The 121,458-nt window shown below is 42.3% G+C and overlaps 1 protein-coding gene and 1 pseudogene across 10 annotated transcripts; one reads left to right on the top strand and one right to left on the bottom strand.

The window, feature by feature from the left end:
- Positions 1-21,701: 21,701 nt before the first annotated feature.
- Positions 21,702-100,433, top strand: NFKB1 (nuclear factor kappa B subunit 1). Of its 10 annotated transcripts, none has more exons than XM_039539896.1 (25): positions 21,702-22,037; positions 40,261-40,313; positions 42,764-42,848; positions 47,841-47,892; positions 50,144-50,181; positions 53,674-53,772; positions 64,034-64,182; positions 64,853-65,016; positions 65,894-66,052; positions 68,824-68,928; positions 71,367-71,458; positions 72,074-72,212; positions 75,009-75,150; positions 76,448-76,554; positions 77,906-78,100; positions 80,866-81,007; positions 84,604-84,718; positions 87,083-87,284; positions 91,653-91,822; positions 93,774-93,876; positions 94,394-94,518; positions 95,830-95,896; positions 97,313-97,485; positions 97,662-97,839; positions 99,605-100,433. In XM_039539896.1, the coding sequence occupies exons 3-25, from the start codon at positions 42,795-42,797 to the stop codon at positions 99,781-99,783; spliced, it is 2,949 nt and encodes a 982-aa protein (XP_039395830.1). In that variant the 5' UTR covers positions 21,702-22,037; positions 40,261-40,313; positions 42,764-42,794; the 3' UTR covers positions 99,784-100,433. The 10 variants fall into 10 exon arrangements, with proteins under 10 accessions (XP_039395830.1, XP_039395829.1, XP_039395828.1 ...); XM_039539895.1 differs by having other exon boundaries at positions 40,184-40,313; XM_039539894.1 differs by lacking the exon at positions 47,841-47,892 and having other exon boundaries at positions 50,141-50,181.
- A 14,763-nt stretch (positions 100,434-115,196) lies between these two features.
- Positions 115,197-117,903, bottom strand: LOC120406131 (annotated as a pseudogene).
- Between the last annotated feature and the right edge of the window lie 3,555 nt (positions 117,904-121,458).

Here is a 121,458-nt window from a genome sequence, read left to right as displayed (position 1 = left end):
AAACTTCTCAATTGTGGAATTTCCCATGAAGGAAGAAATTCTTGTTCCCACACAGCTCTATTAGACAGCAAGCTGTCATTGGTAGGTAAGTTAGATGCTACAATAATTTTGCTGGTGATAACACAAAGCCACCTTTGGCCTTTATAAATATTAAAGTGTCTATCTCTCAACCCAAACATTTTCTTCTCAGCATAAGTTTTTTCCACTATCTCAGAAGTAAATAGAGTACCTTCAGGAGACTGTGTTGACCAAATCTCTGGATACAAAGAGTCCCAGTGTGTTTCCTCCTCATTGCTGGAAGGGTAGTAGTTCTATTGCTACTCCTACAGATTTTGTTTTTGAACACTTCTCTTTTTATCGTTATGTGTATTACCGTAGTTCCTAGAGATCTCAACTGAGGTCAGGGTCCTATTATGCAGCCCAATCTACAAGCCTGTAACAACAGACAGTTCCTAACCAAAAGATCTTATAAAGTAAATAAACAAGTAAGAGAAATCTAAATAAACCAAACAAAGTATAGGAGAAAGGAAGTATAATTATCCCCATTTTACACATGGGGAAATTGTAGCACTGAGAGATGAAGTGATTTTCCCAAGGCCTCACAGGAAGTCTGCAGGGGAGCTGGGAACTGTAGCTAAGCTGTCTTTGAGTTCCAGGTCACTGCATTAACCACAAGATCTCTTCCTTTTTTTAGTTGGATCTTTATTCAGGTTCTATGTTAGAAAACAATTATTTTGCTGCCCAGGGAGGAGAAGTCAGCATGCGGTGTGAGCTTCCGTCGCTTACACATCCCTAACTCCCAGTGAGTATAGGAGCTTTGTGGAATCTAGGATTGGAAGGTAATGTCTGATTCAAAAACAATGAGGAGTCCTTGTGGCACCTTAGAAACTAACACATTTATTTGGGCATACGCTTTCATGAGATAAAACCCACTTCATCAGATGCATGGAGTGGAAAATACAGTAGCAGGTATATATACACAGTACATGAAAAGATAGGAGTTGCCTTACCAAGTGAGCGGGGGGAGGGTCAGTGCTAATGAGACAATTCAATTAAAATAGGCTATTCTTAACAGTAGAATACCAAGGGAGGAAAAATCAGTTTTGTAGTGGTAAATGAGGGTGGCCCATTTCAAACAGTTGACAAGAAGATGTGAGTAACAGTAGGGGGGAAATTAGTAGTGGGAAATTAGAAATTTCAAATAATTAGAAATTACTAATTTCCCTCTACTGGTAAGGCAACTCTCATCTTTTCATGTACTATGTATATATACTGTATTTTCCACTCCATGCATCTGATCAAATGGGTTTTAGCCCACAAAAGCTTATGCCCAAATAAATGTGTTAGTCTCTAAGGTGCCACAAGGACTCCTTGTTGTTTTTGCTGATACAGACTAACACAGCTACCACTCTGAAACCTGTCTGATTCAAGTGATTACTCTCTGAACCCAGCGGAAATTCATTTCCACAAGTACAAAACTCTAGTTTAAGACCATAAAACTAACAGGAATAGGTCAAATCTACTTAAGACATAGAACATATTTTTATCACTTGAAAGAAAACATTATTTTCTGACAATTAACTAGCTCTTAAAACAGCTATCACAGCAGATACTATAATTCATAAACAACAAAAAATAGTTTCCAATTTCTACAGCCATCTAACAGCACTCAAAATACCAATCTCACAGCTTAAGAACCTGAAAAATGGGCACATAACTAGAGCCTCAGCTTGAACAGATGTCAAAAACTATTTGATTGATTTCACAGAAACTTAGTCTGATATGAGACTTATAGTGAGACTTAGACTCCTACGCACGTAGGTCTCTTTTGAAAATGGGACTTTCAGTGGCACTTAGACTCCTAAGCACGTAGGTCTCTTTTGAAAATGGGACTTAGACTCCGAAGGCATTTAGGTCCTTTTGAACATTTTGCTCTAAGTCTCACTGAAAATCAGTGGCACTTAGATTTCTAAGGGCCAAAATCACTTTTGAAATTTTTGTTTATGGGCTTGTGTGTAAAGATACAAAAAGCAGCATCAATGAACACATCCCTGCTAAGGGTGGGCTGAAAGAAGGAAGCAAAATGTGTTAATAATACAGATGTTGGAATTGTTATTAGTCATGCAGGGTATTAACAAGACACTAATTTAACCATAAATTCCTTTATTGAATCCAAAGGCTGAATGGTATTTATACAATTGCTCTAAACATGCCTTAAAAATAAGCAATTTACTACATCCAAACAGTAACAAAACATTTATAAGCATTTGATCAAGATACAAATGGGCTAAACCTTAGCCCTTAGATGGCCCTTAGATCCATATTGGTCAGCTCCAACTTGGTCAGGGAGGTATTAGAAATGAATCCTTTAAGAGTTTACTTTTGTATACCCTTTAACAAATAAATGATGTCATTACCAGTTATTGAACCTTAGCTAAGGTCAGATGAAGCAGTTTCTTGTATGGCCAATTATTTATTGCACCTGGTACCAAGTTAACGGTGTTTTATTTCTATTACTTCAGCCCAAACCTTCAATAAGATAACACTGGTATTTTGACAGGTCACTACAAGTTTAACACAACCTTTCTTTCTCGTGAGCTCATTCTTTTTGGTTACATGCTTGGGGCCTATTATATCCCAACTCATTTTAAATCCATAGTTCCCCCAGATCTACTGTGGGCCCATATTCCCATAGTGGGTTTCAATGTTTTTTTCTCCTTTGAATTGTTAGCTGGTAGCTTCCCAAAAATAATGTGGTCCATTAACATGGAGTGAGGGTAGGCTCCATGGACACATGATGCTAACTGACAGAAGGCACAGAAGGAGAAAAAGGCATCAGTAAAGCACTCAGCTGAGACTATTGCCTTTACTAGTCACTGCTGGAAGACACTCTACTGAGGATTTCTATTTTATCTAATCTATTAGATTAGCCCTCACCTCTTGCTCACCCTTCTTGCCCCCTTTTCAGCATCCTGCTCCTTGGGTGGCATCTCCTGGAACACCCCTGCTTGCTCAGTAAGGGCATCTCACAATCTGGGCACTAATGAGCAGTGTGGCCATGCTATGATTGCTGAGAGACCCATAATTTTGAATTTTGTGTATTTCTGATATCTGCCATGATATTACATTAATGCAATTATTTTCATAATGTGGGGAGGAGGAAACAGGAGTTTATTAGGGACTCTCTGTATCTTAGATATTTATACTGTAAGATATCCATCATCATAGTAAGTAGCACTAATGCTTGGACAATAAGAGCTGACTAGATATGTCTCTGTCAATTTCTTCCTTCCCCAAAGAGAGGTGTATCTCCTATTTCAGGCAGGATCCTAAGTGTACTGTGGAACTTGTCAGTAATAACATGTAATGAGTTGACAACCATCAGACTAAGACCAACTATACTCCCAGTGGCATTCTAGTATTTCTTGGAGTTGGATATTTTTGCAATTAAACACCAGATGGCAGTAGTTTTGCAGTTAAGAGGCAAGACAGAAAATGATTGTGCAAGCTCATGCAATGGTTATTATACTCCTAGCATAGCTAATCTTTCATTCCATGAATAAGAGGAGGAGGCAAGGATAGTTAGAACTAAGAAAAAAGAGTAACATTTTTTTTTGTGCTGATAAGAGAACAAGGCTGGGAATGAAAATATTTTCCATGGTGGATCTTCACCTCAGGAACTAGATTCCCCCTTGAACTGACAAAGCGTGGACTTGTCACCCTTCAGGGCAGCTTCAAAGCTCATCTATTCACTCAGGATTGAGGGAGTTGCTGTGGTTCATCACGGGGTATTATTTATGGTGGGACATCCACAGTTATAAGGGCTTATTGTGTTATTTAGCTGACTTTGTTGTGAAGCTGGATGGGTGGTGCAGTCCTTTGTTTTGAGGATATTTATCCTTACATTGTGTTTTTAAAAATTTGTATAGATGCTAGGAGATTAGATAGGCATTTTAAATAACTAAAGATGAAGTGTTAAATTATATATTCAATTACACACACACATACACAAATACATTAAAAGAACATTACGTTTGCAAAGTCAAGCACTCAGAAGTTAGGAAATGCCAGAATTAAGGTTGCCTGTACAACCTTAATTCAAGCCCCTTATGCATCTGCATTATATTTGTCTTTAATTACATATTCACATACCATGTGACCATGGTTGAGTTCAGGATCCTGACAAAAGGAAGAAAGGAGAGTAGCAAAATACAGACCCTGGACTTCAGAAAAGCAGACTTTGACTCCCTTAGAGAACTGATGGGCAGGATCCCTTGGGAAGCTAATATGAGGGGGCAAGGAGTCCAGGAGAGCTGGCTGTATTTTAAAGACGCCTTATTGAGGGCACAGGAACAAACCATCCCAAAGTGCTGAAAGAATAGCAAATATGGCAGGCAACCAGCTTGGCTTAACAGAGAAACCTTCTGTGAGCTTAAACTCAAAAAGGAAGCTTACAAGAAGTGGAAATTTGGACAGATGACTAGGGAGGAGTATAAAAATATTGCTAGAACATGCACGGGTTTAATCAGGAAGGTGAAAGCACAACTGGAGTTGCAGCTAGCAAGGGATGTGAAGGGTAACAAGAAGGGTTTCTTCAGGTATGTTAGCAACAAGAAGAAGGTCAGGGAAAGTGTGGGACCCTTACTGAATGAGGGAGGCAACATAGTGACAGATGATGTGGAAAAAGCTGAAGTATTCAATGCTTTTTTTGCCTCAGTCTTCACAGACAAGGTCAGCTCCCAGACTGCTGCACCGGGCAGCACAGTATGGGGAGGAGGTGAGCAGCTCTCAGTGGTGAAAGAAAGAACGGTTAAGGACTATTTAGAAAAGCTGGACATGCACAAGTCCATGGGTCCAGATCTAATGCATCCAAGGGTGCTGAGGGAGTTGGCTAATGTAATTGCAGAGCCATTGGCCATTATCTTTGAAAATTCATGGCGATCGGGGGAGGTCCCAGACAACTGGAAAAAGGCAAATAGAGTGCCCATATTTAAAATAGGGAAGAAAGAGAATTCGGGCAACTACAGACCAGTCAGCCTCCCTTCAGTCCCCGGCAAAATCATGGAGCGGGTCCTCAAGGAATCCATTTTGAAGCACTTGGAGGGGAGGAAGGTGATCAGGAATAGTCAACATGGATTCACCAACGCCAAGTCATGTCTGACCAACCTGATTGACTTCTTGACTTTAGCAAAGCTTTTGACACGGTCTCACACAGTATTCTTGCCAGCAAGTTAAAAAAATAGGGATTGGATGAATGGACTATAAGGTGGACAGAAATCTGGCTAGATTGTCGGGCTCAATGGGTAGTGATCAACGGCTTGATGTCTAGCTGGCAGCCGGTATCAAGCAGAGTGCTCCAGGGGTTGGTCCTGGGGCCGGTTTTGTTCAACATCTTTATTAATTATCTGGATGATGGGATTAATTGCATCCTCAGCAAGTTCGCAGATGATACTAAGCTGGGGGGAGAGGTAGATATGCTGGAGGATAGGGATAGGGTTCAGAGTGACCAAGACAAATTGGAGGATTAGGCCAAAAGAAATCTGATGAGGTTCAACAAGGACAAGTGCAGAGTCCTGTACGTAGGAAGGAAGAATCCCACGTACTGCTACAGACTGGGGACAGTCTGGCTAAGCAGCAGTTCTGCATAAAAGGACATGGGAACTATAGTGGATGAGAAGCTAGATATGAGTCAGCAGTGTGCCCTTGTTGCCAAGAAGACCAACGCATATTGGGCTGTATTAGTAGGAGCTTTGCCAGCAGATCGAGGGAAATGATCATTCCCCTTTATACGGCACTGGTGAGGCCACACCTGGAGTATTGCATCCAGTTTTGCCCAACCCCACCGCCCTACAGAAGGGATGTGTACAAATTGGAGAGAGTCCAGTGGACGGCAACAAAAATTATTAGGGGGCTGGGGCACATAACTTACGAGGAGAGGCTGAGGGAACTGGGCTTATTTAGTCTGCAGAAGAAAAGGGCAGGGGGGATTTGATAGCAGCCTGCAACTACCTGAAGGGGTGTTCCAAAGAGGATGGAGCTAGGATGTTCTCAGTGGTGGCAGATGACAGAACAAGGACCAATGGTCTCAAGTTGCAGTGGGGGAGGTCTAGGTTGGATATTAGGAAACACTATTTCACTAGGAGGGTGGTGAAGCACTGGAATGGATTACCGAGGGAGGTGGTGGAATCTCCTTCCTTAGAGGTTTTTAAGGCCTGGTATGACGGGGCAGAGCGGCCCCGCACTGGTATAGCAGGGGTTAACCCTTCCTTCCTGGCAGAGGAAGCCCCGCCCCGGAAGTTCTGCTGGGCATGCTCCAACTGGAGCTCAGATATAAAGCCTACAGATCAGCCCAGTCTGGACTGACCGCTGGAGGAGAAGGATGCACGCTGCTAGCTCCTGCAGGGAGAGGGCCCGTGAGCCAGGATCCCTGGAGTCAGCCCTGCCGAGGCACCACCGGAGACCCTGATGGAGGATGACCCAGGGGAGGAACAGACCGGCGGACCCCTCGCCGCAGAAGCACTGCCATTCCCGGTAGGAAGTGACCCAGGGGAAAAGTAGAGATAAACAGTGTTAAGCTGTATTACCGCTCGGTGTGTTGCGGGTGGATTCCTGCCAAGTGAGCAGCAAGTAGAGCTTGCCGCTACCAGGGCCCTTGGTCGGGGCTCGGTGGAGAAGGCGGGCCCGAGTCCCCCTACCCCCTCACCCTGAACCGTGAAGGATTATATGGACTCTGGCTGTTAGGCCATGCTACCTCGCTGCAAAGGGGGATTATATAGACTCTGGCCGCTAGGCCGTGCCATCCCGCCTGCAAGGGGGGAGTATATGGACTCTGGCCGTTAGGCTGTGCTACCCCGCTGCAAAGGGGGATTGTATAGACTCTGGCCACTAGGTCACGCCACCCCACCTGTAAGAGGGTTATATAGACTCCGCGCCTAACAGGGGAGAGAAGAGCGTACGACCAAGGGACAGTAACAGACGGCCCGTAGAGAGGCAAACACAGAGACTAGAGAGAAGCGAGGCCCTGGAACCCTTCTGGCACCTGCCACAAAGGGGAGCTGCGGTGCCAGGCCCGCTACACCTGGCCTGACAAAGCCTTGGCTGGGATGATTGTTCCTGCTTTGAGCAGGGGGGTGGACTAGATGACCTCCTGAGGTCTCTTCCCACCCTAATATTCTATGATTCTATAATTCTATGATTCTACAGTATTTTTTCCATAGAATCCTGCCTCATTCAGTGCACCAGATGAATGGTGATCCGTGAATGAACAGTTATCAATTTTTGTTTTATCCTCATTTTTCAATGTATACACCTTGTCTTATTTACTGCACACTATTCAAACCCTGCTCTGAAGACAGACATTAATTCCCTCATTAGATTTTCTATGATGCTCATCACTACAGTAACATATTTTCTAGCCCTAATGTTTCATGAGGTGTCGGAACTTAAAAACACATAATTCTGATTATCATCTTTGCATTTTCCTCCCACTGTGTTTCTGATCTGAATCTGGTGGTTGCTTTCTTGGAAACTGTTAGATTTGGGGCCAATACTATATATAATCTTAGACCTTGTAGTTCCACCTTTAAAATGATATGGCTCAGTAATCTCTTACTCCAAGGTTTCATGAAATTTTTGGCTGCTAAAACCAGGCTGGAATAAAGGCAGAAGGAAAAGCAAGACGGTAATCAGAATGGGCTGTTCTAAATGCATGGATGACACCTACTTTGCTGGATGAAATTCTATGGCCTATGTTACATAGGAGGTCAGACTGGCTAATTATGGTGGTCCCTTCTGAAACTAAAATCTATGAATGTACTTTGAAGTTTTTGTATTAATATTTTCATTGTTATTAATGCTAACTATGTAATGCTGGACAGTAGTTTAGTACCATAACAGTAATGCCACACTCTGTCAGGAGTAGTTCTGTTAAAATAAATGGGGCTGTGTGAAGAGTAGGTGGTAGTCAGCAAAAGCTGGGGTAGGGAGCAGAATCTGACCCACAATACATTAGGTGCTACCATGGTTTAAGCAATTAGGGCTCTGTTCTCACCCAGTTTCACTGCCCACTGACAACCTAGACTGTCACTTCACTACAAGTTTGTTTACTGGTAATGGCAGTTTGTTGGAAAAACCCATCTTGTGAGGGGGAAAAATGTAGTCACATGATCCAACTCTGATCTAATTGGACAGTTTAGGATATCTGTCTGTGTACACTTATGAATGCCATTTGATTTTATTAATTTTGTTTGATTACAGTCTTCAGCGTGGATTAAAACTTCCTTTCTATGGCAGAAGACAGAAGTCTGTGATTCCTAACCAAGGCTATCAAGGGGCTTCAACAGTTGAATAGCTTTACCCAGATGGTACCATGGGCACAACAGGCTGAGCAGTTCCATGGGGATGACAGACTGAGCCATGACTTTTAAAGACTGTGTGACAGCAACCCTATTTGAGGGTGAGGAGAATGGAAAACTTGGAGTGAGAAGAGAAACAGGAAGAAGGGCCAGACACTGCTTTTAAACACAGACAGTCTCTCTGACAGTAATCACCAGAACCACAAGACTGAGCAGGAGCAGTGGAGGGCTACAGGGAACTGGACCTCATGACAGACACTGACCAAATTGCAAAGACCCCAAACAGTGGTGAGGACCCTGAGGGAGGGAATTGTGTTTCAAAATGTCTGTTACTTTTCTATAGCCCTGTAAATCTCTTATGACATCAACAAGTAAAGTGTGTGTAAGACATTTGTTTGCAAAGCCTGTGTACGCCTTGCTTTAACTGTCACGTGGTCCCTAAAGAGTTAAACTATACTGTACACCAGAATGCCCATGATGACAGATATCTAGGGAGAGTCTGCATTAGCTGCTAGGGAGACTGGAGGGCATGCCAGACAGGGAGTCTGCACCTTGGCATTATGTGTGAGAGGCCAGAGGTAGAGACAGTGTCTGGAAGCTGCCCAGACCTAACCGACTTGGAAGCCTGTGGGATCCAAAAGTTGGGTCCCATAAAGTAGACTGGTGACTCAGCCAGGGGACTGTAACATAGCTCCAATAATAAACAACTGTGGTTGGAACAAAAGAAAAGTCTAACATAAAGTTTTAAGTGTATCTCTGTTTCCAAAAGTACCTAATTTTTGCAAGCTGTATACTCAATGTAGGTGATAAGCAGAGGCCACTCCACAGTTTCCTGTACACTTCGTGCTTATTTTGGATATATGGGTTGGAGTCTAATGCACGTGATGGATTCGATAGAAAGCTACTGGGGCTTTTCTTATTTTATGTCAAATTTTGTTCCATTGTTGTGTGATCAAGACAAATCCTGATAATTCTTCACTCTGAAGCACCGTGGTCTTTTTTTTCTGGTGGCCTTCATGAAACAAGTTTATATTGATGCAGCAGGTCTGGCATGCTGCTCAATTTTTCATGTATCAGAGGGGTAGCCATTTTTCATGCATATTTTAGCAAGTCTGGAGATTTCAGAGCTGCTGTTCCAATGGTACAAAACTGTTTGATTAATAAATGTTTATTTTGTGGGTATTGCCAAATTTGGAATTTTTGGAGGCCAAATTCTTGCTTCAAAGCCTCAGTTCCCTTGAAAGCAAGAAAGATGTATTCTGTTAATCTTTCATCTATCTGTTTCCTCCATGGTGCTGAACCGTTATGTAGCAATGGACGGAATTTTCATTTGACTGCTATGATTAGACCAGATTCTCTGTTAGCACCAGCCTCTCATATATTTTATTTGTTTCAGTGCAATCTTGTTCCTCTCAAAACAAGGTTCCAGGCAAATTATTTGAAATAATTTGAAACTTAAAACAAATGTAAGCTTTAGTTTCCACAACGTGACCTGCAAGAAGAACTTAGTCAAGAATACTGTTGATTTTACATGATCTAGAAAGAATCCAGCTCGGGTCCTTAAAACTGTATTGGCTCTGAAGCAGGAGTAAATAAGCCGTCAGAACGCCTATTATTTTTGTTGCTAATGTTAAGCATTACTGAATACATGCATGGAGCAGATAGGTGAGAAGGTGACTCTTTATATAGACACTTGTATGTCTTAATGTCAAATACACCAAATCTAGATACATCTGTTAAAAAGCAGGTGTGCCTGTCAAAAAGAAAGGTGATAGAATAGTAAATCAGCAAAGCACTGAAGCATGTGCTTCAGCGTTTTGCTGATTTGAGCCTCTATTCCTAAAGTTCTTATCTAGTTTATTGAAGGCATGAGTCACATTCTGCCTGAGTTGTACTGATGCAATCTCCGTAATGTCAGCATATACTGTATTTCTATGAAAAATTTATCTGTACCATTCTCTACACCTGGAAATGACAGAGACCATTGGAAATTGGGACAGCTTATTTCATGACATTAGACTATTTTGTCACAGCAAAGAATTATGTCTGCATTTCATATGGGTAGAAAGGAACATAAATGAATATAGAGAGAGCTTTCTGATTAACATGCAGTGAAGATGCTAAAAATACTTAAATTTTGGCAACTTCAAGGGACTAGAAAATTGCCTTAGATATAATGAGTTTCAGATCCTATTGGAAGAAAGCTGGTATGCACGGGAGTGATTTATTTATCTAGGTCAGGGTGATGAAAGACGTCTGTGTTTTATGTCTCAGCAGTCCAGCTTCCAGGTTTATTCTCTTGCTAAGCATCTGTTTCAACACGCATTGTTCATAAGCTGAACAACTTCTTTCTAGCATAAAGCTGGGAGTGCCTTGCTCCATTTGCAAGAAGCTCTATTTTTCAACCAAGGCTGTTTTGTCACAGAAAATTTTGACACAAAGTAAAGAATGAATCATAGCCAATTTTGATTAAATCTGGCCCGCTCTATTCTGATTCCAGGCTTCTTTGAGACTCGTATGGAGCTCCTGAGTGAAAACAGTGTTTCAAATCTAGACTTTTGAATGCTAGGGGCTTAAACTGTTAGGATTTTTTCCTCCACACTGGCAGACCACTTGGTGATGGTAGCAGTTCAGTTTTAACACCTGATGCCATACGTATTTCAAGCAGCCAAAAGATGACTTTGTTTTTTGTATGTCAGCATAGGAGCAAGATGATAAGAGTTTTGGAGAAATTGGAGCTTTGCAGCTTGCTTATCTGCATGCAAGCTAGAAAGGAAAAAAAAGGTTACAAGCCACATTAAGAACACAGTCCCTGGCTGCTCCTCTTATACAGTAGTTGTAAGTGAGGGATTGTCTGTCATAGGATGGAAGGAAAGCAGAGAGAGATTACAAGGCGAAACCACTTACGGTAGTTTTAATTTTTTCCTCTTGCCCCTGCTTCTGCCCCATCACCTTTCTGGCGTTTGTTGGACTCTTTAGGATATTGTTCACCTATTTACGAATGCATTAAGCAGTTTCTTATGTTGTAGGAACAATTAAAAATCTTTGTATGCCTCCTGCTTGCCAGCAGATGGAGTTATAAGAGTTCAGAGTAAGAGAACTCTGTTGTAGGATGGGGGAAGATGACTGTGACAGGCACAATTATTAGTAAGTAATATTTCCATCTTCTCTACATACTAGTGTTCCATATTGCTCATTCCCTGTATACTAACGATGCTGTCAAGGGTGGGACAACCTGAAAACAGTCTGATCCTTATTTCCAGGATCCAGATTCTAGCTAGTATTCTGAGTGGTTAATAAATAATACTTTATAATTACATAGCAACTTCTCTCCAAGGATCTCAAAGCATTTTACAAGCATTAAATAAGCCTCACAGAGGGTAAATATTACCATTTTATAGATGGGAAGCACAGGCAGCTAAGTCATTTCCTTGAGGTTACACAGGAAGTCTGTTTCAGAGCTGGGAACACAACCCAGATTTCCTCATTTGGAGTCCTATGCGTCAGCCACAAGATAATCCTTCTGCAGTAAAGTGGTCATCATGGGGTTAATTGTGTTACCCCCTTCCGCATTATGGGACTGAGCCATGCTTCAACCTTCCCTTACTTCCAGTTTAGTCAGTGGGAGTCCTCTCTTCAGCCCACAAACTCTGTTGTGATACAATTAAATAAAGCAGCCAGTTCCCATTTGTTGCACTAAGTGATCTCTTTACAAAACCTTATAAATTGGTGGGGCTGAGTGACTAAGTGCTAGTTGTAGCACCCAGGTCCCTGAGGTTGCTGTAGCACAGAGAATGCTGCAGGCTTAATTGTTACTGGTGCTTACTAATGCTTGGTGGTAATTGTTGGGCTAATGAAGTAATTGGCTTAATAATGGGGAGGATATATAATTGGGAGGAAGAGGAAGTAAAAGAGAAATTTCAGAGGCTGAGTGAAAGAAACTGGTATGCCTGTGCTATGTCCTGTCCTGTCATGTTTGGAAACTGAGGCTTAAAGGTACACATGGTGAAAAAGAAACCGATTGTGTATATTTGTCACTAGAAAACCCCCATAAATGGCCTAGGCAGCACTGTTTGCAGGGTAACTTGAGAAGGACCCCATGACAGGCTGTTAACACTGATTATTGTTGAAGTTGCATGGTGCCTCCTACTGTAAAACCCTGTTTTCATTTGCTTATAACTTTTACAGACTTTAACCACTTGAGCTGAAACCTTACATGCTGTCTACCTCAGGCTGGTTTGGTGTTGGTTTTTTTTTTGTTTTTTTTTAAATTTCAGACACAAGTTTGTCTCTTTCTGAGATACAGCTCAGGTAAAAATAGGCTGGGTCTGCTCTGGGGATGAACTGGACTTGGGTAGTGAAGGAAGCTGTTGGACGTAGGACCCCTGTTTCATTGTTGCAGGAGTTGGGTACTATTTGTACCACTGGGTCAGAGGTTCTAGGCCTACCCATAACTAAAGCCTCTCTGCCCCCATCAGCTAAGGGGGAGGAACCACTGATCCCAGGCTATAAATGACTTCTGGGGACAACAAATGGAAAAAACAGGAATGGGAATGAGGTAAAGGCTAAAGAATGAGTGCTCTAGATAGGGACTCTGAGCAGAGAAGCTTGGACAACACCCATTCCTCCTCAGAGACATCCAGGAAGTCGGTAGATTATGCCCAGAGGAACTGGAGATGTGCATGGACCAGGGCCGCCCAGAGGGGGGGAGGGGGGCAAGTGGGGCAATTTGCCCCAGGCCTCCACGAGAGTTTTTCGGGGGCCCTGGAACAGGGTCCTTCACTTGCTCCAGGGGGCCTGGAAAACTCTCGTGGGGCCCAGGCCCCCGGAGTTTCTTCCGCTCCAGGTCTTCGGCGGCAATTCGGCAGCAGGGGGTCCTTCCGCCCCAGGACCCACTGCCGAAGTGCCGCGTCTTTGGCGGCATTTCAGTGGCAGAAGACCCCAGGCCCCCTGAATCCTCTGGGTGGCCCTGGAGTGGACAAGAGGTTCGAAATAGGCACCAGAGTTGCAGAGCTGTCCCCCATCCAACCTCCTCCTGGAGTGATGGATGGCCACCTTTGAAGGTGGGTAGGGAAGAGGCTGAGGATTGTAAGAGGAGAAAGGATGGTCTCATGGGTATGTCAGTTCAGTGCTGCCCGGGAGAATAAGATTCTATTCCTGCCTCTCCCACAGAGTTCTTGTGTATTCCTAGGCAAGTTACTTAAACCCAACATTTTACAGGTGGTCACTAATTGTGTGTTCCTCATTTTCTGGGTGCCTAACTTGAGAGCCTGTGGTCTGATTTGCAGAAGTGCTGAATGCTCACAGCTGCAACTGAACTCAATGGGAGCTGTGCTTTCAACAAAGTGCAATATAATATATACTCTGAAAATTTAGATTCTACACATCTCAAATTGGGCACCTAAAATTAGTGGAAACATTTGACCTTACTCTCTGTGTGCCTCAGTTCACCATCTGTAATGGTGAACTGCTGTGCTTGGAAAATAAAATTAAGTAGTATCTGTGAAGCCCTCTGATGATATATCGCTGAGCTCCAGAGAAAAGCCAATGAGGAAGTTAAAAATTCTCTCTTCACAGCAGAGTTTGAACAGTGTGCAGTAAATAAGGTCTGGAGCCACATACTGCACAGCAAGGAGAAAATAAAATATTGAATAGCTACTTACTATCATTCCTGTATATGTAATGAGGCAGGGGTCCTGTGGAAAAAGTAGGATATGATCATGTAATTAGTCTGTATTATATTGCATATGTACAAGAAGGTTACATTAAGGTTGCACTGGCAACCTGAATTCTGGCATTTTCTAACTTTTGAGTGCTTGACTTTGCAACCTTAATACTTCTAGAATCATGTAACTAGTTGAGAATCCCAGCTTCCGTTAAAAAACAAAAACCCTCATGCTTGCAGGGAAAGCCTTGAAAATGTGACTTGAGTGGACCCTAAAGGCTCCAAAATCAGAAAGCAAATGAAGAGAACTCAGTTTGTTAAATCTCATGGATTTTTAAAGCTGACCTCATACTTTTGGTGGGTCTGACTCATTATCTTTTAACACTTTAGGCTTGGCAATATTGCTACTTGTGCTCCCTGGCTACAGCAATTCCCACAGCCCCTGTGCATTGCCCACTCATCAGTGGTAGCACTAAAAAACTTGTGCAAGCTTCTCTAATCCTGTCCTGACCCCTCCTCCTTCCCTCCTGCACGCACAGGATCCCCTCCAGGTTGCAAAGTTAAGGGTGGTGCAGGGAACATATCCCCTGTGAATTTTCCCAAATGCTGTCCGCACTTTGTATGTTAGAACCACATGAAATCCACTGTCCCAGATTACGCTCAAGGTGCAGAGAAGACAGCAAGATTTTCTTCCAATGCTCAGTCCTATGCCTATTTAAATTAACAGAAGTTTGCTGCTGATCTGAGTAGAAGCAGAAGTGAGCTTTGACTGTGAAATCTAAAAATTGGGGAGTGTCTTTGGGGGCAGCCAACTGCTTAAAAACTGTGATGATGTCTTAATAGTTGTAAAGGTGCACAGAATTAAAACAAATGTTTTTCTTATTGATAAAATCAACTTTTCATTCTCACCAGGGAAGAAGGAAATTCAAAAACTGAGAAGAAAAAAACAAAACAAAAAACCTCCACCAATCCCAGCTACCAGTTCTCCTTCACAAATAGGCAGTGACCTTAAACACTGCCTTGTGGCTGCCTTCTGCATCTTGGCAGGGGGTTAGACTAGATGACCCTTGTGGTCCCTTTGAACCCCATGGTTCTATGATTCTATGCCTGTGGGCAGGTGTCACGGAGTCACTGGGAGATGCTCTGGAACTACTCTATACGAAGCCAGTCAAGACTCTGGGGGAGCCTCCTCTCTGTGAGCAGACCAGGGCAAGAAGCTTATGCAGCTTCGACCTTCCTGGGTCTGACCTCAAACCATTCAGCATCCCCTTTTCACACCGTGTGCTTCCCGCAGCGAGTCTGCACAGGCGAGGCTCCTGGGGAAGCCAGTGAGCCCTGCACCCCAATTCCGCAGTCAAAGTCAGCCAGACAGTAAAAACAGAAGGTTTATTAGACGACAGGAACACAGTCTAAAACAGAGCTTGTACGTACAGAGAACAGGACCCCGAAGTCCGGTCCATCTTGGGGGCAGGGAGGCCAGAGCCCCATCTAGGCCTCCCTCCATTTCCCCAGCCAGCTTCAAACTCAGGGGCAGCTCTATATATTTTGCTGCCCCAAGCTTTCGGCAGCATGCCTTCGGGAGGTCCGCCGGTCCCACACCTTTGGCGTACCCGCTGCCAAATTGCCACCGAAGCCGCGGGACTGTTGGACCTCCCACAGGCATGCCGCTAGAGGCAGCCTGACTGCTGCCCCAGGCATGCGCTTGGTGCGCTGGTGCCTGGAGCTGCCCCTGTCCAAACTGAAACACTCCAACCCCTCCTCTAGCCTTTGTCTCTTTCCCGGGCCAGGAGGTGACCTGATCTTTGTTCTCCAACACCTTCAGTTGGCACCTTTGCAGAGGAGGGACCTGGCCATCAGTTGCCAGGAGACAGGGCCATTCTCTGTGCAGACAGCATCAAACCAGCCCTCTAGGGTTTTGCAAAGATCACACACCCTTATCCCACCACCTAGATACTTAAGAAATGCATAGGGGAAACTGAGGCACCCATACAGTATTCAGAAAAAACATTAAGAACATTCCCACTTTGTCACAGCAGGTCACCTAGGCCTGGACCCACAAAGGGATCTAGTTGCCTAGGAAAAATTACAGTAGCAGTGATCCACGAAGCCTGAGTTTCACACCTAGGCTCCCTATAGAATGAATGTGGGTGGAGGCATTTTGTGGGAATGCAACCCACAAAAGCTAGGATGCTAGGCTGGGAGACATATAAGTTAACGTATGGGATATCCTGAAGAGAGGAGTGTCTCCAGACCTGGCCCTCTCACAGAGATAGGTGCCTAAGTCCAGGCTGCTAGCCTATTTCTGCTAGCGATCCATGAATGGGAACCCCTTTCTGGCAGTCGGGTGATTTAGGTGCTTAATTGTTTCTTGCAGGAATGAGTTAGGTGCCTGCCTCGCTCCATAAAAAACAGGAGGAGGAGGTGGTGTTCCTTCTGCTGCTTCCCACCTTATAACCTTTATCCCAGGGTTTAGCATTCTCGCTTGGAAGGTGGGAGACCCAAGTTCAAGAAAGGATTTGAATAGGGATCTTCCACCTCTCAGGAGAGTGCCTGAGCTATGGAATATTCTGATGTGGGGCTCCTTCAGTGTCTCCTGTTGGAAGCTGTTCCACTGTGGATACATAAGTAGAGAGAGATTGGAATATGAGGACTGGACCCTGGGTGTCTCCTCCCAGGTGAGTGCCCTACCCACTAGACTACAGAATCATTCTTGTTCAGCTTTTAATGGTCTGAGTCAGACAAAGATGAAAAGTGGGCTGCTCAGGATGGGCCGTAGCTTGCAGAGGTGGAAATGAGGGTTGAGAGACAGTATCCTTCAGCTACGCTAGTAGGGCTGCTGAACATGGTGCATTACTAATCATGATCCAATCAGGTGAAGTACTGAGGGGAGTGGGTGTAGCAGGCTAAGGGACTGGCAAAAACCTGCTCTCAATGAAGTCAATGACAAAAAATCCCTTTGATTTCAGTGGTTGTGGGATTAGATAGTAAATTGATCAACAGCAAAAAATGAATCATAGTCTAGACTAACCCTAGCTTCTAAAGAATAGACTAGAACCATATTTATTCCCAAGCTTGTTGTGACACTAATGCCTTATCAACAGCTTCTGCTTAAGATATTTGCTTGTGGTGTCATTCTCCCTATTTTACATATCCTGTTTTTCCATTGCTACACTTTCCTATGTATAAAACAATGGTGTATGTTCTGAGGGAATGTGCTACTGTACACTTTGAGATCATACTGTACATTATATTATTATATGGAGGAATATCCAGGGCTGGATTGTAAAGTGAAAGCAGCCCAGACTATTTCTTCTGAATAGTCCCTATCATTTGCATAGCATGTTTGTTGGGCCCCATTGGAAGCCAGTCAATTGGAGCTCCCGCGCAGAGTTCTAGTTAAATCTGCCACAAGAATGAATACATGTACTGTACATCTGTGCAATGTAGCATTATTTACAGTGGACCATTTTTTAATTTGCAGGGTGAGTGGGAGACTTGTGAATATATCATCATATCCACCAGCATTTAAAAAAAAATCTTTGGACCTAGCAATAGAAATGATAGAAATTATAATACACAGCACTGAAATTAGTTTCACCTCCACCAGAATCTCACCCCATTATAGCAAGAAAAACAAACATGACCTGCCCAACCAGTTACCCCTCTTTCTCCTGTGCATCATCAGAAAAAGTCAGCGATTGCGTAAAACAATGTGGGCTCTTTCACACTGCTCTTTGAATTGTTCAGTTTAGCACAGATTGCCAGCAATGCTATAGTTAAAGTTCCATGAGGATTTTTGTGGGTGTGTCAGGATGCTCTTATCTTCTTTTTTGCTCATCTCACCTGTTTTTCCCAAGTCCTCCCCTCTCCATCACTTGTTCTGTCCCTCAGCTAGACTCACTACTTCAATCATATTTGGCTCCTCTTTCTTTCACACCACACGCAGCCTGCCATCTCTTTATAACCTCTTTAAAATCCATAGTTTCTGCTCTATTACAATTCTCATCCATATATTGGTCATCTCTTACCTTCAGTATTGAAACCTCCCTCTCTCTGGTCCATCTACTGCTTTTCTTGCTCCTTTTCAGTCCATCCAAAAAGCTGTTGCTATCATTCTTATTATTATTTATATTATCATAACAGCACGGATAGGTGATCAGGCTCCAGCTGTAAAAGCACAGAACAAAAAGACCGCTGCTGAAAATAGTTTCCTTTTCCCACTATTCTCTTACCACTCTACATGCTACTATCGTATTCGGATTCATTCACTGGCTCCCATTTGCCTTGGCATCATGTTTTGAAGAAAAACAACAACAACAAACAAACAAACTAGGACCTGATTCTTCACTGCCTTACATCTTGTGTAGCCATTTGCAACTGTATAAAGCACTTACTTCCAAATGAAAATGGTCATGTGTTACACCCATTATGCCCAGATTTAAATGGCTGCACACAGTCAAAGGGAGGGGATAACCAGTCCTTAGCCTTCATACTCAATCTTCTACAGAACTCCATCCCCCTCTCCATGTACATTTCTATCCACCACTAGGGTTGCCAACCCCTCCAGGATTATCATAGAGTGTCCAGGAATTAAAGATTAATCTTTAATTAAAGATTATCCTGTGATGAAACCTCCAAGAATATATCCAACCAAATCTGGCAACCATGCTCACAATTTTACTCATTTTTTTTCCTGCTTCAGTTCCCGCTCACTTTGCTCTGCACAAGCCTCCAGACTGACCATGTACGTTGGACCACTAGCCAAGTGTATGACTCGACAAGATCGCTAAGCTCTCCTCAGTATCCTGTCTGGCCTCAGTGCTGCAAGGAAGCTGGCAATCTTGAGGGGAATTGAAATTTGCTTGCTTTGAGTACTCAGTCCTGAGTCCGCTTTGACTGAGGTAAGAATTTTGTTTCATTCTCTCCAATATCCCAAATTTACCTCCAATTCCAGTAACTTGTATAAAAATCAGATTTTACTAATGCTATTCAGAAATAGAAGAAAGAAAGCATAGCTGATTAAAATACAAACATAGCTAGTTTACTACTATGCAAAGGTAGCTGACCAGGCACAATGAATATGCTACGAAGTATTGGATAATATGCCTACTTACACAGTAGAAATTCTCTGGTCTTTCCTAGAGGAGAAATCCATGGACAAGATACTTTAGCCTCAATAAGTTCCTTCTGTGCAAACCTCTGCCAGTGCAAAAGAGCGGGAAGCCTGGCCCAAACCAAAGAACCAAGTGTTCCTCCAACACGCCTTTTCAGGGGGTGTAGAGCTAGCTATGCAACTCCCACTGGGACAGGGGGCTTTCAGATAAGTAGGCATGGCCCAACTGCTCCTGCAATCCTTGACTGGCCTAACAGCCTTGTAGTAGCCATTATCTGCTGATGAAAATTAGAGCATCCATGATGTCATTTGAGGACAATTGAATTTTCAGCAACCTAAATTCTCTCTTGCTGAAGACTCAATCGGTATTTTTAAATGTATTTATTCATTATTTGTTGAGTACTTAAAATGTGTTCAGTGCTTTAGAGAATGTGGAGTACACAACACCCTTCCCCAAAGTGCTTACAGTCTAAGGCCCTGATCCTTCCCAGTGATCTACCTACCCAGAGCCTTACTGCCATGCAGAAGATCCCTTAGGGCATGATACTGCTTCCCTTGAAAGATAATTACAAAACTTCTATTGACTTCAATGATGGAAGATGGGGTCTTAACAGAATTAAAATTGTGGGGGGGGGGGTTGTAAAGATTAGATCTAGGGATGGTGCAGAGGATTTAATTTAGAACCTAAATGTTGGGTCCTAAACCCATTAACAGTGTCCCTTTAAAATCATTCCACAATGTCTGTTTTAACTTTTGTAGCCATTTCAGGTTATCCACTTTCTCAGTACTTGTTCATGCAAGTACTAGCTGTGACATGGCACCTTTCCTTTCAAATGACTCTCTCTCTCTCTGAAACACTTCCCACATTTTAGATCTAAATCGAGCTCCTTCCCACAGAGCCCTGGGGCCCAATTCTCCTCCCTTGGTAGCTTCGGTGTATTCGTTATTATTATTTAACATAGGGCAGCCAACCTGGGACCCTGTTGTGCTAGGTGCTGCAGAAGCATATAAAAAAGGAGGGTGGATGCCTCCTTTGATTATGCTCCAGTGGCTGTTTTCAGGACTGTGTTATTTAAACCATCTGCTTTTAACTGAAAGGATATATAGACTGGTGCTGAAAAACCCATGTTAATAACAGTGCGACTTTTCTGTGTAAAGTCACCAGTGTAGACAAGGCTCATGTATTCAAATATCTCCCTCTAGGCTGGAAGATTTTTCTGTGTGTGTGCAGTTTCTGCGTCTGTGGAAGAAAGATCTTGTTCGATGTGGGTTTATTACAAGCTTCTTCCTCTTTAGGGCAGAAAGGTTGTGGGGGAAGGCAGGGAGAAGGGCAGTTTCTCTCTTGTACCCAGGGCTGGTATTAGGGGTATCAAGCAGGGTAATTGTCTGGGGGCCCTAATAAGCTAAGTTATGGGTGGCGGGGCTCAGGGTGGGGGCTCACTCCTTAGTTTTTGCCCTGGGCCCCAGCGAGTCTAACACTGGCCCTGCTAGCACAGACAGTGTGTGAGTGTTAGTCCTTTTCTCTCTGGGGTGGGAGAGGATTTGGGGTGGTGTGTATATGTTACAGTCCCTTTTCTCACTGCGGAGGGAGCAGGGCTGGATTAACTCTGGTGGGCCTGGGGCTATTAGATTTTTGTGGGTCTCCTGGGGGTTTGGAGTGGGCTGGGGCAGGGGATCGGGGGACAGGCTCTGACTGGGTCGACGGCGCAGCAGGGCTAAGGCAGGATCCCTGCTTGCTCTGCTCCCTGACATGGCCGGCATGTCCAGCCCCTAGGCAGAGGGGCCAGGCTGCTCTGCATGGTGCACACTGCCTGTGCATGCAGGTCCTGCCCCCGCAGCTCCCACTGGCAGCAGTACGTGGCCTATGGGAGCTGTGGAGCTGGCGCTGTGGGCAGCATGCAGAGATTCCCTGGATGCCCCTCGCCTACAGCCCGCAGGGGTACATTGGCAAGCTGGTGCTTGCAGCTCCAGGCCTGGGGGAGCACCGAGGCTTGGGAACCGGTGTCTTGCCTGCGGTGTGGAGACTTGCCATGGGCCAGATCAAAAGAAGCAGCGAGCCACATTTGGCCCCTGGGGGCCCACCTTAGCCCAAGGCCCTGGTCTGCAGCCCCTGAATTAATCCAGCCCCGGATGGGAGAGGATTTGGATGTGTGTGTTACAGTCCTTTTTCTCTCTGGGGTGGGAGAGGATTTCGCTAAGGGATCGTGTGAGCTCCTCAGGGGTGGGGCTGCCCCTCCCCAGTGTATGTCCCCTGCACAGCACAATGGGCCACTGACCTGACTGGGGTCTCCGGCTGCTACTCTCATATCAATACTAAACAATACGGCTGACGGTTTTTTGAATCTTCCCCAACTCAACTCCTGGCCAGAGCGGGTCCCAGAGCAGGGCCCTGCCCCGGGATGGCTGCGCTACCCTCTGCCCCCGCAGGCATCCCTGGAGCTGCCGAGCCTTTGGAGCGCCTCCTTCGTGCGCAACTCCCCACCCTTCCGCGGCGGCCGCTGCTTCTCTCGCTCTCGAAACGTCAGTGGGAATTTCCAGCCAGGAAGGAAGTGAGAGCAGCAGCGGCGGCACCAGGGGAGGGAGGGAGAGCGGAGGTAACTCGCTGCGGAAGGGCAGCTGCTGCTGACAGGTCTGTGGGACGGAGCCACCCGGGCCGCTCTCCAAAACAAGGGGGAAAATCCCCGCCGCGCTGCGGCTGCAGGGGAAGAGGACGAGGCGGCTGCTCCGCTTCTCAGCCTGGTTTACATGGCGCCGCGCTGACTCCTGCAAAGGCGGCGGCGAGCGAAGCGAAGCGCAGCGCAAGGCTGAGCTGCTGCCCCGAGCGGGCTCACCCCCTGCCGGAGCACCGGAGCGCGGCCAGCCTGGAGGAGAAGGGGGCCGAGCCGGAATACGCTCCCGCGTGAGGGTGAGCACATAAATCAATGTCGGGTCTTTGTCCGCCGGGGCTGCCTGGAGCCGCCCGAGCGGTTGCTCTGGTGCCTTTTTAAACATTCACCTTCACCAGCTGCTTCACTTCCTCATTCCTGGTCGGGCTGCCCGTCCGTCCGTCATGCGTGTGAAGGGGGATGAGCTTCACACCAGTCAGCTGCTGCGCGGGGTGGCTGAATGCCTTGGTACTCTCCTTTTAACCGGTGCCACTGCGGAGTAACTCCGGATTGATGCTGGTACAATTGACAGCAGGGTTTGGCCTGGCGGGATTTGTAAAGTAAAAGAAACTGTGGGGGGGGGAGGAGAATATTGTTTTATATTTAAATATCACCTTTCTTTCTGAGAGCGCCTCAGGCATTATTCTTGCCTCCCTAGTGCCGTTAAGTTCAGCTGTCTCTTGGGGGGAGGGTGGTAGCCGGGTGTAAAGTACAGCGTGTGCTGTCACAGAGGGGAATTTTGGCAAAGGGCAGCCAGGCAGACCCCACTGCTTCTGACGCTTGTCATGGGATCTCTAATAACAATAACACCCAACTCTTGTATAGCTGTCAAGAGGGAACTGACAGAACATAATTTTTTAAGTTCTCGTCCAAAAGACTGATACACAGTAAACGGCGTAGAGCTATTTCTCCAGGGTATATCCAGATTCGTTAGTATTAGCTTTAAAAGAAAACAAAGGAGAGAAAATGGGGAATTTTTATTAAAATAATCTGAGCGAGTCCAAAGTAATAGGTGTCCAGCAGGTCCTGCCTGCTAGGGGCACATATGGCTTGGGACACTGTACAGTAATGTAATATACTGAACCCTAGCTGAGTTTACAAAATGAGAGCATAAGTGTGCTGTGTTTCTCATTCTGAAAACCTCATTGCTTCTAAGTGCAGGTGTCTTACCTGTATATGGGAACCTGTCAATAGGATTGATTTACCCCCATCCCTGTCTTCCCTCCTCCATTGATCTATAGAGTCATTGGACCAGAAATGAAGTGTTACTGGTCATTTAACTAGTCTTTCAGTAAATGAATGAATGACTTATTGTGAATGACTTTGTGGTGTGGATTTTCCTTAAAGGGTGACTGTCCACTTGATTTTTTTTTCAATTATGCAAATTCAAAAATTCTAGTTTCTGTTAGAGCACACTTTAAATTTCATGCCGTGACATTTCTTGGTAAAGAATACTGCAAATAAAACAAATATATATATATATATATATATATATATATATATATATATATTTGTTAATGTTTGTAAAGGTAAGTAAGGGAGAAACTCACTGGACATAAAATGCTTTCAAGTCCACAAAACAAACTGAAAAAGGAAGGGGAGGAGAGAGATTTTTTTAACTTTGTAGAGGTTACTTGTAACTAGAGGAGGCACAGAATTTCAGTCTGAAAATAGTGATTTTTCAAATGTCCCCTTGATTTCACATGTGAAATTCCTACTTCATTTGAAAGAAAAATCAGGGTTTCTACTACCTTGCATTGCTTGAGTTCACTTAAAAACTAGTCACTTACCAATATGACTGGTGTAAGGAATATTTTTGATATTTTCAATAATTCCCAAGTGTAGGAAATACTGCAACTATTTTAAAGTAATTTCAAAAGCAGTAGATGGGATCTTCAGTACCAAATAATGAAAATGAAATTATCATGGATGGAAAATAATAGCTAATTAATTGTTTGTTACATTTGGCCCTAAAAACAAGAGGATTCAACGCTCCATTATTTTTCATTTGAGTGGCATTTGTTGACATGAATGAAGGAGCATTATTAAGTTACTCACTTCACGTGAACAAAAAATAGGATATAGTGTCTGAAACTTACATACAAAATGGAGTCTGCATTAGGATGAATTACATTATGTGGCCCTGATCCCGCAAGTGCTTCTGTGTATGAGCAACTTTACCCAGACAAGCAAAATTAAGTATGCGTGTAAGAGTTTTCAGGATTGGGGGTCTACAGATTAAGCATTGCTATTGTTTAACAATTAATTTCAGTTATCAATTAAAAATGGTAAGTTTTAAAAGGCACTAATCTTTGCAAAAATGTATACACACTTACTAAAATGAAAAGTTTGAGAGGAAAATATAGATAACATAAATTGACAAATTTAAGTCCTTTTTTCCTTTTTCTTCCGAAGAAGAAAAATTGAAGCAAATACTAAAGGGTTTGATGCTCCACTCCAGTACACCAGATTTTCAGCAATGTTACTCCATAAAACCGATGTAATTGGTGAATGTGACCAGCTGTTTCGTTTTGAATTCTGGAACTTATTTGAAATTTATTTGTGAATTTGTTTACTTTTCTAAATATTCTGCTAGCCAAAGAAGGATTTTTGTTCTGGTTTAGAGACACGCTTCTGTCATTTGAAGAAAGGAAACTATTGCTGATTTTTTGGGAGGGTTTTGGAGTATTTTGTCATCTATATCAATAAATGAGCAATAACTGAATTGCTAAAATGCAAAAACAATACACTGTTTAAAGACTCAGATGTGGTTCTTCAGCTGGTGTAAATTGTCAGTTCTGTGATTCATTGACATTCAAGCTATGGGGGTAGGGGAGCAGTGCCTCCTCTCCGACCTTAGTTTGTCCCCCACCCAGAGTTTTCTTAGGTCTATGTGCTCCATTATGTCTTCTACTTTCTCTCCCCCACTCTCCTGCCCCACCCCCAGACTTTTCAGGCTATAACACCATATAATGTTATATAGACTGAAACACAACTTCTTCCTGTCCCCCCCCAAAAATTTTCTGAAATGGCGTTCCCAGAGCTATGACATGCACACTAGCTAAGGATCTGCTCACAGCATTTATACACTTACATTTTTATTGAGCCTTCTAAGGACTAGCGTTGGTAAAGTATCTGCAGGAACTGTGAATAATTTCAAACTGCAGTATTGATTTTAACAAGTGGAAAGCTTTTCTTTCCCCTTCCTGCCCAGACCATCCCTTTTAATGGAAGAAATTTACATCAACAAAAGAAGTCATCATAAAATTAAATTAGTTTCACTAATAAGTAGTCAGTAGGTGCTGGAGAGAGTTAGGCTTATGAAACTGAGAATGATTTGGTTTCATTTTGATGTGGAGTTGTGTAGGTCTAAAAAATACTGACTTCCTTAGTGAAGTAATTTTGTGACTGACAGGGAGCCCCTGGGCTATCTCAATCCTTTGGTGAATTTTGAAGCTGTTTTGCACAGTGAAAAATGCCCTGGAAAAAAAGTACTTGTGATGGAAAAGGAAAATGAGGAAGGAGGGAAGGGGGAGGGAATGGAGAGCACTGCTGAGTATCACTTCTTAAACATTTCCTACTTCTTATAATTATACATATGTAGTTTCACAATTATTTTAGATATTTTTCTTGAAGCTTGATTTATTACTCTTATTTGATTGGGACTATGTGATTTCAGTAATGCTTAGCAATAGATATCTATAGGGAAGCATCATTACATCACAAACTCAACACTTGGGTAAATATTGGAATTTTCGTGAAAAATCGAGTTCCCCTTTCTAATCAGTGTTGCTTTGTCCTTTTTACTTCCTGTATGCTGCGGCTTCATATATAATGCTCCATAAACAAACCCAGAAAATGTCCTTCAATAGTAGGACCCCATGTAGGGAATTTCTTATATACAGTGAACCTGTTCTAGGAGCATGGGAACCAAACTGGAAGCCCTTTCTGTGTATGAAGGTTATGGAGTATGTTATAATTATTAGAAGTCATAGGCTAACTTATGGAACCAAATTTTCCCTTTTAGTTACACACATCCTCCCCCACTGACACAGAGATTGAAAAGATGCAACTGAGAACTGAATGTTTTTATTCATTTATTGTTAATTTCTCTTGGCACAGAAAGCTATTGCTCAGAAACCTCTGTGGTCTTTGGACACACTGTTTTTATCAGATTATCATGTGTGGTGAGAGACCACTTGAGAACAAAAATTAATCTGAACAAAATGTTCCTGCCTTGTAGACCACTGTTGTTTCCCAGCTATAATTGTACATGTAAATGTATCTTTATGGAAGAGAGACTCTTATTTACTCAATTAGCAAGCAAGAATGTTTCGAAACACTTTCTTTCAATTTAGTGATGGATTTATCCTGCAGAGGATTCCTGCTCCCAAGATGAAAATATTGGAATTAATTATTTTTAAAAATGGAAAAAGAGTTCTAGACATTCAGCTCTAGGTCACTTTCAGCTCTAGCCCAGACAAGTTGTGTCTTAAAGTTCCCATATAATGGCCACTATGTGAACTGTGTGATAGGCTTAGAAAAATTTCTGTCTTTCCAAAATCATAATCACAACTGTCACTAATTTTGAAGTTAGTCCAATGTTGGACTTATTTATTGTCCAAGATTGTCTCAGTAATTATGTCCTCATTTCCGAAAGGTACTTAAGCATGTGCCTAGCTTTAAGTTCCATTGAAATCCATGGGCCCACCCCTATCTTTATGTTAACCGTGTGGTTAAGTACCGTGCTAAATTAGGGTCTGTCTTCGTTGACAATTTCATCTGAGAGGCCAAGGACTAAACAGGCGTGTTTCTGAATTATTCAGTCTCTGTCCCATTTTACAGGTAAAATCTCTAGATTAGTATTGAGTTACACTGGCAGACTGAGCACCAGTGAAATCCAGCACCAAACTAATTAAATTCTTCCTGTTGTAAGGCACAGAATTAGTTAAGGTAAAAACACTATGGGCTAGATTAACAAAGAAATGTACATATGGTAAGGTTGAGTATTACCATGCCTAATTTTTAGGCACCTAGAAAATCACTGGGTTAGGCACCGAGGTTCCTGTACAATGGAGAGATGGGTGCCTCAGAATGGGATTATGCAAAAACCAGCACACTGGGTGCTCATTGCCTAATTTAGCCAGTGGAGATGCCACATCAAGGGGTGTGTGCTAAGCCCTGCTCCTCTCTTGGAGATGAGTGCCTAAAACCAGGCTGCAGGGATGTTTCTCTCTCTCATTGGGATTCCCAGCTGCCAATCTTGTCCTCAGGTTAGGACCTCCCTTGTAGCCTTTAGACAAGTGGATAGGGTACTCATCCAAGATGTAGAAGACTTCCCTCCCTGCACGCCATCTCAGATCCCTCGTCCTGATGGGGAGAAAGGTGGCAAATCTCTCTTCAGATCCTCTCTCAAGCGAATGCTCTAACCACCAGGCTAAAGGATATTTTGATCTGGGTCTCCCTTAGTCTCTCCCATTGAAGCTGTCCCACTTTGGATTAAATAATGAAAGAATCACTGGGCAAGAGAGAGTGTGTGCAAACATCAGAAGGACTGTAGCCTGATGATTAGAGCACTCACCTGGGAGAGCCAGGATCCAGTCCCCCCCTGTTGCAGTGACTTTTTTTTAAATTATTCACAGTGGAATAGATTCAACAGGAGAGATTGAGGGACTCCCCTACCTCAGAATATCCTATAGTTCAGTGGTTAGGGCACTCACTTGAGGGTGACAAAGCCCACTTCAAATCCCTTCTCCCCTCACGTGAAGGGTGGACTTGAATTGGGGATCTCCCACATCCCAGGTGAGTATCCTAACCACTGGGTTACAAGTTATGAGGGTGGTCCTCTTTCTTACTCTCCTCCATTTTGTGTGAGTTCACCTATTGGAGTCCGATCCAGTAGACAAGGTCTGAACACGTTCACTGGATGGGGCCCTGTAGGCGAGTTAGGTGGAGGAATGCCTATCTTCACCCAGTTTGTGAATCAATCTGGGCCTTAGGCTTCCATAACCTGGCGTGGAGCTGCAGTGTGCATGCCCAGAGGCTGAAACATAGTTTCCTTGGAAACTTTTACTGCACAAATGTAGGTGGAGAGTGATTTTTAAGCACCAACAAGGTGTGGGAGGCAGCTGAGTGGGGGTTTTGTGAATCCCAGTGGAGCCTGATTCTGGGATTTAGTCACCTACCATGGCAGTTAGGGATACATTCACAAAAGGACTTAGGCACCTATCAGCTTCAATACAGGGAGTGACTCCTATTGGTATTTAAAAGAGTGAAGAATAGGTGAGGCCCTAGGTATGATGATGATCTTTAAAATCAGATTTCTTGGCTCTCACAGACCGATGGACAGTTTGAGGTACGTTAATAAAATGAGCAATAGAGGTACTCCCATGATGTTCTAATTTTACTAGTGATGTTTTGCAATATTTTATGTTGTATAATATGAATTATACTGCATACAATTGAGGCCTGAGTGATTGTTGTCATTTGTTTTGTTTTATATGGATTAAATCCCAAACAGCCTTAGTTCCTCCTCCCAAATCTCATTTTGAAAACAGGGTTCAGCTTCCTCAAAACCCACACTTTTAAAAAATCACCTTGCTGTCCTCAGTCTTACCTATGTTATTTGCTGATTGACATTGCACCACCGACCAGTCAGAAGGTCAGCAGCACTTCCAATTTTCAGTGTCCACTTGCAAACAAAGGGCCATTGAGAATCCCTGGCCATCCCCACCACGAAAAAGAACTGACTTAGCTCTTGCTACCTCCAGAGCCCCCTCTCTCCACAATGTATGTCAATGTTCTTGTTTAAATGGGGAACCCACCCTGTCTGTATTACACTCTAGAGCCTGCGCTGAAAGTGCAACTGATGGTGCATGACAATGTGTTGGTGCTAGAAATGTGAAATTGTGTTGGGGGCGTTTGTTTTTAGTTACTTGAGAAATTATTCATTCGCCATAAATGATCAAGTTCTACTCTGGATACTCATGTGCAATTCTCATTTAGAAGAAGGGGAAGGGTGCATGTTTCCTGGATTACAATTTGACTGCAGTGGTCAACTTTTACATGAAACTTGAATATAATACAATTACAAACAGGGCCAGCCTTAGGGAAAATGGCGTCCTGGGGAAACTTGTATTTTGGTGCCTCGACCCCCACTGCTTCCCTCCCCCCATATTGCCCTCAGGCTCAGTTGCCTCCCTGGGCTCCCCACTGAGCCACTCTGTCACCCCTGGCCCCTGCAGGCTTCCGCTCCTGGCCCCTGCTGCTTCCCCATCCATCACCCCTGGTCCCCCGCTACTCTCTGGGCTCTCCCCCCTGCCCCTTTGCCCCTATGCCCCGCTGCCTCCCTCCCATTGTCCTAAGCTCCCTTCTGCAGCCTTGCACCACAGACCTGCCCTCCTCCTTGCCTGTCAACCACGGAGCCCCCATGACCACAACGCTCTGGGCACTTGCATACTCATAAGGCCAGCCCTGATTACAAACATAAAACTTAAGTTTTTTAAAAGCCACTCCAAAATTATTGTTTCTTTATTTCTTCTGATATTTTTAAACCTGAGTTTAACAAAAAATAGATCATCCAAAAATTCTGTTATCACTCAAGAAAGAGATCTTGGAGCCACTGTGGATAGTTCTTTGAAAACTCAATGTGCAGTGGCAGTCAAAAAAGCTAACGATGTTGGGAATCATTAGGAAAGGGATAGATATAAGACAGATAATATCATATTGCCTCTATATAAATCCATGGTACACCCACATCTTGAATACTGCGTGCAGATTTGGTTGCCCGTCTCAAAAAAGATATATTGGAATTGGAAAAGGTACAGAAAAGGGCAACAACAATGGTTAGGGGTATGGAACAGCTTCCATATGAGGAAAGATTAATAAGACTGGGACTTTTCAGCTTGGAAAAGAGACAACTAAGGGGCAATATGATAGAGGTCTATAAAATCATGACAGGTGTGGAGAAAGTAAGTAAGGAAGTGTTATTTATTCCTCATAACACAAGAACTAGGGGTCACCAAATGAAATTAATGGGCAGCAGGTTTAAAAGAAAAGGAAGTATTTTTTCACACAACACGTAGTAAACATGTGGAACTCTTTGCTGGGAAATGGTGTGAAGGCCAAGACTATAACAGAGTTCAAAAAAGAACTAGATAAGCTCATGGAGGATAGGCCCATCAATGGCTATCAGACAGGATGGGCAGGGATGGTGTTTGCCAAAAGCTGGGAATGGGTGACAGGGGAGGGTCACTTGATGATTATCTCTGTTCATTCCCTAGTCTAAGGCACCTGTAATTGGCTACTGTCGGAAGACAGATACTGGGCTAGATAGACCTTTGGTCTGATCCAGTATGGACGTTCTTATTCCTGTTTTACTCAGGATCAATATGCTTGAAGCACAATTTATGTGTATAGAGCAAATGTTAACATATCACCATCTGTCATTAGGTCATTACTACATTTTGTATTCCTTCCCTAAATGCCAGTCATCTAGAAGTCCCTCTAGATTGGGAGTAAGGAAAAGTCATTAGGTTTCCAGGGATGCTCAGTGAAGTAAGATTAATGAGAGAATTCTGCAGGAGCAAAGCAAAACACAGGTGCAAGTTACAAGAACTACATATTCCTCACTGATTTTCACATTACGTTTAGTGCCAGTTATTATTTGCACATTTTTTCTTAAACTGTTGGCATCAGGAGCACAATATTGGGGCAATTAACCTTATTAGGCTCAATGGGGGAGCATATTCTGCAACTTCTATGCAGATTATTCCCAACCTATCTTAACCCTTAAAAGCAGGAACAATTTGGGTTATTTTGTACATAGATTAATTATACAAATAAAACAGCCATTCCTACAGTATTATTACTGTTCGTCTGATAAACTTCCCCATGCTATTAATGTTTAGCTCAATAAAGTAATTGTTTCTTGTAGAAAATTTATGGCCATATTTTCAAAAGAGCTCAGTCTGCACCCAGTAGCTCCTGTTTAGATTTTTAAATAAGTGTCTGCATTTTCGTAAGATTTCAGCTCTCCCTTAAGGTACGATATTAAGTGGCCATATTTTCAAAAGTGCTCAGAATCCAGCAACTTCTGTTCAGAGTAGTTGTGGGTGTTGAGCACTTTTGAAAATGTGGCCCCTAGTCTTTGTTAATCATTTTATTGTCACAAGCAATCACAGACTTTCTGTAGGCTACAATTCTATGCGGATTCGGTGGGTAGGCATCCTTGATGGCTGGTAATGCATCCTTTGCTGAAAGAATGTTTAAGATGGAGTATAAAATTATTGTTTAAAAAGAACTAAGATATTATCTAAGATCCCAAATCAAGAGGAAAAATCATTTCAATTTGAAATAGTGTCAGTTTTAAGATATGCAGGGCCAAAATCTCCTGAGTCCCATCAAACAGAAAACCATAACTAGCCATAGCAAATAACAAAGATTGTGTTAGCAGAAAAACCAGTGTACAATGTCATCCTTCTGAGCTGACGCAGAAAAATGAGACAATCTACAGATTTGTAAGTGACTGGAGAAATGTAGCAATTTAAATTCTGCACCCCCTTAACAGCACTGGAGAAGGCTGTTTCTCTGTGATACAGTAATATGCAACTATTTTTAATGTATTTTCTTTTCAATAGCATGTCTAAAACTGTATGATCAGTATAAAACTCTTTAAAAAATCTCAAACAAAATCAGTACTGAAGTCACAGGGGGGGAAAAGACATTAGTAATATGTAAAAAAGGAAAGCATCTGCTAAGAGGTTTAAAGGATTCTGTCAAGTTGAGATGTACTCAGTTTCTGTAATGAGTTAAAAGTAGTTTAACATATTTCAGCTGCCTCAGAGACCCCCATCAGTTTTTGTGATTTTTACTAACACCTTTCAGGTTTTTTAAAATGTTCTTTCCCCTCTTGCTGTATAAAAGATCCAGTCGTACAATGAGTGTAACAGTGAAGTTGACTGTATACAAAATGACGTTCAGAGCAAACAAACCTAAAAATTGAGGGAAATAATTCTGTGTCTAATCTCTTCATTATAGTAAATTAGGGGGTCTCACGTCTAACAGTAGCAGGCAGGTGTACATATAAAATGTGTAATTATGCATGCCATACTGGCGAGTGTGCTGGCAACTTTCAAATTCCCAGTATTTCCAAAGCCATTCTTCAGAACAATATTTTAACTTGATGATCACATCTTATTCTGCCATTACCTAGGTATTAGGTAATACTGCCAGGTATTAGGACTAATACAAACAAAATAGATAGTGGTATACTGTGGAAACAAAATGACTGCCATAGTTAAACTTTCTCTGCCATAGACTTTTTTTTCCTGAATAATTTCCCATTGGTGCAGCTCCACCCATGGTAGCAATGATGGGAGTGCAAGACACAGGTAGCTGCCAGCGATTATACCTCTTTGTTGTATATACCTGCTTTAAGCAGGTTTAGACAATGTGGTTTTTAAAATGCCAGTGACTGCCTGGAGCTCTGCCTACGCTAGTGTTAGAAAAGGGAATTTTTTCAGAAAAAAGCCTTGTGTAGATACAGTCTAAGAGTTTTACAGTGAACTAAAAGGCCAGACGTGGTTAAAACTACAAAAAGCAGGTGCCTCTGTGTAGCTGTTGTACATTATGTTGATGACCTATCTTCCCCTATGTGTATCTTCTCCCGGAATTTAGAAGCCCTGAAGCTTTGTGCATGTAATATATTGTGCTTCTCATCAGTAGATCTTAAAGCACTTTACAAAGAAGGTCCGTATCATTATCCCTGTTTTACAGATGGGAAAACCATGGCGCAGAGCAGTGAAGTGACTTGCTTAAGGTTCCCCCAAACTGCCAGAGGCAGACCTGGGAATAGAACCCAGGTCTCCTACGCTCTCAGCTCATACAGTGAGATATAACAGTTTACTCTGTACAGACATGGATTATGTACCAGTAGAGAAAAAATAGGGCTAAGGATGCTACTGAGGTTACAGAGAGTAGGAGCAAATAAGAGGTCCTAGTGTAGGAGGAAGAGATACAGGATGAAGTATTGTGTGAGGATTATGTAGTACAACAATTATCAGTTGTATCTGCCGAATTCACCACTAGAATTTCTAAGCACTCAACAACTATGGGCATATCTCCAAAACCACAGTAATCTATAAGCAAACAGAAAGCCTGCCATATTTTGTAGCTGCGATGTAGTACAACATGAAATATATTTTGGGTATCACTCCTGTGAAATGTGACTTCAGTTCACCTCCCCATTCCCTGTTTTTCCTTATTGTGAGTAAGCAAAAGAAAAGCAAAAGAAACCTGCTAACGGGATTAGTAATGATAGTTTATCTGCAGCAGCTGTTGGTTTACACATTTTTATTTGGAAACCCTTCTTTTTTATATATAAATACTAGGGAAGGGCAAATTTGAATAGAAAATAGAATTGACGTGTGTGTGTGAGTATCCCTGGCTAGAAAACTTGCAGCAGCAGCTGTTCTTTCAGGATTTCCAGACAGTTGAGGGTGGGAGTTGTTCATCATTGGGCTGTATTTACTTTCTAGATTCCCCTTTCTGAAAGAAGAGGGTGTGCTTATACACACCAATATCAGGAATGAAAAACAAGCTGTTTTGTAAAAGTCATGTGGGATTTAATAGAGGTAGATATCCATCCTATAGAACTTTTAATAAACCATCTGAATAATTCTGTTGCAGAGGTATTATCTTTTGAAAAATCTATATGAAGGAGACATTCTCCATTCAGTTACATAAATTTTCAGAGTAACCTCTATAGAATTTTACTTAATTTCTAGAGCTCCCTGTTAGTTTAATCTCTCTTAAATTCTGTAGGACATATCTATTGGACTGAATTTAAATATCTTGGCCTAGGAGTTGGCAAAATGGTTTTCTAAAATAAAATAGCAAGAAACCCTTCTAAACAGGGAAAGTTGGCATGTATGTGCTCTGAAGAGGCTGTCAGCATCATGTTAACTTGTAATTGACTGCTTTAATGTAGGTTAGGTGGCATAGAAAATTTGAGAAGAGAGATCAGTAGCTGCTTAAAATGTTTTCACCAATTGTCACTCTTCACGTGACTAGGCTTGAGATGTAAAAACCCTAGAAGGTGTTAGGGGGGTGGTATTGGCATTGATCCTTCAAACTGAGTTCTCAAGAACACCTAGACCATTTGTACTCAAACTGTGTAGACTAAAAGCTGAGACCATATCCCTTCTTGCAGGGTGGGATAAAAGAAGCATATGCTGTATGGGTTTTTATCTGTGGTTTCAGGCCCCACTGAAGTATGAGTCTTACTCATAATTACGCTTCAAAACATGAATAGGTAGATCTCTGGGAATAAATCTAAAATTATTTTTTGTTTTCACTTTTATAAATAACTTTTGGATCATACTGTTTTTTCATGTCTTTACTTCCTGTTTGGATTTCCCAGTTCATTAGTACATGTTTGCTATATACATGTTTCCAGCAAGACCAGTGTCAGGCGACCAAAGCTAATAAGTAAACATGAAGTTTAAAAAAAAAAAAAAGGAATTTTGAAAAGCCCCAGTAGCTGCTTGAGAAGACCTTTGTAAATGTTTGCTGAAATGACTGGTAAACCAACATCTGCATCATCAAGTCTGATTCCTCCCAGACTAAGAAGTTAATATCAGGTTCTGCTTGTTCTCAAAAGAGTGAATATTTTTAAAAAATCCAATCCCAGTCAGTTTCTATTGTGTATGCTAGTATGGCTACTAATGTAGAGGAGAGAAATGTCTTTGCTCACCTTTTAAAATCCAAATCTAATAATGAGCCAGCAACAGTAGCTGGGAGGAATTGTCCACCAAGAAAGCAAAAGGCATAATGAAAATAGTAAAAGCGCTTGCTGGCATTGTCTGAAAAGGCATGTCTTGTTTTGTTGTTTTTTTAAAAGGCTACATCATGTCACATATAGTCATCGAATACAGAGAGATATCTAAAATATGCTGATTGAGCTACAGCATCATTCCTCAGGTTTTGGTTATTCTTACTGGCTCTTACTCAAGCATTAGTTCCAAGCCTTAACACCAAGTAATAGTTGACATTATATTCCATACTCTGACCTCAGTTAGATCCATGCAATCCCATTAGCTTCAGTATACATTGTAGAAACAGATATTTGTTACTTCATTATTTAATAGCAACAAAGCTGTAAATGACTTTTCTCTGGGAACTTCCCTGAAAGTGTCTAACCCTTTCCTCTTCCCCAGTCACCTTCTGCTACATCTAAAAATAACACTAAAGGGCAACATTTTCCCCTCTGCTTCTATGAAGTCCTACAGTAGCCACCCTGCCGTGGGGACAAGGACGTAAAGCAGAGACACAGGAATTCAGCCTGGATGGCATGGATCTCAGCAGATCCAACCGGTCTTCAGGGACCTCCTGCCTGTGGTCCAAGGGGGTAAATGCTGTTCTTCTATCCTCCTAGGGAGCAGTCAGAGGAAAATTCCATAAGTTCAGAACTCCATTCTCCTATGTGGGAATAACCCAGAAATGATTTCACCCAAATTGAAAGAGTTTAAATTGTGCAGTCTTTCTCTTTCACTAGACACCTCTCTTTCACATCATACCTATTCATCTGCTCTCTACACTGGCTTCCCATAGAATATGGAGTTAAGTTCAAGGTCTCAGTCCTTATCCTCAAGGCACTCAATGGCCTGGGCTCAGAATACCCAAAAGATCACCCGAGGTTCCAGGATGGAGGACTGTGGTTGACAACTCTCCTCCTCAGGCATATTGGAATTTTCTACCACAAAGTTAAGGCTCGTCTGTGCAGGAGACAGAGCTTTTTATGGGGCAGTCCTAAACTGTTAAACTGTCCCACAGGAACTGAGGACCACTACAAATTTCACCATCTTCCACACCGAGTGCAAGGCACAGTTCTGTGACCGGGCTTCTCTAATATAAAAACATAGCAGCATATACGTTTACAGAAATATTCCCTAAACAAAAACACTATACTGCACATATAGTTTTCTTTCTAGGGAGAAGTTGAGAGAGTGAAAGAATCACACATGACAGATGTTAGTCATGTCATTTAATACACATGTGGAAGGTGCTCAGATACTACAGTGAGGAAGGCAGTGTAAGAATTCTTTGGGGAGGAGTTGTTATTCTCAAAGGGTACGTCTATACTTACCGTCCGGGTCGGTGGTGCGCGCGTTCGACTTTCGAGTTCGATATATATCTAATCTAATCTAGATATATATAACGACTCGACTTCGCCCCGCTGACGACTCCACCAACCCACCACACGACGGCGTGGCAGAGTCAAGGGGACGGACGATGACCCGATCTCAGCACTGGTGAGAGGGTGTGAGAACTGAACTAAGGTAGTTCGACTATTCAAGCGCTTATTCCTAGCTTTGCTGCTGAGCTGTTTGACCCCCTAGTGTACCAGGCCAAAGTCTCCTATTTTTGGTGATGTTATTGGCTTTGCCCCAATTTCTTGAATATATAGAAAACCTAAGAGATGGGTTAGAATTTATTTAGAGACTAAAACATCTTGTATGCTGGGGAAATGTTCTGCGGGCATTTTCAACATTACTTTGCTTTGAAGATGGATGAAATGCTTTTAGTCTGAAACAGAGAGTATATTAGTTATTTGGAGGGGATTGTTTTAGACTTCTTGGGGGTGAATTTTTAGCTAGTCCCTGAAAAAGCACTCAGTCTATTTACATACATAAAGCAGAATGTTTGCATGCCCAAGTCAGCATGTGTATGTACCACAGTGTGTGTGTGTGTCTGTGTCTGTGTGAGAGAGAGGGTGGGGGGTCATGTTGCCTTTTACTGCTACAGAGTGTAAAAGAGCTTGAGTGAGAGGCACCTGTGTAGTTGGTGCCAAAGAACTTCTGTTTGATGCCTCTTTATGACCATGGTGTGTGTGTGAGTGCATTCCATGTGTAGTTTATTCTTGTTAAGGAAAATCTGTATTTTTTAAAATTGCTTGTCTTCCTGGCATTATGTCAGGATCCAAATAGCTACTTTTTAGTTTTAATGATAAAGCTATCCGTTGCATCATTTCAGGACATCTTTTAATTTTTAATAGCAAAGCACAATAAATGATAGATATTTGGAAAATACACTATATTGCCTCTGCTTTTGTTTTATGAGTCATTTCTGATAAAAGTTCTAAATATAGATTCTACATTCAATACATATTACTCTGAATCAGAAAAAGGAATATGAAATAACCACTTTTCCTGCATAAAGTTCTCTTGTGAGACTAGGTGAGTGAGATAATTTCTTTTACTGGACCAACTTCTGTTGGTAACAGAGACAAGCTGCTTTGTGTTGAACTAGCTGGAGATTGTGTGTGGCCTTTGTCAGCCTCAGGTAGTGAATGATGGTGTAATCTGCAGGTGATAAATGCATGGAGCTTGTGCATCATAGCTCCATCATCCTCCAGCAGCAATGGGCTCAATCGCCTAGTTAACCAGACTTGGAAGGAGGCATTACGTGTCTTTCCACTGTTTCTATGTACATGTTTAGCAGTAGTGATGAGTCCAACAGGACCCAGAGACTACAACACTACCTTGACAATTGGCAAGCAAACACCATCGATGGAGAGAGAGGTTAGCATTCTAGCCACCCCCTCAAAGTGTTTCCTTCTTCCTATCACCATCATTTCTATTTTGCTTGGCCTTTAAGGACATTTTGGTCATTGCTTAGAAGACTCATGGAATCATAATTGGATTGAGTTAAGTATTCTTCGGTCAAATGGGGGAAAATGGTTTTAGACTCTCTGAAACAATTTTCATTTCACTTCTGTGAGTGGAATCTAGCATTTGTATATACGGTTACCCAATTTGGGACATAAATAATTGTGCAGATGCATTTCTGGTGGCTTCCTGAAAATCTGGCCTTTTGTGCTCTTCCAGTTTCCACTTTCCATAACTTTTTAGTATCTAAATAGGAAGTCATTGGATGGCAAATGAAATATTTATTTTTAGTAAGTATTTTGTCAGTAGGGTTATATTCCTCTATAATCCAGAACTGTAAAAAATAAAACAAAGCCTACTTAGAATGCCTCATTGTTTGCAGTAGCTGTACTAATTTTAAACACATTTGTTGGAATTATTAATGGTATAAATAAATAAAGTCTATTACACAGAAGGATGTTGTGTAAAGAGAGGCTGGCTACAGATGCTCTCTCTGCCAGGCTTTTTCTTCATAAAGGGTTATAATGTCAATAGCAAATTATAAAACATAATGGAAAGACAGTGCTTAGCTTTCTGAGTTTCGTAAGGTTATATAGTTGACTAACCATGCTTTGATTACTGACATCTTGCTGTAATAATTGATCAAATACAATTTATTATTATACCCACTGTTCATCTTTGGCTGAATACCATTTCCAGTTATTTGATACATGACCAATACTGCAACTAGACATTAGGTACACTCCCACTTTAAAAAAAATCTCTCTTCAAAGTTGAAGTTCAGGGAAAAGCAAGTTTGTACTTGCTGTGCTAAGATGTAGTTTTACCGTCATGAACTCCTGTTTTCCCAAAGAAGGCTTCTGTTTTTCCCTTTTTGATTTTCTCTCTCTTTTAAAATAGTGCTGAAAGGCTGAGCCACATCTCTTTTGGACTCTATCAACATACCAAGTTTAATTTCTCCCCAAAGAAAGTACGTGGATGTTCCAATTTTTCTTTTTAATGCCTTCCTCTCTAGTCATGTAAAGGTCACTCGGTGACTCAATTTTCCTTACAGATTCTTAATCATTTCCCACATTTTTGCATGATTATAGATTTTCATAATTGGTTTTTAGCTCACTGGAAAATATTGTTAATAATCTTTGTGATGAAAGATGAGAGCCATTGGCTCCTGCCTATCTTTGCAAAGTTATTGTCCTTTATTTACAACATATGTTTGCATGTTACAGTCAAATGACTCTTTTAGAGTTAATACATGTTATTAGCTACATTATACTGTCTACTCATACATTTTCCTGAGTTTTTTTTTAAATATTAAATATTAAATAAAGGAAATTTAACTACATTTTACAAAGTTAAAATAAAAAAGCAGTCTTTTATCACAATTAGACTAGAGAACTAGGAGCCAGGATTCTGAGATTAATTTCTTAGCTCATGTCCTAGTGACTTGCTCTGTGGCCCTGAGAAAATCACTTAGGTCCACATTTCCGAAGTGTCCTCCAATTTTGGGTGCCTCTCTTTGGGAGTGCTCACGTTAAGATATCTGGAAAGTTAATTGTTAGAGGTGCTGAGCACCTGCAGCTCTTATTGGCTACACTTGCAGTTGTGGGTACTCAACACAAGTGGCAGTCAGGCCACACATGTCTCACATTGGGCATCCACAACCAAAGGCATCCAGAATTAGTCAACACTTTTGAAAATTTGCACTGTACCTTCTTTGGTCCTCCATTATACTGTGCAAGGTTTCTGTGAAATTTAATTCATGAATGTTTGTAAAAAGTTTTGAGATCTTTGGAAAATAAATTCTATAGATACACAATATATGATTATTGTTGCTTAAAATATGCTAATAGCTTTGCTTAAACTGCCAAAGCCCAGAATGTTCAGAGTAAAAACCAGGGTAAATTGATTTTAATCTCCAAGCAGAAAGCCTTGATTTAACTTGGTGATTTTCATCATCTTTTCCCTTAACTTCATCCTTTCCGTTTGTGCTTCAGTTATTTTTATAAAGAAAGATGCATTCTTATTTGTTGATATAACTATTAAAACCTATTTATTTACAGCTAAATAGAACCTTTACATTAATCTTTTTGCTACGTAGGAGGATACACGATATCTGCATACATTTATTTAAGCAATTACATAGCTTAATATTTTCAGATTCTTATTAATTGTACATTTTTAGTATGTTGGAAAATGGTGAATGATATATTGCTAATTTACTAGATAATTAACTTTTTGCTTATGATTTGCATCAAGTTGCATTAGAATGATATTTTAAGAGAGTGTAATAAATTTGAGTCTTAACATATTTTATATTAAATTCAGATTTCATTTTAAACAGGTTTATTTTTAAAAAGAAAAACTTATAATTTAAATAACTCAATCAAAAAATCTGATTTTTTTTAAAAATTCATTTTAAATAAAAAAAATGATTTTTATCCACCCTGATAAAAATAGAGAAACAAATTTATTCCTGGTTTTAATGACATTACAAGGGGAGATGAATGTTGACCCTAATACTCTGTTTGGGATTTTCAATTCAATGGGAGTTGAAAGCAGGAAACCTCAGTCTTTGTTCTGAGTCCCACCCTTTGGAGGTGCTGAGCAATTTTAAGGGTATCTGGGCAGCGATGATGTTACTATTACAGTTGGATAGTTCAGAGATGGGTTGTCAGAGCTTTAAGAATGAATGCATGTGTCTTTTCATTTGAAAGCAGACTAATGTTATTTTGATACAGGTATTATTATTATTACATACTGAAAAAAATACGGCGGTCAGTGAACAATCATCCTCTTCGTGCTTTCATCATTTCAGCTCTTAAAATGGCAGAAGAAGATGCCTATATCATGGGAGTATCTGATCATCAAGTGAGTATTAACACACAGTTTATAGGCTCTCAATGTGTCAAAAGCATATGAGTTTATTCTGTCTGGCTATCTTAGCTATTTGTCATGTACCCATTCCCATAGTGTCTAAACTTTCTATAGTCAGACAACATCAAAGAGAAAAATATCAGAATAAACCTGTCTCAATAAGAAGCCCATATCAGTAAAATGTAAATTTCTCCCACTGTAGGGCCTACCCTTTGACATTGCCTGTGGCTTTAAAAGAGGTTTGTTGATCTGATATTGACCGCAATGTTCCTTCATTCACAACCATTTTGGTAGGACTCCAGAATTCCCAAACTCTTCACTAATCCAAAATGACTTTAGGTCACTTTGCTTATAATTAATTCAAGTGATGAGAACTGTGCTTGATTCAAAGGCTCCAATTAAAAATATGTTAATCTCCTAAGGCTTAATGTACGTAAATACATGCTAAATGGATTACATTTGACATTTGGATCTGGCTTTGCCCAGGGCAAGAATACAGTATTGCCAGTCCCAAACTTTCAAAAAGCATGAGATTGATTTAAAAATAATGAGATTAAAAAATTACATTTGATGTTTTTTATTTGTCTTCTGGTTTTGGAACTATCAGGGTACATGGTCTGGGGTTACATTTTTAAGCTTTTCTCCCTAGCTAGAAACATACTTTTTTTAAAATAAAAGCTCAGATTCTCACCTATTCACGTGACTACAGAGATTTAAGAATAACACCAAATATCATGAAACTCACAATAAAATCACTTGGGTTGGTAACACTGAGAATAGGACTAACTTTTCTTACAGTACATTAAAAAAAACATAAAATCCTGGCCCCATTAAAGTCAACAGCAAAACTCCCAATGAGTTCAGTGGGCCAGGGTTTCACTATTCAGGTCTATTTTCCCATTGAAATACTCATGTAACCCATCATGAGTGGCAGTGAGGGATATACGTACATATAGGAAGGGGAGAAGAGATCTCATAATTCATGAAACCTATTGAGTTTTATTCTAAAATCAGGGAGCTCATTTGTGTACATAAATGCACCCCTGGAGAAACCAGTCTGACTGAAGTCCCTTGTCTTCATTGATGAGCAGTCACCTTCCTTTAAGAAGACAGTGAAAGCCTTCACCTACTTATCATGGGAAGGGCCCTCTCTAGTCTTTGCTGACCACAGCTGAGAAGGATGAGGAAACAGTCACTGACTTGCGATTACAATGCAGTTGACTCCAGTGTTTTCCCCTGCTGAGGTCAGTGGATCGGGACACTGCTGAGGGGAAGAGGAGAGAGAGGAAGGAGAGAAGAAAAGAAGGGAAAGACTGTTGAAAATTCCCAAACCCTATCCTTACAGCTGAGAGCAGAGCTTGCACAGCAAGCTGCCCCTATGGGTACAGAGGGAGCAGACTGGAGCTGTGGTGCAGTCACTAGACTTTTGACGGGAGAGCTGTGTATTCACCACCAGTGAGCGTCCCTGTGATCCTGTACTGGCAGAGTCAACCCAACAATTTGTTCCAAACTAGTGGATTAATTGTGATGAAAATAGAATAAGACTTGCTGCTTGTATGTTAATTGCTAGACGAATAACAAGTACCATATCATCCAGTCCAGGAAGAGTCTCTCTTCTGTCATATTAAATACCTTCTGAAGCAAATGTCTAGGTTTATAAAGAGGTTATGTTTACTCATTTTTATTTCACAGGGACCTTTTTTGTTTTGTGCTTATCCTCCAATTTGAAAAGCGATGAATTTAGTTGTGGTACTACTTACAGTAGATCAAAAAGGCTGTTCTTAACTATGTTTTTAGTATTCAATGAGAACTTTTTAAGTTGAGCCCACAGAAGCTGATCGTTTGGTACTGTCATTTTAACATGGTGTGTCCCTTGTGAATACGTTTTAAACAAAGATGGTGGCTAGATGATGGTTAGAAAAGGGGATTGGGAGTTGGAACTTTTTAGCTCTGTCCTTGACTCTGAGTATGACCTTGGGCAAGTCACCTGGGGCTAGATGTTCAAATGCTTAGTGGCCACTATTGGGGCCAGATTTTCAAAAGAGTTCCACTTCCAAGCACTTTTGAATATTTGGCCTGTGGTGCATGTACACTAGCACTTTGCACTGCTCAGCAACCCCTTTCCATGCTTGCTACAGAGCTACAGGTTACACTGGTCAAAATGCTGACCCCTGTCTACACTACCAGGTCCACAGGAGCTAGCACTAGTGGAGTTGCACCATTACAAGATGCATCAAGGAGTGTTAGTGTGGACAAGTCTTTAAACTCTCTGAGCTTTGATTTATCCCACCTATGATACAGGAATAAGAATGTGTACCTATCTCAGAGGCATATTGGGAGTCCTAATTAATATTTTCAAAGTGCTTTGAAATCCTTCGCTGAAGGATACTGTATGTGTAAAAGTATTTTGTGTATTAATAATAATTAATTCTGTTTCAATACAGATGTTTGCAATGGATCAGTTCATGGGAGTGAATGCACTATTTAATAATACAGGTTTCATTACCTCAGATTTACCACTACGAACAGGTAAGAGCCACTGCTATTTGGTCATGGTGATTTATCTTCCTAGTATTTCTTCCAATTGTGTGTGTATGGGGGGGGGGGTGTCTTTCAAAGAGGACTGTTTGTTTGTATTTATTATGTTCTATTATGAAATACCTTGAAGTTTTTATCCTTACTTCCTCATATTGTTGTTGAAATGTCAGATTTTAAAACACCTTTAAGAATCCCCCCAACCTCTCTTCACCTATGAGAAGAATCTGTGACTGTTCTTCTACCAAGGATACTTCTGTGCCTAAGTATAGAAACTGAATGTTTTAGCCAGTTAAATGTTCTGATTGACCAAACATCAATAAATGATGTGTTGAATTTTTAAAGGGACAGTAGCATTTTTAGATGCCTCCAGTTGTTGTATTGCCTGCATAGTGTAACAGATACATTTTTTGCATGCTATCTTGTGCTGTGTTTCACTTGTTGTAGTTGTTTTTAAGGGGATATGTTTCTCACTAATGAAACCTAGAATATATTCAGCTTCCTGTATTATTTGAATCTGTTTTCCTTCTCAGTGACTTCTGTATTTCCTGTAAAGTGTCAGGTTGATATTAAAAGCACCTAACAGTTTCCTGAATGTTGACACAATGTTGAAAGTGCAGAGCTAACTTCTGGCACTTCTTCCCCCCACCCCCCGCAACCTCTGTAAAAAAATAATGAATATTTTGAGTCAGTATGCGGATCAATTATCCCTAGTGTGGGACTGATTTAGGAGTGTTGAAATCTCTTGGCAGAGATCAGGAGAAGAATAAATATATATTGATTAATATTATCTGGTAATTTGTTCTTGGAGGTTTTTTCAAATGTCATTTGTCAATATTACTTTCAAATTAAAAGTAGGAGTCCTGAGCCTTCCCTGTCTAGTCTATTGGATTAACAGATTTGGAAAAGAAAAGAACTCTAAATCCTTATTTATCAATAATGTTGTTAGAATTTTTCTCCGACCTATTGTTAATGTCTTTGCTGCTGATTCTCCACTGCAGCTTACATGCTGTCGTCATGTTCTGTTGATGATCCATTTAAATCCACATTCAGTCAGGACATATCTGGTACTTGTGGCATCACAAGTTGCTTTGTATCACAGAAAACAAAAGTGCAGTTTGTTGGATGCATTTACAAATATGACAGCAATAAAGGGCATAAAAGTAAAATCCTTGTGCAGAGAGCTGTGTAAATCCCATTTAAACTCAATTTTAAGGGCTTAAGTGATGCTTCTCTGAACAGGGGTAAATTTCACCCTAAAAGAATAATATATACTTATTTTTGAGAATGCTGTAGAGGTTAGGAATTTGTTGTTGGTTTAGCATGTCCTATTGTAAATCACTCTGCTTTTTCCTAGGATGAGTATGAATACATTAGGGTCAGGAATTGCTTACAGTGCAAGTGATATTGTTTCAAGAGAAATTATTTATCTGAGCAGCAAATCTCTTAACTCGCTAGCATTCAGTAAATGGATTTTGCCATCAGTTGGTATAGCAACATTTTTTTATTAACACAGAGTGGAATTGGCCACTAGGATTAAATTGCAAAGCCTAGAGGCTTGCTACAGAACATACCCCTAGTTTTTTTCCCTCAACTTTCCCAAGTCATTGTGAGAGACATCTGCTTACTCATTTGAAACAGCTTGAAGTAGCAAATCCTAACTCTGGCGTGATCAGTGTTGCATGTACCTCTGGGTCCTTCTGCCGTGATATGCTTCTCACCACATGTAGCTTTTTAGTTTACCTGATAATCTTCACTTAACTTCTTGAATAATGTCACCATAACAAATCATGGCACATAAATTTCCTACTGTTCTTTGAATTGTGGTGTTATCACTGCTCTGAGTCTGCCTTTTAGCCACATTTTAATATGGTATTGTGAGATGGGGATTATATTTTAACCATTGAAAACAGGAACTAATACGCTTCTATAGTGTCGAGATGACTTGCAGTTTTGTCTTGGGATTTTCAAAAGTGCTTATTCTTGGTTTAATTCAACTCTGATTGAAATCTGTGGGGTTGTTACAATTTACTTCAGTCAGAGCAGAGTTAAGCCAACACAGAGTGCTTTTGGAAATCCCACCCTATTTTTGTTTGTTTGTATGTGTCTGTCTGTCTAAGAAAGTGATCCTCAAACAGGCCTGAGGAGCTTCCCTGGTAGTCTTCAAAATGAAGCACTTTGACAGCCATGTAGAGAGAAATTGAGGTGGGAGGTGTCCAAGAGAGAACTTCTCTTACAAAGTGGTCTGCCGAATGAAGAAGTTGGAGAACCAAGTCAGCTAATATCTGCCATTGATGCAGCTCCAGCACTTAAATCTTTCAGTCAACCATGGACAATGGCTGAGTTACTGATTTGACAAGGAGCAGGTTTAATGTATAACCGTGGGTAATAGTGCCATTTGAGCGTCATTTAAACAAGTAATAAACAACTAGGGAGTTTAGGGACTTTCTGACAAGTAGGCGTGCGTATGTTTGTAAATATAATGCAATGATGTCCTGCTGTCCCTCCAGCTTCATTCTGATTGTATGAATAATACTCTGCACTGCTCCAGGGGGAGCACTGGGATGCATTCTGCCTTGGAGACAGTGTCTCCAGCAAATCCTTGCTGTTTAGGGGGTCGACACAGTCTACGACACCCCTGTAAGAAGAAGAATTTACTCACCCAGTGTGGCAAGCCAGCCCAGTCTAGTGTGGAGTGGAGGGGCAGAGCTGTACCTCTGTTACACCGAGAGTGCAGGGACTGCAATTTTGACTGGTTCCCTACTGCCTCCTTCTCACTGCACAACCATTCGCAATCTTTCCCACAACATATAGAAAAAAATGTGTGCAGCGGTGTAATGGTTTGGGGAATATGTCTGCATAAGTTTAGGAAAAGATGTGATTTTTATTACCTCTATTTAAGACTGTCATCTTCAGTGCGAATTAAAACTTCCATTGTACGGCAAAAGACAGACCATGCTTGCAGATCTGAAGTGGGGCCATTAACAATTGAATAGCTGCTTGCCTTTTCCCAGCAGAATAGCCAGACCTCAAAAGAGTCTCAGGAGTGAGGAGGACTCTGAGGGGGAGAGGGATTGCATAGCAGTTTTGTTGTCTCACCTAGATCTATACCTCTTGTGCTCTGTCTGAGTAAAGTAAGAGTGTGTGTGTGTGTGTGTTAGTTAGTTAGTTAAAGAAGTTCCTTGGCTTTAACTGTCATGTGGTCCCTGAAGAGAGAAACTATAAACCAGAGTGCCCACAAGGTTAGACCTCTGGGAAGGGCATTTGTAAGCTCCAGGGGCGATATGGAGGGCTGAGGCACTGATTCCAGGGTGGAGGCATCTGGTTGGTGGGGTCCCACTGCCAATGGGGTGTCAGACAGGAGGTGCTCACCTGGGAGTGCACATGAGTGACCCGAACTAGAGATAGTGATCAGTCACTGCCCGGACTGCAGCACATAGGATCCAAAGGTTGGGTCCAATACAGCAGCCTGGTCACCATCCAGAAGTCAGGGCTATCTCAGGGGCTAAAATTAATTGTTTCAGGCACTAACTAGCCAGGTGGTTGGCTAGGAAAATCCACCGGTCTTGCAACTCTGCCAGCCTTGCCTGGGTGAAACCCTCCAATCTCACGAATCCCATTCTCCTTGGCATTTCTGTGGTGGGAAGGATTAAGGAAGTGGCCCTATCCTGAAGATTGGTACTCCTCCAGAAAGTGTGTGCAGGAACAGGCTCTGAGAGAAAAAGGAGGAGTGTGTAGCAGTGAGAGGTGGCAAGAATCATGAGGTCTGTGACTCAAGTGTGAGAGGAAGGAAGGAGAGTGAAGAAACACAGCAGTCAAAGGCGATGAGGGAAGTAGGCCTGTGACTCAGGCAGGAGGGCAGGTAGCGGGACAGAAGTTAGTTTGAACTGAGTGCGGCGAGAGGAAGGAAAAAGAAGTTAGGTAGATAAGTAGGTTCAAAATCAAAATGTTGCCGGTCTGCCCCAAAATGTATTCATGTTAGGTGGATGTTAATTTCAAATACAAAGCCCTCCTGTTTGCAGTGGGAGTGGCAGGCAAATCATGAGGAATTGTGATGTTAGAACTTGGCCTTCTGTGGGAGTGAAATTCATCCCTTTGCAGAGGGCTGCACAGGGGTGAATTTCATCCAAACAGCATAGAATTCTGGGCAAGATACACTGACTATAGGTTATGCATTTTGAAAATGTAGGAGTGCAAACAAAGGTTGATATATTTAGTGTTTGATTCGCTGCTGTGCTTTTTTGTGCCCGATTAACATTTATAAATTATTCGTTTGTTAGAATGAAATGTGCAGGAGACAGAGCTTTCTTGATAGCTGGTACCAACTTGTCAAAAAAAAATCTCTCATGAACTGAAGACCATCACAAGTCTCCACACCTTCTGCTCCAGCACACCTCTTCAATGTGCCTATATTCTCAAAGCAGCTTCTACATATTAAAATAATCACAACTCAAAAACTCTTCTCTAAACAAAACACTCGATTGCACACACTCTCTCCCCAGGGGAGATTTGAGAGAAAAAATGACCCACACAGGACAAATGTTAGCCACATTGTTTGATGCATTTCTGGAAGGAGTTCAGACACTATAATGATGAGCGTGGTTTAAGAACCTGTATAGAATAGAATCCTTTCTAGCATTCAGAATAAAATGACTAGGGCATTAATGTTTGAAAGTCAATTAACATGCTTGCTCTTTATTTTTAAATAACATTTCTAATAACACATAACAGTACTACATCAGAATGACTTATTTTGCAGGTTTTTTTTTTCAATCAAGTTCAACAATCTGATTTTTACTGGTGATAAGAAGGTGCAACTACAGGCCTACTTTGTTTAAATAAAGCTATGGTTTATGTAATCTGACTAGGCTATAACAAGCCATTATGCCAACTTTTCTGCATTTCCGATAGCTTTTTCTTAATTAATTAATATGTGAGGCGTCCAAAGTCATGTTCTGCCTTGGTATTTTTGTCTCTACTATTTAGAACGTAGTTCAGAATGGACCCACTGTTACAGACAAAGAGAATAAGCAAAATGGTATATCGCTCTGTATCTATTAAAACTTTTAGTAAACAAAATGTTCAGTTGTGTTCTAGAATGTCGGCAAAATGTTTAATTGCATAGGAAGAATATAAACCCAATTTCCATATTTGTTACTTTGGCCAACTTAAATATTAGTTTGTTTTATAGTTAGTTGCATTTAAAAGGAGCTGTAGATTCCAGATTGTCATTGCTGACCTTTGTAATATATCTTTGGTGTGAAGGCAATTGCTGAGTCAACTGATTTTGACAGATAAGCAATGAGGGCTCCTAATATATCTGCCAGTTAGAGTATTTACCAAGATTCCCTCTTTTGAGAAGATTGTGTGATATCTTTATTTAAGGAATAAAAAGCTATTTTACTAAAATTGAATGGTCTCAGTGCCTGGGTCAGACATAACACAATCACACTACTACAGATAAATGAATCCTATAGTATTTCAACCAGTCAGTGAACATCAGGTTGCAAAAAGATTAATGGTACTCTTCTAAGCTGCCCCCACTGGAGATGTCAAAACAACATGCCACTTGTGGTGGATTGTGCAGTTGTTCAGAATATGGTCATGCATGCTCTGATGAGCTCCTGGATCTTGTTATCTCCTCAGTGAGGTATGGATCATTGGTCTTATGAGTTAACACCTCGTTAAGATGAAGGGGCAGTTTACACCTCTCAGAACTGTTTTTTTCAGGCTCTCTGAAACTCATGAAGGCATCCCTCCATCAGTAACGCTTGTTTCACATTATTAAAATTATCTTCACAGCCATAAGGGCAAGAGATGAACTTTCTCTTTTCACAGCTGAGAATGTGAACGAGATGGCAGGCAGGGGTACTCCTTAGCTCCATGTACCTCCCTCCAATTTAAGCCCTGATTAGACGGAATTCTGTGCTCAGATGCCATGCAATGAATGACTTCAGTGAGAATTTCTCACGTAGGGCCTGCTCTAAGGCCATTGAAGTCAATGGAAAGATTTCCGTTGATTTCAATGACCTTTGGATCAGGCTTATTAGGGTCAAATTGACCTCTCTTCAGAAGACCAGCATGAGCCTTTGCATCAATTAGGTTCTCCAAACAGGGCTTAGCTTAAGTAGGATTTAAGTGGTGCATAGACCTTCTACTGGCCCAGTGCACAGGGGTGGATTTAACCAATTGTATCTGATTATGGACCATTTAAGTCAGTTGGAGTCTGACATTATTAGTCGAGCAGACCCATATACCTGATATCAGAAACTGGCTCATGAGTAAAATTTTTGAAAGTGGATACAGGACTTAGGAGCCTAAGTCCCATTTTCAGGAGTGAGTTAGGCACTTAGGACGGGATTCGTGAGGGGGACTTAAGGACCTAATTCCACTTTAGTAAACTTAAGTTCAAAATTTAGATCCTCAAAAATCTGGCTCAACTGCATCTAACCCTCTAGGTGCCTAACTCCAGGAAAGGGTTCACAGCTGTTAATACCAAATCCAGGGAGGTGCCACCCTTTGGCCCAGAGTTGGGATCTTTAGCTCCTTCAGTGGGCAGGGCTTTGGCCACCCACCTCTCTTTGGCATTTCCTACTAGCCTGCTTAAGCAGCTTCCTGCTCAGCTTGCTGGCTTCTGTGAATCTCTTTTTAGGCACCTAGCTCTCCCCGAGGCATTGTGTAAGGAGCCTGGGTGCATAGCTCAGGATTGTGAATTCCACTTGCTGGCAGGATGCTAAAACATTGCAGGTCTCAGCCTTAGCTCCCTTTGTAAATCCCACCCTTTAAAGCCTAAGGCTATGTCCACACTGCACACCTAACAACGGCACGGCTGTGCTTCTGCAGCCGCGCCATTGTAAGGTGCGCTGTGTAGTTGCTCTTTATCCCCGGGAGAGCTCTCCTGGTGACAAAATAAAACCACCTCCAACAAGGGGTGGTAGCTTTGTCCATGGGAGCGTGGCTCCTGCCAACGAAGTGCTGTCCACACTGGCGCTTTTCATTGTTAAAACTTTTGTCATTTCAGGGGGTATTTTTTCACACCCCTGAGCGACAAAAGTTTTGACCACGGAAGTGCCAGTGTAGACAAAGCCTCAGTCTCATTGAAAGTCAATAGGATGTCAGCTCCCGAGTGCCCAAGTCACTTTTAAAATAAAACTTGGGTTCTTAGGCATATTTGAAAATTTTACCCCATGTCTTTTTAGAACATCTAATTTAGCCCTCTGACTTCTTATATGTGATGCTGATGTAAATCAGAGGTGCATTATTATTTTTCTTTTTTTATTTATTAGCAGATGGACCATACCTTCAAATTATAGAACAGCCTAAACAGGTAAGAGGAATACTGCATTTTGAAAATCTTTTGGGTAGTTGTGGCAGGATATTGTCTGAGTACCGCTGTAATCCAAGATGGAGGGATACTGAATGACCTATCTCATTGTAAAGCATTTTGAACTAAGAAGAAGTGTGGTGCATTATTAGCTGGGTTCTGTTTTGTTTTTTATGCTTTTATAGCAAGGTTGTTTCCTGTTTTGTTTGGTTCTTATCTCTAGTCATCTGTCTGGAAGTGTCACAGGGCAAAAAAAATCGGAGGGTTATATTAAATGTATTTTACTAAAGGTAGAAAACATTTCCATCTAGGAATGAGCGTTAAAATAGATGATGATAGGAAAATATCCCAAAGTTTTAAACAAATATGAGTCAATGAAATATTTCTACAAATTTTCCAGGGTTTTTTTTCATATTTCTTGCTAAAATGAAAAATAAAAATAACAAATATAATGGCCCTTTTCCGCACTCTTTCCAAAACCCTTGCAGGAAATTTTAACTCATGATTTGTGTAGTGCTGTGGGATTCCTTTTGTCACACGCTTGGTAACGCTGAATACCCCAAGAATAAATTAAGATAATTTTGGGATGCAATTTTTGTACAAGTGTAACACTAACAGACCCTGTGGGATCAAACCTGGAATCTCAGTGCATGAGCCTCTACTTACTGCATGAGCTAGAAGCCACATGGCTTTTAGCTAAGGCTATAGTAGACTCATTAACCCTAAGTGGTCTCAGTGTCACTAGCGGGGACAGAAACCAGACCCAGGAGGTGTGCGGGTTACACAAGCACAGAACAACACTACTTTTCACTCCTCTGTCAGATGATTTTCATCTCACTGCACTACTTGGACTTCATGCAGATAAAGTGTATGGGAGTTGCTGGGGATGGAAACCACCTTCCCATCCAGGGCAAAGGTGCAGAGTGTTCACTGTGACTGATACTCCAGCATTTCTGTTGGAATTGTGGCTTCAGCCCTTCTAAAGCATTTGGACATAATCCTACATCCAGTGATTCCTCCCTGGGCCAATACAATACTGAGGCCCTTTTCCTACCCCTCCCACACAGTCACATACAAGGCCAGATTCTGATGCTCATGTGTGGGTGCATAGGGAGATGGAAGTGACCAAAGATTGCCCCACCACAGGCACACCCTGTGGAAAGGCTTGTCACAATACAATCTGTGCACTTGGGAATGAAGTGACTGCTCACTCCATGCACATCTAGAGACATACATCAGCCCAAAGGAAGTTCGGGGGAGGTGGGTCCCTGACCCCACCCCTAGCTTTGCGCCAGGCTGGCCTGGCACACCAGGGGGATGCACGCTGCACTCAGTGAAGTGTGCATGCTCCGTGCACCAGAAGCTCTGGGAGCAGTTCTGCTTCTCATGTGGTTCTGAATCATCCCAAGCGCCAGGCTGTGCCTTAAATACATGATTGGGTCTACAGTGTGCAATGGCTGTAAAATGGCCACCCCACCCATGGCTCCCATTGTGGAGAGGCCCAAGGCGCACCATACAATTTAAGGTTTGTAGTGCGGCTGTGCGGGCTGAGCCATGGACAGAGCACTGGGCAGGCAGTCTGATCACCGGCCCCACATAGGTCAGTCATGGGGACAGGACAATGCCGGGTAGGGAAGGTTCTACAGGCAATTACATGGATCCAGCGGCCTTGGCAGTTTGCAGTGGCTTCAGTGTGGCTGTTCTGCAGCCTTAGCCCTAGGTTCAGGAATGAATTTCAGCCCTGGCTGCCACAACCTCAACCCCGACTTGAGCGCTTCACCATCAGAAAGCCCAGTTGCTCTGCCTTAATGTGTTGAAGTGAATTTTAACTTTTGTGTTTCATGATTATCAGTCTGTTCTGTGGGTATGTGAGTGAAAGTCAAACATTGTATAAGGCACAAGTATTTAAACAGCTAGATATTTGCGGAGGCTTTGAGGTTGATTACTCATTTTAAGAGTAATTGTGTGAGCATTGTGAATAACTGTGGGCTGACAAACACTTACATTCAAAGGAACCTGGTGTGAGATATCTGCAGCCTGATTCTGCCAGGCAATTGTTGTCTGATTAAAGCTACAACTGTATAGTTGATGCTACTTGGCAGACTGCTGCACTACCTAGAATCACACTGAACTCAAAAGAGCTCTGTCAATCACAGGTTTGGGGCCGAAGAGGGGAAACCTTCCTGACAAAGAGAGGTAGTGCCATTTGTAATACTACAGTTAAATGTGTATTAACATTTCTTTGTAGTGGATCCTGTTAAATACTACTCTCTCCCAAATCCCCTCTCCCAGGTGACTTTCATTTTCAGTAGTTTTTTTCCATCCCTGGTATGTCAATGACTATAGCAATTACTTAGAACCATCTTGTTTAAATTTCTCTTTGATAGAATAAATCCTTTGAAATTTTATATGTTTATTTACTTCACTGGGGTTATGCCAGTGTTTCTCAAACTGGGGTCGCCGCTTGTGTAGGGAAAGCCTCTGGCAGGCCAGGCTGGTTTGTTTACTTGCCCCATCTGCTGGTCCAGCCAATCGGGGCTCCCATTGGCCGCGGATCGCTGCTCCAGGCCAATGGAACACTGGGTTATGCTGATTTATACATTTTGAGGATCTGACCCACGTGTCTATTCTTAACCTTAGAATCACAGATAAATTGTGTTATCTCAGATATGATGGTGTAGTTATTGTTGGTAAAGGATGACTTTCCAGTGGCAATCACTGTATGCTGGCAGAATTCCTTTGCAAAAATTGTCAGTGTCTGCTCATGTTTTATGTCCGGTGTAAAAGTAATCTAATCATAAAAGTGAATTATTTTGTGCAGCTTTTTTAACCTGGACACTTCCTACTCCTTTCCCCACATTTACAAAAATAAATAATGGGGGAAATAAAGGAAAAGTGTTCATAAATACAGCACACCGAATCTCATGGATTTCAGTTCACTAGAACTTTCTGTATTTTTGAATTTGCTTTTGTTCCTATATGAAACACATTTCTTGGCGAACTGGAGATCCCTCGAAAACTTGTTTTAGAAATACCAAAATATGATGTTCCTGAATGAAATGTGAAATTGACATTCTTGTTGGTTTCATGGCTGCTATTCTGTGAAAGGGAGAAGAGTTATTTCTTTCCCTGCCCCCTTCACCTTCCCTGCACTGTTGGGGCTCCTATTTTATCTCTCCCCATCCCCTGACTGCTACCATCATGTCTTCAAGAGTGTCTTCAACTATTGTAAATCCTTCATCCATCTTCTGACTGGTTTCTGGGGTGCAAAGAGATCTCTGCACCTAAGTCCATTTAGTATAATCATATTAGCATTGGGAGAAGAGATTCCTACTGCCACTATGTGTGTGAATGAGAATAAAACTGTTTGCCACCCATGTAGAAGTATCCAGAGAGTGTTTCAGGAATTAGCAGCCATAACATTTCAATTTGTCAATGGATAGTTGTTTTGAAATGATGATTTTCAAAGGTTGTTGTTTTTTTTAATCTCCACAGAGGGGGTTTCGTTTCAGATATGTGTGTGAAGGGCCATCACATGGTGGACTTCCGGGTGCTTCTAGCGAAAAGAACAAAAAATCATACCCTCAGGTCAAAGTAAGTTAATAAATTATTAATTATTTAACAATATGATTGCGAGTGCCTTACAAAAAATCCTTACATAGGATTGGTTTGTACATCACCATAAATCTATTTGAAGTTATTGAGATGAACTGTGTATTTCAAGGCCAGTTTTTAAACTGAGAGACTGTAGTGCACATAAATAAGGCACTAGCTGGTTTTTTGGCAAGTGAAAATCATCCTGTGAATTAAAAAGAATCTGCTGAATGTCTCTGGTCCTTCACACTCCAAGCTTGTGCGTTTGAACTGCTAAGTTTTTAAGAGCGGAAATTAGTACAGGGCTTCTGAAACTACTTTCCTCCCCCTTAAGAGAAGAGGTAAGTAGTCTTTCCAGATGTTTGCTTGTGCTCACTGTTGTGGTAGTGGTTGAAAGCACATAATGCAGCTAGTGCTTCTGGGCCCAGGTTTTTAAAAAATGGCTGCCTAACGTTAAGCTCAGTGCAAAGACAGATTGACTTTAACAGGAGTTGGATCAGGCTTACAATGCAGTATTTCCTAAGCAGCTTTGTCTTTATTATTAAAAACCATCAACCAAAGAAAAATACCTATGCAAATATAATGTTAGGGTTGAGATTATAACAGAACTAAAGTTAGGAAACCTCCAAGCTTAAGGCTCCCTCCGCAATCACGTTTTCCTTGCATTGCCGGGGAAGGATATACTATATTTTATCTTGAGCTTTCTGAGCTCATGAATTAAGAGCCATTAAGTTTAGTGAAGAAAGAATTAATTTGCTCTTCATGAGGTAATATCTAATGCAGTGGTTCCCAAATTACCCATAGCAATACCACTCTCAAAAGTCTCTATCAATATGGCAGGGTATACTTTCTGAATTGTTCCATTAGAGATTTCCCCATTAAGAGCGAGAATTAATAGCTTTTAATTCATGAGTTCTTTTCCCCCTTCCTACTCCTTAGTGTGCTAAAGGTGAGCTTCTGTGCTGGACTGTGTTCACCATCCATTCAGGTGCACGTGCTCTATTCTTCTGTGAATCTTGGAAGAGACTAGGGTTTGGAACAACTATATCTCCACCATGGGTTAGAATGAGCATCACTCAGAGTAATCAGCTCTGGCTGTTATAACCTCGAATGTTAGTCTGGTAAATTAGAAATCATAGATTTAATGTAGCCTTGCAAAGCTATTCTGAAAAGTTACCAGCTCTGGCAAAGAATCTACTCACTTTCCCTTTCACATGATGATGGTGATGAGACAATGAACAAGATTTCATTTGCAGGTTTAAATATAAAATTACTTATCCCGATAGTGGGATCTTTGATATATATTGGGATCCAATATATCTTGATAATTTATAAGATTTAAACTGGTGGAGTACATAGTAATACTGGAGCTCAGATAGTAGTCTATGCAATGGGAAGCAATGTGTGGAAAGGATTTAGTCAGAAAACAAACTAAAAGACAAAAAGTCAAGTAATTCAGTCTTTCCCATGGGTCCCATCTGCATTTTTTTTTTCCTGGTACAAGTCACCACCCGGCAAAACCTTGTGGGAGAGGCTGGCAAAGGAACGAAGTAAGTTTCTCCTGGCCGCTGCCTGTTAGTGCCTGTTTTTGATTCAAGTTGTGCCAGTAAAGAGAGACGTGTTTCACTCCTTTTCCTATCAGCCTCCCTTGCGTTTTGTCAGAGGCTCATTTCCTCTTCACAACTGAGCTGATCTCGAGGAACCCAATTGAATATTCAGGAACAATAGTCTATAAAAAATAGAGGGAGGGCCAGAACCTTGGGTGTGCTACTGCAGTAGATGTGAATCACTTCTGATGTGCACAGCTGTCTTAAAGCATCTGCAGGAGCCTTGGCCAGCTCAGCACTGGTCCAGCTGCAATAATCTATGCTGACTAGCGATAGCCCCTACAGCCATTCTGGCAGCCAGAAATTGCCAAGACATAGGGAAACCCCTGCAATACCGCCATTTGTAGAATCATAAAATTGTAGCTTTTAAGGCCAGAAGAAGGAGCATTACATTGATATAGTCTGACCTCCTGCATAACATAGACCACAGGAACTTACAGATTTCACCCAGTTATTCCTATCTCAAGTGCAAAACTTCCAGCTGAGCTGGAGCATATCTCTTAGGTCTGGTCTACACTACGGGGGGGGTCGAACTAAGGTACGCGACTTCAGCTATGCGAATAGCGTAGCTGAAGTCGAACTACCTTAGTTCGACTGACTTACCCGTCCAGACGCGGCGGGGTCGAACTCCGCGGCTCCAAGGTCAACTCCGCCACCGCCGTTCGCGGTGGTGGAGTTCCGGAGTCGACCGGAGCGCGTGGGGAGTTCGAACTATCGCGTCTTGATTAGACGCGATAGTTCGAACTCCGAGAAGTCGAACTCACCGCGTCAACCCACGCGGTAAGTATGGACCTACCCTTAGTGTAAGTCTACACTGCAAAATTAACTTTGGTTAGCTAACCCTCATTAGCTAACTCGGGTTAAAATAGCTGTGAAGACATAGTGACTTGGTTTTTAACTCTGGTTAATGGCTCAAGTTAAAGTCCATTGGTGTACCTGGGGTTGAACTAGAACTGTTAACTGAGTTAAAAGCCAAGTTGCCGTGTCTTCACTGATTTTTTTACCCAGGGATCTGGCACTTCAAGTCTATAAGAAATAGAAATCAGTAACCCAGCATCTCAGGGCAAGCCGGTTATGGGACCGCCTCCTAAAACAACAGAGCATCCCCACTCCCTGGACCGCAGGTGTTGGTCCCCATCACTGCAGCACTGGTCCCCGGTTAGAAGACACAGGTCCCTGATGCCAAGGTCTCTGCCTGCAAGGCACAGGACACCTGAGTCATGACGCCGATCCACTTATCCATGGTACTGTTGGGCATCCCGCCAGAGTTCGCCACTGTGTAGATCTCCGTCGTCTAGGCAGTCTCCCAGGTGTCGATCCCCCTCAATGTGGGATCGTACCCAGTCATGACACCGGTCTCCAGCTCCCTGGTACTGCTTTTCACCCCTGACACAGCTGGCACCCGAGTCAGCACAGTGCCGAATCCGATGCGCTAGTGACACAGCGGGCCCCGGTGACCAAGGGGAAACCGCCCCTCCCCCTGCCATGCAGTCATCTTCTTTGTGTCCAGACAAAGCGGTGGTGGGCCCCTCGCAAACAAGCAGCTCTGCCGACGACTTCAAGGAGCACCAGGCCTTGCTCAAAAGAGTGGTTGCCAACCTGAACTTGGAGGTTGAGGAGTTAGCGGAGGAGTCCGACAACCTCTTTAATGTTATATCCTCCTCCACCCTGGGCTGGGTCACGTTGCCTGTCAACCCAGGGGTTCTTAAAATTGCCTAGTCTGTGTGACAGACCCCCTCTTCCATTCCTCTTACCTCCAAGAAGGCGGAAAATAAGTACTATGTCCCCATAAAGGGGTTTGAATACCTGTAATACCCAGCCTCCAGCGGGATCCTGGTTGTGTCTGCTGTCAATGAAAGGGACAGGCAGGGACAGGCGAGCGGCACACTGAAAAATAAAGATACCAAGAGGCATCTGTTTGGCCGGAAAATTTATTTGAAAGCCAGCCTGCAAGTTCGGATGTCTAACTATCAGGCCCTGCTAGGCAGGTACAACTTCAACCCGTGGGACTCCATCACAAGTTCAAGGAGGACCTTCACAGGACCGAGCCCAGGAGTTCGCCGCCTTGGTGGACAAGGGCAAAGCGGTGGCAAGAGGCACCCTCCAGATGGCCTGGGACTCTATGGACTCGGCGGCCAGGGTATTCACCTCCGCGATGGTCATGAGACACAGCTCTTGGTTACAGTCCTCTGGGCTGTCCCAGGAGATGCAGACTACCCTTCAGGACCTTCCATTTGAGGGAGCCGTGCTCTGGCTGATGCACAGCTCCACGGCCTTAAAGACTCCCATGCCACCCTCCATTCCTTGGGCCTTCACACCACTCAGCAGTCTAGAAAGCCTTTCTGTCTGCCTCCGTCAAGGTCCTGGGGTGTCCTTCCCGTAGGAGACGGACCGGGGAAGGACAGACACAAAGGATTTAAACGGCATCACCTTTCATTTTCCCGTTCCTCTGCCCAGCTTGCTCCTTCCAGAGGCAAAGGAAGCCAGAAGTAGGCGTTTTGAGGACCAGAGCGACTTATCTGGCCAAATGGAAGCGGTTCACTTATTGGACCTCGGATAAAGGCATTCAGCTCAAGCGGGCCTCACTGCAGTTGATCCTGGACTACCTTCTGCATCTCAAGCTCCCAGACCTGTCCCTTTCATCTATCAAGGTCCACTTGGCTACTGTTTCAGCCTTCCAACTGCCGCTTGAGGGTAGGTCAATTTTCGCCAAGGACATGACTGCCAGTTCCTTCAGGACCTTGAGCACCTTTTGCTTGCACATCAGGGACCCCATTCCACCATGGGACCTGACTCTTGTGCTGTTACGGCTCACAGGACCCCCCCTTTGAGCCTCTGGCTTCCTGCTCTCTCCTTCTCTTGTCCTGAAAGGTCATGTTCCTAGTTGCAATAATATCTGCCTGCTGGGTCTCTGAGATTAGGGTGCTTACCTCGGAACCACCCTAAACAGTCTTCTGCAAAGACAAGGTCCAGGTGCGGCCACATCCGGCTTTCCTGCCCAAGGTGGTCTCGCAGTTTCATATAGGCCAGGACATTACTTGCCTGCCTTTTTTCCAAAGCCGCGTAAAGAGGAGGAGGAGAGTTCCCTAGATGTCAGGAGGGCACTAGCCTTTTACATTTAAAGAACCAAACCATTTTGCAAGTCGACACAATTGTTCATTGCGGTGGCCAACAGGATGAAAAGTCATCCAGTGTCTGCTCAAAGAATTTCTTCTGGATCACTGCCTATATTCACTGCTGCTATGATCAGGCAAAGGTACCACCTCTGGCAACTGGCACCGCCCACTCAACCAGGGCGCAAGCCTCTCTGGCAGCTTTCCAAGCCCAAGTGTCTATCCAGGAGATCTGTAGGGTGGCGACCTGGTTGGCCATCCACACCTTCACAGCCCATTACCCACTTACCCAGCAGGCCAGGGATAATGCAGAGCAGTACTGCAAGTGGCTAAACTGTGGACTTCGAGCCCACTTCCAAAGACACTGCTTGTGAGTCACCTAGAATGGAATTGACATGAGCAAGCACTCGAAGAAGAAAAAAGAGTTACCTACCTTTTTGTAACTGTTGTTCTTCAAGATGTGTCACTCGTGTCCATTCTATTACCCGCCCTCCTACCCCACTGTTGGACTTGCCGGCAAGAAGGAACTGAGAGGGCATAGGATCGGCAGCACCTAATATACCAGCGCTTGAGCGTGGCGCTCAAGAGGGCACTACAGCTGACCTTTCGGGTACCGCTAAGGCAAAAATCTCCGACAACTGTGCATGTTAGCGTGCACACACCCAATGGAATGAACATGAGCAACACATCTCGAAAAACAACAGTTACGAAAAGGTAGGTAACAGGGTTTTTTTAAAGCTGAGCTTCTAACTCTGTAATTTGGCACCTAAATAAGATGCCTGATTTTCAAAGGTGCTGAAGACCTGCAGCTCCCATTGACTTCAATCAAATCAGGAAGCCATTTATATTTAGGTGCAGAAGTATGTACTCAGTCGTCTAAATTTTAGGCACCCAAATTTTAGGGACACTATCACACTGTGGCCTAAAAATGTTTTACTTTAAGTAACAGCTAAGGCTGTGCAAATCCTGCAAACATCTACACATGTGAGTAACTTTACACATAGAAATAATGGAATTACTCACGTCTGTAAAGTTACTCACATTTTGAAGTGTTTGCAGAACTTGGGCCAAATGTTGCTATAATATTAGAAAGAAGGGGCGGATTCTCAATTTTTAGTTTGCTGACTTCATGCATTTCACAGCACTTTGTATAGTTAGTTTTGCTGTTTGCTCTCTCTAATCAGTCAGTCGGTTTCACTTGCTTGTATGAGGTACAGAAAAACATCTTTAAAATAGTCAAATGTGATTTGTAAACCATAAAAACTGCTGAGCAGACTCAGGGAGCTGTGAAGCCGTTGAAACTACTTTCAACTTAATGTTTTGAAATTCACTAACTCTCAAGATGTCCCTTTAATCTCTAAAACAAATCTAGCTCTTAAACAGAAACATCAGATAAATGTGACTATGCAGCATTTTTAACTTTATCAGATTAGGTAAACTGAACACTGCTTCCATATGGTGGATGCACAGCAAATATTGCAACTATACTCTTACTGGGACTCCTTATTTTCTTTTTCTCTGTCTTTGATAGTAACTGGCTCCTTAGAAACCAAATATTTAATAATTTCTTTGTTAAACAAGGAATTAAACAGTAAAGTGACATTTAGATATTCTCGTAATAGCTGAACGTTTCCTTCTTGCCACATTTTATTTTATCTATCTTGTTATGTTGGCACCAGTCACTGTAGTATCTGAATGCCTCTAGATGTTCGGCACTGATATATTTTGTATAACTTTCTAGAAATAATGTACTTGTCAGTAATTAATGTCTGTGACTATTTTTGGAATTCTCAGTGGAAAAAATTTGATGAGTACATATGCAAGTGACCTATTACCAGATTAAATTTAGAATTAATTGTGAAATACTGTGAATGGTGTCCACAGTTCAAGAAGGATGTTGAAAAATTGGAGAGAGTTCAGAGTAGAGCCATGGGAATGGCTGAAGGCTCAGAAACCATGCCTTAAAATGAGAAACCCAAGGAGCTCAAGCTTTTTATTTTATGAAAGAGAAGATAATGGAGTGATCTGTTTATTTTATCAAAGAGAAGATTATAAGGTGACTTGATCAAACTCTGTAAGTAGCTACATAGGGAACAAAACTTTGATAATGGGCTCTTCAGTCTAGCAGACAAAGGTATAACATGATCCAATGGCTGGAAGTTGAAGGTAGACAAATTCAGACTGAAATAAGGCACATATTTTTACCATTGAGGGCATAGGCGCCAACTTTCTCCGGCGCCGGTGGGTGCCCGCCCTTTCCCCGCCCCAGGCCCCTCCCCGACTCCACCCCATCTCTGCCTCCATTCCAACCCCATCCCCAAAGTCCTCGCCCTAACTCGGCCCTCTCCCTGCCCCTATTGGATCCCTTCCCCAAATCGCCACCCTGGCCCTGCCTCTTCCCCCAACACGCCGCATTCCCCCTCCTCTACCCTCCCTCCCTGCCCCGCGCATCAGCTGTTTCACAGTGCAAGCGCTGGGAAGGAGGGGGGAGAAGCAGGACGTGGCGGCGTGCTCGTGGAGGAGGCAGAGGTGAGCTGGAGCAGGGGGGTGGGATGGGGCCACGGGGAGCTGCTGGAGGGTGCTTTTTTCCATGGGTGCTCCAGCCCCGGAGCACCCACGGAGTCGGCACCTATGATTGAGGGTAAATAACCATGGGAACAACTTACTCTGAGGCTTGTGGTGGATACTCCATTGGCAATTTTTAAGTCAAGAGTGGATGTATTTCTAAACTATATGTTCTAGTTCAAACAGGAATTAATTTGGGGAAGTCTATGGCCTATCTTATGCTGGAGGTCAGACCAGATGATCACATTGCTCCCTCTGGCTTTATGATCTAACAATCTATATACAAGTTACATTTTAGAGAACTCTGGCTTCTCTCCCTATGCCAATTACAAAGACTGTGTTGAGCTGAGTAAACCATGTGAAGATTACAATCTTGATACCACAGTACTTAAATGTTCTGCTTTCAGATGTCTTGGAAAGTCCTTAAAACCCAGCAGCACTAGATACAGTTTCACTGTGGTTTGAACAGCTGATACAGAACTGTCTTGAGCTATTCTGACACAAATATGGAACATGCACATTATTTATTATTTATCATTTATAGAGCAATGGAGATACACAAGGCACTTTATAATAGTGAAAATGCATATGTCAAAAACAGGAAATAATGTGCCCTAGAGAGTTGTTAATCATCATCATCATCATCATACTTGGGACATAAGTTGCAGTTTTCATTCTCAAATCGTTTTGTAAATGTTAATTAATAATCATCATACCTCTTTGAGGTTGACAAGTAAGTATTATCACACCCATTTAACAAACGAGGAAGATGAGGCAGTGACTTGGCCAAGGCTGTAGGTTGAGTCACTGTCAGAGTTGGGATTAGTTCATGTGTGCTAGTCTTATGTTTAGACCACATCACGCTCTTAAACTAGGGGCATTTTTATTGTACAATACAGGTAAAACAAACAAGTAGCAGACAAGTGGGTTACGAGAGGATTTTCACAGACACATGCTTCCTGGAACTGTTTAGCTTTTAGCAGTGAGTAGGAGGGAGTCATGGGGGAGGGCACTGGGCAGATGTTGAGACTGTTCCAAGTGTAATGGCGTGGAATCAAGAAGGGCTAAAGGAAACAAAAAAAGTAAGCAACATATGTTAGAGTGGTGACATAATGGTGAGTTCTGATCAGTCTTATCAATACAAGAAGCTGAAGTAATTTAGTCATCACTCTTACTGTACAGTAGAATCTCCATTTACAAACTCGTTGATTGAGGAATTCATAAAATCAAAGAGCTCATAAAATTGAAAATACCAAAAATACGGTTGGTGCAGTGCGTACACTGCAGCATGGTTCACTGCATCAATTTCTTCTTCTCTTTCCAACGCTGCCAAGTGAGTTCCAGTGTGTTTCAGGCCTGAGAATGGGATGGGATGTCAAGTTCTTCATCAATCTCACTTTCGTTATATGATTGTTATTTTTTCCTTCAGGAAGAATGGTTTGTGTAACTGCTTGTTTGTCTGACTGGTTTTGTAAAATCGATGTTCTACTGCATTTATGTATGCGTATCCTTCAGTATCCTGGTTGATTAAATCTACATGTTTCTGTAATGCAAATGACTTCACCTGGGGCTAAATGTGAAAAAAGACTTCTTGATAAACTGGTTAGTTAATTAAGTGAAACTGTGGAAAGGGTGTTTAAGAAACAGTGGGTATGGGTTTGAAGATTTTACACTAAGTATAATTTAAAAGATGTGGATAATTGATAATCAGTTGATTAACACAGCTTGAGAGAATCTAGTCAGAGATGTGAATGATAACAATAAAATAAAGCCCTTATAAAATTGCTATTTGATCAGTGCTTTTTAATTTGTACAATTTCTGTGGCATCTCCTGTTTTTATAACAATAATCTTTAATATTGTGTCAGAAAAAAAGATGATGTGAGAAGCTAGGAGACAGAGTTCGACACAATTCTGCACCCAGTGATCCTATGCACTCAGTTTACCACGATCCCAATCCTGCAAAAACGTATGCATGTGCTTATCTTTTTTTCTCATGTGTAGTTCAGTGGGACTATGCACGTGAGTAAAAAAAAACAAAAAAATAACCATGTGCATTAGTATTTTCAGGACTGGGCCTTGTGTGTGAAGTGGAAGATGGTCCGGTTGTTAGGATGCTATCCTGAAAACGATATTCAATGCCCTGCTCTGCCACAGATTTCCTCTGTGATCGTTGGGGAGTCTCTCTGCCTCTCAGTTCCCCATCTGTAAAATGGGGACAGTACTTCCTTGTCTTATGGGGTGTTGTAAGGATAAATGTGTTGATTGTGAGTACTAAGATACTATGGTAATAGAGGCTATTGTAAGTGCCTAAGATAGATGCAGTTTTTTGAGCCAATGTAGAATTCTTTCTTATGAACGTAGAATGAATTCCATGCCAAATGTCTCTCTGAAAAAACCTCTGCCAAAGGGGGTTATTGAGAACACAGCATTGTAAAGAAAATGCAATAATCTATATAATAATTCAATCTTAACTTTTTGAGAGCACTTTTACATTCAGCAAAACAGTGCATTTTCTTGATGCTAAACACATACCATTTCGCTGAACTTCTTAACATGCTTTAATGTCTACTGAGAATGCAGTCTACTGAATGGAATTTAACCTACTTAGCGCAAAAGGCCAAGTGAAATATTTACTTATTTATTTTCTGAAAAATGGATATAAGTGCCTCTCTTGAACTGTTTTTCTCATTATTTTTGTTTTCACTCCTGCTATTTGTAGGTTGAGTTTAATTTATTTTTGTTGCATTTACTTTGAAAAAAAAAAAGAACAGTTATTAAATGAATTGATAAGACTCTCCTCTTTGGTGACATGGGACAATCATTTTATCTTGTTTGTATTTCGTGAAGGAAGGAATGAAAACATATGAGCTGTATGCAAATTTGTTTGTACTGACATATCAAAGTGACAGAAAATACCTACTGAGAGTAATGATAATGTTCCGTTTTTTTAAATATTTGTTGTGCTTGTTTACAGATCTTCAATTATGTTGGGCCTGCAAAAGTAATTGTCCAGTTAGTCACTAATGGAAAAAACGTCCACCTGCATGCCCACAGCTTGGTGGGTAAATATTGTGAGGAAGGAGTATGCACAGTTAATGCAGGACCTAAGGATATGGTAGTAGGGTGAGTACACTGATATATCTGGCAAAGCTTGTGGGCAGAGAATTGAGTATAAAAACTGTAACTGGTGAGACAAAAATTGTAAAGGTAAACCATTAAATGGAGCATTAGTCCTTCACTTTCTGCTCTGTACTTTGCTCATACCTTAAAATGGAAAAATAAATGTGGTCTCAGTTTATCCCTAGTTAGTAGGCACTGACATGTAGGAGATAGAGGGATTTTTGCACAACAGTTAAAAAATATAGAAGACCACTGGCTTTAAAATCAAACTCTTCTCCCTACACAATTCATGAGTTTGAACGTCTCTGGTTATGACATTACCAAGATAGAGCAAGCATGCCAAATTTTCAAATATTGTTTCCTCAGTTGCATCCACAACATGAACACATGCACAAAATCAGTAACTGCTCATGCAAACGGGTACTTGTGTGTCAGGTTACCTGTTTTTTGCACCTACATGACCACTGGCACACAACGATTTAGGTTTTGTATATGCAGTGGGTGCCCACACATTTTGTAAGTTCTGTTCGATCACCCACATTTGAAAATTCAGTCTTTCCATTGACTTCAGTGGACTTTGGATCGACCCCAAGTGATTATGGTTACAAAGAGAGACTGGGGGCAACTTCTGCATAAGGGACTAAGAAAATATTTCTCTGATCATATTGTGTAGGTTTCCAAACCTAGGGATACTTCATGTCACAAAGAAGAAAGTGTTTGAAACTCTGGAAGCACGAATGACAGATGCCTGTAAAAAAGGATACAATCCTGGGCTCCTAGTACATTCTGAACTCAACTATATTCAAGCAGAAGGTGGTGGAGAGAGACAACTAACAGGTGGGTGGGATGTTATCCATTTGATTGTCATGGATCTTGAGAACATGTGTTCTTGATAATAGGTTTTGCTCCAAGAAACACAGATTCTCAGCCAGGATGATGTCTAAGTAGGCTCCCTAGGTAGTCTTCCCCCAGCTGTGTGTTTCGAGCTGTCCTTTGCTTTTGGGATCTCCCATTTCATCATGCATGCAGAACCAAACAACCCTCCCTCCTAGATTTCAACAACATTTACAACTGTGCGTGAGTTTCACCAACAATGCTGCCATCTTCAACCCCTGTTTAGTAGGCTGAGAAACTGAGTCACTTTGTATTATCGTGGAGAGCTATTGGATCCTTTAAGTGGTTGTAGACTTAATGGAGATTCTCCTGGAGAAAGGCAATCCCTGCTTTACACATGTACCTGCAAAACCTTGGGTCAGCATTGCTCCCAGATTGTTAATGAAAGACCAAAGGGCCAATCCAGCTCTGACTACAGCACAGCCAGAAGTTAGAGAATACTTACTTATTTTACTGCTGGTTAGTGCCAGCTTCTAAATGTGAACTTTGCTTAAATAACTGCAGTATCTTATCCTTGTCCTCCTTTATTGTATTTCCACCCATTGTAAACTCCGCATGGCCGGGACTGCACCTTTTTTTGTATGTTTGCGAGATATCTGGCACAATTTTGGGTGCAGTATAAGTAATAATATGCAGGCAACAAATTGTATGTCACTCCATTTATTAGAAGTGCAGAATGCAGTGAATTACCCCTTTACTATTTTCCAAATAAAAATAAGAATTGAAGCTAATGGTTAAAAAAAAAAAAAAAGCTACTTTTTGGAGGTAGAATTATTTTCCCCCCTGTTGTCAATTTATCTCTGCTATTGATTGGTTCTAGAGAGGGAAAGAGAAATCATCCGTCAGGCAGCCGTTCAGCAGACTAAAGAGATGGACCTCAGCGTGGTACGACTCATGTTCACAGCCTTCCTCCCCGACAGCACTGGCAGCTTCACAAGAAGACTTGATCCTGTCATATCAGATGCAATATATGACAGCAGTAAGTACATTTGGTTTTCATGTCCTTTTTAACAGGCACGGGTCTTACTTTCCCTTTCTAGGAACATAGGCCGTAGGAATCGCCAGACTGGATCAGACCCAAGGTCCAGTTAGTCTCTATTCTGTCTCTGACAGTGGCCAGTGCCACATGCTTCAGAAGAAGGTGTAAGAACCCCACATTAGGCTGATGTGAGATAATCTGCCCCTCACATTGGGTGTCATCCAGGTCTCTAGTAGTAAGAGAGTGGCCTAAGCCCTGAAGCATGAGGTTTAATATCCTATAATGGGGTCCTTGGTGGGCCGAGGGACCTAACAGTTAGCATCCACTCAGTTGTAGGCCAAGTCCAACCCAGGGCCCTAAGTAGATCAGCAGTGTTTGGCCTCTGGGAGGAGCCCTCTGAGCGACCTTCCCTGGGTTGCATCCTACCACTGCTTCCTTCCCTCAGCTTCTGCCCGCAGATAAGGAGAAAACTGCCAGCCCCAGCTGGGCTCCGCGTACAGTCCTGTTTCTTCAAGGAGGCTTCTCCAGCCCCTTTTGGCAGGAGTCTTCAGGATAGGTTTGCACTCCTCCCCACCCTCCCCCTTCTGAGCTGGGTTGCTCCTTTTTCAGCCCTGTCTCCAGTTGGAGCATGCTTTGCAGGGTTGGAGGGGCAGGGCTACCTGGACCCAGTGTAGTCCTTTAACCCCTTTTGCCCCAATGAGGGGTTTGTATACCCCATCAGACATCCCTTCCAAAAATTTTACTATGATGACAACATTTGTTATTCTTGTTATTCATATAAATGTCCAGTTCCTTTCTGAATCTTGATAAGTCCTTGACCTCAACGACTTCCTCAACAACTTCCTGTGGCAAAGAGTTACACAATCTAATGGGTATCCCTAGCCTCTGTTTTCCAGAAGCTGGGAATGGGCAACGGGGGATGGATCACTTGGTGATTACCTGTTCTGTTCATTCCCTCTGAAGCACCTGGCACAGGCCACTGTTGGAAGACAGGACACTGGGTTAGATGGACCTTTGGTCTGACCCAGTATGGCTGTTCCTTATGTTCTAGTTGTACATTCTGTGAAAAAGTATTTCCTTGCATCCCTTTTGAATTTGCCATTTTATAATTTAATTGAATGTCCCCTTGTCCTTGTGTTATGAGATGGGCAGAACAGAAGTTCTTGATCTACCATCTCTAGACCATTCATTATTTTAAATACGTTTATCATGTCCACTCTGTTCATCTCCTTTCTGAGGTAAACAATCCCAATCTTTTCAATCTCTCTCCATATGAGAGCTTTTCCCATGCCATTGATCATTCTCATAGCACCTTCTCTGAACTCCTTCTAATTCTGAAATTCTCCTACCTGCTACTGATGACTACTAATTTAGCAATATTCATGCAATAGTAAGAAAAAGTATATACTTTTTTTTGCATTACATTACTTGCATTTTCTGGAAGAGAGAAAGCCCCAGGCGCATCATCTGGAGGGTGATGTGAACTACCAAGTGGTGTCTTTGAGGAATGCTGTTGGTTTACTTTAGTATCTGTTATAATTCCAATATGCTTTCATTACGGTAACACACACCTGCATATTGATACAATAAGCAGAGGGGGGAAGTTACAATACAAACTGAGGTATAGCGTACGCCAAGCCACAGTGAAAGGAAGTTGATGTTGCTCTATGCTTTTTGTTGTTGTTTTTTAAGTCTGAGCATCAAAGTCTCTCTTCCATTTGTGGGGAAGGTGGAGGAAATAGATGCACCTCTCTCTCTCACTGGCTAGGTTTTCATGCCACTCGCTGCCAGTGACCAGAGTATCTGAGACCACCAACTGAATTCATTTATTTCAAAAGAAACAGGGATTCTTTTTTCTTTTAATTTTTTTTTTTTGTGAATCTAGTGATCTGGAATGGTGCCATTGAAGTCCTCTGCAGTACGGATGCAGCATGTGGCAGTGCAAGTTTCTGCCATGCTGCCCTGCCGTTGTGTCTCACACCTCGCCTGAAGCTATTATTTGTAATGGTGTGAGGATAGTTCTGTGTCCAGGGCTCTTTTAACTCTTGACATATCTATTGAGATTGCAAATAATTGCCAGGTTTGATGGTGGCGATGTGGACCCCAGTCCACTGTGAACTGCACAAGGACTAAAACTCTTTTTAGATAGGCCACAGAGCGCTAAAGAAACAGGAGATTTAAAAATATATAGTGATGTACGCATCGAATTTGATGGTTTTTCTCCATTTTTATTTTCAAGATTTTATTTTCTATTTTTAACTATGTTTGTTTACAGTTAGGATAGTAGGACTGGGGTTAGAGTTGGGGCAGTGCTGACAGTGAGGCCGCAGGGGACTCTCTGTTCGGCTAACAGGCCAAAGACACCAGAGTGCAAGGTGGGGGAGGAGGCTATGGTCATCCTGGCCCCGTGAAGCAGAGAACCCCCTGGCCAGGACTAAGGAGAACAAGCCCTTGACCACAGGGTGCTGCTGAACATGTGCTGCCTGGGGACAGCTCCCACGCTCCCTGCAAATCAGGCCACGGCAGCAGAGCTGCATAGGGCTACCTGCCTAGCTGCAGGGCCGGTGACACCCAGTCCCTGCAGGCATGCCCACTGTTACCGATCAATATTTTTTTCATTGATTTCAGTGCATCAGCCAAAAGTAATGTTTACTGACAGTTATGGATTAAAACCAAACCCTGACAAACCTATTTTTAGCCTACAGCTGTCAGCAGAGTCAATACTGCTGTCAGCGGAATAACATCTTGTTTCAACTCGTCCCTTTTGACAGAAGCCCCCAATGCATCCAATTTAAAGATTGTAAGAATGGACAGAACAGCAGGATGCGTGACAGGAGGAGAGGAGATTTACCTTCTTTGTGACAAGGTTCAGAAAGGTAAGAGCCCCAAACTGTCTGGTGTTCTGAATCGGCCCCTTTGATTGGGATTCTAAAGTAGCTTTGCTTTGTTTCTCATGGACTGTATGCGTAAGGCCTGCAGTGGTGGCCTAGCATTCCAAGGTCCTGTGCCACCACCGCTCCCATTAACTTCAGCCGGATTTGTGAGTTCTCAGCATTTCTGAAAATCAGGCCAGCAGTGATTAGGGCAGCGATTAGTGATCGTATACAGCCCACCCGTAAGTAATTTGTATGGGAACAGCCTGGAGAGCTGGGGGAAAGAAACTCACGTACCCTTTTCCCTCTCCCCCAACCAGCAGACATTGACAAGGACACCACCCGAGCCCCTCTGAAGTTTCTGTTCTAACCCCCCAGGCTGCCAGGGCTTGTGAACACTGGGTATGTGCAATCGTGAACCCTGTGACCACACCCCTGTGGTGCCCCCAATCCCTTGTATAATGTGTAGTGGGAGCTGCGGGTGCCCAACACTGCCAATAATCAAGCCATGTTTATGTAGATGTCAAAGGGAATGAACCTGTAAATAGCTACTACCGGGTATCAGGCTTGTGCAATGTCCAATCAGACCTGTGGACTCTCAGGTCTGGTCTACACTAAGGGGGGGGGGGGGTCGAACTAAGGTACGCAAGTTCAGCTACGCGAATGGCGTAGCTGAACTTGAACTACCTTAGTTCGAAGTACTCACCCGTCCAGACGCCGTGGGATCGAAGTCCGCAGCTCCCCTGTTGACTCTGCCACCGCCGTTTGCGGTGGTGGAGTTCCGGAGTCGACAGGAGCGCGTTCAGAGTTCGATATATCGCGTCTAGATTAGACGCGATATATCGAACTCCGAGAAGTCGAACGCTAGCCGCCGACCCGGACAGTAAGTATAGACGTACCCTCAGTAGTAAACATTATTCCTGGACTGAAGTGTTTACAGGATCAGGCTCTAAATATGGATTTGGATGCCTAATTTAAGAGGCTCAAATTTGACTACATTGGCCTTTGTTTTCAATATTCTGGTTTCCTGTTCATAGATGGAAGTAAGCAAAAAAGAAAAAGGGGGCTTGGTGGAGTGTTTTAATCTGTCGATTAAAACAGCGACCCACAGATCTACTTTATCTCTACAACAGCATGCACAGTTCTCTACCTGACTGTAGAGTAGAGTTGTTAAATTATTCAGGCATTTTCTATTATTCCACACTGCAGCAGAGAAGGGTGTGGGAGAAGACGGCATACCATGTAGTTCTGTAGGGAGAAGAGAAACTGGTAGAGTTTGGGGAAATTTTTTTTCCCTTAACACTGTAAATCCACGGCCTTTCCAGGGGATTAAGTAAAATGTAATTTTTTTCTTAAGTCTGAATAAATGGAAACTCCAAAGTGGGGTTTCCCCTTAGACTGAGTGGGGTTTCCCCTGACTCCGTCACTCTCTGAAACCTCCGTGCACTAGGAAACTTGAATGCACACAGCAACAGTGTTGGAAGGAGTGTTTCTAAATCTGAATGCTGCCAGATTGGGGATCAAGTGGAATCAGCCCACCTACCCTAAGGCCCCTTCCCATTGCTTAGGAAGATAAAGAGTTCCTGGCCATTAGCCAAGACAGAAAATGGGCTTTTCATATCTCTCCTCCCCAGGATGCTGAAGAAAGAGTCCTCAGGATGTCCTGTTTCCCCAACCTCTCCAAAAAGGTCTATACAGAGGGCCCCCAGCCCAACAGAAACATCTCTGCCACTTGCACTGCTTTGTGAAGGGGAGAGGAAATGCATTGCTGGAGAGCACTTAGCTCATGACTGCTGCTGAAAGTAGCTGCTGTCACTCTTAGCAGTAGCTGAGAAGTGGCTTTTTGCCAGCAGTAAATAGAACTTGAACCTGAACAGTTCAAGTTTCATTCAGATTTCAGAATTCAGACTGTGGGGTAGGGATCCTGTATTTCACACCATACGTTCTCCCATCCCTACATTCTGTATCGAGCTACTGCACTAATCTTGTTTAACCATAGAACAGGAAGCAGTGAACCTGATTTTCCACTCACCAATTTAAAACAAGAGTAACTCCACTGAAGTCACAAGAATTACATCAGTGTAAAACTGGTGGAAATAAAAGCAGAATTCGACCCCAAATAATGTTTATATAAATCTTCCTAAACTTATCGTACTTGAGAGGGGTAAAGTTCTTGATGTTTAATGTATTCTTCTAAATGCAGCACATTACCACAGAAAACAAATACTGGGTGAAATTCAGCATTAGAGAGAATTATTTTCCTTTACCAAAAAGGTTTTATTGTTGCTTATAGTATACAGTATGAATTAGTGCTAGGAAAAATATTATCTCCTAAAATCCACTGTTAGAACTGCCATCCACCATATTATTTTTTATTAGAAATTGATTTAACCAAAAGCTTAAAAAACCTAGAGGAATTAACACTCTCACACTGTTTGCAGATGATATTCAAATTCGTTTTTATGAAGAGGATGAAAATGGTGGCGTATGGGAAGGCTTTGGAGATTTTTCTCCTACAGATGTACATAGGCAGGTAAGTGACCAAATAGCTGTCATTTGCTAATGGCTTTCAATTCTTCAGCTAGTAGGGCCCTATTTGAACTGATGGCTTAGTAATGAAAGGCTCTAAATCCCAATACTAATTTTCACAGTCACCATCTTCCGTCTGTTACTTCATAAGAATAAATATGGGCCTGATTTATTTTAAACTGGAAATCATAGTGCTGATGAAAGGTAGAAACACACTAAAAGGAAATTTGAAAACTGTGGTGTGAAAGTAATGGTAAGGGAGAGATGTAAGGCATGTCTATGGAAACATAGTACAGGTTAAAAGGTGTCAAGAGCTCCTACAGGAATACATGGAAAAAAGATAAAGCAAGAGAGAAAAATACAATACCCACATGTGTTATATATTCATGTATCATGTGACAGTTCAGCATTTTTTAAAGGCATTTAAACTGTAGTTAGCTCCAAACTAGAAGTGAAAAATAAAACGAGAATTTATAGTTGTGGTAGCCTTCATGCAAGTGAGATATTCCTCTCAGCTGTAACTAACTCAAATCCCCCCAAATACAAAAAGTTAGATATAAAGCAATATCTTGTTTCAGAAAACTGTTCCTGACAACCTGCTGATCAATGTTTTTCACAGTTTGCTATTGTATTCAAAACCCCGAAGTACAGAGATGTCAATATCACAAAACCAGCATCTGTTTTTGTCCAACTACGGCGGAAATCCGATCTGGAAACAAGTGAGCCAAAGCCATTTCTGTACTACCCAGAAATCAAAGGTAATTCATTTAACCTGTTCCATGCATTACAAAGGGGAAATATCCTGTTTGTGAAACAGCAGAGTCCTCATGTATTTCCTAATGTTGGGTAATGTCCTTGTTCTATTTTTTTTTACTTCTAGAAAATACTACACTTGTTGCTCATATTGGGCAGAATTAATGGAAAAACTAGTAAAGGCAGAATGTGTTGTGACAAAGTTCCTCCTCTACCTTGGTGGGTCCTGCGCTTATTGGCAGATTTGCTCACCTCAGTGATCTTCCCCACAGTCTGGGTCAGCTTCTCCTATGTCTGATCAGGAGTTGGGAGGAACCTGGGCCCGCCCTCTACTCCGGGTTCCAGCCCAGGGCCCTGTGGATTGCAGCTGTCTAGAGTGCCTCCTGTAACAGCTGCATGACAGCTACAACTCCCTGGGCTACTTCCCCATGGCCTCCTCCAAACACCTTCTTTATCCTCACCACAGGACCTTCCTCCTGGTGTCTGATAACCCTGATCCAGTAGCATATGCACATGTGCTTAACTTGAAGCACATGAGTAGTCTCATTGAAGACAGTGACTACTCATGTGCTTTAAAGCATATACATAAGCATTTGCAGGATTAACACACCTGTTAATGCATCCCAGAATCATGTTCGCTTTTTTTGCAACAGCATCACACTGTTGACTCATATTTAGCTTGTGGTCCACTATAATCCCTAGATCCCTTTCTGCCGTACTCCTTCCTAGACAGTCCCTTCCCATTCTGTATGTGTGAAATGGATTGTTCCTTCCTAAGTGGAGCACTTTGCATTTGTCTTTATTAAACTTCATCCTGTTTACCTCAGACCATTTCTCCAATTTGTCCAGATCATTTTGAATTATGACCCTATCCTTCAGAGCAGTCGCAATCCCTCCCAGTTTGGTATCATCTGCAAACTTAATAAGCGTTCTTTCTATGCCAATATCTAAGTCGTTGATGAAGATATTGAACAGAGCCGGTCCCAAAACAGACCCCTGCGGAACCCCACTTGTTATACCTTTCTGGCAGGATTGGGAACCATTAATAACTACTCTCTGAGTACGGTTATCCAGCCACTTATGCACCCATGTTATAGTAGCCCCATCTAAGTTGTATTTGCTTAGTTTATTGATAAGAATATCATGCGAGACCGTATCAAATGCCTTACTAAAGTCTAGGTATACCACATCTACCCCTTCTCCCTTATCCACAAGGCTCGTTATCCTATCAAAGAAAGCTATCAGATTGGTTTGACATGATTTGTTCTTTACAAATCCATGCTGGCTATTCCCTGTCACCTTGCCACCTTCCAAGTGTTTACAGTTGATTTCCTTAATTACTTGCTCCATTATCTTCCCTGGCACAGAAGTTAAACTGACTGGTCTGTAGTTTCCTGGGTTGTTTTTATTTCCCTTTTTATAGATGGACACTATATTTACCCTTTTCCAGTCTTCTGGAATCTCTCCTGTCTCCCAGGATTTTCCAATGATAATAGCTAGAGTCTCAGATACCTCCTCTTAGCTCCTTGAGTATTCTAGGATGCATTTGATCAGGCCCTGGTGACCTGCAGGCATCTAACTTTTCTAAGTGACTGAATGATGATTTCTGTAAATGCTTTTTCATAAACTCTGTCCAACATATTATGAAGGCTGGCATTCAGGGATGGTATTCTAGCAACTGTACTGAGCTATTTCCCTGTTGAGTAGTGCTCACATGAGCTCAGAAATGTGTGTGTGTTTTATTTCCTGGGCCAGATTCATTAGCTGCTTTTTAGGGCTTTCTCTCTTCCTGGAGGTGAGTATATTTGATGCAGGTACACTTATCTACATACTGTGTATGTCTGTAAATTGTGCGTTCATATATAGACTTTTCATTATGTTGGTTCACATGTTCAGTGCTTGGGTTTGATGTATTGATTGATACTGTTCTGCATGCAGTTTCCTTATCACATGCCTGTTAGGAATTATTACATTGTTTGTACAGGAATATTTTTGTTCTTTCCTCAACAGTGTTGCTGGGCTTCCTCTTTGCTAGAATTTTTATGTCACTTTTTGACAGCTCCTCTTTTCATGACTGTTTCATTTTCTGTATGTTTAACTTTAGAGTGCTGTTTTTCCCCCAGAGTCTTTGGGATTTTTTTGATGGAGCTGGGGATTCTGTTTTTCCTTTATTTGTTGTACTTTGTGTAAGGCTGGTTCTCCTGCTACTGACCTGCATGGGTTTTTTATGTCTTGCTTTAAACTCATTTTTCTTTATGACCTTTCTGGTACTGAAGTATGCTTCATTTCAGTTGGGCCCTGATTCATCACCAAAACATGTGGCCTCTTTCTAAAGTGCATTTGCTTGGGAGAGAAAATTGCCTTTCTGTTCCCAATGGGTAACATTTTCAAAAGCATATAAGTGACTTAGGAGCCTGCATCCCATTTTCAAAAGTGATTTAGGCACTTAGGTATGTCTGCCATGTCCAGTCCCAATCATCTTTATTTGGGTATTGTGGCACCAGATACAGTATTAGAGAAGCTGTATGGACCCGTGTGCATGATTTTGTCTTTGGTTCTGTGGTCTGAGAATGTTGCTTGGTTTGTTCACTTACTGGCATGTCTCACCAAGTTTTGCTGTACAAAAATGATTTGTTGTTTGGAGCTGAAAAAGTTTACCCTACTTACAGCACTTCTGATTTCCCCTTAAGGTATTGTTTTTTAGTAACAATGCTCTTTTCTGTCCCCAGCTGGTGATAGAAGTGACTCATCCTCTCCTTTTGCTGTTTCTCTTTCATTCTCTCCCTCACCCCAAAACACAGATAAAGAAGAAGTTCAGAGGAAGCGACAGAAGCTTATGCCTAATTTTTCTGATGGTTACGGTGGAGGCAGTGGTGCCGGAGGTGGAGGGGGTGGAATGTATGGAGGCGGAGGAAGTGGTGCTGGCTCAGGTAAAGAGAAAAGATAAGTGATCTGAAGCATAAGCTTTAAATTGTAACATGTGTGGTTTGTCCCTCTAGGTCATAGAAAAAGGACGTATTTATTTGTTATTGAAATTGACATGGCAAATCTCTGTATTTCTATAGGTATAGAAGGCCTGAATCTCATTTCACTTACTTTGATGTGGAACCAGTGTAACTCCATTGACTTCAGTGAAGTTACTCTTCATTCTTATGGGTGTGAAATGAGAATCAAAGTTGTAATGTTTTCCATAAATCCTCTTCTTTCCTGTCAGAGGCCACATAACCCCCTCATTGTTTTTCTTCCTTGAGGTTGTATGTCACAGATAGCTTCCTTCTGGCCAAGGAAGACTGGGCAGAAATCCTTCATACCCCATCATTGTGAATGCCAATTAGTTAATGGCAGTCACTGTTGAGAAATTTGAAGTGGGGGGCTTAGGGCTGGGGCAGGGTATTGGGGCGCAGGGTTGGGGCACGGACTTACCTCCGGTGGCTCCTGGTCAGCGGTGCAGCCGGGTGCAGAGGCAGGTTTCCTGCTTGTCCTGACACTACGGACCACGCTGCACCCCGAAGCGGCCACCTGGAAGTCCGGCTGCTCGGCGAAGGAAGATGCGCAAGCAGCTTTGCGTGACTCTTTCCTGCAGGCATTGCCCTCCCACCCCCGTTCCCACTGGCCAGGAACCGGCCAATGGGAGTGCAGAGCTGGTGCTCGGAGTGGGGGCAGCGCGTGGCACCCTGAGGCCCCACCACCTAGAAGCCAGACCCGCTGCTGGCCGCTTCCAGGGTGCAGCGCAGTGTTGAAGCAGGTAGGCACTAGCCTGCCTTAGCTGGGCAGCACCGCCAATAGGACTTTTAATGTCCAGGTCGGCAGTGCTGACCAGAGCGACCCAGTATCTGACCTGCCATGACCCAGTACTGAGTCATAACCCAAAGTTTGAAAAACGCTGGTCTAAAGCAGTTACCAGAATAAAAATCCATTATAACTACACTAATTACAGTTATTCAGGCAGCATGCCAAGCCATTCGTTGAGCAGTAGAAGTGGTATGCTACCTCTTAAATTCTGAGAACTGCAGAGATAGAGAATGTGGCTAGCCAGGCCTCTAGACTTTCCTTTGATTGACATAGAGATAGGAGATGGGCTTTCATCCGGAACATGTTATTCTAGTAGGATGGAAAATCCAAAGGACAAAATACTAAAGGAGCTGCACATAAAATACTGCTTTTCTCTGAACATTTGATTTTCATTGTATTGCTTGTTTTTGTTCTGGAGAATAATTCCAGTGATTCTTTTTCCTTTTACATTGCTGTTGTTTTTAGGGTTCGGTTACCCCTCCTATGGGTATTCTGCTTATGGAGGCATGCCTTTCCACCCAGGCACCACAAAGTCTAGTGCTGGAATGAAACATGGTAAGAAACAGAATAGCATGGTTGCCACAGTAATCTTTAGTTTACCATCTTTGCTTCAATAATCAGCAATTACTGTTAATGACTACCAAAGTGATGGAGCTTGCTCGCTCTAAACTGGACTCAAACAGGATTAAAATATGTGTGTAAACAATCATGTGTGTTTACAGTGATCACTAGACGTCAGCATTAGCCAACAGAACCCCTCACTGCTGTCCCAAATAGCACAGTTTCCCCTATGATTAGAATAGACAATAATTAGATGGCAAATGCTGACATCTTAATGGTGAACTATATATGCTGTTGACTGGATTTGATGTTTATAAGCAGCAAAAACTATTTTCCCCAAGGACTTAAAAATTGGCCAGTGGACTGTGGCTTCTGTCATTATAGCCCACTGGAGGCTACTTTTTTAACCTGCGGAATATTCATTTTCCCTGAAAATGAAAAATTCCAGCCTTCAGAAAAACTGTATTATGTGATATCACATGACGTCCATATTAAATGAGTACAAATGCACAGTGAGACATATTTGTACATTGGCTAAGCACAATCAGTGGGATAGATGGTGTTAAAGTGACAGCACCCCAGAGAAAGCACTGAGAAGCATCCTGTTTCTGTGAAGCTAACTGCCTCAGAGGTGCCTTATTGCTCTGGGGGGAGAGTGGTCTGCAATAGCTCTTTAAAAGATACTGCATTGTCCTTGCTCTTCCCCTCCCCTTTCCAGTGAATTGTTCCCAGCTGGCCATTCCTCTCCCTATTGTCTGGCTGGGTTAAGGGAGAGCCACAGTGTGGCCCAACGTGTGATAAACATGCGTGGCCACTGAAAAATGAAGTTAACAGTAAGGACACACTCATTCTTTGTGCCCCAAACCAGGGAAAATCAATTCAAACCCAAAAGCCCCAGAGCTTCAGTGAAAAAGACAGATGGGGCCATTTATTTCCAACATCTGTGAGATAAATTGTACAGTCTGTTACACCAATGTCAATTTGGAATAATCCTGTTGGCTTGGTGGAGATACTGCAGACTTGTAACATTGCAACTGAGGTCAGAATTCATCCGTACATTTATTGTTAGATAATTGGTTTGTTTAATTTTATACTTTAATATGGGGCTTGGCAAAGTGAAAATCTTAAATAACTTCAGAACAAGTTACATTTCTCTCTGTGTAATGAGCTTGAGAGCAGTGACTCTGTAGCATGTATTGATATAGGTCCTGATCCAGTGCCGATTGAAGTAAATGGGCATCTTTCCATTGATTTCATTGGGGTGTGAATGAGACCCACAGAGCATTATCATTTGTACAAAAGAATCACAGTATCAAAGATTAATGCTTTTCATTTATGTTGTAAGGAATTTCAAATGATATGGCTGAACAGGATGGGGAAAGCTGCAACAAGCACGACGACAAACCAGATATGAAACATAACACGACAGTGGAAATCACAGAGAGGAGGGATTCCAGAGTTTGTAGTGGTGATAATAAGGAGGAGGATGTTACTTTGTCATGTACAGCTGGAGTAGCTGAAGCAGATTGTAGGTTACAGGGTAAGTGAACAAATCAGTCTATTTAGGGCCATTCATAGGGCCAATCTCATATATGGGAGAAGTCTGTGTTAAGGACTGGAAATGTCACAAGTTCGTGCTCACAGAGTTTCCATCTTTGCAAGGGTGGGAGGGTTAAAATTTGCTCCTGCTTGGAAATGGCAGGAGATCAGTCTCCTAAACCTGGGATCTCCCAAGATCCATGTATGCCAGTGCTATCTATGCAGAACCCCTTGTGTCTCTGCACTGCCTCCCAATGACTCTGTGATCCCATTGAAGTCCGTAGAATTACACAGGTTGTAAATCAGCAAAAGGTTTGGTCCTTGATATTTAACAAACTTCATTGTATGTGTGGAAAGGTGTTATTTCCAAGTATGTAACTGTTGCATCATTGTTCCATGCAAATCTATTTCTAAACTGCATGCAGAGCATTTTATTAAATGTTTAATTTAATATAAACTGCATCCATTGCCAAATAAAGAATAAATGAAACAATCAAATCAGCATTGCTTCACAGCAAAGTCTTTATACCAAAAAAACAGAAAAAAGAGAAGGACTGGTTGAAGGAAGTCTTTTTGAACTAGGATGTTAGCCCTCTGGAGATTACAAATTTATATCTTTGCCTTGTCAAGCTTCCTTTTGCTGACAGCCTGATCAGTCCATATTTTGAGGGTTAGCTAGCCAGATTTTCAGATGTCTTGAGTGCCCATAACTCCCATCAAAGTCAACATCTATGAAAACCAGGCCATATGTGTCTTGGATCATTTACTGGAGACATGCTGTTGGTTGGTTGTTATAATAGAAATGACAGATAAGGAACTTGCTTTCCCTGTCCCATGTATAATGTGTTATGTAGCTCTTTCATGCAGAATGCTCCTCCTTTCTGGAATGGAGAAAGGGACACATTATGTTGTGTGCTGGTTTCATTATGTGTCATTTACTATAACAATTAGACAGACGTTGGATTGGGAAAACAAGTTCACACAGTAATAGGGTTTCAGTATTGAAGCCTTCCGTAAGTGGTTTCTTGGAACTTGAGAGATCATGTGGTGCCCTAGAGAGAATTGCTGCTTGCTGGCTCAGAGAGTCAACTCCTGGGTTAGTTCAGGAAACAAAACTAGTAATTGATGGGTGTGCACTTGTGTGAGGGCGTGATGTCTGTCTGTTTCCAATGAAAGGAAGGGCTTGGATTGTTGAATCTAAAGGTTGAGTAATAGACAGCACATCAGGAAGCTGATGATTATTTCTTTATCAATTATACAACTACTAAAAAGGAGAGAAACAGGGAATCCGATTTGTGTGAAGAATATATGCAGAAGAATTGGGTCTGTGAAGTGCACCCATGTTGTGTGTTGATTGCGTTAGCATTAGACACTAAATTTGTTGTTTAGTGCTGAGAGGTAGTTATAATTATAAATTATAATTGTCAGACTAATGGTGTGTCTACAGGACCCATTGTCGTCAGCTAGTTGGAATGTCAGCCTGACTCGGGTATCATAGAATCATAGAATATCAGGGTTGGAAGGGACCTCAGGAGGTCATCTAGTCCAACCTCCTGCTCAAAGCAGGACCAATCCCCAGACAGATTTGATAATTATGTAACCCCTAGAGCATGGCCTACAAAAAGAACACAGGCATTAATACTGACCAGAGTTGAAGAGTCCCTTTTATCCCAAGCATTAGTGTTGTTTTTTACATAGCAAAAGGTCCTGAATTTCTTTCCTCAATGTGCACATGTGTGTTTTAGCTGGCAACTGCTGTTTTCCTTGCTTGCTCATACTAATTTATTACAAGGTCCCATGAAATCTCACTTCGGAATGGTTAGGAATATAGACTGTCTGGTACAATTGACAGTCCTCTCCAGAATGGTAAATATGGTTTGAAAGTTCATCTCGCCTCACCCTCTTCACCATACTCCCATTAAATTAGAGGTGTGGATTTTATTTGGTCAGCCGTTTGTGACTTGGTTCCACTGATGACATACGCAAATCTTTCTTTCCTTTTTTTCCCCTGTAGTATATTGGGTAATTGAAATTGCTGTGGTTATGTTGCTTTGACACTAATCTGAAGATGTTGTTTAATTTAAAAATTCTCTTTGATGTATTTATGAGAGGAGGAAAGATGGTATAATTTTGCGGTTAAGGTACAGGACTGGCCGTTGAGACATGAGCTCGATTCTTGGCTCTACCACAGATTTTCTGTGCGACCTTTGACATCAGTTAACCTTCCTTTGCCTCAGTTTCCTCATTTAAACTACAAAGGTGATGTGTCGTGAGGCTACATTTATTAATGTTTGTAGAGCAATTTGAGATGCTGAGAATGAACCATAGAAACATGAAGTATTTCAAAGTTCTGTGAGCAGGCTCTCTTCCCAAACTGCTCTCAAATATAATCCACTAGTATGCATAGTTCAAATTTACCCCCTTTACAGAGTGCGGCTCAAGTCTTCTCCCCAGATGTAGTTGCTCCTAGGATTCCTCTCCCCTGACTATTCATCCCATATACTAGTTCATCTTTCTAGAGAGCCACTACTTCCATCTTTACATCTGTATGTGGTAATTAGCTGTAGGAGCCTTTGTGAGTCAGCAGAATGTACTTAACAGTATGCACTTAACATTCCCCAGGCAGAATCAACACCTGCTGAATGTTGTGAAGTGCTTCAGAAAAACCCTACCAGCCTGTTACAACCCCCACACCTGTTGTGTTATATCTGGACATTGCACTGAGATAATTTGTAACTCTGATGAACGCAATGATTTGTGTTGCAGATGATCTGTTCCTGGAGAAGGCAATGCAGCTTGCTAAACGTCATGCCAATGCTCTTTTTGACTACGCTGTAACTGGTGATGTGAAGATGCTACTAGCTGTTCAGCGACATCTTACTGCCGTCCAGGATGAAAATGGTGACAAGTAAGTCACTACTGGGTGAGGCCTGGATTTATTGAGTTGAACATTTCTGTCCCTTATTCCACAGGAGTGTAATCAGCTCATTCTTGTCATCAGCGGTTTGGGGCAGTCAATGGATCATTGTGGTAGGAGTTTACTAATCAGATAAATATTTTTCACCATCACATCCCTACCTGCCCATCGCCTCACCTTTTAGAGTCTTCCCTCATTACATCTGCAAGGATGTCATTCATTACAATAAATTCATGTAGCACAGTATTTATTATTACCAATCCAGTTAATTCATGTTTGTAAAGCACCTTGAGATTCTTGGCTTTAAATCACTAAGGCACTGAGGATATAATCCAGCTCAGTGCAGAGGGCCCACACAACACCCTGCACTCCATTTAATCCCATATACTAAAGTGGAGCCTAAGGTGCAGTTTGTTGTACAATGAAAAGTGACTTTGTAGAAATAGTATCAGAGGGGTAAGCCGTGTTAGTCTGGATCTGTAAAAGCAGCAAAGAGTCTTGTGGCACCTTATAGACTAACAGACGTTTTGGAGCATGAGCTTTCGTGGGTGAATACCCACTTCGTCGATGCATGGATCAATAATATCATGTGGTTCCATGCTGATTGTCTCTCAGTGAGACCACACACAATTTTCTCAGTTTATTCCCCTGATCACCAGTAGTACAAATTCTGTAGACCTAAATTTTGCCCTCTCTTATACCCGTACAATCCCATTGCCTTCAGTGGTTGCACAGATGTAAGTGGCAACAGAATCTGGCTCTGTAGTCAGAACTTATTTAGCAATCCTGTTTGATCATGTGTGAGCCAAAGTAGAATCCAACTCACTCCTCCTCAGTTGCAGTGACTCCACAGTGCTAAAAGGAATAAAATGTAGCAAGAAACCTACTTTTTCAAAACTAAATTCAGTAGATGCAACTCTGAATACAGGCCAAGAGCAAACCTACTGAATAAGAAATTACCATGTTTCCACTGCAACTTTTCAAAGGATGACTGTATTTTAAATGGCGTGGAGGTCTTGGACTGGTGATTTCCTCTAAATCGAAGCATAACATACTGTAGAAGCAGTTCAAAGCCGACAGTCTGTAGCTGCTACATGAGAAATTACACTTGACAAATACATACTATTGAGTGTTTTGATAACCTAGTGGGAGGCTGCTGCTTCTGTGAAAATGGATTTCAGATTACTGAAAAAGCAAGGAACATTAAGTGTTTCAAAAAGATAGCTAATTTATTATTAGAGACAGTGGTTATTTTAAATTACTTTGCTTGCCCAATTTTGGACAATCCAATGTCTGTTTTGAAGACCACAGGAATAAGAATGAGCAGGAAACAGCAATAAAATTGTTAGAACTTTTGGTGATGAATTTTCTGGATGAAATGAATTGTTAGTCTCAGTCCAGTTCCCAGTTAACTTACTGACAGTTTCAGCAAAGGCAAAGAACTGAATGATCCATTGAAAATAAACTACATAGAGGCAGTCCTTTTGGATCAAGGTTATGATCCATGGCGTGGGAGCTTACACTGCTGCCCCCATGCTGTAGCTGTCAATGTGGATAAATAGCAGATTTCAGTCTCCGGGATCTTGAGACCTAGTTCCTTTCCTGAGTGCTCAGTTCATATACACACTTCAGAAATACCAAATAAAATAGCAAACTCTTGATGATTGTGGCTGCCAGCTTTCTTGCAAGAGTTGTTTTACAGCACAGAACTACAGAATCTAGGATCAATGCCCATCGTTTTTCTACTAAAATCTGTTAACAAATCTGATTGCCTTTAATAAAAATATGTAACTGATGAAAGTATATTTAAATGACCCTAAATTTGTTTTAAATATTTTGAATTTGAATTCTGAGATAAAAATAAAAACTCATTTAATAAATTCAGTAACACACTTCAAGAAAGACAATTGTACTGGATACCCACAATTCCCTGGATATCTGGTGGCCTTGTGACCTTGTGCCTCGCACTGTAGTGCCAAAAGATACATTATTAAAGCTGCCCACCTTATTAGACCATTCAATGAATTAGTGGATGTTTCACGGAATATATATTCAACAATTCTTTACAGAGTTAATTACAGTTACAGGGTAGAATAATAATATTAGGAGAAGGAAAGAGAAATAAGGAATGAAGGACAAAGGAGAAGCAGTATATTTAAGATATGAATATAGGCAGACTGTCAGTGTTATAAGACGTCTGTTCCATTTGGCAAGAGCTGCAGAGGAGGCAGCTCTTCTATAGGAGTGGCGAGACTGTAAGAGGAGGCCAATGCTAGACAAGTGGAGAAAGAAAGGGAAGAAGTAGCACAGTATTGCCAACCCCAAACGTTCTAAAGTAATGAGCCAGTCCCCCCCTCCCCACCCAATCATGAGATTGGCTTTAAAACATCTGGGGAGGGGGGTGTTTATCTTCTGGTTTCTGAATTGTTTGACTGCACTACAGTCACTGTTTCAAGCTTCCCTCCGCAACTATGAGGACGAGAAACTTTGTTTTTAATTAAAGCTCAGATTTGCCCTTATTAGAATGACTTCAGGAGCTGGGGGCTTAAGAAATATTATATATTGCAAGAGACACAGTAAAACCTGAGAGTCAGCAACAGAAGAGAAGTTCAGAAATTAGACCAGAGTAAGTCCAGGCAGGGTTTCAAAACAAAGAGGGCAGTTTTGAACTGAATCTGGAAATGAACAGAGGGGCTATTTAGGTATTTTACAGTTTGGGTGATAGGATTGTACTACTTTGATTTTGTTACAATTTTGAGAGAGCTGGGACTTGGGAAGAAAGTAGAAAATGGAGTTATAATAGTCTGAGTGGTCTTGTCTTGTGTGGTCACTTACATATTAAAGGGTTTTCCCCTTGGGCAAGACATCTCCAGCTAACTTTGAGTCTGGGGGTCCTTAGTCACCTTCTTTATGAAAATGAAGACAAGAAAAAAATGACAAAGTTGGGGAAATCCCCATGGGAAAATCTACTTTAGTTACACAGAATCCTGTGGAAATTCTGTATGCAAGCTCTGAAAGTGTGAAACTTTTCATGTGCTTTGTGCTTCTAAAACAGTGGTGGGCAGCCTCCGGCCTGCGAGCCATAGGTTGCCCACCACTGTTCTAAAATAGTCCAGGCTTTTTAACACACTGTAAATCATCATCTCTATGATCCGAAGCTTGCTATAAATAATACCAGATTTGGAGTAGGAGTCACATTTACACTTATGCCATCACATCCCCCCCACTGGTTCTGTGCTAATTTTGAATTAAAATTAACAACTAGGTTATTGATTGAAAGGTTTAAAGAGGGAGGGAATAATCTTCTTTATACAATACACTGTCTTTTTAATACCACTCTATTTTGTGCACTAAGGCAGGTATTTACACCTTGGATTTCAGATGTGAAACCTCATTTCCACTGAAATCAATGGGAATTAGGTACCTAAATACCATTGAGGATCTGGACCTTAGAGCCCAATTGAGCTGTCAGGACAATAAATGGAAAAACACCTGTTGTTGTCAATGGGAATTGGATCAGAACCTTATTGAAAATTGTTTGATTTTTGCAATTAAAGTGAACTTGGTTTTGTTTGATTTCATTTCAGTGTCCTTCACTTAGCAATTATCCACCTTCATTCTGAGCTGGTGAGAAACCTCTTAGAAGTGGTGCTGGATTTTAATTTGGATGACATCATCAATATGAGAAATGACCTTTATCAGGTATGCCAGAATGCAGTGATAAGTGATGTTAATCATTCAACTGGTAACAGAAATTTTCTGCAATTTATTTTTTCCTGTAAAACTATAATGCAAACAGTTCAGAAATTCATAGACTGTGGGACACAATGACAGACTGAAAGGTGGTAACAGAGCGTGCATACTCTCATTGGTGCAGATGTGCAACTTCAATTATTGTTACAGAATGTGTTTATTGTAGAACAGAACCCATATTTTATACCATTTATCTTCATTTTCTGTTCAGTCTTTTTTTACCATGCTGCTCTGTTACTAAACCAGTGGTCTCAATCGTGGTGTACCAACCTTGTCAGCATGTTTTGAGCTTTCAAATGCCATGCTCCTTCAGGCTGGCAGATCAGGTGCTGGGTCACATATGGGCAGAAGGGGGCATGTGTAACAAATAATGCACTTTATAGTAGCCACTTCAAGTCAATATCCGCACCCAGAAATAGAGCTCAGAGATTCTCGTTTCCTTTCATTGTTCACATGTGCAAAAAAAAGAGATGCTTAACCCAATACTCTCTTCATTTAGAGAAGAATTGTTAGGTCCTGGAAGCATGAGCCTGAAACTTGCACATCCCCAGCCCAGACATGTTCAAAGAATTGTGGAAATCCTCCTATAAAGGGTCTGTTTCCACATCCCCTACTATAAACACAAAAGGTCTATATGCCTGCTAGGAAAAACACATAATACTCCCCTGGTAGAGGTGTACCAATGGTAGTAAGAAAGAAAAGCAGACAAGGCTCAGGCAATGTTACTGTTTTATCTAACTCCGCTCAGAGATGCACCAGTAAAGCATTTCAGGTCTGATTTTTCCCTATTTAGATAAGGCCAAAGGGCATGATTTTTCACAGTCTTGTGCCTTTTGTAGTTATTTTCTCTGGTGTAAAGTGAGTCTAACATTAGTGTAAATGAGTGGAGAATTCTGGCTTGATAGTGTTTTACACCCACTCCCTTTATACAGGTAGAATGGCTATACAAGGAACAAGGCAGTAGTAGGTTTCAGGTTCTCAGCATCTATTACAATCCCTATTTAAACCTTCAAAGTCTCCTTAGAGTGGGTATTTTGTAAACCAAAAGCTGGAGAGGGTGGAATACTTTAAATCTACAGTATGGGCTGGGACTTCATGAAAATACAAATACATTGGAAATGGATTTATACATGTGCTCCAGAAATAACTAACGACTCCAAACGGTGTTTCTGTACTGATGATTCTGGTGACATTCACAAACAACTGTAGCCTCACCCCTGTAGTTTACATTATCACTAGACTCTTGGGATGAAATTAATCATTTTTTATGCATAGTTGAGTATATTCCTTAATATAGTAATCAGAATATGAAGTTGGATTTGGGCTTGATTTTGCTTTTATATGGTGTGATATGATATATTTTTAAAGGCTAAGAATCTGATTTTCCTCACAGTAAGAAGGCTCGCTGTACAAATACAATAATATCTGTAAAAAAGATTCAGTATGATGCTGTTTACCCACCAGAATGTCACTGCTGCAGTATACAGTCCCTCCTGTTGAAGTATAAACACAAATCTTAGTTAAAGGCAGTAAAAGCCTTGAAGTCTAATGTTGGTGTTGCAGCTGATAGCATTGTCATACTAATGGAGAACATGCAGATTATATCACCTATCTAGACAGGCATTATATAAATACAACATTCTTCTGTGCTTTGTCATTTTTTAAAAAGAAAACAGCAGATTTACATTTAATATGCCTAGTCATTTTAAAGGATTTAGGGGACATAGTCATGGAGTTTTTCCTAGGAATGGAATCAGCAGAGTGGTTCAGCTACAGATGGGAAGGCTGGATTTGGGTTTATACTCCCTGTGTGACACAGAACTCAGGTCTTTTTGGGTCCAGGCAAGCACAGGGGTTGGTTTTAGGCCAGATAATCCACTTCCACGTGGATCCTTTCACTTCCTCAGTCCTCCACCCTGTGCAACTCCCTAAAAGCTTGACTACTTGGTCTGGACAATAGAGAGTCGATTTGCCTCTTAGAACCCAGTCCTTGCACACACGAAGCTCCCATTGACTTCACTGGGAGTTTTGAAAGCCTGAGGAATGGATGATCAGGCACTTAATCTGAATGCTGATACTGGGCTATGGGGATTTTATGGTCCTTTACGTACAAGTATGAATCGTGTTCACAGTTCAGTGGAAGGAAATATATACTAGTTTGCATCTAGCATTTCAATTATTGTAGTATCTTTTTGTGTAAGAATAAAACATTAAAATTATTAAAATCACTGTGAGTAATTTTTAAGAGGCTTCTATGAAAATGACATATTTGTTGCTCACTTTCTTGTGGTTACTTCTCCCTCCATTTTCTAGGCACCATTGCACTTGGCAGTTATCACAAAGCAGGCAGATGTGGTAGAGGACTTGCTGAGGGCTGGAGCTGATGTCAGCCTTCTGGATCGACATGGCAATTCTATCTTGCATCTAGCTGCCAAAGAAGGAGATGACAAGGTTTTAAATATACTCCTTAAGCATGAGAAGACATCTCCAATGATCAACTATTCAAATGGGGAAGGTATGGAAGGATCACGGTGATTTTTCATATTATCTCTTGGACAAGCGTATTAATTATGCTTCCAGTTCCACATGCAGGGCCAGTTAGACAGAATTGCAGGGTCCCAATGTTCGGGGAGATGATGGTGTTTGGAGGAGGGATTTAGGTTTAGTAGGAACTGGAGAACCTTTGGGGAAAGAAGGAGCCTATATAGGAAGGATGGGCTCCACCTAAACCAAAACAGAACCAGATTGCTGGCATGTAAAACTTAAAAAGTCATAGAGGAGTTTTTAAACTAAGGGCTGGGGGAAAGCCGACAGGTATGAAGGAGCACACGGTTGAGACAGACACATCCCTTAGGGAAGGATTTATTAAAGAGGATACTCTGTATCCTAGTAAAGAGGAGACGGTAGAAGTTGATAAAGTACAGGTAGGAACTGAAGAGAAACAGCCAAACAAAAAAAATTCCCATTCAATTACATCATATGAAGGCAGAAAATTAAATGTTGACAAATGTTATAAGTTGTTCTATACAAATTCAAGAAGTCTAAATAGTAAGAACTTGAATGCCTATTATTAAATGAGGATATTTATATAATAGGCATCACAGAAACTTGGTAGAATGATGATAATCAATGGGACATAGTAATACCAGGGTACAAAATATATAGGAATGACAGAGTAGGTTGCACTGGTAGGGGCCGGTGAAAGAAAGCATAGTCAAAAATAGTAAAAAAAACTTAAATAAATCAAACTGTACCATAGAATCTCTATGGATAAAAATTCCATGCTTGAATAATAAGAGTATAGCAGTAGGAATATACTACCAACCAACTGACCAGAATGGTGACTGTGATTGTAAAATGCTCAGGGAGAAGAGAGAGGTTACAAAAACAGAAAACCTAGTAATAATGGGGGATTTCAACTGTCCCCGTATTGACTTGGAACATTTAACCTGAGGATGGGATGTAAATATAAAATTTCATTGTACTCTTCAGTCGTGACAATGAACTGACATTAGAATAACTGTTGCTACACCTAAGAGTTTATGGGCAATCTGGATTAATGGAATACATGAAACTGAGCTATAGAAATTTAGGGGGCCCTAGTTGTCATGGCATAATGTATGATATCCGATACATTAAATATTACAGGAGACTAAGGTCCAGGCTTTATAAAGACAAGCCATTGTCCAGGCCTTTTAAGAACATAAGAACGGCCATACTGGGTCAAGACCAAAGGTCCATCCAGCCCAGTATCCTGTCTGCTGACAGTGGCCAATGCCAGGTGCCCCAGAGGGGGTGAACCTAACAGGTAACGATCAAGTGATCTCTCTCCTGCCATCCATCTCTACCCGCTGATAAACAGAGGCTAGGGACACCATTCCTTATCCATCCTGGCTAATAGCCATTAATGGACTTAATCTCCATGAATTTATCTAGTTCTCTTTTAAACCCTGTTATAGTCCTAGCCTTCACAACCTCTTCAGGCAAGGAGTTCCACAAGTTGACTGTACGCTGTGTGAAGAAGATCATTTTCTTATCAGTTCAAATTTCCATTCTATTTGATCTTTAGGATATTAGAATCTTATTGCTTTAACTAGTTTATTCCTTTTTTCGTTAGAAGGGATTAAAGAGAGTCACTGTTCTTTATAATACACAGAAAATGTATTTTTAACATATGCATTCCTATTAAAAGTTTTTAAAAGTGGCACCATTCTAGACACCATTAATGATTGCTTCTTGGAGCAGCTAGTTTTGGAACCCATAAGTGGGGAATGACAATTCTTGATTTAGTCCTAAATGGCGCACAGGATCTGGTCAAGAGATGACTATAGCTGAACCTCTCCGGAATGACAACTATACTGTAATTAAATGCAACATCCTTGTAGGGGGGTAATACCAAAGAAACCCACCACAGTAGCATTTAAGTTAAAAAAGGGCAACTACACAAAAATGAGGAGGCCAATTAAACAGAAATTTAAAGGAACAGTCACAAGAGTGAAATGCCTGCAAGCTGCATGGGAACTTTTAAAAAACATCATAATAGAGGCTCAAACTATAGGTATACCCCAAATTTAAAAAAAATCAGTAAGTGGACTAAAAAATGCCACCACAGCTAAACAGAGTAAAAGAGGCAGATGGAAAAAGAAAGGCATCTTTTGAACATTGGAAGTCAAATCCGATTGAGGAACATAAACTCTGGCTAGTTAAATGTAACATTGTAATTAGGCAAGCCAAAAAAGAATTTGAAGAGCAACTAACAGAAGACACACAAATTTATAGCACAAATTTTGTTTAAGTACATCAGAAACAGAAAGTCTGCCAAACAATCAGGAGGGCCACTGGACAATCAAGGTGTTAAAAGAGCACTCAAGGAAGACAAGGCCATTGCAGAGTAGCTAAATGAATTCTTTGCATCAGTCTTCACTGCAGAGGATATGATGGAGATTCCCACATCTGAGCCGTTTTGTTTTTAGGTGACAGATCTAAAGAACTGCCCCAGAGTGAGATGTCAGTACAGGAGGTTTTGGAACAAATTGATAAATTAAAGAGTTATAAATCACCAGGACCAGATGGTATTCACCCAAGAGTTCTGAAGGAACTCAAATATGCAATTACAGAACTACTAACTGTGGTATATAACCCATCACTTAAATCACCCTTTGTACCAGATGACTGGAGGATAGCTAATATAATGCTGATTTTTTTAAAAAGTCTCTAGAGGCAATCCTGGCAATTACAGACTGGTAAGCCTAACTTCAATACCAGGCAAATTATTTGAAACTATAGTAAAGAAAAGAATTATTAGACACATAGATGAACATGGTATGTGAAGAAGAGTGAACATGGCTTTTGTATATGGAAATCATGCAACGTCAATCTATTAGAATTCTTTAAGGGGGTCACTAAACATATGGAGAAGGGTGATTAAGTGTATAGGATACGTGGACTTTCAGAAAGCCTTTGACAAAGTCCCTTACCAAAGACTCTTGAGCAAAGTAGGCAGCCATGGGATAAGAGGAAAGGTCCTCTCATGGATCAGTAACTGGTTGAAAGATAGGAAACATCTGGTAGGAATAAACCACCAGTTTTCCTGGTGGAGAGAGGTCTGCCAAAGGTCTATACTGGAACCAGTACTGTTCAACATATTCATAAATGATCTGGACAGTGTGGTAAACAGTCAAGTGCCAAAGATTGTTGATGATACAAAATTACTCAAGATAGTTAAGTCCAAAGCAGACTGTGAAGAGATACAAAGGGATCTCACAAAGCTGGGTGACTGGACAACAAAATGGCAGATGAAATGCAGTGTTGATAAATGCAAAGTAATGTACATTGGAAAACGTAATCCCAAGTAAACATACAAAATTATGAAGTCTAAATGAGCTGTTAACGCTCAAGAAAGAGATCTTGGAGTCATTGTGGATAGTTCTCTGAAAACATCTGCTTAGCTAACAGAATGTTAGGAACCATTAGGAAAGGGATAAATAGTAAGACAGCAGATATCATAATGCCACATTATAAATCCATGATACGCCCACGCCTTTAATACTGCATGCAGTTCTAGTCACCCCATGTCTAAAAAGATATATTAGAATTGCAAAAAGTGCAGAAAGGGACAATAAAAATTATTAGGGGCATGGAACAGCTTCCATGTGAGGAGAGATTAATAAGACTGGAAAAGAGCTTGGAAAAGAGACAACTAAGACGGGATATGGTAGAGGTCTATAAAATCATGACAGGTGTGGAGAAAGTGAATAAGGAAGTGTTGTTTACTCCTTCACATAGTACAGGAACAAGGGGTCACCCAATGAAATTAATAGGCAGTAGGTTTAAAATGAACAAAAGGAAATACTTCACATAGCGCACAGTCAACAACAACCCTTGCCATGGGATGTTGTGAAGGCCAAAAGTATAACTGGGTTAAAAAAAGAATTAGATAAGTTCATAGAGGATAGTTCCATCAATGGCTATTAGCCAAGATGGTCTGGGACACAACCCCCTGCTATGGGTGTCCCTAAATCTCTGATTGCCAGAAGCGGGAGCTGGATGACGGGATGGATCCCTCGATAAATTGCCCTGTTATGTTCATTCCATCTGAAGAATCTGGCGGACAGGATACTGGGCAAGATGGACCATTGGTCTGACCCAGTATGGCCATTCTTATGTTCTTACATTCTAATTTTTAATACATATTACAAAGATGGATAAAATTTGTACTAGTGTTGTTCATAGCTATGTTCACTGCTCACAATTTTCCACTCCTGCTTTCTCTCTCTCACACACCCAGGAGAGAGAGAGAATAACAAAACATATGAAGTGTTATAAAAACTCATTACCACAATATTTCCATATTTGTCGTGTTCATGTGTATTTTGTTCTGTAGGTCTCAATGTGATTCACATGGCAGTGATGGCAAATAGCATGCCTTGTCTCAGACAGATGATTGCTGCTGGAGCTGACGTCAATGCTCAGGAACAAAAGTCCGGGCGAACAGCGTTGCATCTGGCTGTCGAACAAGAGAACATCTCTTTGGCAGGCTGCCTTCTCCTTGAGGTGAGCGCCGTGTGGGCATCATTGGTTTTTGTAGTTCATTTCTCTTTGCTATTTAAGAAAGCTTTATGATAAATTCCTAAGAGCTTCGTGATTTTGTTGCTTACCCTGGTTGGTAGAATGGCAAACAAACACTGTAATAATGAACAATGCTAGTAATAGTTTGTTTGTTTAGCACTGATAGTAAGCTTGTTGCAGTGCCTGAGGAATTTACAATCCAAGATCGGCCAGGGCCGCCCAGAGGTTTCAGGGGGCCTGGGGTCTTCGGCGGTGGGGGCCCCCGCCACCAAATTGCTGCCCAAGACCCACCCCGGGACCCGCCACCGAAGTGCCGGAAGGACACCCCCCCCCCCTGCCGTGGGTCTTCGGGGCACTTCGGCGGCGGGTCCCAGAGCGGAAGGACCCCCGCTGCTGAATTGTTGCTGAATACGACCCGGAGTGGAAGAAGCTCCAGGGGCCTGGGCCCCGCGAGAGTTTTCCAGGGCCCCCAGAGCAAATGAAGGACCTCGCTCCAGGGGCCCCGAAAAAGTCTCGTGGGGGCCCCACAGGGGTCTGGGGCAAATTGCCCCTCTTCCCCCCTCCCCCCCACTGGGCGGCCCTGAGATCGGCAAAGAGTTCTGTGGCACCTTATAGACTAACAAACATATTGGAGCATGAGCTTTCGTGGGTGAATACCCACTTCGTCGGATACATGTAGTGGAAATTTCCATACTTTCCAAGATCCTGATCCTGCAAAGACGTGCACATGCTTAACATGTACTGTGAATAATCCTATTGAATCTAAAGGAATTACTCACAAGTGTAAAGTTAAGCACATCATCTTTGTAGGGTTGGGGCATAAGCAGACAAACAAGAGAGAGAACATACTTTGTGTGTGCGCGTGTATACACATACACAGTCATATCCTGCTCCCATTCCAGAGCAAAATTCCAGTTGCTTTCAGAGGACACTGGTTTGGACCCATAATAGAAATATGACAGGTTTCAGAGTAGCAGCCATGTTAAGTCCGTATCCGCAAAAAGAACAGGAGTACTTGTGGCACCTTAGAGACTAACACATTTATTTGAGCATAAGCTTTCGTGGGCTACAGCCCACTTCATCCGATGCATAGAATGGAACATACAGTGAGGAGAGAGATATACATACAGAGAGCATGAAAAGGTGGGAGTTCCCCTAACCAACTCTAAGAGACTAATTAATTAAGATGAGCTATTGTCAGCAGGAGAAAAAAAAACTTTTGTAGTGATAATCAAGATAGCCCATATCAGACAGTTTGACAAGAAGGTGTGAGGATACTTAACATGGGGAAATAGATTCAATGTGTAATGGCTCAGCCATTTCTAGTCTCTCTTAATTTAAATTGATGGTATCTAGTTTGCATATTAATTCAAGTTCAGCAGTTTCTCGTTGGAGTCTGGTTTTGAAGCTTTTCTGTTGCAAAATTGCGTCCTTTAAGTCTGTTACTGAATCACGGAAGATTAGTGTTGGAAGAGACCTCAGGGATCATCTAGTCCCACCCCCTGCTGAAAGCAGGACCAACCCCACCTAAATCATGCCAGCCAGGGCTTTGTCAAGCCAGGCCTTAAAAACCTCTAAGGATAAGATTCCACCACCTCCCTAGGTAACCCATTCCAGTGCTTCATCACTAATATCACATTGGGTGCAAAGTTTAGGCTTTTTCATAACCTTTAATATCTATCTGATCCTTGTTGGATTATATACTGTGCCTAATATCTGAGCACCTAAATACCATCTTTTCATGAATACAGAGAAGTAATTTGTTCATTATATTTTTCCAACTCCTTTTGTTCAGGGCATGATTAAAGGTTTTATATGCATAAGAATAGAGGTGCTTATTTGCATGGTTACAGTATTTATGCAGACATGAGGCTCCAGCTGTATTCTCTACCCAGGTAGCGTTACTTTTTTATTTCCTCCCTTAATAAAATTTTAGGGTGATGCAGATGTTGACAGTACTACATATGATGGGACAACTCCACTTCACATAGCAGCTGGAAGGGGGTCTACAAAACTGACAGCTCTTCTCAAAGCAGCAGGTATGAGCGGTGAGCGGTTGGAAGTATTGTGGAGAGTATATTTCTACTTGAATGAAAATGTCACTTATTGCTAATTGAGAATTTAGATTTGAAGTTTGGAGCCTTCTCTGTTGGGCACAAGGGACCCATTAATGAGTGACCCACTCCCACCCTTTCAGCCAGTAGAAATCCCATGTGTTAGAGATATAAGGAACTAATTCTATGGGGTAGAAGGGGAGTTGTTGTTAACTGTGTGGCTCTTTACCTCTATCTACTGGCTAAATTATGATGCTGATAGTACTTGGGATGGGAAGTGGGCTGAATCTCATGAGCAAATAATCTCATATGAGGTTCTGAGCTGTGTTTTGTTTGTAGCTTCCTATATCTGAGGAGATTTTTCCCTGAATGGTTCAGTGTTACATTAGTTTGCTGCTGGAATGCCAAATATGGTATAAGCTGGCATCGTTGAGTATGATCCAATGTAGTGAAGTATTTGGAAAGCCTTTAGTTGTTATAACTGTGCTCTGTAATTTTCCAGGTGCAGATCCTCACATTGAGAACTTTGAGCCATTGTTTGACCTAGAAGACGTGAGAGACAAAGACAGTGAAGATGAAGGAATCGTACCTGGAACGACACCTTTGGATATGGCTTCCAGTTGGGAGGCAAGTGATCTGTGTGGTTTGAGTTATTTGGACAAACACAAAAAACCCACAAATCCTTTCTTCTAGTTTAATATGAAGAGGAAGATACATGATTGACAACCAGTGGCACTTTTCTGCAGTCATTCATTCATTGAAGACTTTGTTCACGATGAAAATCCAAAGAACTGCACTGTTTTCAAAAATCATAGTTCTTGGCACAACTCACTGAATGCATCCACCACTGCAATGTTTTTGGTTCTGTTTTTTGAAGAGCATTGCTTCATGAGGAGTCTTGGGTAACTTGTCACTGCTGAACTGATGCAGGCTGCTGTGCAGTCACTGTGGCTGGAGCGATCTCTGTTGTCTTGGAAGGGATTAGGAAAAGGACAAATTAGGTTAAGTGGGCTTCAGCCAGGAAGAATATTAGTAGACTGCAAACTCTTGAAAGGTCACGCTTGAGACTTCAGGATGAAAAACAGAATACACAATTCAAATACACAGAATACACATAGTTTGGCTGAAAGGATTGTGTATTCCAATTCATTATGAATCCTTTTCAGGGCAACAGTCCATCAGGATCCATCCCTAGTATCTGTATGGGGCACCTTTCATGGGTATTTTTGTCATGAGTTCTTCATGCTCACACTTTATAGTATCCCATTTAAAAACTTTAGATAACCCCCAGATTTTCAAACTTGGCTCCCTTAAATTAGGCCCCTAAATCTGTATTTTGGCAACTGCATGAATGGGCCTGATGTTTCAGATGTGATGAACACCTGTAGTTCTCTTTGGGTGTTCCTACAGCACAGTCACAGGGTGTGATTGTCTACAATGCAGTCACACCTCAGTGGGAGGTGTAGATACTCAGCACCTCTGATAATCTAGCCACCTTGTTCAGGTGCTTAAATATGGGTTTAGGAGCCTAACTTTAGGTAGCCACATTTGAAAATTTGATGCACAATTTTTGTTTTAAATTATTAGTTTTCTCGGGTGCAGGTTACTGTGCTCCTTGCTTGGAGGATTTTCCATCTCCCTTAAAGCATCTCTGGACCTTGGGAACAGTTGGTATTTGCCGGATGAGTTACTTAAAGGGCGACAGAAGGCAATCTCTCTCCATTTCCCACTTGGGCAGAGGCACCACTCCTCTGCAACACTTTTAGTTCTGCTGACCGTACGACAAGAAAGAAATATGGCTGCTGATCTATTAATACATAAAGTATGGAAAATATAGAGCAGTGTAAACATTAGGGTTGGATATGATGAGATGCAGGATAAAGACCAAGTTTCTTGCAAATATTGATATTAATGGCTAATTCTTTTCCCACACTACAGGTATTTGACATATTAAATGGCAAACCCTATGAATCAAAGTTGGCTTCTGATGACTTACTGATGCAAGGTAGAGTATTTTAAAAAGAAAAGCTCAAGTAATACCCATTTATTAATTGATGAGTACTGACAATATGCTCAGAACATAGTGGAGAAACAGCTTGCAATATAAATAATAGAACAGGAATAGCCATGTCATGCTATCTGGAGTGGCTGACGACCTTGAGTGCCAGCCTCAGGGCACACTGTCAAGAAGCAGGACAGAGACTCCAAACTGGTTGCATGTTCTAAAATTAGATTTCACCAACCTAGTAACAAATGTAAACTCCTGAAGCACTATAACAGTCTTGCCAGGCAAGCTGGACTTAGTGATAGTTGGTTGCTATACACTGAAGATCACAAAATATTCAGGTTGCTTCCAATTGCAAGAGACCTGTCACTTACCTGTCACTTTGACCCAGGTCAAATTGTACCTTAGATCTCTCACCAAAGACAATGCTTGTAGCCAATCCTGTGATAAATTAACTAAAGATTTATTAACTAGGAAAAAGAAATGAGATCATTATTACAAGGTTAAAAAAGGCAAATGTATATATGCAAATGAGTTACAGTCTATGGTTTTAAAAGATGATGGAGTTATAGTAATCTGTCAGCTCTGAATGTCTTTCAGGGCTAACCCAGGTTGACCCTGGGGATCTCTGCTTTTGTTTCATAGCTCCAGCTCTGTGAGAGTCCAAACAGCAAAAGAGAGATGAAACATTTTCTTGTCAGCTATTTTTATTTCCTTCTTCCAGAATTCAAGCTGATGGGATGAGTCCTTTTGTACGTAGCCTTTTCTTGGGTGAGAAGGGGCAATTAACAAAATCTTTGTATTGTGATGTCCCACAATGACCCATATAGTTTTGATAGGCCTTCTCAATGGTTAGAAGACAGTCCCTCCTGATTGGGTTCATAGTTCCAGAGCAAACATTTTTTACAGTCATAAAGCAAAAAGTTAAATATTACTTTGTAGCATGTGATAAGGATGTTATAAGTGAGATTAATGCATTCAGCAATTTACAGACAATTCATAAAATCTAAGCACATTGTTATAAGGGCAATACCTATCTTAACCATACTAGCCCAACGGTGAAGCAGACTGGTTTCCAGTGCTCAGCTGATGCCTAAACCGTCGGCAAAAGCTGGCACCTGGTCTGCCAGCGTCACAAGCCATACATCGGAAGTGCGACTGCTAGTAGAATAAATATGGTTCTTTTTATAGTCATATGTTATTTCTGACTTTGGAATTACGACAAGACATAGTCCACATGCTCACTGTTATGCTACAGTGCGAATAAATATATTGAGTAAATACTTTAATGTCTACCAATCACTTTTTAATTAAATGGTTTGCCTCTGCTTAGGGGCAAAAATGTGACTGTGATTTCATAAATAGGTGCATGGTTTATTCATATAATAAACTTGGTTTATTTCTCTGTTTCACCAGGAGATATGAAAAAATTGAATGAAGACTCCAAGCAGCAGCTTTACAAGTTACTGGAAGTACCAGATCCAAACAAAAACTGGTCTACACTGGCACAAAAATTGGGTCTGGGAATACTTAGTAATGCCTTCAGGTTGAGTCCTACCCCAGCCAAAACTCTGCTGGATAACTATGAGGTAACTCTTTTTTAAAAGATGTTCTAAAGGACCGAGGGAACACAAGGTCATATGTGACACATGCAACTGCCCTCAATAATGTTCTCCTCCTGCATGGATAGATGGTGCCACCCTTTATTTTGTAACAAATCTGCCACAGTGTTATGTATATTATTTTCCTTTCTGTTTTGTCGTAGGTTTCTGGTGGTACAGTGAAAGAGTTGGTCGATGCCTTGAGACTAATGGATTACACAGAAGCAATTGAAATCATTCAGAAAGTGCTCTCCATCCCATTAAACCAGTCTAGCAATGAGGATAATGCTGTGAAGGCTCCGCCATCGTCACCATGTGCCTTCGCCACCAAAGAAGAGACGGGTAAAATAGATAGGCATAGATAATGTGTTTTGAAAAGTGTTTTCCAGCAAGTTTCATGTGATTCTGATACATTTCAATCCAGCTGTCTTTGCACGGAACAGCCCTATTCAGTTGCCTGTCTGGGAAGTACTAAAATATGTAAGAGTTTCTCATTTTACACTTGCCAGGCCTAATAGTGAGGGGAGATGAATGGAAGTTGAGCACGTAGCAATGACTCAGGGCAAGAGTAGTTATAGTCTGTTTTCTAAAAATAGATATTTGCCATGTCAGAGGTATTAATTTATCCTTGCCAGCAGCAAGGGACTAGTCAATCTCATTTGCCCATGTTTGAACATCCACTCTGTCACGTCATTGTCCAGCCTCCTCTGGGTTTGTACAAAACCCCTCCATTATCTTTTACTAGTTTTTTCCTATGATCGTGATTGGACTTAAGTGTTTTGGCCTCATTAACTGCTCATCAAAGTAGTTAGGCTATACAGCTTGATATTACAATTTAAATAGTTGCCAATTCTACAGCACTTGTCATCTACAGATTTTAAATGCTGTATAGAGGTGGGTAATGCCATTTATCCCCATCTTATCAACAGGGAAACAGAGGCATGGAGGTAAAATGAATTTTCTATGGTCACATTGTGAGTCAGTTTCAGAACAAGGAATAAAACCCAAGTTTTCTGACACCCAGACTAGTGCCTTATTCATTGACTAACACTGCCTCCGTAGCCCATGTACAGTATATACTGAGACACAAGATAAACCGGTCAGGTTTCACTTCCATCACCTTTGCTAGTTTAAATTTTATAGTGCCATTCAGTTTAGACTGCATGCCTATGTATATGCTATGTAAGAACTATGTGGTATTCTCTCTGTTCCTGAAGATTCAATATCAAAGCTAAATTGGCAGCACCACCAGTGAAAGAGCTTTGCCACTTAGCCACAGTAATAAGCCTCTCCTTATTCATTGATTTGAAAATGTGTTTTAAAGAGTTAGTAATTTAAGATCTTAAAAATTCCAAAATGTGCTGAATGGTCTGTTTCAATCACATCAAGCACTTTGTTCCCAGCTTTATAATGATGACGGGTCTCTGTGCCATAAGCACCTTCAACTGAGGAGACACAGCTCACATAACAATCAATTATTCCTTTGTAGATCTTGCACGGATGCCAGCTGTCGCTGAACTTTTCAGATTTCATACTCACCTTAACTAGATGCAAATTATTTAAGTACTTTGACAATCCATCCTTTGTTCTTTCATGGAAAGATGTCTTAATAGCAAAGAGACCTCAACCTGGACACTATAGTTCAGCAACAGTTTATACTTCTAAGATCCAGAATGCCTTTATCCTGGTACTGAGCACACTCCTGTGGGCATTACCAGTGTGAGGATAGTAGTAACTTGTATGGATCAATATGACTGCTAGTTATTCTGCATGGGATCACGCTTAAATACCAGGTGTCTAACCCTATCCATCCTCCCACCATTGATACCCATTTTTGGCCACTAAACAATCCTGCAGACTCAATCAGCATAGTGTGATAGAAGGGCATCAAAGTAAGTAGGCTTTGGTCAGTTCCTGAGCAAAAAGAACCAACACCTTCCTACTGCAGTACTGAACCCAAAAATTGCAGTATTTTGATTGTGCTTTACAAGTGACTTTGTCTATTGGAGTGTATTTCTCATGGCTGTTGAGGATGTTAAACTAGCTTATAATGTTTTTAGTGCAGGATGAAAAACAAATGTGTATTCTTTTCTGTTTTCTTTCTCAGGTGAACTTTATAATGTAAAATTGCAAGACAATGAAAGCATGTGCGATAGCGGCGTGGAGACCTCCTTCCGCAGACTTAGCTTCACTTATTCTGAGTCCCTTAACAGCAAGTCATCGATAACACTTAGCAAAATGGCCCTGGGATATGGACAAGAAGACTCAGTTCAAAGCAAAATGTAACCAGTTAGTAACATGCAATTATATGAACCAAAATAACAGTTAAAAATATGCCTGTATAATTCTCTCCAGCAGAAGTGATTTTACAGCCAAAAGTGCACTGGAAAATACCTGTCTGAAGTGTTCAAGATTTGAAAACATGACTTATGAACATTGCTTCTTTCTTTGTTTAAGTACCTTTAGTTTTGTTCATTTACAAGCAGTATAGTGTTACCAGAACCAGTAACCAGTGCCGCATAGTGCATAGAACTGGATGATGTAACTGAATGAGTTTTTCTGGTGGCCAGAATTTTCTATATGGGATGGACGTTGCTACTTCTTGATAATGTTGAACACCAACTCACCGTTCATAAAAGATGTACTGCACATAGAGCAATCAAGGATGCATCTTCTAGCAACCCATTCCCCAGTTATACAGCACAGCTACATGGAAAGGGGAGCTCATACAACTGTTAAAAGAATTCCCCTGATGTTAAAGACAAATTGTGGTTTTCTCAAAGTAGTCGTTGCAATTTTTAAAAAACTACAAAAAAGCGATCATGTATATTTCAGTGAATGTATTTAAATTTAACTCTGGTGACTATAATCATTCAAAGCTTTAAAAAGTTTGTCACTTTACTATTGTAAATATTCTTTTTAGATCAATTCCTTTTACAGAGGAAATTTGTGCTTTTTAAATGCTTATTTTTATTTTACTTTTATAATAAAAACAAAATTAAATTAAATCTTTCATCTTCATTGACCATTTTGACTTCCCTTTGTAGAGTTTTAGAAAGATGTCTTTTTATTTTTTTCCTCTGTTCACCTTTTCAATTATAGGATCTGAGAGCAGATAATACAAGATTAATGTGATTTTTTTTTTGCATTAAAAATAGCCATGAGGCTGAAAACAATTCCTCTTCAAGCGTTGCCCATTTTTACTTGAGAAGTCAGGGGCCTGCGATATAGCTGAGCAGAGGTGCCGTGTGCAGGCTGTGGTTTGTAGTTTTGGAACTATGGCCTCTAATGCTAAGCCTCTTTACTCCCATTTGTGTGTCTGCCTGTTGATTAATAACAGTGAAGGAGAGTGCTCCACGGGAGGATGTGCACACACTGCAAAGTAGGGCTCGCATCTGCGCAGAGCCATGCCTTGTGCTTTGAATGAGGGGGATCCAGGGAGGTGCAAGCCTGCAATCACTCAGTTCCATCTGGGCTGCAAAGCCAGAGACTCCACAGCAGAAGAGAAGGAAATGGGGAGGTAGAGCCCCAATAGGGACAAAACATAGACTCATAGAATACCAGGGTTGGAAGATACCTCAGAAAGTCATCTAGTCCAACCCCCTGCTCAAAGCAGGACCAACCCCAGCTAAATCATCCCAGCCAGAGTCTTCTCAAGCTGGGCCTTAAAAACCGCTAAGAATGGAGATTCCACTACCTCCCAAGGTAACCCTCGGTGCTTCAGCACCCTCCTAGTGAAATAGTGTTTCCTAATATCCAACCTAAACCTCCCCCATTGCAACTTGAGACCATTGCTGCTTCTGCCACCACTGAGAACAGCCTGGCTCCATCCTTTTTGGAATCCCCCTTCAGGTAGTTGAAGGCTGCTATCAAATCCCCCCTCTTTCTTCTCTTCTGCAGATTAAATAAGACCAGTTCCCTCAGTCTCTCCTCGTAAGTCATATGCCCAAGCCCCCTAATCATTTTTGTTGCCCTCTGCTGGACTGTCTCCAATTTGTCCACATCCTTTCTATAGTCGGGGGCCCAAAACTGGACACTATACTTCAGAGGTGGCCTCACCAGTGCCAAATAGAGGGGAATAATCACTTCCCTCGATCTGCTGGCAATGCTTCTATTAATGCAGCCCAATACGCCGTTAGCCTTCTTGGTAACAAGGGCACACTATTGACTCGTATCCAGCTTCTCGTCCACTGTATCCCCAAGTCCTTTTCTGAACAACTGCCACTTAGCCAGTTGGTCCCCAGCCTGTAGCAGTGCATGGGATTTTTCCTTCCTAAGTGCAGGACTCTGCACTGGTCGTTGTTGAACCTCATCAGATTTTTTTTTTTGGCCCAATTCTCCAATTTCTCTAGGTCACTCTGAACCCTATCCCTACCCTCCAGTGTATCTACCTCTGCCCCCAGCTTAGTGCCATCTGCAAACTTGCTGAGGGTACAATTAATCCCATCATCCAGATCATTAATGAAGATGTTGAACAAAACCAGCCCCAGGATTGACCCTTGAGGCACTCCGCTTGACACTAGCTGCCAACTAGACATTGAGCCGTTGATCACTACCTGTTGAGCCCAATGATCTAGACAGCTTTCTATCTACCTTATAGTCCAATCCCTACTTTTTTTAACTTTCTGGAAAGAATACTATGGAAAACCGTATCAAAAGCTTTGCTAAAGTCAGGATATATCATGTCCACGGCTTTCCCCATATTCATAGAGCTAGTTATCTCATCACAGAGGGCAATCAAGTTGGTCAGGCATGACTTGCCATTGGTGAATCCATGTTGACTGTTCCTAGTCACCTTCCTCTCCTCCAAGTGCTTCAAAATGGATTCCTTGAAGATTTGCTCCATGATTTTTCCAGGGACTAACAAAGAGTTACAGGGATTTCACGGGGATACAACTCCCACCCCCAGATGACAGCACATTCCACCAGATTTTTTAATTTAAATTGGATTTTTATTTAAATTAAATGCATTTTTCTTTTTAAAAATAAACCTATTTAAAAGTACATTTGAACCTGTGATAACATATGTAAAATAATTTACATTTAATAAATTAATATTAAGCAGTACATGTTAACTGCTGAAGTCTCAAAGAAAATCAAACCAATGAAATCGTGCAAGTCACTGGCTAAACATCTGCAGCCAGAGTTTTTTGAACTGCTAACCCAGTTTTTGACAGCAGTAACCTCTTCTGCAGGTGCAAGGATTATATATATTTCATGTGAGTTTATTCAACTAGTTCAGTTCAATGACCAGTTCATTCAAAGTTAACAAATGAGTGGGAAGTTGAAAAAGCAGAAAAATTTGTTTTCCTCTTCCTATCTATGAATAAAAACTCAGTGTGAGAGGATGAAATTCTACGAGTCCTAAAATCTTGAAGGACATGGTGACTAGAAAGAATCGTTTCAATTCATTAACTGTAGGTCATACTTTTTTAGTTTAGTAAATCAGTTTTAAATGCAAATGTTTGGATAACTTTGTTTCTTGTGTACCCAGCTCACTGAAGTAATAAAAGAATTAAATGCTGTTTCTGCACATTTCTATTTTGAATTTCAGTTTCCATCCAAACAGCTTGACACAAATCACAAGTAAAACAAAATTAATCATCCAACAAATAAGAAACACACAATTCACCATTTCTAACATAAACATTTAAAAATTAAGAATCTGAACAAATGTATGTTAAGCTAAATGAATGAGTATAGCTTTAGTGTATCCTTCTGGTTAGCAAAAAGTAGTACCAAATTTAGTGTAAAGGCTCTATTTAGTTGCAGATCAATTTGTTTTAATTTTTACCAACCACTGGCTATCAGCTATTGTTTAGCAAAATAACAAAAAAGTACAAATGAAAACAAGATTAAAATTCATTATTTCAATCAAGGTTTACTGCTTGCTGATTTAAATCATAATTAAAATCCGTGATTTAAATCATCTTGCTTGAAATGGTATGGAAACACTGGTGCTGCTGGTCTTGGTAGCAAAAATTTTGGAAACAAAATACAAAGGGTCAAACTGAGTCCTCATACTCTCAGTCCTGTGAGCTCATTACAGCTCCCAGATTTGAGCCCAACATGCCAATGCACTACACTTCCTTGTGAATTAGAATTAATTCTTATTTTAAACACATCTGCAGCTAAAGCCATCTTCAGCCTATAAACTTGATTTTTCTTCCCCTTCCATCTTCTCAAATGGGTATCATGCATGTCACATTGTACAAAATTTTCTCTTGTTTATATTGCCATATGCCATATACTGATAGGGCACTGGTTGTTTTTTATATTGTTTTTTTAAAGGGTGGAAGTTGAAAAACTCTCTCCCTAAGTTACGTTAACAAGAAAAGTAATGCAAATGCATTAATAACCCACACTTTACCTTTGGATAAAATCAATTAAGGATTTGAACTGCCCTCCAGATATCTGGGTGGCCAGAGAGTGGCAGCTGATGACTGAGGGCCCAGCTCTGCAGGCAGCAGTGCGGAAGTAAGGGTGGCAATACCATACCATGGCATCCTTACTTCTGCGCAGATGATGGCGGTGGCTCTGCCTTCAGAGCTGGGCTCCCGGCCAGCAGCTGCTGCTCTCCAGCTGCCCAGCTCTGAAGGCAGTGCCGCCACTAGCAGCAGTGCAGAAGTGAGGTTAGCAGTACCACAGCACTCCCTACGATACCCTTGTGCCCCCCAAACTCCTTTTTGATCAGAACCCCTACAATTGCAACACCGTGAAATTTCAGATTGAAATAGTTGAAATCATGAAATTTACAATTTTTAAAATCCTATGATCATGAAATTGATAAAAATGGACCATGAATTTGGTAGGACCCTAGTCATATAAATGGTATAAATAGAAAGACAGTGGCCCATCACTGTGAGAATTATGAGTGCTTGGAAATTCTGGAAATCTGGCCACTAAGTTAAGAATCTAAATACTTAATTTAGGTGCCTAGCTTTAGGTAAATTTAGCAATACAGCTCACATGAAAAATGAGGCGAAATTATCCTTATTCTCTGGACAAGGGTTATTTCTCTGTCTCTGTGGTCAGTTTACATATTGCATAGTGAACAGAATGGAATTGTGAAAATAATTGAAGGAGGAGAATGGGCTTTAATAGACATCCAATGTCAGTGCACAGATGATTATTCTCTCTGGATATATAGGGCATGATTTATGTGTACGAAGTACATCTTGACATGTGTGGAACATTGTTTGGCAAACATTAATTCTTCCATTTTTTTTCAGTATTTGCAACATTCTCTTGTTTTAAATCCCTGAGTGATAAGGAATGGGGTGTGAGCAACACAGCGCTTCTCCAGAATCACCTGTCTGACTCCTTCCCATTAGTCAAAATTTTATTAATATGTTTTTACAATCTTTGCTTCTAGAGCTGTGTAAATAGGGCCTATCTGAACCTGGAAACATCTGAATATATTTAGGAATCATTTTTGTTTTGGACTAAGAAATCAAACCTCCGTCCATAGCTTTGAGGTGTGTGAAAGAGAGCAGAGCATGTAGGAAGGAGGTTATCCTGGAGATGGGTCTGCTTCCAAGTTATTCAGAATTAAACTAAATTAACCAATCCTTCAAGTAATTACAAGAGCTCTGGTGGAACCTCTCCCAGTATGCTCTGCAGCCACATTGTCTGCCTTCTTCTAGTTGCTTTTTAATCAAGGTTTCTCTGCCTCTTTCTGGAATCCACAATTTGATCAAGCGCAAGTACCAACCAAGCTGCAACCAGCAGCACATAACTTGAGTGCGATACACAGAGGGCTTCTACTGAAACAAAGATGTAATCTGAGATGACATTTATCAGATGAAAAGAGTAATGCTTTTGTTAGCATGGGTTTCCCATTCAAACTGAATAATGGCCTGTTACTGCAACATTTCATTAAATGTATGAAACTAGTTTTCTAATTGCTTCTTGCTTTGCATGTTCTCTTGTGATCTATACTGCAAAGTTTGTGTAAATGTACCAGGGTTGAAAGTAAAGTTAACTGAGTCAAAGTTTGTGTTTCCCTCCCTCCTAAACAGGTGGAGAGATCAAGAATATCGATCTGTACTTGCATAGATCACAGTGTACTGACACTACTGTAAGCTGACAATCTGCTCTGGGGGAGCACCACCACCTCCTTTTGCCTGTTGACATAATGCTACTATTCATGCTCAGAATATGGAGTTCTACATCTAGTCTCTAGTTTCAGATGTAACCCCCGCCCCATGTGACCTAATCTGCCCTTCCTGTATAGATTATACCCAGTCTGATGGGGTCCCATTGATCAGTATCATCACACCACAGTTCAGCAATGCATGTCTATGGAGTCATAGTCATAGAAATGTAGGGCTGGAAGGCACCTCAGCAGGTAACCTAGTCCAGCCCCTGAGCCACAATAGGAGGTTGGCAGGGTGGGGTGCAGGCCCTTTGCTCTTTCTGTTTAGAAGCTGTTGTCAGCCATGGGGCTGAGCATCTCCAGTGATCCTTTTCCCCACTTGGCCTCCCAAGAAGCAAGCCATAGTGGGGTTGAAAGCTGCTCGGCTCTGGCCCTTGTTTGCTGTGCAACAGCGGATGCTGGCTGAGAGCTGGGGAATTAGCTCCAGTGGTTGAACGTTCACCTTACATATAAGTGGCAGCAGGATGGAGGCTGGCATTCTCGCAGCAGGGGGATTGATGCCTGTGCCCTCCAGATAGTGGGGCAAGGCCTTTCCCCCACTCCCTCCAAGGTAGCCGGCTCATATCCTTCCCTTTTTTTTGTCTCCTCTTCCCTAGCAGTCAGACAAAAGAGCAAAAGCCACTCTCCCAAGTGACCACCAGGAGGAGTCAAACACAGGCACTATTAGCACCACACTCTACTCAGCACACAAGAAGGATGCATCCCATGAATATTTGGAAAGGAGCAACAGGATCCCAAGGGAACTTTGTGGCCTCCAGCATGACATGGGTGTGGTGGGGACAGTCTCCAGTTAGGGGTCTGAGTCCAAATGATAGAGCCATTGCCTTCCATGCAAAAAGTAGTGTGATGGATGCCTGCATGCTTCAGTCACCCTGTCTCACACTGCCTTTTTTTGCCCCCCTAGCTAGGCCAGTGAGGTAACAGAGCAAGTCCCTTGCAAAGCCTCAACTAAGGGAGCCTCCAGTGGAATCAAACCCATGTTCTCAGGCGCTGGAGTAGGCACTTGTGACTCGGTCGCCTCACTAGCCTGTTTCGGTTTACTAGGCATAGGTTACAATGGCAGATCAGGAGGCAATAGGCTATGCAGGAGTAAGGGCAGAAGAGTCTAGAGGCAAAGGGGGCCTAGAAGGGTGAGGCTGGCGTTAATTGTGTCATGCCGAGGACACAGGGAACCTGTCAGGGTCACACAGGGGTCAAGGAGAGCAAGTCTGGAGGAAACGGAGACAGACAGGGATCACTGATGAAAAGCTCGGTAGGAGTTGGGGGTTCAATCAGGGAATACTGAGGGGAGGTCACGGCAAAAAGGCTTGAGGTAGAGAGGGTCATGAATAGATCAATGAGGATAGATGTGCAGGCAGTGGGGTAAATGATGCCAGAGCAAGCAGGACTGGAGGTAGTGGGGGCCTTCAAGAGGTCACCCAGGGTCAACTCGGAGGCAAAGAGGGTCACAAAGAGCGAAAGCTGGAGCCAATGGGGGCTGGCACAGAACACACTATGGATCATTTTAGACTCAGTGGGGTCACATGACACAGAGAAAGGGATAGTATATAGTGGGGTTTATACAGAGGTCAATGAGGCTCAAATTGGATGCAAAGGGGACATACAAGGATACAGAGAACAAGGCTGGGGTCACAGAGCATTCACAGAGGCACAATTTGAAGACATACGGTTCACATGAGGGCAGAGACAGCAGAGCTGGAGGCACTGGGGAGGTTAAGGGGAGGTCAGTGGGGAGCCATTTGGACTCAGAGGGTCAAATGACACAGAGGCCAAGGCTGGGGTCATGGAGAAGGCAATGTGGTTTCATGTGAAGGAAGAGGGTTCACACGATGTCACAGTATCCCGGGTTCCATATACTATTGGGTCACACAGAGGTCAATGGGAATCAATTTGGACTCAGAGGGCTCAAATAAGGACACAGAGAACAAGGCTGGGGTCATGGAGAGGTCACAGAGGTTCAATTAGCAGGCAGAGGGTTCACATGAGATCACAGAAGAGCTGGAGGCACTGGGGGGTCATGGAGAGGTCATTGGGGATCAATTTGGATGCAGAGGGGGCAAATGACACAGAGAGGAAGTCTGGGATCATTGAGAGGTCACAAAGGTTTAATTTAAGACACAGGGTCACACAAAGCAGGGCTTGCGGTAGTGTGGGGTCATGGAGAGGTCAATGAAGATCACGTTAGATGCAGACAGGTCAGCTGAGGCTACAGAGAGGCAGACTGGGGTCATTGAGAGGTCACAGAGGTTCACTTGGAAGGCAGAGGGTTCATATGAGGTCACACACAGCAGGGGAGGAGGCACTGACCGGTCATGGAGAGGTCAATGGAAATCAATTTGGATGCAGAGGGGTCAAATGAGGACACAGAGAGCAAGGCTGGGGTCATTGAGAGTTCACAGAGGTTCAATTAGCAGGCAGTGGGTTCACCTGAGGTCAAACACAGCAGGGCTGGAGGGAGTGTGGGGTCATGGGAAGGTCACTGAGGATCAATTTAGATGTGGAAGGGTCAAATGAGGACACAGAGACCAAAGCTGCAGTCAATGAGATTTCACAGAGCTTCAGTTTGAAGGCAGAGGGTTCATATGAGGTCACAAACAGCAGGGCTGGAGGTAGTGTGGGGTCATTCAGAGGTCAGTGGGGAGCCAATTTAGATGCAGAGGGGGTCAAATGAGGACATGGAGACCAAGGCTGGGGTCATTGAGAGTTCATGCAGTTTTATTTGAAAGCAGAGGGTTCACATGAGGTCACACACAGCAGGGGAGGAGGCACTTAGGGGTCATGGAGAGGACAATGGGAATCAATTTGGATGCAGAGAGGTCAAATGAAGACACAGAGACCAAGGCTGGGGTCATTGAGAGTTCATGCAGTTTTATTTGAAAGCAGAGGGTTCACATGAGGTCACAAACAGCAGGGCTGGCAGTAGTGTGGGGTCATTGAGAGGTCAGTGGGGCTCAATTTAGATGTAGAGGGGTCAAATGAGGACACAGAAACCAAAGCTGGGGTCAATGAGATTTCACAGAGGTTCAGTTTGAAGGCAGAGGGTTCATATGAGGTCACAGCAGGGGGGAGGCACGTAGGGGTCATGGAGAGGTCAATAGGAATCAATTTGGATGCAGAGGGGTCAAATGAGGACACAGAGACCAATTCTGGGGTCATTGAGAGTTCATGCAGTTTTATTTGAAGGCAGAGGGTTCATATGAGGTCACACACAGCGGGGAGGAGGCAGTGAGGGGTCATGGAGAGGTCAATGGGAATCAATTTGGATGCAGAGGGGGTCAAATGAGGACACGGAGACCAAGGCTGGGGTCATTGAGAGTTCATGCAGTTTCATTTTGAAGGCAGAGGGTTCATATGAGGTCACAAACAGCAGGGCTGGAGGTAGTGTGGGATCATTCAGAGGTCAGTGGGGCTCCAATTTAGATGCAGACGGGTCAAATGAGGACACGGAGACCAATGCTGGGGTCATTGAGAGTTCATGTAGTTTCAATTTGAAGGCAGAGGGTTCATATGAGGTCACAGCAGGGGAGGCGGCACTTAAGGGTCATGGAGAGGTCAATGTGAATCAATTTGGATGCAGAGGGGTCAAATGCGGACACAGAGACCAAGGCTGGGGTCATAGAGAGTTCACAGAGACTCAGTTTGAAGGCAGAGGATTCATACGAGGTCACAGCAGGGGCAGGAGGCACTGAGGGATCATGGAGAGGTCAATGGGAATCAATTTTGATGCAGAGGGGTCAAATGAGGACACAGAGACCAAGGCTGGGGTCATTGAGAGTTCATGCAGTTTTATTTGAAAGCAGAGGGTTCACATGAGGTCACACACAGCAGGGGAGGAGGCAGTGAGGGGTCATGGAGAGGGCAATGGGAATCAATTTGGATGCAGCGGGGTCAAATGAGGACACAGAGACCAAGGCTGGGGTCGTTGAGCGTTCATGCAGTTTTAGTTGAAGGTAGAGGGTTCACATGAGGTCACACACATCGGGGAGGAGGCACTTAGGGGTCATGGAGAGGTCAATGGGAATCACTTTGGATGCATAGGGGGGTCAAATGAGGACACAGAGACCAATTCTGGGGTCATTGAGAGTTCACAGAGGTTCAATTAGCAGGCAGAGGGTTCACATGAGGTCAAACACAGCAGGGGAGGAGGCACTTAGGGGTCACCGAGAGGACAATGGGAATCAATTTTGATGCAGCTGGGTCAAATGAGGCCACAGAGACCAATGCTGGGGTCATTGAGAGTTCATGCAGTTTTAGTTGAAGGTAGAGGGTTCACATGAGGTCACACACATCAGGGGAGGAGGCACTGATGGGTCATGGAGAGGTCAATGGGAATCAATTTGGATGCAGAGGAGTCAAATGAGGACACAGAGACCAATGCTGGGGTCATTGAGAGTCCATGCAGTTTGAATTTGAAGGCAGATGGTTCATAAGAGGTCACAAACAGCAGGGCTGGAGGTAGTGTGGGGTCATTCAGAGGTCAGTGGGGATCCAATTTAGATGCAGAGGGGTCAAATGAGGACACGGAGACCAAGGTTGGGGTCATAGAGAGTTCACAGAGATTCAATTTGAAGGCAGAGGGTTCACATGAGGTCAAACACAGCAGGGGAGGAGGCACTTAGGGGTCATGGAGAGGACAATGGGAATCAATTTTGATGCAGCTGGGTCAAATGAGGACACAGAGACCAATTCTGGGGTCATTGAGCGTGCATGCAGTTTTATTTGAAAGCAGAGGGTTCACATGAGGTCACACACAGCAGGGGAGGAGGCAGTGAGGGGTCATGGAGAGGGCAATGGGAAATCAATTTGGCTGTAGAGGGATCAAATGAGGACACAGAGAGGCAGGCTGGGGTCATTGAGAGTTCATGAGGTTTTATTTGCAGGCAGAGGGTTCACCTGAGGTCACATAGAGAAGTGCTTGATTTAGTGTGGGGGTCATGGAGTGGTCAATGAGGATCAGTTTAGATGCAAGGGGGTCAAATAAGGTACAGAGTGCAAGGCTGGGGTCCTGTACCATTCACCAAGGTTCAGTTGGAAGGCAGAATTTTCACATGAGGTCAAAGCAGCATTAGAGGCAGAGGGGTTAAATGAGGACACAGAGAGGCAAGGCGGGGGTCATGGAGAGTTCACAGAGGGTTCACACAAGGTCACAAGATACTATGGGTCATGGAGAGCAAGGCTGGACATATTGGGCTCATGGAGCATCAATGAGGATAAATTTGGATGCTGTCAGGGTCACAACAGGGTCTTATCCCTCTCAATCTTAAATTAGTGGGGCTTTTAGTATCACTGTTAGAGACAGGATACCAGACCAATATGGAAGGGTAATGCTTATGTTGGTAAAGGTTCAAAATTTCACATTTGATGCTGGGCTGTATGGTTCTTTAATACGATGGTAAATCTTATCCTAATGTCAACATATGTGCTGCCTTTTTTTTTAAAGCAAACACATCGCAAAATAAACATCCATGTAAATTTTGACACAATCGTCAGGAACACAGAGCTGAGTTAAATCAAGCTCACGCGTGCTCCTTTCAAGCATCTTTTCTGAATAAAAAGTGTTTCCTGTAATATCACTTTTATTTTGCATTACAACCTTTTTCAAAATCTCAGAACCACCAAATCTTTCCTTTTCCACTGCTTGGTTCCCTCACTCCCACCACTACAGCCCAAGACTTTAACCCCCCTCCCTTCCTCCTGCCATGCTCTCTTCTTCCAGATAGAGCCTTGACTCATGGTGCCTGTTATTGTGCATCGATAGTCCATGCATCTGACAGACCTCTAAAGTAGTTTGTTTCTGCGTCCTTAATGGAAATGGGACCTTGATTGTTTTGGCACTCATATGCCTTGTAGTAATACATAATGACCCCTCTGAATCTATTCCCCCCAGTAGCACAGATTTATTGGCAGATCACAAATACAGTTTTGCTATGAAACAGCCCAGAAGCTCTTGTGAGCGGTTTCTGCTATTCCCAAGGCTTTTCCCTGAGGCAAAAATATTTTTATTAATATAAACAGTGGAGAAAGACAAGTAAGAACAACGTTACAATTAACCAACATGCTGGTTTGTAAAAACCTCTTCAGCCTTTGCTTTACTAACTATATCAGTAGTTCTGCATCATTTGTGCTGTGTGACCAGCAAAATACACAGAAAATCATCCTGCGACTCACTATATTCTGCAGTCCTTTGGTGATAGAAAAGCTCATGGGATGTGGGTCACCAAAAGAAACAATGGGAAGTTTTGGGGTACTGTAGGGTAGATGAGAGGTAGCTAGGTGCTGGAGCTGGGTAATGTAGAGGGTTTGTCACAGGCCCAAGGACTCCCTCCCTCAGGGGGTCCCATGGGGAGGAAAATTTGCATTGTATGTTGCTAACGCGATTGCAAGCATCGCAAGGCATTTCGGGGGAGGGTCAAAGGTGAGAGTGTGAACTGGAGGATTCCTTTGCGGGTTGCAAGATGCCAAAAGGGGGACAGAGGAAAAAAGCAAAGACCGGGTTAACTCAACACTTCAGCTAGCTCCGTCTGAAGATAAAACACTGGTCCTGGTCCAAGGTCATGGGCTCAAGAAAAAGTCTGCAGCTGCCCAGCCGTGAGAAGCGAACTAAGTGGAGCAGGGCTACAAAAATTGCAGTAAAAACAGCAAGAGCAAATAAAACAGCAAAGGCCAACGGGGAGTGGGGGGGGGGGGGCTGGGGAACAAAGTCTCTGAAGCCGGTGTGTTTTGGGAACGCTGAGTAGGCCACAGCAAGCCCGTTTGGACTGGTACAAAGAGCACAAGGAACAGAAGGCCCTAAAACAAAAACACCCCCAAAAGAAACCCAGGACTTAAAAACCCTCCTGAGAGCCAAAGCAAGTCGGAGATCACAGCAGACCCTGGACGACCCATGCACGGAACAAGAACTCCCATTCACCCCTCCCCCTCTTCTTCTTATGTTACACCCAGGCTTGGCCAGCCTTGGGTTGGGTGTGTGTGAGTATAAAAGTGGGTTAGGGCTGGGGTATTAACGCTTTCTTGCTTCCTTTGAGTGATGTGGGAGCAGTCCCAACACTCACGGCTGTTATTTTATTATTAATAAAGCTTTAAAACTTAGACACTTGGTGTGCTCCGTCATCTCCTCCCCTAAAGATCCTGCAGCCTCAGCCTGATCACCTGACGCCCAGGGCAGATTGGTAACAGAAATCTGTCCCAGTTTGGGAGGAATGCTAGGTTTGAGGCTGGTGCTGGATGTGTAGCTAACACCTCCAGTGCACCCACCACAGTTCAGCTTCAGGATAGTGTCAGGTTTTCCTTTAGCATTTGGTACCAAAACAGACTATAATTTCTGGATATAAGACAAGAGAGCAAAAGAAAAGATGCCATCTCTCTACTCCTATCCATGTAGGTGTGATCAGTTACAATTTCAAGGTGTTTCACAGTTCCCAAATGGTGGAGATTCTGGCTATTGTAACGTTCATCTACATACATGATTTGGATAGCGGGAGGTATAAAGAGGTAGGAGCAGAGTGAGAAGGATCAAACTGATTTAAGGTCACATGACAAGACACAGATCCACCTCTCTCACCATTTCACAGGCCTTGAGGCTACAGGATACATTTGAAAACATTCTTTACCCCCAAAGTTGCTTCCTTATTAACCTACAAATCTTTTCAGCTTTCATCAGGCCCATTTTTCACAGCTCTCCATGTCAGAATCACCCAAAGCCTTTCACAGCTCTCTTCATGTTATCATAATAAAAAAAAAGAGATCAGTGAGGAGATACTGGATATGAAGTGTTGAGATGTTAAGACCCACATATCTCCCATTGCTCTGTACCTTAAAAAAGGAGGACGTTGCCAATACTGAAATATAAAACAAAAGTTGTTACTTACAAATGCTGACATGCAGATAAAGATCAGCTAACATCTGATTTGTTTTTCAACAATCCTATCTTGCTTCTTGTCAAACATATTCCTAACCCAACCCTGTCAGCAATGTAATGCAATGAATGAATCCATGGTACACCCACACCTTGATTCCTCCATGCAGATCTGGACACCCCATCTCAAGAAAGATATATTAGACTTTGAAAAGGTGCAGAAAAGGGCAACAAAAACAATTAGGGGTATGGACAGGTTTCCATACAAGGAGAGATGAATAAGACTGGGACTGTTCAGGTTAGAAAAGAGACAGCTAAGCAAAGATATGATAGAGGTCTATAAAATCACGTATGGTGTGGAGAAAGTGAATAGAAAAATGTTATTTACCGCTTCACATAACACAAGAACTAGGGGTCACCCAATGAAATTAATAGGCAGCAAGTTAAAAAACAAACAAAAGGAAGTATTTCTTGACAGCACAGTCAACTGTGGAACTCATTGCCAGGAGATGTTGTGACAGCCAAAAGTATAACTGGGTTCAAAAAAAGAATTAGAGAAGTTCATGGAGATTTGGTCCAAAAATGTCTATTAGTCAAAATAGTCAGGAACACAAATGCATGCTCTGGGTGTCCCTAAGCCTCTTCTAACTAGAACCTGGGACTGGATGACAGGGATCACTTGAAATTGCCCTGTGCTGTTAGTTCCCTCTGAAGCATCTGATCCTGGACACTGTCTGAGACAGGATACTGGGCTAGATGGATCAGTGGTCTGATCCAGTATGAGCATTCTTATGAATGAACTGACTGCCAACAGTTGGGAGCGGTTGGATGGGGTGGAGATTCTGGGGGTGGTGGTCAGGGGATGGGGAACAGGGAAGGTTGTGAGTGGGAGTCCGTGGGGGGGCTTGTCAGGGGGCAGGAATGTGGATAGGGGTCGGGAGGGCAGTCAGGGGACAGGCAGCAGGGAGGTTGGATAGGGGGTGGGGGTCCCAGGAGGGGGAGGTCAGGGGACAAGGAGCAGGGGGCATTGGATGGGTCAGAAGTTCTGAGGGGGGCAGTCAGGAGGCGGGAAGTGGGAGGGGCAGGGGCCAGGCTGTTTGGGGAGGCACAGCCTTCTCTACCCAGCCCTCCATACAGTTGCGTAACCCCGATGTGGCCCTTGAGCCAAAAAGTTTGCCCACCGCTGCTCTTGAAGAACAACTATTCCCCAAACATTTGGGTGGGGTAAAAAATCTATTTGCAAGACTGTTCCTAAAACAGCAAATAAAGAGAGCACAAATGTGGTTGAACAGAGCAGCCATTTGGAGTTTGCACACTGTTTTCATGGTATTTACTAGCACAGATATTCAGATAGATATTTAATAAAATCATATAAGAGAAAATGGAAATGTTTTATGATGTCCAGTGTCTATGTGCATAATATATTTTACAAAATATGTGTCTGAATGAGCCAGCTTTTCAAGCTTAGTCACATGCAGTTACACATGTACATATCCATATTTATAGGCATAATTGCTTTTTTCTTCATGCAAACTTGGGTTTTTGCGTTCTACTCTGGCAGCAGCAGAATTACCATTCACTTTTGTATTCCATACTATACATCAATAAAATAGCCAGACTGACCACTAAACATTTCACAAGAAATGGAACAAGTTAACTAAGACTGAAATTTTCATCTACTTTTGTTTATCTCCATGCGCCATTAAAACTCCTTTCCCAGAGATGTCCAGTGAACGGCAGCATAGGGCCAAAGGATATCTAAAGGATGTGTTTGAATCATCATACAGTCCCCAGAGCCCATGTGGCAGGATGCCAAGGCAGCTGCCTGGTTAAAAAATGAATAAAGACATCATACAGAGGAAGTGTGCAGGTTATGAAACAAAAACCTGCCCTCAGTACCACAGTGTACATTTTGCCTGATGAAATCATTCTAAAGTCTATTATTTAGAGTCTGAAAATTGTTTATATATAAAAAATTAGCCTATCAAAAATACATTTTATCCTGCTCTTATTTATACAGCAAAAAGCATATTCTCTGTATAAAACACAGCCAAGACTTAGCCCTTGTTTCAGGGAGCTCTTACTTGAACTGATCTTGAGGTTGGCCTGCAGATAAGAAGGCTCCTTGTTAGGAGTCTTGCGAAGAATACACAAACACCTACTACATTCATTAAGTCTGCTCTAACATTGGGCCACTAATGAGCAAAGAAAATATGTGCCACTCTCACATGCCATAGTATCTATGCATCCAGTAATTTCAAAGGAATAGTCCACACCAGGGGTCAGCAACCTTTCAAAAGTGGTGTGCCAAGTCTTCACTCTGACTTAAGGTTTCGCACGCTAGTAATACATTTTAAGAAGGTCTCTTTCTATAAGTCTATAATATATAACTAAACTATTGTTGTATGTAAAGTAAATAAGGTTTTAAAAATGTTTAAGAAGCTTCATTTCAAATTAAATTAAAATGCAGAGCCCCCCGGATCGGTGGCCAGGACCCGGGCAGTGTGAGTGCCACTGAAACTCAGCTCACGTGCCGCCTTTGGCACACATGCCATAGGTTGCCTACCCCTGGTCCACACCATGGCCGGTCATCTCAACCAGCACCTCCTGAAAAGGTTTCTTGAAGTCCTGAGGGTTGATGCACTCAGTGGCTCCTAACTCTTTAGCCTTTGTTGATGTCGATCCCAATGATCTGGGAAACACCAGCTGCTTTACAGCCAATAACAATGGAGAGTCCCATTCCTCCCAAACTGAAGATGGCACAAGTTGAACCAGGTTTAACCTGCATAACAATAAAACAGGGGACTCTGTAAGAATCCATTCATAAATTGTAGTCCTGGAACACGGGGGGGAAGTTTTCTGGTACATACAATGTATTAATATGCTAAGAAGGCAATTGCGCCATTTGTTGCTGAAAAATGTGTGCGCAAGTGCATGTGCACACACACAAGTACTCGCCTTGGAGTATTAATGGCAGCCCCATAACCGGTGGAAAAATCTACAGCCAGACAGACAGATTTTATCCCAAGGAGCAGCAGCAACAATTCTTGCTAGGGCAGAATCAGGCACAACTGTGTATTCTGAGAAAGTGCTGATGATCCACAGGAAATGGTGAATCTGCTGGTCTTGGGTGGCATGAGGTTCTGTGAATCAGAGAGGCTGCCAAGAGACATCTGGACTTGCCAGTAATATAAGGCCTGGCTAAAATTGTCAGAATCACTGAGGATGAGATTCAGGTAATGGAGAAATTGAAACTCATTGTGTCTTCTGCCAACAGCTGGTGTCTGGATTCAAATCGGAGCAGCATTCCCCACAGTGGAGGAGACAAAGAGGCACAAGACTTTGCTTCTAGAAAAAAAACAAAACCAAAAACAGAACAGATCTTGTCAAAAGCATCTTCTGAACCACAGACCCTATATTAACCCCCCAGCGAACAAGTCTGCTGTCTATTGCAGCTTTCCAATCAAGTTTTCAACAGACAGCATCATACATAGAACAATCTGCTTCATCTATCAACTGGAGATTGAGAAGGAGAGGTTACTTACTTTAAAGTAACTTGAGCTCTTTGAGACATTTTGTCTCTATGGGTGTGCCACCATAGGATGTGCGTGCACCGTGTGCTCTCAACCAGAGACTGCAAAGTAGTATTTGCGGGTTTGCACCTGCACCAAATGGCACCTCGTGCTCTAAATGGGGACATATAAAGAGGTGAGAGCCTGCCATCTCTCAGTTCTCTCTTGACCATGAATAAATAATTGGAGATATGCCAATCTCCTAGAACTGGAAGGGACCTTGAAAGGTCATCAAGTCTAGTCCCCTGCCTTCACTAGCAGGACCAATTTTTGCCCCAGATCCCTAAGTGGCCCCCTCAAGGATTGAACTCACAACCCTGGGTTTAGCAGGCCAATGCTCAAACCACTGAGCTATCCCTCCTCCCCCTCTCACTCCACAGCAGAGGGGAAGGAGGACGGGAGATGGAGCATCCAGCAGGACAAAATATCTCAAAGAACTCAAGTTACTGTGAGGTAAGTAATCCCATGTCCCTATGCGTGCTCCACCGGAGGAGTCTCCCAAGCAGTTACTCAGTGAGGAGGTAAGTTTTAAAGATTGCATCATCAAAGGCTGTATTATTTCTGGAAGCAGGTAACATGGCATAATGCTTGGTAAAAGTCTAGAAAGAAGACCAGGTTGCACTCCTGCGGATTTCTGTTATGATGATATGGTATCAGTGGGTGGTAGCACTCATTTTATTGACATCCTATAGAACTGGTTGCCAAAATGGCCCCACAAGTCCTATCCCCCTCCATAGTGGGCTTACTACATGAAAGGTCCTCAAGGATAGCCATACTTTCTGGGCCTCTGATGTCTGGTAGGATACCAGGATCTTCTTCATTAGAGGGACTCAGAGGACTGCGGGGGTATGGTGTTGGGATGTACTATGATCTCGAGTCGGATGAATCCTCTCCTGAGCTAAAGCAGTAGGGTGAGAGCTCAGGTGTCATGGCTGGTACACCAAAGGCTAGAAACATAGACAAGTCTCAACTTATAACTGTCTGGACTATACCAATGAGGGTGCTCTGACAGATCTTTGTAACAGTGGAGACTCAGGCTCATCGGAAATTACAAGATCCTCTGAAGACAGAAATCTTTAATGAGGCATAGGACTCTAGTAGCCTATAGTCAAGACTTGGGTCAGTACCGGAAGTGGGACTATCAACCTGTGGGATGGAGACTGCTGTGGTATCAGGGAGGTTGCAAGTCCTCCCCCCTGGTAAAAGGCTGGTACTGGGGGCATACACGATAGCCCTGTGGTTATCAGTGCTGCAAGAGATTGGTCGGTACCACTGCAGTAGGTGCTGTGGCGGTAAAGGGCTTTTTCTTATGTGGTGCCAATGCCTCAGTCCTGGACTTAGCTGGAGCATCCACTGTACCCTTTGAGGGACATGAGGTCTCCCAAGCGTGGGTCTTATGGGATGATCTACCCCTTTTCTTTGTTTCCCTGGTTCTTTCAAGTCTTCACCTCCACGGTCACAGACAAAGCTGTAATAGTAATCGAAGCTGCCTGTGATATTGAGGATGATGTGCTGATGGGGGGGAAGGGACAGTGGACCCCTCTGAAGTTAGAGCATGTTCCATTACGGAGCTTTAGTCTAGCCTCCCTATCTTTTTTGGACCTGCCTTTGGCCAGAGACAGACAGACAGACAGACTGACTTTACCCTTTGAGGGGTATGGGGGGCCCCAAACACCTCAGGAAACTTGAGTGTCCATCACCATGGGGAAAAGATCCGTGACAGGTCTAGCAGGGTTTAAACCCTGGGGTTTTAGGCATAACATTGTGCTCCAGAACAAATGAAAGGTCCAAAACTAGGAGGAGGTATCCCCTCCCCACCCAAGAGCACAAATGTGCTAAACAAATAAATAAAATAAATTAAAGGTTAAAAAAGGCTTTTTCTACAGTGAGGAAAAAGCGGGGAGCTGAATATGGCACACAGCAGAAGACTATCTCAAACTGCAGGCAGTTGAGAAGGAACTGAGTGGTGGGAGGGATGTGCCTCTCTACATTCCTGTGTTCAAAGCATGAGGTGCTGCTCTGCACAGGCCTGAGAGCACTGCTTTGTAGTGTCTAAGCAAAACCATAATCCTTTGGTAGAGCACCCATAGTGCCATGTTTTCAAAGAAGAAGAGTTGGTTTCTCCAAGAAATAGCCAATTTTGTACCTCAGAGGGCTGATGAGATGGCTGTGCTTGGATTTTCATTCAGATCTAAAATTCTTGAATATCTCCAGTTCCCTAACAGAGTTTTTCCTCAGATTCTGTTCATTCTATTGAGATGATTGTCTGGCTTATGAATTACAGGTTTAAAGAGAATCTGGATTCCATAAAGAAAATCAGTGGGCAGGAATACACTGACCATGATAAACATTGCTTCATTTCTATAATTAGGACAGGATCATGGCAGCTACCTGCAATCAGCAGGATGCAGCATTGGTGGACTCGGTTCCATGGATGCAGTTTCTGCTGAGGTCAGAACCCTGAGCAAAATCTGCATCCTTATTTTTATCATATCTGAGTCTCTTTATTCAGAATGCAAAATGTAAGTCTTATCCAGTGAAGAGCTGTGATTTTATACCTAGATAAAACTCCTGACTCATTTCTATATAAACAGTATGTACAGTGGCACAACCCTCATTCTCTCTATTATTTTATATCTAAATCTAATGGCCTTTTATCTTAAGTGTTACGGCACTTGTGGCGCTGTCTGTATAGGTAAGTTATTAGTTCAATAAACTTACCTGTTATCAGTGTTCTCTTTCCACTCTAGCTGTGATAACCATTTTCTGAATAGTTGGTTAGAAGGGCTTTCCTGTTGCTGGAGTTAGTTCTGTCCTGAATTCTGCTGCTGTCTGAGTGAAATGCACCTTCCAGTCTCACAGGATTTTAAGCATAAATCAAAGTGTTGCCAGACTTCTTGTCAAGGTTTCTATATGTGGCAGGTCACCAGCAGCAAGTTTGTCATTTGTTAGCACACCTAGTCTGTTAAATCCGATACGCCTCTGCTTTAAAACCTGTAGAAGGCATCTAGCTCTGTATTTCCCTAAGCACTTTGTGACCATGAGCTGCATAAAAATATCCATCAGGACAATAACTCAGTGAACAGCAGATGACCTGTCCTAGGCCCCTGTATTCAGGGACCTGAATGTCAACCATTGTTCTTACCAGTTACTCTGTAGCACGACATGACTGAACCTGTTTCAGACTATTTAATAAAATACATTTCATTCCTCTTTGGCTTGGAAATGAAACATTTTCAGGATTCATACTTCTCTATCTCAATAGCCCAAAGTGAACCGATAAAGGTAAGTTACATAAAAATATAAGGATGGTCTTCCCCATCTCCCTTAACCCTTAGCATCCAGAGCAGTTTCCAGGCACACAACACCTGTGCCCTAAGGGGTGGATTAAAGTGGGTCCAGACCCCCCCAGATAAGGTAGGGGACATTAGGCAAAATGGCGTGGTGTAAAAGGTGATTGCTAATATATTGCCCTGTCTATTCTAGGATACTGCAGTGCTTTAGCTATCTCCTTGTACATCCTTTTTCCTAATGTAGACGTACCCTAAGCGTATGCCTGCACTTGGAGCTGGGGTCGGTGACTCCAGCTCAAAGAGGCATAACACAAGGCTAGCTCTGATCAAGCTACTGTGATAAAAACAGAGTGCAGCAGCACAGGCAGCTGGACACGTACCCAGATGAGACGACAGGCACATACTCGGGGTGACTAGCCCATCCCACTGGTTGTGCTGTGTGTGTCTGTCTCTGCCATCAGACTCCTGGCTCCAAGTGCAAGCATACCCGGAGAGGGAGCCCAGTCTCAGAGGCAGAGTAGCAAGTGGCAGAGTCGATTGCTGCCTCTTGGCAGGTGCTAGGTTGCCTCCCCTGGGAGGAAGGCAGCATATGGAGGGGACATGTGTCCATCCAGAGACAGTCTGAGCAGCATTGACAAGGATTCCCTTCCCTATAACGGTGTTGCAGGGCCGTCCTGTAGATGTATCTACACCCTTAACAAGTGGCATTATACAACTCTACCCAGATGGATAATTTATAGCATTATCCTAGCGACATGTGTGGCCCTTATCATGGTATCTGCCCACTACAACTGTTAGTGGATTTTCTCTTCAGAATACCCCCTGGACGGTAGGGAAGTATTAAAGGAGGCCTGAGACATAGAATACAGAAAGAAACTTGCCAATGGTCACACTCGAAGTCTATGGGTGTGGTAGGACCTGAACCTAGGGTCTGAGTGGAGCTGATGGAAATTCTGAAAAATTCCATTTAGAAAATTTCATTTTTAAATGAAAATTTCAAAAATATTTCAAATGAATTGTTTTTAATTTTTATTTTAATGGTTTTTCATGTTTATATTATTTTATTTTTCCATTATTTCATGA

This window comes from Mauremys reevesii, linkage group 5, assembly GCF_016161935.1.
Source record: "Mauremys reevesii isolate NIE-2019 linkage group 5, ASM1616193v1, whole genome shotgun sequence".
Classification (NCBI taxonomy): Eukaryota; Metazoa; Chordata; order Testudines; family Geoemydidae; genus Mauremys; species Mauremys reevesii.
The sequence above is the reverse complement of the archived record's forward strand: the minus strand, read 5'-3'. Positions and strand labels throughout refer to the sequence as shown.

Bases quoted from the DNA above. Each gene is read 5' to 3' on its own strand.
- NFKB1 (XM_039539887.1), top strand. From the start codon at position 22,182: ATGCGTGTGAAGGGGGATGAGCTTCACACCAGTCAGCTGCTGCGCGGG. The intron at 64,183-64,852 runs GTGAGTACACTG...CATATTGTGTAG, and splicing joins CCTAAGGATATGGTAGTAGG to GTTTCCAAACCTAGGGATAC. The intron at 76,555-77,905 runs GTAAGAAACAGA...TTATGTTGTAAG, and splicing joins TAGTGCTGGAATGAAACATG to GAATTTCAAATGATATGGCT.